This window comes from Phaethon aethereus, assembly GCF_964289735.1.
Source record: "Phaethon aethereus genome assembly, chromosome: 11".
NCBI classification, from domain to species: Eukaryota; Metazoa; Chordata; class Aves; order Phaethontiformes; family Phaethontidae; genus Phaethon; species Phaethon aethereus.
The window spans coordinates 14,393,060-14,505,486 of NC_138587.1; the positions used below are offsets into that span (position 1 = coordinate 14,393,060).

Here is a 112,427-nt window from a genome sequence, read left to right on the forward strand (position 1 = left end):
TTACAGCAACTAGAATTATTCTTATTTGCTTATTGCAAAATATTTGAGACACAACCAATAAAATCCCTCCAGGTTTATCTGAAGAAAGGAAATCCCCTTTGCTCCCTGCTGAGATGACGACTGCAGCAGCGCGTGAGGGTGTTTCTCTGGGGTGTGAAGCTGACCCTCCTTTATTGCAGATAACAGCTTTATGGCAAGGGCATTGTTCTGCTTTACCAGCGCCTTGTTTTCACAAGGTATTTAATGAATAGGTTTTAACGGCAAAAATACAGGCTGAGATCAGGAAGGCAAATGACCTTTGTGCTTGTGATTGCGTGTTCGCATAGTTACGCTTCTTTTCCTCATTAACATATAGGTATCCCTTTTTTGTTAGCACGTTTTATTTAACTTTAATAGGGGTTTTTATTGTATTTTAAAATGTAGAGGAAAACAGAAAAAAAAAATCCCATTGTTCTCCCACATGTTTGTTTTCACTACAACTTCTAAGAGGAAAAGCCCTTCACAAAAACAGGATACAGCAAACTGCTCTGCACTGCAGCCCCGTGCACCCCCTCGCACTCGCACTCTCCGGTAACCGAGAGTCCATAGAAAGTCATAAGCAAACGAAAAACATCAGTGGGAGTTTTATTATCCACTTGAATGGGAGTCGTACCAAGTCCCAGCGGAATAAACCCCACCGGCCGGGGCAGGCTCTGCTCCCCGGGGAGGCATTGCCGGCTGCCTACGGGCGTTCCTCCCCGCGACGGCACTTACGGGAGCGCGGGGCAGACGGGACGTCCGCCGGGCAAACCCCACCCGCGCAGGAAGGCGTCGGGCCAAGCAGCCGCATGGCAAAAGCCGTAGCACCCAGCATCCCTTCCCGGCCGCCCTAGGAGATGAAACGCCAGGGACCCATCCGATGCCACCTACGGCAGCTGCTGCCCGGCTCCGGGAGATGCCCCAAATGCCCCACCGGCCTCGCCGTGCAGCCGCAGGCTGTCTCCGGGGGTCCCTCGGAGCGGGGCTCCCCGCTCCATTTCTACACCAAGCTCTGATGACTTGTCGGAGCTCCTCTCTTGACGTATCCCACAGCCTCCTTTCCCCCCGCTCCCATTATTGCTTCCCCTGCTTGTTTTTCGGCCGGTCGGCAGAGGGGTCCCCGGCTGTGCCAGCAGCCCCCCCGGAAAGGCGCCGGGGCCAGGGCGGGAGGACTCGCAGGCTGCGCTCGTTGCGAAGCACGTTCTTTGGGGCTGTTGTTAAGAAGGTAATAAAACCTGCTGTTTTCTTTCTCCCCGCACGTTAGCGTTTGGAGGGGTTCATACTTCCAAAGAATAACACTGACTTGTTCTCCGCGATACGGAAGAATAAATCAAGGGCAGTTACGGGGAGATCTGCATTTCTGTAATCAAGAGCCTCATCGCTGGCCAGAAAGTACCTTGTGGGAATCGGGTTGTAGCGACTGGGAGGCCAGCAAAGAGCAATTTGAGCTTTTCCGACTCTGAAACGCGGTGATTGCAATTCTATTTGCCTGGTCGGAAACTGCCGCTCAGCAGCCACCCGCCTGCCAACAGGCACCATCCCGAGATCGTTTCAATTAAAATAAAAAAAAAAGTGTCTCAGATTTTAGGGAAATATATTTTCTGTTTTCTTTCTAAGGAAGAACATGTAATGCCAGAAGGGTTGAGGGTATTCTTGTGGCAAGGGGAGCAACACACCACTTTAGCTTTAATTTTATAGGGATGTGGTTCTCCTTGTTTTTCTTTGAACTTGGTGTAATCCTTGTTTCTTCGCCAGAAACGATCATGACTTTGATTCAGTCTTGATTTCTGAACAAGAGGAATTATTACTATGAGGTAAAATGATCACATTTTACAATGTAAATGATATGATGTTTATGCAAATCCTTAGGTAAGACTACACCACCTCATTACTGCAAACTAAACATCCCAACTACCGACACAGTGTCTTTGAACCAATGAGTATTTGCTATCATTCAATAAACCGAAGAGCCACGGAGACAGCACAGACTTAGCAAACAGGCTGTGTCTGATATTACTCAGAATCAGACCACGATGTTTTCAGCTGAAGGAGAAAAAAAAAATTCCATCTAATACCGAGGAGATGTTTCATTGTTTAGAAGCTGTAAACCGACATCCCACGCCTTTTGCATTTACGGGTAAATAGCTGCCCATCATCAGAGGACAGGATTAAAGAATACAGCCATCATTCCTTCCTCGTCAGGGAGAAACAAACCCACAACATCCTCCCTTGCTGCATGCAACGAGTTCAATTACAAAACCACGTTGTTCCCAAAGCCTCAGGATCCGCCGACTGGGTGTCCCAGAAGGCAAGAAACCGCGCTCCCCAGGCGTGGTCAGGACAAGCTCATTTTGAGCAACCCCCGTTCTTAAAGCGGATCAGGGACAAACCTCCCGGCTCCCTCCGTCCCACCGGCCATCGCACCCTGCCGTCGCCCCCAGCCCCGGGGGTCCCGCCGGAGCCGAGGGCGGGTCCCGCGCGATGCCCAACCGGGCCACCCCGCGCACCTACCGGCTGCTGCTCCCCGCCGCCCTGACCAGCCGATGGACGAAACTGCCGGGCTTGGGCTGGGGAGCTGCTGCTGTCCCAGCAGCGGGAGGTCACCAAGCTGCTGGTTTGATCTTCAGTTCGTTTTCCATCTGAAAAGTTTAACTCCTTCGCGCCCTGGAAGGCGAAATATTGGCTGGGCCGGCTGCGCCGCCGTGCTCGTCCCTCGCCGGGGACGCCGGGCACACCCTTGCGCCGGGCTGCCGGAGACGAGGACGTGCAGCCGAGCAAAACCAGGGCGTGCGGGGGCAGCGGGGGCCGTTTTGCTCTGAGACTTGGGGGTGAGTTTGCTGCAGAGAAGTCCACGGTGAGCTCTTCCCCTTAACAACTTACACCGCCCCAAACCGGGTCCCAAAACCTCCCATATTCCCACGCATTCCTGTGGCTGCCAAATCCCCTCTGGAGACCCCGGGGGCTTATACTTGGGAAGGGAAAAACCTTTGACAGCAATTCTTTCGCTTTCTCACCAAGCCCTTGGGAAATTGCAGGGGGGGGAAATCGCTTCTGGCAGAGGAGAAACCCAGATCTGCAAGGGCGTGCTGGGAGGTGGCCCGAAAACAGCCCGTCCCCGGACCTGCTGCCAGGAGCCCGGCCATGCCCGTTCCTGGGCTCCCACCTCCTCCCTGGCTTTGGTCAGAGAGGGGTCCCGGGGGATGAAAGGGTGTTTGCTCGTGCAAGAGCAGAGGGAAGGAGATGCCCCTGCTTGGCCCTGGCAGCCCACAGGGTTTCCAGCTCCCCGTGCGCGGGCGCCAGCCCCTGCACGTGGTACCGCCATAACGCGTCGGACTGGCCAGCCTATGGAGCCCAAAGTACTGCTACTTCCAGCAATACGCATAAAACGGTTACGTGGTGGTGTCAGCCCTGACCTCCACGTTCCTCTTGCACGTCTCTGCTGTACAACGGCCGAGGGATGGAAACGCTGTCTGCACTTCGGGGCGCTGCTTCTGCTCGGCCGCACCGCGGGCTCGCTCTCACCTTTAGCCACCACGCGCACCCCGTGCAGACTGTTCAGAGCTGGTAGATGGGAATTTTTAAGCTCCTGCCCCCCAGGAAACTAAGCTAAGTCTGGCCCTGGCGGAGGTTTCTTCAAACCCCGCTTGTTAGGCGTGAAACGATGACTCGGTATGAACCCTGCTGTGGGAACTGCTGTTGCACGTGGGCTGCCATCTTGCCCAGCTGCGGTGGCGGTCGGAGGAAAGGGACGGGCGCGAACGCTGACCAGCCTCGGTGTGCCGGGTGGGCAGGCTGCAGGTTGTCACAGGGAGAGCCACGCACGGCGGTGACAGGAACGTTTCACGGGGGCGGTGGGAGGGCAGCTGGACCAAGCTGCGGCGGCGGTTTGCTCATAGGCCCGACGCGCCCCGGCACATTGCGGTGCCCCGTGGGCACGCTGCACGCTGGCGTGGGCGCACCGGCGCTCGCTGTGCTGAGCCCAGCTGCCGCCCACCTGCGCTTAACCTCCGCATCCTTTCCCGTGCATCTGCCCCCGCATCCGCAGGGCTCCTCGTCGCTGGCAACGAAGGCTCAGAGCAAACGACAAACACGAGGCTCCTGACACTCAGGGCTCGGACACCAGCACGTCCCACCCCGCATCCCGCATCTGGGCTTCGCCTCCGAGCTCCCCAGAATAAGGGCTTTCCCTGGACCCTTGGACGAATTCGGTGCATTTTGGCCCCGTGTAAACACCAGGACCCTCAGCCAGCCCCTCGGCCGTGGGCGCGCCCGTCAGTGCCTCCTCCTGCCCGGCCATTCCCAAAGGACCGTCAGCGCACGCCACAGCCAGCCCCCTCGAGCACCCAGGCGCGGTGAGTTCCGGGAAAGGTGACTTTTGTCCCCAGTAATAGGAGCCTTGATGAGAGAGGAGCCCGAGTGAGGGCGAGGGAGGGGAGCGGTGCCCTCCTGCCCCTTTTCCCAGGAGCAGAAGGCTCTGACTGCGGCGCTGCGGTTCCAGGTGACACACGGCATCCCCGGGGCTTTGCTGTCGGCGGCGCACGAGCCAGCGGCCGACACGTAAACCCTGTGCAGACGCCCTTATCGAAGGGCTGCAGCGGCTTTTCGTCTCATCCCGGAGATCAGCCCTTTCACTTGACTTAAAGGCCAACACTTAAGACAATTTTTCAAACCTTGTTCTGGAGGGAGGGCAGCTTTGGAACTTTTGCTCTCAAGTATGAAAAGTGTAATTACGGATAACGATGCCTCTTGCTGCAGCACAAGCAAGAAGCCTTTCTGTGCCTCATGGCTGGGCCCTGTGTCCTAAAGTGAAAGAGGGTTTCTGCTTTCATTACAAAACATATTTGTATTTCAGCCTGGAAGGCCTTCTCATCTGGGAGCTCTCTAGCGGCCAGCAGTCTCTCCTGCATCTGGTCCTACTTAGCCAGCAATTTTTCTTCTGCATCGCCTGGGGGCCAAAAGCACTCCCCAAAAGGCGAAACACGGGTTAAAATTGTTTAGAGAGCAAAACTCTGTTAGAACGTTTTATTGGTGTCTAGGGAAATTACTTTTAAAATACATACGCATAATATTAGCAGCAATAATATACTTTTTAAAAGTCCACCGTAAAAGTAACGGTGTTTCAGAACAGAGCCAGCGTTTCAAACCCATCTGCATGGAGATCGTATCAGATGCACGGCTTGTGTTTCCACTTTCTGCGGTGTGAAAGAAAATACGCTGCTAAATGTACTTATCTTTATCTTAGCTGATATGTTTGCTAAACTTGGATAGTTTGGTCGTGTAATTGCTGGAACTCAGAAAGCTTCAACTTTCACAGAAAGCGAAAATTGGCTTTTTTTTCATTAACAAATACAGGCTTCTCAGCTGGTATCAAAACCTCCCTTCTCCGTCCTTACTGCGTGCTGCTGCCACGATGCTTAAATCCACTGTTATATTTAAATTACGATAAGGTGACAAATTAATCTAGGAGACGAATCGCGAACGCAGGCCCTGTCCCAGTAGCCATCTCACAGTGTTACGCTGCAAACATTTAGGCTCCCCTGGTTGACATCAACCTTCCATCTTCCCCTACGGTTAGGTGAGGGACGGAGGTGCCGGTGGCTGGGCAGGGTCCGGGGTGGGCAGCGTGGAGCTGCGCCGGCCACCCATGGGACCCTCCCCTCCGGCCGGCACCGGCACACGCAGTCCCCGCTGAGATTTCCACATCATCTTAAAAAAAAAAAGGGTGAAAAATATAAATGCTAAGAACAGAACAATGAAATCTGAGCAAACACCACTAATGGATTTTTTCCCTAATTTCTTAAGCCACCTCCTAAGTTTATAAATGAAAGAGAAACATCCAGAAGTTCCTAGTTTGAGATCTCATTTCCTTGTTAACCAGAAACACCACGAATACTTCTCAGTCTCTGTTTTCAGATGTCGCCTTCTCCCAGAAATGACTAGCTAAGGCATTCACCTTTTTGTTAAAAATACACCTTTTCATTAAAAAAAGACATGTTGGGTTTTCATTCTTATACAGCCCTACGTTTTTCTTTTTTTTTTTGATATGGGAACAAACATTTTTCTAAACTTAAAGAAACCCTTCCCAGAAGGGGTGGGGATATGAAATATTTCTAAGATGCAGTTTTCTTTGATTTCCAAAGAATTTGATTCAAATGCTAGAAAACTGTAGAAAGTAATCCCCGTGAGGGAGGAGTAACAGAGCCAGGTTCTTCCTAAGCCTCTGAGACCCTTTCAAGTTGGTCTGAAAACCTCATTGTTAATCAAAATAATTGCATGAGAACCAATCAGGAAATCCTGAAACATTCAAAATGAAAACTTGTCATTACAAATTCACCATTGCGGCTAAAAAACCAGATTATCTCTGTCAAAAGCTGTGGGAAAGTTTGCTTCGTAGCAGTAGGGGCAGAAATAAATATTTGCCCCATTTGCTCTGTTTATCCTAAAAACATATATACATGTGCAGCATTTGAATTAAACACTGTTTTCTTTTCCCCCATATGCACATCGTTTGAACGGCCCACGTGAGGGGCTTTTAAAGCATCTCTCCCAGGAGTCGGGGGGATGGCTGGACGCCAGCGAGTCACTCGGGCAGCTACGCCACGGCGGGGCAGGTTGGACTGCTTTCAATTTTAAGCCTCATTTCTTTGGTCTCACCTCCCAGTCCATTTAAGCATAGCCGACCCTTTGCTATCATTTAAAGCAATTTAAAGCAGACGCACGAAGCGCCGCTGAAGACATGCCTGCGCACGTGCCGGTAAACGCCAGGCGCATCCCCGGCCTCCCGGCACACGAGGGCAAGGCTGGCGCTGGCTGGGGAGCGGGCGCAGGGGGAAGGGGCTGGGGTGCTGACGGGGTCTGTTTTGCCGAGACAACATGGAGATTCCTCAAAGGACAGTATTTAAGCCATTTAAGAAATTGCCTGTTTTCTCGAGGAAGAGTGGTGCTGGGGATGGCCGAGTTGGTGGAAGACCTTGACCCCACGTGGGGACCAGGAGCGCAGATCTCCTCTGCAAGCGCCGGGAGCGTCCCCGGCAGCCGGTTGTGCCAGGACGCCCAGCACCATGCGGCCTCCCCATGCCGGCCCCAGCGCCGCCAGTGCCTCCCCTGCTGACGGGGCCTCTGGCGGCGTCTCCCGAGGGGCTCCTCCCCTGCCCAGGGCTTCAGCGCTGTCACCAACGTCACGTCAAGCGGCGGCTCGAGCGAGGGCCCCGCCTGCGCGGGGACAGCGGGCTACAACAAGCGGTGGAGACACAGCGGTCTATAGCCCTGCGGCGGTCACGAGCCTCCCCTGTACGTACCCCGAGAGCAAAGTCCTCTGCGCCCACCGCTGCTTTCGCAGGGGCACGTTCAGTGTCGCAGACGCGAAAGGTCTCCGGTCGGGGCTCTCTTTTGTAACCGCTGTTCGCAAAGTTAATGGCACGCTTTGTTTTGAAAATAAGGTCCATACTTACAAACGTGTCATTTAAAAACGCAGTCGTTTGGAAAAAATAAATCAGACAAAGGAAAAAATTCCAACCCGGTGGCCCAGTCCTCCTGGTCTGCTCCCCTGTGGCAGCAGCATCCAAACAGGTGAAGAGGAGAGGAAAACAAGGGCTGAAAAAAGAATTAATGGTCACCATATTTAAAAGCACCTGCTGGAAGTGGCCTCAGCAGAAACCAGTTCAGAACATTTTGGGAAATACATGGATGATGCCCATAAGCCACTGCTGCTCCTAAGGGAGCTGGGGTCCTCCGCGTGCTTCACCCCAGGACCCGACCAGAGCACCCGCTGACCCCACTGGCATCAGATGAAAGTGCAGCAACCCTCCGAGAGGTACAAAGATCCTCCCAAAACCTCTTCTCGCCCGAAACAACCCACAGCTAAACAGCAGCACAGCTTATTTTCTCCGGATTTAGCAAACCTTGGCTCTTTGTCATCTCAGGAGATCGGGGGCTCGGTGCTTCTCCCATTCGAGCCGTGGGGAACGCCGCCACAGGCTCCAGGCAGGACCCAGGCCTCTCCCTACGCCTTCACCTGTCGAGCTGACACCTTTTCATTGCCTAGCGCCTATCCTAACAGCAAATTTGCGAGCGGAGCGTTGCCACAAGTAGAGCCGGGCAGACAGCGGCTCGCCGCCGCTGCACGGGCGGGTGACGACGCGCAGTCGCAACTGCCGCGCGTCGTGCCGAGCGCAAACCCCGCACCCGCTGCTAGACAAACCGCGGGCCCCGAGCCCCTGCGGCGGGGGCTCAGCCGGGGACACCTGGGACGCTGCCAGCCCTCCCATCTGTGGTTGGGGTTTCTCTTCCCTGGCCGCGGGGCAGCACGGCAGGTGTGAGACGTGGTGTAGGAATGAGAAATTCTGGCATTTTGCCCCAGCTCTCCTGCTCTCTCCCCTGGCCTGGGCGGTGCAGCTAAGGGCTGGCTCAGCCCAGCGTGCCGCGGCCGCGACCAGCCGGCTCCGCGGCGGCGCCCGCGTTCGCACACCAGCACCACCACTTCTATGCGAGGAAGATGACTGGCTTGAACGACGCTCTGTTTCTGAGGAAGAAGCGGTGGCAGCTGCTGGCTGGTCCCCTGTGTGGTTGAATTTAATTTTCAACCCATTTCTGTAGGACGTAGAAGCAAATTTTTGTAAATCCACGGAAGCATCCCCTTGCAGGACCATCACTTCTGGTGTCACCAGGAAGGTTTCCAGCCACTCGCTCTGCTGTGGTACCTCACTGGCATCGTGAGCCACCGCTGGGGCTGGTGACCCATCAAAGCCAACGGACAGCTCTGGCCACCTATTTATGCCTCTGCGTACATAGATGTGGGTCCTCCCCAGCAGAACCGGCAGAGGAGACGCACCGTGACCAGCGGTGCCGTGGAGCAAAGGCACCTTCCTCCCGCCCCTTGGAAGAAACAGAGAAACCCAAAGGGAGTCAAGGACACCTTAAGAGAGGAACATAAACTGTCGGGGAGCTGTGCCGGGAGGGAAAGAGGCCGGGAAGCAGGATTATAGATGAATAACATGTGCAGTGTAATTAATCTAGATTAGCTTTTATTTTATAGCATTAACAGCCCGCAGTCACAGCATGCGGCGATCTGGTCCCGCGAGTTCCCAGCCTTCGCAGGGCTGGGCCAGCTCGCCCGGCGCTGGGAGAGCTCCAAGCACGGCGTCAGTGCGCAGGAAGCGGTGCTGGTGACTCACCGGCTGCATGCTTGCTTGGAGACTAATGAACTAATACCTGGCACTCTGGCCCTTTCCATGGCCCCCTTCCATTAATCTTCTGGTTAAAAAGCGCAGCAGTCGCTCAGGGGGGAAATTCCCATCGAGCGGGAGGATTGGCGCTGGCAGCCCCCCTGCACTGACCTCCTCGGCAGCTCTTGCGGAGCCAAACGCCCGACTCCTCTGACGCGGCAGCCACGCTCAGGAGCTGCTGGGATTTATGGCTCTTCCCCCCGACTGCCCTTAGAGGCTGGGTCTGCCCTGGTGTCAGGCAGCTCTTGACGACATCTTTGCTCCCATAAAAGATTCGTCTGGGCACGCGTGGGCATATTCTACCTTCTGCAATAGCAAGTTGCCTATCTGAAGCGCCCATAACCACCCTCACCACCCTCCCAGCCTCCCCCCATACTAACCCTGGAGATTTGGGGTTTTGCTTACCCTGTATCAGAGGTTGGCATATGCTGTCCCATCATGAACACGTACAGCCCCTAAGGGGCCCACATATCTGTTGTGCCTGGAGCAATAATAGAGTTTTTCCAGCCTCAAAACCAACGAAACGTGATTAAAAATTGTTTCTTAAGACTCCTGAGATGCAAGACTGGGAGTAGCAGGAAACCCCGAGAGCTTGGAGACAGGCTCCACTAGTGAACGGCGTGTGACAGAACTCGATCTGTGCTTCCCTTTTCATCCAGGAGAGACTGTATTTAACAGCATATCTTCATGTGGAAAACTCCTAAACCATTCCAGAGATGGCAGAGACCTGCAACCAGTCTTTGCAGCCTTGGGGAACAGGAGAACCAGTGGACCAGGGACTGGAGGTCCAGTTACCACACAGCTACTTTACTCCATCCTTTGACTTTATTTTATATTCATATTTCTTCAATATAATAGAATACAACTTATTTTACATAATGTATACAAACTATGTCACAATGCTTTACAGAGCAAAGCATGAATTACATGGTAAAAACTGGGAGAAAAACGATGAGGTCCTCTGCTCTGCCAAGCCCCTGTGTTCTCCCTATTCAGTGACCTCCCCGGATGGCCTCAACCTTCTGGAAAACTCCCACCCGACTAATTACTGGCTCCAAGGTGAACTTGGCCCGTCTCCAGCACGCTCCCTCCCCTCCAGAGCACGGGCAGGGCAGGAGCCCCGCTGCCGCCCGCCCTCGCCGCCCGGCCCTGCAGCCAGCCCGAGGACTTGTTGCATTTAACCTCCCCTTCTGCTGATCTCCATTTTTTCATAAAAAGCAGCTCGCTCTCTTTTAAGCAACATAATTATTCCCAAAAGAGTTACTTTAAAGTTGGCAGGGGTGGGGGGAGGAACCCACCTGATTCTTTTCTCCAAGGATGAGCTATTTTTTGCCCGGCGCACGGGTGGCCCCAGATAAACCACCGGGTTCGGCAATGCCGTTTGCCGCATTTATGGAAGCAGTAAATCCATCGCAGCTCCACAGCAACAGCAAAAGAGCCGGGGCAGGATGCGGACCTGTCTCCTCTGACAGCCTCTCTTTTTGTAGCTGCTTTATGAACATGGCCACGTATTCAAGCTATTACGGGATACTGTAAGTGACGTTAGATTGATGGCTGCCAGGTCTCTAAGCCCGAGCACTGAACGTATCAACAAAGGGAAAAGGGAAGGCTTTGGAGGCTGGGAAAGTGCAGGGCGGGGAATAGCAGGAGCTGCCAGGAGTTGGGGGTCACACACACACCGGGGAGATTGCAAGGACGGACAGAGGGAGCCTGACCTTACTGCCAGAAGAGACAGATCCCCAAAGTGATCCCTGTAGCAACCCCGAACGAAACACAGGAACCTATGGAAATACATGTACACGTAGCAACACAAGGAAGGTACCGGCTATGGCTTCCCCCGGCGCCTGTGTTCCTGCAGAACATCCCATTGTGAACAGGGTGCTATTTTAACAAATATTTTAAATGAGTAATAAAAATAATAGAACACCCATTTTCCGTTCTCTAACCTAATGGAATAAATGTATAAGTTCACAGCGTCTGTACAATAATGTCATGTCCAGAAACTTCTCCAAATATGGAAAGATCAGGATCCCTTCCTGAAAGAGCAAAATCAAACACACCCGTGGCAGAACTGATGACAATGAGCAGAAAAAGAGCAAAGGCAGGCGTGTAGGAATAAGTTTCTCCACAACACTTAAATTAGAAACATAGGTCAAATATACATTTGATGGCTAGGAAAAAAATAGTTAGTGGACAAGAAACCAGAGAGTTTTCCTAATTTCAGCATCTACTTCCCCTCCTAATCCCTTTCATTCCAGTTGCACATCAATGAATCAGACTTTGACCTAAAACCTTGCAGCAGGAGAATTAGCCAAATACTTGAATTAAATATTGCTTATAAAAATCTATTTCCTTTTCTTAACAGCAAACTTTCCAACTGGGAAAAGAGTTTGAGGCCCACATGCTTTCTAAGTTTGTAGAAATAGAAGTTTCTCTCTCTTGTACCCCATCCCTCATAATCTGGAAAAGATACAGCCTTACACATTGAATTCTTTTCCAGGAGAAACTCAGCAGGATATTTGCTTAACCAGGAGGAATTCTCTACATTTAAATGATCCTTGAATGATCTCTTCATTTTTGACCACGCTTCCTGTAGTCCTTGAAACCGCTTCAAGTACAACGGGTCTCTGCTGACCCTGGCGGCTGCCGTTCGGCGTTCCAGGAATTCCTCCTGACACGGACCCGGAGCATCAGCTGCGGCTCTCCCAGGCCCAGCAGCTGAGGACGAACTTACGTCGGCTTGACTGCAAGGTCAAGTGCTACCGTGAGGCCATTCCAACAGCAAAAAAAAATAATCTCAGACCTTGCCCATCTAACTGCACTTACCAAAAAAAACCCCAAAACAACCCAACCGCCTCCCACCATGTCCCTCTCAATTTTATAATATATTTATATCATATAGTTATAATCTCTAGAGCAGACGAGCTCTGGCTTGTTGAGTATGCACAAATTCAGCCTACGCAATGGCCTAGCAAACAAAATAAATGCCTTGCCAGATAGGAGTGGGCCCTGCCCAATTAATTTTGCTTTTAATCAATGGAGTTACATGAGCTTTTATCTCTGCATAAAGTTTGGACATGATGTACAACTGATGAAGATAGTAACTGTAATCTCAAATACTAAAATAGCAAAGTGTTTATTAAATAAATACTGGCTAGCCTATATGAAGCTTCTCTTCCAGAGAAGGTTATGACTATGATTAAAAAAATTTAAATCCTAAATAGGACTTTGGTGACTGTATTACGGTCCCATTTTCTTAGTCCATCAGTCATCACTCTTGGCTCAGTTTATGAGCAGCAACCGTTTCTCAGACCACAGAAAGGTCCGAGGTTCTGTCTTCCCAACAAGCAAGCAGAAGACCATTACGTTTAACTAACGATGGGAGCTTTGCCTGTGGAAAATATCATCATTTAAGTTTCCATATTGGTGGCATAACTGGAATATCTAAGTAATCGCGTGAGTGTTTTCTTGGACTAGTTTTAAGATTACTGCATAAAAGGAAACGCTTTGAAGTTCTGGCAAAAACGAGAACTGGAACTGGTGGCTTTATATCCTGCTGCGCCTTTCAGGGGCCATAGGCATATATTTAGAGCAGCAATTAGGACAAGCTTTTCTGTTGTTCTCAAGAAATGTTTCTACATTTCTTGAGAATTCTGTCTTAACAAGAGAGAACATGGAGGCACCTCGCCCCGTTTCACTCCCGACTTGCAGAGGGTGGCTTTACACGATGCTCTTCAAATGCACAAGGATGGGCGCAAGGAGCAGACGTAGTCCAGGGTGCACTCCTACAAAGAGGCACTGCCATCAAATCCGGAAGCATGGTGGACTTGAAGTGAGCCCATTGCTCTGGTCTGCGTACGTGCAAAGACACGTTCCTGCCCTCTCCACCACGTAGGCATGCTCTAGCCACAGCGAAGATGTCCTGCGGACCTCGACCGACGGGTTCGTCTGAACCTCTGCCTGGGGTCTTATGTTCTTGCAGGAACACAGGGTCACAGCTCAAGGCAAGATCACAACACAGCACCCCCCTCAACATACCCTGACGTGGGTGTCACCATCGGACAGCGTTCACTGCACACAGGATCAATTCCTACCTGCCGTACCCTGCTGCCTCCATAAAAAGCAGTTAAGACACATACAGCAAGCTTCACATGCAAATTAGTTTGGTGTGTAAACAACTAGTGGACAAGACAAAAAAAAAAAAAGGCAAAAAAATTGAGAGTCTGGTATGGCACCAGTTAGCTTAGAATATCCTTTTTGCTTTACCACTCTTGCTTCAGTGCTTTTGAATACAATCTTTATCACATCTTATTAATGGAAACATTACTCAGTTCTGTTGAAGCAAAATAGATTGCATCGTAAAGTATAATTTCCTAGGATTTCATGCTCGTGGCATGCTAAGTCACGCTGATTCCTGTTCTAGATGTGCAAATGGAGATGTGTCAAGTTTTGAAGGGCACAGAAGAACCTACTAAATACCCATGAAATAGTCCTTTTTCAGAAAGTGCTATATGTAGATGTAAGGACCACGGAAATAGTCTGGAAAACATAGACCATATCCTCAGGCAGTGATGCTTCAAACATGTGCTGAAGCCCATAAAAGTAAGTTAAAGGCTGTGTTGACAGACAGGATGAAGGGAAAATCTGTTTCTGGGATTAGTAGTTACAAAAGGTCTTCCAGATTCTGGAGTAATCACAGGATGAGGTTTCCAGATGGCCAACCAGGATCTTAGTAAGACCATGGAAGAAACATGCATCCCCAAAGTGCCCAGGCACAGCAAATCTTCTAGGTAAATGGTATTTCAAGGGTAGTCCTGAGAATCTTGACATGAAGGTGGCACCCAAAATGTTCTCCAAATGAGGGTCAGCCTCTCCAAAATTGGTCCTGGAAGCAGGAGGAATAAAAACTGCTTCTTGCCCTACATGGCAGCTGGGACGCCAGCCGGTAGCCCTGGGCAGACCCACACCAACAGAGGGGCACACTGAGCCCTTCGTGGAGGATGTTTGGGGTGCCAGCAAGGCTCATCTGCTTTTATAAAAGCTGTTGCTTTGGGATAAGGGTGAAGACACTTGATAAGCTCGAAAAAAGGCATGAAGTGTCATTGGGGAGTTACTCCTCCCACAGGGAGCTGAAGAGCAGGACTTCATCAGACATGGTCTTTGTCAGGTTTTAGTTTGAGACTCGGGCATCAGAGGAAGTGAAACATGCCAGGAGCCGTAAAAGGCAGGTTGGTGGCCTCCTCCAAACCATCTCGGCAGCACCAGAGCCCTTCACAGGGCCGGGCACCAAGCTGATAGGTCGGTCCATGAGAGTTTCTCCTACTCCAGCTGACAGCTTGGCAGTGCTGCGAGCGGCAACGGGAAACGGCATCAGCCAGATGACAGAAAGCAGGAATTTGACCCAGAAGTTTGCTGAGCCAGCCCTGGCTTAAAGCCAGGGAGAAGTGGCAACAGCCAATAGACAAGAAAGGTTTGGGAAACACTGTTCTGCCCCTGGAATGATGCAACATTCGTCTTCATTTATCAAGGAAACAATTGAGAGGACAGCAGGTACACAGGCTTAGGACACACCTGGATGGTATTAGGACCATGGCACTGCCCCATTTGTGTACCAGCACACTTATGCTGCGCAGCTGATTGAGCACACAGGGCTCCTGGTCCCAACTAACAGCATCAAGCAAAGTCCTGCATCGAGGAGGGAAGTGCCCCGAGGCTGGGGCAAAGGTGGTGGCAGAAGAGCTTTCTCCTAAGCTTCAGGAAAGGAGAAAGGTAAAGGCAGGGGCTTAGGATGAATGAGCCCCACTCCAGGCTCTCCTGGCTCTGCTCTCCCCTGGAGCGCAGCAACACCGGCTGTTCGCATGGCATGAGGTCAGGTTTGAAAACAAACTCTCTGAAAACAATCGCTAGTGCTTGCTAAACACTTCCCTACTTTTTAAAAACAAACAAACAAAAAACCCCAAACAACTTTCAGTCTTCTGTCCTTGCATGACTAGCCCAGATGAAGTTGCTTACTGGCAGCAAGAAGAGGCACGCTGAGGCCGTGTCCCTGCACAAAGGCAGGTGCTAGGAATTGGAGAGCGCACGTCTAGTTTCCTCACGGCAATTCACTACAGGACCAATTCCTTTCAAGGAAATATGGGATAGAAAATCCAGGTGAGGAGAAAACAGGGTTTTCTCTCTCCAGCAGGCAGATCAGTGTGTTGCTGCCAACGTGCAGCTCGCACAGAGGTGGATCCTGCCAGTCGGCCGCTTCCCGCTTCGGAGCGAGTTGTCTCCCACTCAGGTACAAAACAGATGCAAGAACCCAGCCAGGCCAGCTCTTGGCTGCTCTCAGGATGTCTTTAAAAGCCGAATGACAAGCTGTAGAACAGATGTTCACCCTTGGCAGTGACTACAGCCATGCTGTGGTGTATCGTTTTGCTTTTTCAGCTCTGGCCAAAAAGGATGCACATTTCCCCCATGCAGTGTTATGTAGAAGAGACCGAACCTGAGAGTGCTGATATTTTCTAACAGACACCAGCAAACTTCTCCAGTAGGAAACCAAGCGCTTTACTGGCAGTTCATCAGTGCCCTGAACACCATCACTCTGAATGACTAACACCCTGAATCCCAGAAATGAGACAGCAGTTACAGTTACTTTATGGTTCAGGTATCATGTACAAAAGGCTCTTGGAGGAGTGCAAAAGCAGATTTCTGGAGAAAGCTGGAAGAGGACAAGAGGGTTGCCTGTGCTTTGCCTAGCAATCTCCAGCAGGCTGCAAGCACCAATTTTCATGTAGTTCAAAAGAAAAAAAAAAAGGGAATAATTTTTGCTAATGAATTACAGTTTGAAATGGAGTAAAGTCAGATTCACAGAGCTGATTTGGCTCAGCATACAGCGTCTTTCTTAAACATGCACACTTGAAGATGAATCACGCATGTCTCATGAGGACGCTTCCTAAAATTTGCTCTCCCATAACCATTTAAGGTTCCTGTTCTTCAATAAAAGATGATGCCGTTACTTATATTAGTAAAGGTAACAGTGCTCAGATCAAATCTAGGAAACCCATCTCTTCCCTCTTAAAGTTTAGTAACCACGTTAACTTTCTCACCAGGTTGGAGACTGTAAGAACTGGCCAGGGTATAAATAGAAACATAGACGAAAGAGATGCAAAAGTGACCCAGAATACATACTTGACACATATTTCTTTTGTTCTTAGAAAACTGACTAGGTTAAAAGTGACGTAGCTCTCATTGCTCTCACTCTGTCCATATTAGGGAGATTAAACTTCCACACAGGAGAGCTGCAACTGAAAGATATTGCCATTATACTAAGCACAAATAGCTTTTTCTTGAACATCGAGCATGCACGTGGCCTCCCCTCTCCCCCCCCAGCTTACATTTTATGAGATTTTGGACAGTCAGAGAAAACTCTCCTTCCATATGTTCAGGATGTTAAGATTTCAACCTCCTTGCAGCAGGAAAAGAAAGTCATCTTCTTTGTAATGCCACAGCACTGAGCACACACAGAGCACTTAAACAGTAACGCATGAACTGATCTCTGCCGTTGCTGAAAACTGCAGGGATCCCGTAGCAGGTCTTGTTCCTGTCATGTCTGCAGATGCTCTGTTAAGGACTCCAGGGACATAGAGCAATTACTAGGGTTTGTTTCTGCTTTCCAGGAGCAGTTCTGTTTAGGAGAGAATAGAAAGGGATTATTTTTACCTTATAGTTTGGACTTACAGGGTGTGAACTGAATTTTCCTTCCCACAGAGATACATCGTCCTAACAACTAAGCATTACAGTGCCTTGTACGGGGGGTTCCTTCTGGGCGGCGTCCACAATCCCAAAGACTAACGAGGGTGAAAAGCAGGGCCCAATTTGCAGCACAGCTGGGGGCCGCACAGTCAAAAGGATTGCCGCATTTAGGCCACACACTGAGGGTTGCCTAGAGGTTTTTTGCTTTTATTTTGGGGGGCTTTGTTGGTTTGTGGGTTTTTTTTGCTTTGAGTCTGCTATACTTGACATCTGCTTCTAGTAAAATTAGCAAACTGTCTCATTTTATTTAACATTAAACACAGATTAAAACAGTACTGTGAACGGCGTTGTCTGAGTCTGCGGGACTGTAGGAAGTATCTATGAAGCATTTTCCACTTGCATGTGTATAGAGAACAAAACATTTAAGTGAAGATAATTTTTTCCATATACGTTACACACATTATTATATACAAGAGAGAACTAGACAAAACACAACTAGAACAAAGATTCTTTGAAGTTTCAAAAGAATCTTTGTCTATCTTAGCCATAGGGATGGCTTAAGCAAAGCTCCACGGATGAGGCAATGAACGAGGCGACAGACGCATCAAAGGCATCGCACTCCTAATACACCATTTAGCCAAGGCAACACCAAGACCACGCAGAGGACGTGCTGACACCAACATCGTTCCTCCTACAGCAGAAGAGGTCCACAGGTCTTACCTTCTCCTGACGCAGCCAGGCACAGGTCCACCCTTCACCGCGCCCTACAACAAGTTCTGGCACTCGGACCCGGAGAGCTGCTGCGACCGGGGCCCGCGCCCGCAATGGCGCTGTGCCGTCCCAGCGGAGTACGCAGCTGTACTCTGCAAGATGGCCTCCGCCAAATCCCACCCCGCAACGCTTCCTGCGGCAGCGATTGCCGGGACAAAAGTCTTTGCTTCCTGGAGACCTCGGTGACCAGAAGGGCGTCGCTAATTAAAACCCCCTGGGCGTGACTGGCAGCTACTTACTTTATTGTTCACCTGCTTAATGCTGCAAGCAAAGCTCCGCGTCACCTCTGCGTTGTCGCAAAAAGTGGGAGAAAAGTCTTCTGCGCGCGGGGAGGGGGCAGCTCGCAGGCCCAGCTCGCGCGCGGCGGAGGAAGGTGCTGGCCTCGCGCGGGCGAGAGGAAGCCTCGGGTCACCGCGGCCCCGGGGGTCAACGCCAGGAAGGGGAAACGAACGGAGCAGGCTTCCCACGAGGCTCAGGCATGGGGCAGGAAGGCAGATGCTGTCTCTAAGGCCCCTCTCTCGCACGTTAAGGTGCGTTAAACAGCACCTTCCACCTCGCTGCCTCCGAAGTCCCGCAGGGCCACCCGTCCCTGCGCAGGGCAGCTGCTGGCTGGAGGCTCTCCACCACCCTGCCGGCGCAGGGCGGGAGGCAGCAGGGCAGCAGACAGGAACAGAGAAGACGGGGCTGCTCCCTCGAGACCTGAAGTGTACTTTTCTCCTCTGAGGCAAACCCCACCCCATCCTTCCAGATCTGCTCACTTTGCCCTTCCCTTCCCAATGCCCCCCCCCGCCCCAGGCCTCTCCTTTACATCGTGTGGGGATCTTTCCCCAAACACACAGTTTTCCCCTCATTTCCTTCCGCTCGAGGCACCTGGAACTTCCTCCTGTCACCCCTCACGGGGACACGGGCCAGGCCACGCTTCCCAGGGCAGAGGCTTCTCGTCTACGAAAGCACAGTCACACGTAGGGCAGAGGGCTGTGGGGCGGACGCCGGGAGACAAGGCAGCTACGGCAAAGAGGGCTTTACACGCTGAAGAGGACAAGCAACGTATTTCAGCACAAATAGCCTGACATATTTGAGGTAAAAACAGAAGCAGCAACTAGCAGCAAGGACTGCCTCCAGAAGGCTGTAGAGGAAGTATCTTCCATCATGAAACGTGTGGTGAAATGGATTTGAAATTTGTGTTTTGACATCTCAAGCTTTTAGTAGAAGCTCCTTGCTTGAAAGAGCCAGTTCTGCATGCAATAAGCAATGCAGCACAGAAACAAAAGAAAAAAAAAACCAAACCCTTCCAGCTTCAATGCCAGTTCAAAAGTTATTGGGAGGCAGTCAATATGTTTGGGGAAGGTTTTTAAGCTCCCTCTTACAGAGTGAGAGATGCCTCAGCAGTGCTGTGCACACAGCAAGCGCCACGCATCTCAACTCCAACTTCACCCTTCCACCATGCTGAATTTTAAAAGCTTGAAATAGTTTTACCTGAACCTATCCCATTAAAACGGTATTGAGAAGCACAAACTTGCTTCATCCTGCTCAGACAGACTGTGGATAAGTTGAGTTTTAAGCAACGCTCTGCTACCCTGACTTGTTTCTGCCACAGTGTTCACTTGATTCACGAAACCATGCAAACACACAGCTTAGCTGGCTCATTGGACGGGTACTGGTGAAATAGAAGTTGCATAAATGCACTCAACATAAATGCTGGACTCCAGCTGAAAGCCACCCCCCCAAGGCAGACCGCGGTATATTGAGATGCAGGAGCAAGACAGTGCTTTTCACTGATGGGCAAGCGTTCAACGTGCGATCGCGTGGGTACTGGTAGCTACTGGGGTCCTGTCCTCCCGCTCCGGACACCTGTACACACTGGAGCAGGTGTAATCACGTTTGATGAAATCGACCCTAGATCCCACTTCTCCCAACCCACCAGAACCCACATCACAGCAAATCATCTCAGCCGGTGGGATTGCAGAGAAAACCACAGCTACCGGAAGCAAGCAAGGCCGTTATGTCTGCCTGAGTCTGTAGACAGCTGCCACTCAACGATGGGGCAGCAACAGCTACAAGCTGTAGTTGAAAGCAAGTCCACTTGACTCCAATACCTCCATAATGCAGCGCTGAGCTTGAGGTGCTTTTGAACAGGTAAGCTACCTGCACACAAGATTTGGATAGCTGCAGATCTCTGAAGCATTGACTTTCCCTTTTTCACAGGGTCCTCTTTTTAGCTTCTTTAGTCAGAACCAGGAGGGATGAAGTGACGGTGTCCCTAGCCAGCGTTAACAGGATGTTAACTCTGCCCTGAGTCATCACCCTTCCTCCTCAACTGGAGATGGCTGCTCACACCTGGATCACTGGACACCTACAGGCAATACTCAAGATGCACAGACTGCTTTCCAAGCTTGCTCTTCAGAGGCTGCAGGAAGCAACCTTCACGTTAAACAGTTATAACTTTGTATTTTCACAGTATCTTCACAGCCAAAAGGGCTGCAGACCTCCAATACGTACTCAAAATCTAAAGAATAATATAGCAGTTTTCTGATGAAGTACACAAGGCAGCAGGATCTAGCCAAAGCCCTACTTACAGTTCAAGAAATTAAAAAGTTAACCCATACAGCTCCAGAATATGACTAAATACCCAATTATTGTTCTTTATTTTAGAATAAAAAGCTTACCATGTTTTAATAATCTCCAGTGAAATGTACTTCACGGGAACTGGAAACCATTTACATTAAATGAACACCACTGTTACATGAGTCTGTGCGCACAGGAGTAGAACTGAGATGTCTCAGTTGAGAAAGCTCTCTCTCAGTACAGTAGTCTCATCTTCCATCTTGATTCACATTACATCAAAGGCTTCACCGACGAATTTCCGTGCCCGCCCAAGGGCAGTCAGTAGCATAGATGCCCAGCAGACCCACATTCCAAGCAGATGCAACATCCTACACATCTGACAAAGCCATTCAGTTCTCACCAAAGAAATACCCCAGAAGCACTCGTTCTGCTGGAATTATTCCAGTATTTGTTTCTCAATTACTGGGGGAAGCATCAGTTTGGGGCAAATAATTTTTTACCACTCTCTAGATTTGAGATGAGAATCGCCATGTAAGTCGGAGGGGGGGTTTTGCTATTTGTCTACAAAGTCTCCTCCTGAACAGGGGCATGGACGTGCCACGAACACCCTCACTCACTGCATAAGCAGTCTTTCACATAAAGTAATAAGGGAGATTGTTGTTAATAATTTGTTATTGGCTGGGACACAGTTAAGGAATGTATAAACATGATACTGCCCTGCAGGTGCACCACAGCAGCAACTTCAAATTTACCGTTTAAGCAGATGGATGACAGATCTTTAAATCTGAAAGTACTGGAAACTAAGGAAGAATTACAATTCAGAGCAGTCTGCAGAGGAAGGACGTACAATTGCTGCAACATGGAGCACAGAGACACCACCACCAGGCCAACCCACGTCTGCAAGTGCAATTAAAATATCACTGTGAAGCTGCTGCAGGCTACATTTTCACTCACATGCCACTACAATAATTATGAAGCAGAAAAAACTGAGCACTGTCTGTTACAGTGCCCAGCTACGGCTGGATGACAGTCCAGTTCTGCAACAGAAAAACTGCCAGTCAGCCGAGACTGCTGCACAAGCAACAGAAAACCCAAACGCCTTCAGTATCACACCTAACTAGCCTGTAATAGCGGTACTGAATCTTTCAGAATAGAACACACATTTTCGGTCACCACTTTTCACCTATAGCATTACTTAGAAATAAACTAACTCGGTGTTTGCCTCCTTGGTCTGAGGAAGAGCGCTCTGCGCTGGTATCTGGGAGACAAGACTTTGAGATGAAGTTACTGGTAAATGTTAGGTGTGATTCCTGCTACCAACGGCATCCCGTGAAGAGCAGCTAGACAGACACATTTAACACTTTTTTTGGCTATTTTTTTTTCCCTCCAAAAAACCCCAAACATGTGCTGTATCTGGTGCCGTGTTTTAATGTTAACTCTGATTTTAGCTTTTTAAACACAGGAACAGAAGAGAGGCAGGTTACCTAGGCCCCGATACCGGGATTTACCGCAGCCTGGAGTGGAACTACGCTTACTTAAACACCCTGGGCTGGATCCAAACCAGACTCAAACTGCTCAAACTTGCTGAAAACTACGTGACTCAGTACGTGTCCGTCTCCTGAGTCAGCACTGAAGCAGAGCTCCAGAATTGTATCTGATTTACAGTGCAGGTTAAAGACTGCAGGATTGTTGGTCTTCTCAAAGGATACCCGGAGGGTGTCCGGTCGCTAGAAAACACGTAACCCTTGCACAAGCCGAGGCTGCACTCACCCTCTGTGTGCCAGCCCTTCTCTCCCGGGGCTTACCACATTACACAGAGGAGGAAAGGTCATATGGCTGTGAGCCCCATGTGTACAGAGTAAAAGAGGTAAATAGATTCCAGTTTTAAAATAAGTTTTCATTTATTTCATTAGCTAGTAACTTGTCTTCTAATGCAATGAAACATAGTGCAGCAGGTTATCCCGGTACTGTGGAGTGCTGAAATCTGGAGTTAGGCTGAATGAAACACTATGTACAATACAAATCAGCTTTCTGTTGTGTTGTAAATTTATTCTCATAATTTTTACCATTTATTCATCCCAAAAGACATACTGCATATTTGGAATATTTTTAAATAAGAGCCACTATATTATTCTTCAAAACAAGTAGTTTTGTCACATCAAAACTGATGACATACCCAATAAAAGTATTTTCCAGAGCAAGAACTACTTACAAGGAATATAAATAGAATATAAACTTCATACATGATCTAGCACAAAAAGGTTAGAATAGTAAATCAATTCCATACTGAAGGCAGTACGTTACCACTGATAGCGTGTGTGGCATTTCTAAAAAAAAAAAAATTAAAAATAATCAGTTTCCTAATGAGAGGGTACTGAAACAAATACGGGTGAGCTTTTGGATAAATTTTATTCCAAAAGAACAGAATTAATTGATTGCTTAACCTTTTTCTCTCAAGTCACTAATTAATACGAGCAGGTAAGAAAAAGTTTCTTTTAGTTTAACCCGAGCTTTGCATTTGTTCATCTTCATCAGATACGATGAAGAGATGCCACGCTTGGAAGCACATCTGCATATCACCTGACGTAATAAAAGAATTGCATCTCCACAGTAACATCTCCTATCCACAGTTGAGAATTATTTAACTGAGAATCTCAATTACATCTCCATTCTCATGGTTGCTAAATGCAAGTAATCATGATCTGTTTTACCGCATGCAAGTGCAATCTCAGAACAGCGATGTATACACATGCACACACCCCCTCGGTGCGTTAGAACTGTTACACCTCCAGCACTGGGAATAATGCTGAGCCAAACTGAGTAGACTGAAAAATTTAAACAGTCACATGAATAATTTAGGATTAGAAATGCCTCAATAGAAGGAGGCGGCAATAACAGGCAACAACGTGATGGTGCTGAGGGAAGAGAGTAAAATGTATGATCTTGGGAAAAGGACTGGTTTTGCTTCACCTTAAGATCTAAGCAAATCAGAGTAATCTATGGGAAGCAGTACAGAATTCAAGAGTGTAGAATAATTCATGCCCGTCAAAGCATTTTAAAATAAAATTCCACTTTTATAAGTTTTATAAAACCTAAGTTTATTGGCGTTCTTAAACCAAGACTTCTGTAAATCATCTGACATTCCAATCAAAGCAATCACTACACTACTATCACTGTAACTATAATCCAGATTAAAAACCGGCTGACAGACTGCAAAAACTCAGTGAAGGAATTATTCTATGAATGTTTTCCCTACTGCCCTGCAGGGATCTGGTTTTGGCTCACTACCGTTCAACAGTGCATGATCAATACTCCTGCAAAGGTTCGGTAGTCATCCCTGTTAAAACCTGAAGGGGGGGAAAAAACCCACAACACTGATGAAGTTCTGAACAGTAATGGGAATGGGTTGCTGCCTTGGACTGCCTGCCTATGGTGGTTTTTACCAAACAATATTGCAAAGTCAGATACTGGGGGCTGGAGTGATGCAAGGAATGCACTGATTTGATTCACAAGATTAAAATCCAAATGCTAGAAGTCAGTGAATCCCCAAAAGGGTTCTGGTAGACAAATAAGAACAGCAGAGCAGGATATAAAGCTTATTATCTATTTATATGATGTTAGTAAGGTCATTACTGTGAGAACATGTTCTGTTCTGGCATCTACTCTTCAAAAAAAAAATTCAGAATATTAGAAATAGTTTAAAAAGCTAACAACATGATGAAGAAAAAAAATTAGGTAATTGAATCCATTCATATGAAGTGAAAATAGAAGGTACTTTGATCACGGTATGTCAAATCTCTGCATCAAGACAACATTTGCAGGAACAGAAAATCCTCCAAAAGAGATACATTCAAATCCAATGGTTGGGAGCCAAAGCAAGATGAACTCAAACACAGGGCTGGGTGGTTTTTTTTGTGGTTGGTTTGGTTTTTTTGTTTTGCTTGGTTTGGTATTTTTTGTAGTTTTGTTTTTGTTTTTTGAGAGAGAGAGGACAGTAGTTGCTCAAGTAACTTACCTACAGAGGTGACCAATTCTTTTTCTGAAGTTCTTAAAGCTAGACTTCTTTTTTGCTAAAAAGAATGTGTAACGTATGCGTAACTTCTTGGCATTATGCTTCTGATGTTGAAATGAGTCCATGAAGTTTTTACGACTGTGATATCCAGAAAAGTGATCAGCTACAAGTTCCCTCTACCTTTACCAACAAATGGAAAGGTGAGTCTCTGATGGCCCTTACCACTGAAACCTTTGTTTCAATTGCTAATTTGCCTTCTACTTCTGGTAGCCTGTAGGTAGCACCCACTGTTTTTAAAGCAGTAGTGGGTGCAACCCTTTCTCCAAGCAGAACTTGGCTCTGTGGGCTCGCTAATTTGAATGAGTTGGCTCAAACTAAAAACCCAGGAAGGCAGAAGGAACCGGGAGACCCATACTGCAGCCCAAATCCCCGCTGGAGGGGAAAGGAAGGAATTCTGTGTCCAGAAGCACACACAGAGAGGGACTGGGATGAGTAAATCAGCTGCACCTGGGGAACTCAATGCAGCTGTTTGCTGGAAGCAATCACCCTTCAAACAGCTCCAGAGGTGTATGTGACAGGGACAGAATATGGCTTCCAATTCTTTCATATGATCAATTGCTATATTAAACAGGGACAAAATCTTGAGACAGTTGCTAAGGAAATCCTAATGGTGGATGAAAAGCCAGAGGGGGGGAAAAAGGCCCCTGGTGGAAACTGGCCAGCCGCAGTTGCAGAGCTAGCGGAAACCACAGTGGCTTCCCAAAAGCCGTTGTAGTGACCTGACGTTTTAAAGCACTCAGATGCTGCTGGTGAAATGAATCTCAGCCGTGGATTTGTCATTGAGAAGATTCAAGCTGAAGAAATGATTCTTGCAAGTGGCAGAACCCGACAGATTAAGGCAGGAGACATTCAAAACCTTACGTAAAAGCACACTGAAAATTTGAACAGGTAACATACTTCAGAAGACTTGATTAGAAAAATAACTTATGAATATACCCCAAAAATAAATGCACAGATGATTACTTTTGCTTCAGCCAGCAGTCATTTGATACTAAGTCTCACTAAGACTGTTTTATGAGAAAACTTTACAATATATTGTGCAAGCTCACAGTTCTCCATTTAGCACCAAAAATTTCAGAGATTCTGCAAGAAGGATCAAGCTAAGACTCTGGAAGAATGCATTTAATTCAGCTACAAGGAACAGGAAAATTACACTATATTTTTAATGTATTGTATATTTATAAATAAAAGGCCTGCTGTTGTAGACCCCGTATAGGTAGAATCCTTTTAGAATTTTAAAAAAGGTGCCTCAGTCAGAGCACCAGGACAAAACTGAAGAAGTGTTCAGATATTTTATTACATTAAATCTTCCAAATTGAACTAGCAACTGATAAAAAAACACTCAGACTAATTTTTCTAGTACGAGGAACCTTTTTAAACCCTCAAACTTCAGTGTAAGCTCAGAGCACTTATTTTACAAGCAGAGCATCTTACACATTTGTGAAAAGCTGCTCGTTACAGTAACTCCAAGCTCATCAACCTCACAACTGAAAAGAACGAACCTAAACAAGGATGCAAAGGAGCACACGCGTTTACCACAAGCAAACGCAACAAACAACCAGAAAGGTTTGTGCACAGAGCGCTTGCAAAGTAACTCCACTTGCTGCTTTAGCATCAAAGCACTGAAGAACAGCAGCTTCCCAGTTATGCAATCCTTCTCCAGGGATTCCCACAACGAAAGCGTGAACTTGTGCATTTTAGCTCATTCCTGATCATTTTGAACATGCAAATGTCAAGAACTCCTGGGAAAGGCACTGTATTAGGAACCACAGGTATACTTATAAGCACAAACCCCCATGCAATGTGTACTACGCGCCTGTGTATATAATACAAATACGCGCACATGCACATAATTAAATTAGAAATCTTTCTCCTTTAATACAGCCATGTTGGGTCTCAAACTTCAGCTCTCTGATGCTCTGAAGGTTTCTAAAAACACCACATTTGTCTTTAATAGAAGAACAAACTTATGTCGCAGGCAGCGCTGCTCAGTATGGGGCACCAACCGGCAGCGCGGGCCCACCCCGAGGTTGGTCCCAGGGACCTCGGCACCTTCCCCGCTGGCAGCCAGGAGGGACCAGTGCTCCACCAGGCTCCGCTCCACCTCCTCACACCATGCCTACATGCTGCTGGCAGGGAGGAGGGAACAGAACCCATCGGAAAAGAAACAGTAGCTGAAAGAGGGAGAAATAGGGAGTTCAAGATGAGAGGAGGCTCCCTTCCCCTAGAAGGGCTTTCCACTACCGCCCCGCCATCGGCGGCCACTGCTCCTCCAGTGCCACGAGCCCTGCCACAGGCACCATCCACCCTTCAGCTGGGAACACTCTTTTTCCCCCGTGGCAATGTGCTCCCAAGCCTTCCACGGCGCTCTCCTCCCCGCCTTGCTTTCTGAAAACCACAGACAGGAGAGAGATCAGCTAGACAAAAACTTAAACCAGTGCAAATGTGAAATACAAGGTAAAAAAAGTCTTTTGCTATTACTGGACATGCTGCAGACACTGTGCCTAGTAACTGTGGCAGTATCTAGCGCAAAAGAAACTTAGCATGAATCTTTTGTTTTCAAATGACATTCAACTCAAACATGCACAGGGAAGAGTAAAGTTATTTTATTAAATCATGCACATCACGTGTGTTAGTGCAAATAGTTTTAATCTGTACTCCAGAAATTCTATTGTATTTTTATATCTTTACAAAATAGATTTAAAACAATTATTTACTTTAAAAAAATGTAATTCTGAAGTTAAGCATTTCAGAACAATATTTGCAATAACCTATATACAAGAGGTACTAAGTACCACTGGCATACGAGTGTTCTGTGGTTGGGTGGCTTCCTGCAACTGAAGAGGATGAAATGAATGAACTAAATGACAATATTTATTTTCTACAAGTCACTTGTGGACTATTTTTTCCAACTAATAATCCTCCCATTAGCAAATCCCATGTAATTTAAGATAGAACCTTTAATTAAAGGACAATGACCCTTAAAACCTCACAAAGTAAATTATATGCTAAATTTCTATTTAAGTATTTAAACTATCTGTCGATTGCCATAACATTCTTTAAAGCCAATTGAATTACTCAGATTACCCCCCTATTTTGAAGTTTCCTTTAGCAGAGCCATTTTGCTTTACCATTCTTTAGCATATTAAGTCTTTAATAAACTTTTTTGACAGAACTGTTGAGCTGAACAAGACAACTACAGTCTACATTTAATTCAGCACTAACCACAGTGATTCCCACCAAAAGTCAGCAAATAGCAATAGTTATAGTACTTAGATAAGGAAAATAAACTTTGTAATGGGGACCACTGCATCATACTTACAGCCATGTGATGAGGATGCACAAAATTTTACTACCAAATTAAAATCATCTTCACCTGACAATACCTCATCAGGTATATGATTCCAACTCCATAGTATTTTATGTATCTTAGATTTTTTTTCAGCTAATCACAGATGTACTGTAGCAGTTCTCTTAATAAAGTTACGTCAACAAAAGCTTATCTAAAGAGCTTCTCCAGCTCAAGTCAGAAAGTATCAAATGACTGAAAAAATAAATTGATATATGTGATATGTGAGAAAGTATTCATACTTTTAAAGAACGTATCTCTTTAAATATGTGAAATTTAATAAATTACATTCAAACTAAAGTTAACGTAAGTTGAATCACTGCACTACGTCCATCAAATGACCAAGTACTTGCTCCCAGAAATACCTTAGTTCACTCAAGAACACACACATGCTTACACTCACACACGTGCACGCTAAATACTCTAGGCTGGTCTTCACCATCAATATCTCTGTCTCTTTAAGGCTGGATATGAACTGTCTTTAATCCCAAAAATCATTAATAAAGCAATCCTTATCAAAGAAAAATATTCTTCCTTCAAAAGGCGTGGTAAGGTAAGTTTTCTTAAGTCTTGCTCCCAACAGCTCAGTGACTAACAGCAAGTAAAATGGTATAGTAGTTAAAAAAAAAAAAATCATACTGGAAGGCACTGAGCACACTGCATCTGTTTTCCAAGTATCTGCAAGGTTACTTGGCTTGGGTGTCCAAATCACAAATGTGTTTTTTCTTTTAAATCTGGCAATCAAATTCTAAAGTAAGTGTCCACAACCCTGGCCATTATAAATAATTTGGTACCAAGAAGCCTACTTTAGGCCACCATTATAGTATTCAGAATCCCAACACACTAATTTAAAACTTGCATGAAATTGTAAGCAAAAATATTGCTCACAGTATGATGAATCACAATTTTATTCCCTCTTTATAGACAGATACATTTTATACATTTTAAAGCAAATGACCCTACTGCTGTTCTCACGCAGAGCTGTGCTGTATTAAGAGGTAAAAAGGAAGAGAATTAATCTGTTTTCCCTCAGTATATGAATGTTGCCAGCTTCTAAAGGGAGGACGGTGTATGGATTCAACAACAGTTCTCATGGAGAAGCTCTGGTTAGGCCTGGGTACAGCACCACGGCTGTTACAGCAACCAAAGCTGCCATCACAGGCATCCAAGGCCATTGTCTCTGTGTGGAGAGAAAAAAAAAATCAATATCATATTTGTTCTAATTCATACTAATCAGTTTACCCCGTGGTTCCTGAAAGTCCTGAGTACCTGTTGATAGGCATCACTAGAATGTCACCCATGAGCCCTACTGCAGGCTAGTCCTGACTTAAGAGCATCACAGTAAACCGTGTTTCTCTGGCAAAGGGAACTCCACAACTCTTCGTGACTGAGGATCATCAGGAGAACTTTTGGCAGTTCTGTATTTCCAGCTTCATTGCTGTATGCACCTCAGAGAAATCTGCTATTAAACATGTGAGGGCTTACGATGTTTAAAACATCACTCGTTCCAAGTAATCGCTAGACACAGGTTTATGCAGTACTGACATCTTTAACTTAGTTTTTGAATGTTTAAATCCAGTTCTATGAACTTAGATTGTAGCAGATCCTAACAACATCATTTCAAACAGATTGTCGCAAACATTTCATGACAACAACAGCATTTTAAGAGGACACACTGAGAGACGTTAGAGAAAATGCAAGCTGAGAGTTCAGAATACAAACCAACCACCTAGTTATCATCCTGTCTTTTTTTTTCATCTTCTTCATAGCAATAGTGAGAAAAATTAAAGTGTTTAGAGTCAGAGAGGAATTTCTTAGTCCATAAATAGGAACCAAAGCTTGTTGATTTTTATTATTTAGAGGCAAACTCTTCATTTTTCATAGTTAATTAAGCAATTAAGTTTTCTTACAGGCCCTAGCATCGCAGCACTGTGCAAAAGGTAGCCCATGTGCTAAAGACAAACTGAGACCAAGTTAGAAGAGGCACATTCAGAACCAGTTACAAGGAAATTCATTGTTAGAATTAAAGGACCCCCACAGATGTTAAATGATTAGTTGATTGCTCAGCTCGTCAGTATCAACAGAACGGCATATTAAATGAAGGGTTTGCTTCAGGTAAAGAAATACCTGTGAGCATTTCACCATGCACTATTTTATACAGAAATGGCACACACAGGTGAGAGGGACAAACATACATTGACTGAACAGTAGTGCTTGTACCTTTCGCTACCACAATGGGCCGTAACACCAATACAGGAAAGCCAGGATTAGGCCGATGAATACGGCTGGGACGGGTTGTAATATGGAAGGCTAAAGAAGGGAAGGGATATTAAAAATCACATTGTGCTATAAATCAATTGGGTAAAGATGATTTAGAGAGGGGAAAATAAGTCAGTGAGTTTTGTTTTAATTGAAACGTATTAAAGACATCTAACACAATACAGCATTACCTAACCTGGTATACAAAGTTAGTACACCGCTCTACTCAAATGAACAGGGATGTTTAAAAATAAAGGGAAGTAAGCAGAAAATGTTCCAAGAAACCTCTTGTCACAACTTGGAATTTAGTCCTTAAAAACAATACAAATCTTAAGCTGATTTGCCTGTATCTTTTGTATAGTCGGTTTGCATTTCTCTAAGTGATAGGAAATCCCATCTGGATTTCTTAAGGCAGACAGACTCTCATCAGATACTGAATTTTTCAGCTACTTCTTCATTCCTTGCAAGCTAGCCTTTCCCATTTTCCATCACCAGCTTCCAAGAAAAACAATCTTTTTCCGCCATTAGTGAATCAATGACAACTATATCCACAGGCAAACCCAGTAGTTCAGATACTTCTGTGAGATTGTACCATGACTGTACAATCAACACTAAGTTACTATAAAGCAGGGAAGTACAATTCTGTCGGAGATACCACAAAGATCAGCATCTCTGGCAGGGCAGGTCATCAGCCTCGTGACCAAATGCAATTCTGAAAAAAATCCATCAAATGTTGCAGCTGGGCCAAACTACCAGCTAGCAAGACTGCAGGGTTCGTTTAGCTTATGGCTCATGAGAACTATCTATGCATTTTCTCAGCTACCTTCAGTTGCCTATAAGCTACTTTACTGCACATTCTGGATGGGCAGCCTCTATCCTTAAAGTGATAAATTAAAAGCAAAAATGGACCTAATTTCTTTTTAGGCTGTCCTTGGAAGACATGTCTTTTCTCTGTATCCTAGCCTATATATTCGTGCACACACACAGACACACAGAGGTTAAATTCAAACCATGCTAAATATTTTCTCAAGAACTTTTTCGTGCTGAAGCTGCCTTGATTTCGTTCAGTCAAATAAATAAATAATAAATTAATGTTTTAAGACTTTATAAAACATCATGATTCATAAATAAAATTTCATCCTGTTACGAATTTGTAGAAGTCACTTAATCATAGAATCTCCAATATGGTTCAAAACGCAGGAACATTAGAAGGTATTGTAGTCTCTGCCATTCAATTCAAATTTGTTTTAATCAAGGCAAATATTTAATAGACAAACTATGTGTACTTATTAAAGTCATTTTCATGCAGGATTATTTTTGTGTCATTGGTGCCACAAATCAGAGTGCCACCTTCCCACAGGAAGCATGTTGGTAGAAATAATCACAGCAGTGTTCAAAAAAGTGCCAGAAGTTTAAGTCAACCGAGCAGCTAATGTTCTCAAACCATTCACATAAACAAATCTGTCTTATAAAGCGCACCAGGAAATAATCAGTGACTACAAGCATGCAAGCACAGGTAGTACACCACACTGCTAAGCATTTCAGAATACAACACTTTTTTGGTTTTTTAAAGTAAAATTTAAGTATAAAAACTTAATATTTAAATGATATTCCAAGTGGAGTACAGAAGTGTTGTCTTTTCTAACACTTGTTAGTTGGCTGAACAATTCTCTATTCTGGGGTTTTGTGGTTTTGGTTTTGTGTGTGTCTTTTTGGGGGGAGGGTTTTGTTTGTTTGTTTGTTGTTTGGTTGTTTTTAAGTTATACACATTCATGGCTGTGGCATCCTAGCAAAGAAACAGATAATAAATATCCACCACATCAAATGAAATTGCCTCAAAATGATTAAGTTTTCCCCCTCATGAACTTATCAGCATATAACAAATCTCCTTATTGTCAAGGAGCATTTAACTAGATGCTTCATCAAAAATGTGCATCTTGTATTGGAATATGAAGATACGCAAACTCAGATACAGATGGGCCACAAAAAGGAACAAACCCTGCAGTGGGAAGTCACTTTCTGTGGGACACTGTCCTCGGAAATGACGTAGCAGATAATGATTCCACCATAAGGGGACAATGGTACTCAAAAAATTTGACCTTGGAACTCAGCCCAGTATCCACGATGCTTCAAATAAACCACAAGATATGTTTTACGTTACTGCTTGTGACTAACTTGCTTGCCTGAACAGCAAGCTTGTCCTGCAAGTCCTTATATGCTCTTCATCATACCCTGACCTCCAGGTTTCAACTGTCATAACTAACGCCTCCTCTGGAAGCAGACTTTGGCAACTGCTATGGTTCCTGATTTCATTTAAATAGTCACATCAAGTTCTTCCTAAAATTTCCCTTACCTTGCAAGCTCTTCCAATTTCATCAGGTGCTTCAATTCCCTTCACAGTATTTCTGCCATCTACTATCCCCCTTTTTCCACTGATCATTTTAATGCTGAGGTTAATGTTTTTAACAGACCAGAAAGATTTCACATGCACAATTATTTACTCAGTGTGACCTTTTCTATTAAAATGGGGATTTTTTTTGGTGGTTTGTTTTTGACTTCTACCTACTTTAGTAACGCAGTATTATCTAAGCATTGCAGAAGAATTCTAAGCAAGAAGCAGGTTCCACAAGAATTATAACATCATATTCCTGAAAATATGGCTGAAAAAAGTGAGAAGGGCTTTGAATTCTTTACATCTTTGAGAGCTCTGCTATGTTAGCGGTTTACATTCAGTAATGGGTTATGGCAAGAATATTCATACAAACTTTGGGCATCTAGTAGCCATCTGATTTTAGAGGACTGGATCTTTAAAACTTTCAGAGAAACAGTTTTCTAAAAGGCTATCACAGAATATGCATTATCCCCCTGTTTTTTACTGTCCACTACAGGACTTGTTCACCTGCACTGATCATAGACACCATCCCAGGGTAATAAGGGTCTAAAATAAGGTAATGACCACCTTGTAATGTGTCTGCCACAGCCTTAACGGAGAATTTCAGAAGTCTCAGAATAAAAAGAGTTGTCCCTAGCTGTAAACTCAATGCTAATGATACAAACTTTCAAATTAATTGCAACAGAAAAGAATATTTTAATTAGCGAATAGAAAGGACAGTTCAACTGCACTGTTTAAAGCATGAGCTGATCAGGGATAACCACTGTTAAGAAGCATAAGCAAGAGTAAGGAGGGAACATCCATTGTAATAAACACTAATAAAATAATAGCATCTTGGAAAAAGATTGCTTAATTCATTTGGATACAGGTTTCTCAGCTTTTACCCATGTATCATTCTCAAATCAAAAAGTTTTACTTAGTTCTGGTTCACTAGTATTTAATCCAGATGTTTTCAAGAGAGCAGATATCTAAGGTCTTATTTAAAACTGTCCCACAAATGTAAATTTAACTTGCGTGTGTAATTGTAACAGTGTAATGACCTGCAAATTTGCACAGGAAGTACCAGAATGGAATTTTGCATTTATTTTTTTTTAAGTCCATCCTATTGTATTTGACACTTACATATTCCCTCAATCAACAAAACTGCCAGTGTCATAACCCAGCATCCCCACATATTCTGTACAGACTTACGTTGTTTCCTTTTTCTTGTAGCAGCTTCAGGTTTTCTTTACATTGTTTGAGCTCTTCTGTGAGTGACTGATTTTCTTGTTCGGCCATCTCATACTTTGCTTTCAGCTCTGAGAGCACAGTCTGTGTTCTTTCAAACTAAAGACAAAAAGAAAACAGTCTGTGGACCCCTGAACACCCAACACATGCTTACACTTGCTTAGTGCACAGCTTCATTTCCTGTCGCATGCCTAGAGTAACTCGCCTTGGACCAGTATACTCTCTTTTCATAAAAGCAGGGTAGAAAAATCTTAAGTTTAGATTTTCTTTTTTCGTAAATGAAGATTTTTGTCCCTGACTTTGAAGGGCTAGGATTACTAAAAACCAGGAAATAGGAAGTAAATGCAGGCCATCTCTATACCAAACAATTACTCATTATCATATTGGAAAGGACTATTAAAACTACGAGGACAAAACAAGAAACAGGGGAACAAGGAGTCCTTTACATTTAAATGCTGGTCTTACATCTAGGCTGTACCTTAAATACCTACACCAAATAGGTGCAAAAACCAACATTCTGTATGAAGTAAACCAAACCCTCTTCCCATGCAGAAAACTCAAACAGAAGAGTAAGAAAGGCATTGAAAAATATTATGCCTTATTACTATCATACCATAGTCCTCAGTGTGGGTCAAGTACGAATGACACTGGGAGAATGTGTCTCATGTTCCTGCAGTATGGGCAGCTTCTACTTTTTCAAATTCACATTCAATTTATTTCTATAGATTGTAAGCTTTCTAGTAGTCCTCATGACAGGGATTAGTAAGGACAGAACCGATGACTTTCAGTACTGGCATTTGACACAAGTTTACAAGATTAGGCAGAATTAATGACAAAGCAAAGGACAGGACTGCAAAAGAAACTAAAAGAAGTGACTGGGCAAAACACTCAAATGTGTGTTCTTCTTCCAGACATAATTTTTAGAGGCTATGCAGATGAAATATATGCTTAAAACGCCAGCTTTTCCTTATGCACCTGCCAATCATCTTCAGCAGCTTAGTGATCCAGTAAGATGAAAGGAGTCCTTTGTAAAGAATGTGTAGTGCCATTGTCAAATAGAAAGAGTTTAAATCTAACTAGGAAGATCATACTGACTAAAAAGAATTAATTTTGACTCATAATAGCTAACGAAACTCTGTAACACGATGTTCAGAAAGACTCTGATTAAGGGTTTACCTCTCTGAACAGCTTACAAGTAAATTCACTAAGGTAATACAGAAGAGTAAACTTTAGGAAGTTCCCAAAACACACACACACACGTCATTTCATCTGAAATCTTCCTTTTTAGATTTAACCCTCGGTTTACTTATTGTTAGCTACCATAAAAGCACTTGCAATAGAAGTGTGAAAAGTGTTTGTTACTAGAAATGTTATACTTTTTCTTTTCTTTTAGCTTAGAAGTCATTAGGCATTATATTCTCTCAAAACAGAAAAAATGTTTTGTATTACCTCTTTCTGAACATCTTTTGCTTGACTCTCAGCTTCACTGAGTTGGCTTTTTAGACTAGCTGCATCCCGTTGATGTTCTTCTCTCAAAGATCCCATCTGATTTTCAAGTTCCTTTCGAGACATTTCAAGAACACTTATATCGCTGGTTAGCGCTAAACTCTGTTTCTGAGAGCTGAAAAACAAAATCCAATTGATCCCCATGTGTTTTAAATTTAAACAAACAAAAGATTTTTTAAAGCATTTTTCATCCTCCAAAGCTTCACACATTATTTTTATTTAATACAGAAATATCAGCTTAAAGCAATTGCAGAAGTGCAGATCATCATTGTCTCCCTATACAAAGTACTGACACAAAAGGCTGGCCATAGTCTTGCTTTTAAATATGTGTGCACAGCTTAATGCGTATAATTAATTATAACCTATAATTTAAATAATTTATCACCCATAATTTGTAGTTTCTTATTTTACTTTTTATTATTCACTAAGAATTTATTATATACTCCGAAGTATTTTGAAACAAATACGTAATGACAAGACTGTTCAAGGTTGTTAGAAGTGTTTCATTTATTTGCTCACATGCTTCTTTGCTTACTCCAGTTGCACAAGCTAATAGCTAGTGCATTCTTCAAGTGTTTAGTACAATTGTGTAACAGTCATAGAAAGCTCTAAATTAAGCCATTACAAACTTTAGTGTAATAACCAAGTAGTGTTAATTGGTGACTGTGCAAGACAAAGAAAAATAAGACAGAGATCTTGCATATCTCCATTATGAAAATCCTGTATTTGCTCATCGCTGTCCCCTATTTATGTAGTGAATTAAATTCCAGTATCTGAAACTGAAAAACTATGTAATAACAGCAGATGAAGGGATAACAGGGGAAGTTACTTCCAGGCAGAAGATTTAGATAGCCTTCAGTGATGTCACATGTTCAAATCACAAAAGAAATACAGTAAAATACAAACACCCCTGCACTCTAAAATCCCTCTCAAAAGATATTATGGAGCTTGTGATAAAGAGACTTGTATTTTTCTGTTACCCAAAACATGATACAGAATACTGTTTCTGCCCATCATTACTATTTATAATGTGACAGTGTTGTGTCTCATGGAAGCCTATCTGAGAACCATTTTCCAAGCCTGAATGCTGAGAAAATGTTAGGTTAGGAAATCTATGTGGTTTACCGTCTTTTAAGTAGTAGGATAACTGTTAAGTCTAAATACTTCTACAATACCTGCTTCCAAGTCCTTATTAAAAGCAGCAAAACAAGTCAGGTTACCTTATGATGGTGCAACATGACTGATAAATAATACAGAAGCATTTGCAAAATAGAAAAAAATAGCTTGGTATAACAATTTGGCATGAAAATGTGTTCTTCCCAATACTATGATATAAATAAAATTTCAATACATTTACTGAAACACCATCAGACTAGTCCATTGTGCCCTTACCTTGTAAGCTCCTTCTCTTGTCGCTGAAGTTCAGATGCAAGCAAAGTATTTTCCTTCCTTAGTGTAACACATTCAGCTTCCAGAGCACTCCACTCTGCCTTCAACTTTTCAAGTTCACCTGCAATAAATTAAATTTAATTGAATTGAGTAAAATTATTTTCATGACTGCTTCAAGTATCACCAATTAATAAATGGAGGAAAAGCTGATATCAGTCGTAAATCTCAAATATACTTGATAATAATCATGTCACATGAATTCTCTCACAAGCATCTATAAAACATACTAGTATCTTCTACTGTTATGAGGTTTGTGAGCCATTAAACAAGCTAGTGCTTTTTTTGTGAGCTTTTTCTAAGGCACACAGGAGTAGGAAGCAGTCTGTTTATGGGTCTACTCTAGTATTTTAGAAACGGTGACAGAAAAGGACATTTGAAGAAAATAATTTCCCAGACTTGAAAACACTAAAAAACTAGAATCACTAGATACTACGCCTCTGCTACAAGGAACAGAATGTTTAAAGCAACAACTAAAGGGTGAAAATGAGACCTTTGAAATGAACCAGTCCCTGGTAAAATAGATGAAAATCAGTGTAACATACTTCTTAGTTATACAATGACAGAGACTGGAGTTTGAATGGGAAAAAGGATTCTCTGACAACTTCAAAGATTAACTGATTCAGAATTTCAAGCATATTTTACAAATGCCAGTTTCTCTGTGGCATGTACACAAGTTTCAACATGAGCTTTTGAACTCTGTTAGCAGATTCTCCCAAGACCTGAAGCTATAGGCTTGGAGTAGTGGCTCTCAACCAGCTCTCATGAGTTGTGGGTGCATTACAGGTTGTGAAACACAATTTAATGAGTCTAAAAGAAGCCCTGTTCTGGCTCAGCACAACATATTTGTATATGTCTACATCATGCATCCACAATAAAGCTTTAATTTTAAATTTATTTTAACATTTTTATGTTAAAAATGAGATAGTATCAACAGTTTTATTAAGCCATAAAATACAGTTATTTGTCTCGAGTGAAGATTTGCTAGAAAAATTAAAAGGTCAGAAGCTACCCATTTACAGGCTTAAATTACACAGAAGTTACACAACTCCTTTTGGAAATCTGTGGCAGTATCAATCCCTCAAACAGTACAAGTTTTCCATCTTTAAGTGGAATGATACTTGGTCTACTTTTGATATCAAAGGGTACCTAAGCTAATTTAGACATAATTGACAATTACTATTTAATGAAGTATACAAAATGGCTTTGTAAGACTACATATAATACACACATATGTGTATATATATAGATACAGTAAATGACTACAAAGAGGCAGACAAATAGTGAATTGAGTAACTGCCATTCATCAGATTGAGAAAGATGCTACTGTTAGCACTGCTTTTAAAAAAAACTTTTAAACAAGTACCTTTTAAGCGAGTAGCCTCTTCCTTCTGCTGGTCCTCACACTGCTGACACCTGAGCTGAAAACTGGCTTGCAGACTGACAATTTCTTTTTCATAATCTGAGGCATCTTTCCGCCACCGTTCAAGTTCCACTCGCACTGTTTGCAGCTCATCTTGCAGTGCGGAAATATCCGTATCTCGTTCTGATGCTGCCTTTTCTGCTACTTGTTGAAGTGACAGAATCTCATTTTGAGCACTGACTAGTTCATTTCGAGCGCTTGAAATTTCATTCTCTTTTTCCTCACGAAGATTCTCAATATCTTCTTGTAATTTTCGCAACTGAGCTGGAAAGCATACATTAATGTTAGTATTTTTTAAAACTGTATTTAGAGAAAAATTAAAAAAAAAAAGCCAAGCCCTTTCCCAACTTGTTGATGTGTAATAGGATTAAAGAATCCTAATGCAATTGAAAAAGGTATTAATATTGTGAAATGATTTACCCTTAAAGAGACAAGTTTGTGCAGTCATGTATTAGAGAGCCAAAAGAAACACGAATTATGGTTGGACAAAGCTTTCTTAGAGTTGTGTTATAAGTGTGATACTAAAGCAACTCCAAAATCTGAAACCAAGATTTAAATCCAACTTCACTGTAAGCAAAACAAGTATTATAGAACAAGGACACTGTGGGGTTCAGGGACAAGAGGAAAAGCAAGAAAGCTTCTGTCACAAGCCAAACAGTTGCAAAGCTACACTGGAAACGTTTGCCTGTTCAGCAGTTAACTTGTGATGTCGATAAATATTTGACGCACAGATTTCTACTCCAGTCTCAACACATAGTAAGGAAAATAAAAATTACTTCTTTGCAAAAAGCATTTTTTAAAGCACAAGATTAATTTTGAAAGGGACAGCTGCACCAAATATACTGAAATATAAGTCCTCCTTTAGCATTTACAGTTTACTGTAAATGTGCAGCAGTCACATGCATACTAGATTTTACATTTCTGCATGAAGCAAACCTTATAAATTATTCTCATTCAAAACTGTTTCATTACTAAACACATCTCATCTCTGAGCACAACTACTTTTCATAAGCACGCATGCAAACAGAATCCACTTTAAAAAAAAAAGTACAGTACAGAGGAAAGGGAAGTATGAAAGAAAAAAGGACAAAATTATAGTTAAAACCCTGACTGATGGAAGCAAAGTGTTAATTTGCTCGGCGGTGTTTTGCGTTTTAAAGAACACGTATCACAGTTCACATGTATTTCACAGATTTTTAACATGGGCAAAACCAATTACTAAATTAATGAAGAATTGCTCTGAGAAGAAAAGTGCAAAGTTCTTAACATCTTGAAAACCTAATATAAGATACTGTAGAGGGTCAGAATTACACCTTTAAATTTACATGTTTCAGAAGCAAAGGGCAAAAAAGGACAGTGGAAAGCATGGGAAGATAACCGAGGCTGAGTAACAGGTCTCTTGTATTTGTTTTTATTCTCTCGATTCATTACAGGAGATGACATGGAGAGTGTGAGCAAGTCGTGCCATGAACTGATATAGCATAAAAAACTACTCAAGAGACTTGCACTTTCATGACAGCTATACTTGATGGTTTTTAGTAGCATATACATAATACAGGTAGAATTCATATACAGGTACCATCTAGAAAGTTTGCTGTTAGTTGATGCACAGTGAAGAAGAAAAATGCAACTTTTTTCCCCCTTCTCTAAACAGGCCCCAGCAACATATTTAGCTCATTAGATAAACTAAAGAGCCTATGAATTACCGAATTCCACACTCTGGAGGAAAAAGACAGTATGGGGAAAAAAATCCTGGTAGTTATTATATATTGTAATACGTAAGAGCTATTACAGACAACGATAAGTTAGATTTCACAGCACTTCTGTGTAAGATGAAGCAGTTTATCTGGTCCATAACAAAGACATTTGCAGCATGATGGATGTTTTTAAATACACATGTGCAACATGAGGCTTACTATCACCGTATTTGTTTGGAAATAGCTTCTACAGGCTTATACGAACAGAATGGCAAAGCAGTAGATGAGAACAACCTGACAGTAATACAAAACATTACACATTAACAACTGCCTTTCCATGTATCCTTACATTAGGAGCCCTGAGCCTACCAAACCAATAATGCTAGGAAACCACGTTTCTAAGACGCCAAGAATTACAACTTGCTAACACAGCAGGAGCAAAGAATTGATTTTTTCCAAACCGTATCTTCCTGATATTTTCTTTATCAAGACAAGCTAAATTCCTGCTTCTTAGTAATGGCAGTATTTCAAAGAAATCTGTTTTTTTAACTTCTGTCTGCATTATTGATGAACTCTCCCTTTAACTATTCAAGTGTGAAAACAAGCATGGGATAATTGAAAATCCAAACACATACAAGTGTTTCTAAGGTTTGGTGGAGTTGTAGAAATAACTGTCACAGAAAAATTACTGAATAGAATATCTATTATATTCTATATATTCTTTTATTAATATATATAAAAATAAAGAGTATTGGAACGGTTTCTGAAGCATTCCAGTGCTTCAGAATTCAGGGCAATTGGAAAGAAAACTTCCATTACATCTCTTACGTATGTCAGCCATTACCTCATCTAAACTGAATGCTTCTCTTTTTTTTTTTTTTTTAAAAAAAGAAGTAATGACAAGTTACTTGAATTTCCTTCCTTTACCTATCTGCTCATCTAAAGAACTTCACACGTAGAGACAGGATCTCAGTTGTTTCTGTGGGACCTTCTCTTCTTTATGACAACATATAAAGCCATGTAGTACTGGCTGGTCTAAAACATTGAGTCCATGAAAATACATTAAGAAATGTTACTGCATGAAGCTGCCAGGATTTTCCTTCTCCACTACAGTTCGTAGAGGCTGCCAAGAGAGAATCCTTACATCTTGACAACTTCTCCCAAGTTGTGAGATGTGTCACACCCTAAAAGTTTTGGAAGCAGCAAGCATACAATGAACATCAGAATGTTTTGAACTACCATAGGGAAAGAAGAGGAGGAAACATAACCAAGACCTCACTTGAGAAGGGTTCAGGAGACAAAAAAGTACTGAACTGACAAGCGGCAGCTTGTATTTAGGATTGACTCTGTCAAGCTTCTACTTTGATCCTCTTTTTCTGAGAGGGGGAAAAGAAAATTTTTTTCTACATAGAAATAACTATCAAATCCCATTTTTTAACTTCCGCTACAGCATTTTTTACTTGGAGAATTTTCATTATTAGCAGGATAAGATTCAAAATTAAATTGCTCCTCTTGTTCTGAAGATGAGTATCACGTAAGCCGCTCTTTCTTACAGCAGCCATGTCAGAATGACATTCAATGTCAGAAAAAGTAAATATTCTTTGCAAACATTCATATGAAACAGTGCTATTAAATAAGCTTCTCAGTGTAACTGGTATATGACAAGTACCACATTCCACAACAAACTACTGCCCATAAAGTAATTTGCTAAAGCTATTTTGATTTTCTAAGAAAGTGAGGATTGTCAGTCCATCTGCCTGTCCACTCATCTGCCTTCCAACCGTCTGTAGGTCGTATGCTGACAAAGATAAGAAGGTATGAAGCTCCAACAAGTTCCATAACAATCCATGGCTGAGTAGATGTTCAACCTAATGCTTGCTCTAAGGAAGAGTCATAATATAACCCTTATTGATTTTAAGGCCAGACAGCTTCTTGACCAATGAGGTCACTTCACAGGCCCAGGCCGACAACTTAATGTGATACGGAATACGTGACACAGAAGTTATGTACATCACGACATTCCATTCTGCTATCATTATTTTGGGCCCAAGAGGGCATGATTGGTCATACCGTTTTTTCAAAAAGCATAGGCAGTGTCTCTATTGCAGAAATAGAGATTTGCAGAATGTATTGCAGCAATTTTACTGCTCTGAGGTTGGATGCAAATCTGAATGATTAAATATTTATTTAAGAGGATTCTACCAATGAGGTGAAGAAACCAAGTAGCATAAAAAAGACTGAACCTTCTGAGTGCTCTGAAGATAAAATAGGCACAGTAAGAAATCCTGGATCATTTAAAGATGAGAAAGACTGGAGAGAGAGAGGAAGGAGAAGAGGCGTCTGTTACAGATTACCTCTTATGCATTTTCTAAGTTATTATTAGAACTGTCGAAATTGGCAGGAAACATTTCACAATAAAAATCAAACATATAGTAAAAGAAGTCAGATTTAAAACATACACTCAATTAATGTTTTCCTTCATTAGTGCTTATGATGCCACAGAAACAGCCAAAGCTAGATATTTTCCTTAGAAAATAATTTCCTACCTTGAAGAACATTTATTTGCTTGTTAGATTCTTCAACTTGCACTCGATATGCTTTTCTCTCTTCTTCCAATAGCGCTATAAATGAAAGTGAAAATGTGTCCACATGTTTTTGTTAGTAAGAAGTATTTCAACTGTAGTCACAACTTCCCCTTAACTGAAAAGATTAAAACAATCATACTATTTCAGTAAGTTATCAAAACTAGTAACTGTGTAAGTAGTTTAATAAAAAGTTAATATTAAGACATCATTCCATTATTGGGGTAGTATTACAATTAATTTGAAAATTAATGTAATCTGTTGCCTGATCCAAAACCTCCATGTGTGCTAACTGCAAACTGGTGTGGGAGGAGGAAAGAAAAAAAAAAAAAAAAGAGAGATGTCAATATACCCCATAAAGAACATTGAACAGTATGCAATTAAACTGGACTATACTATGTCCTGTCAAAAACAACCCATGGTTTGACTGAGGATAATGATACAGCTACATATCTGATAGGACAACCTAAAAGAACTACCACTGAATACATTAAATTATGTGCATTATGTGACTGAAATGCAGATTAATCAATATCTGTAGATGAATATATTTTGTAAAGATGAAATATATGGAATTCAAGTATGTATTCAATACTATGAAAAGATGATGGTTTATCTTTAACCAAAAAAATCAGAGCTCAGCTGGACTGCATATAGAGCTTAGAAAAAAAAGCAGAAGTTTCTGACATTCTGTGCAGAAGTGAATGCTATGAAACAAATCTAACAGACAGCAAAACTGGACCCCCTTTTAAGACTACCTGACGAATACAATTGTAATGGATACCCTACACAACCAAGTTGATCTGGGTCTCACCTTGAAGTTCAAAGCATTTTTGTTTACTTGTCCTAGCTAGCTCTTGGGCTTCAATCAGCTCCTTGTGCAGTTGCTGAATTTCTTGCTTAGCCTCAGTCTCTGATTGTGCACCCTGCAATTCATCTGATAAAAGAACATTTTCTTTAAATCATAAATTTGTAGAACAGTTTAATTTGCACTGCAATGTGATGACTGGTGACTTTTTATTCAAATAATCCAAAGTTAGTTAAAGTAAACACAAAATTGGATTAAGTAAATATTAGGAAAAATATTAATATACTTTTAAAAGGAGGAAAACATATGCAAACTTTAAAACATTCATTATTATAACATGCAGGATAAAACAAAAAACAACAAACAAGAATTAGAGAATTTTTAAAAACACTGGGTAGATTGGCAAGGATTCCCGGCTTGACAAAAATGAAGGAACAAGAAGCGTAAGGACAATCCCTGACTGTGTTTACAACTTGCCTATTTTTAAAGGGAAGCAACCCTAGCCCTCTCCCCTAGCACACACGTCCCAGCAGCCACCCGGTGTCCCCTGCCTCCCAAGCCCACCCTCCCACGGGGCTGCTCCCACCGGCGGGTGCCAGCCCTGGCGGGCAGCGCCCCCGCACAGGTGCAGACCCAGCCTGGCGCTGGGGCTGGCTAATGCCGCTCAGCTGCAAGGGATTATGCAGAGTTGCTATTAAGAAGGTTCTATCAAGAGGGTTGCTACCGTGCAAGGCTTGGCTTCCCCCTCTCCCTCTGTGGACCATAACTACAAGGAAAGGAAAGATTGAGGGAAATTTTCTAAAACAAAATTAAGGAAATTAAGAAAAGTCAACCCCCCCACTTGTTCCATTCAGCGGCCTCGTGAATACTAAGCTAAATTTTGCCCTTAAAAATATTAGGTAGATCGTTAACACGATCAGGTATCTATGCGTGTTGTTTAAGCCCGAAATAAAAACATTAGGTCTTCCCCTCAAGTTTTGTATTAACCAAAATGCATATTAAATCCCTCTTGGGCTTATAAGAGATTACTTGCAGTCATAGACAAACAAAATACTTTTAAAGCTGGAGTTTTGGGGGAATTTAAGAGGAAAAATAAGTATTTGTAACTTTAGCAGTGTCCTCTACTGGGCACACACTGGAAACTAGGTGCAGTGACAAAGAGGAAGACAACACTTCAGCCTGCAGGCACCTGCAATGCCAGGAACTGGATCCAGGAAATTCTCATTCGCTAAATTTTCCTTAAGTAGGGTCTATGCGGAAACAGATTTTTCAATAGGCACAAAGAGCACTAATAAACTAAACACGTAGAGGGCTAAAACTTTATAGAAAGCCAGTTAGGTGAGAAAGGTAAGGGAGGGAAATCAGTGAAAAAAGTCCAGCTGTGCGTCATGGGAGAGGGAGAACAAAAAGGCAGATGTGTTACACAGCTAACAGGTTAGTAAACGTCTACCACTATAGACCATATGGTTTTGAGATAAAGGCACACTGCTTAGAATAAAAACCTCAAAAGATAAATTACTTGGGTTATCTGGACCTTTCATAATAAGTGAAAAATAAATACAAGGTGTAGGTCAATCATTGTACTTTTGACATTCATATTTGACTGTGTACATCACCAATAAAGTAACTATAAAAATTTTCTGCTGTTGTCTTCATTAAAAAAATTGTTTATCAAATGCTAAAGAACTCATTCTGCATCCCTCTAAGAAAGGAGGCTGTTTTTCCTATTCTAACAGTAATGAATTGGTGGGATTGAGTAGAGTTGAAGGCACATGTGCTTTTAGATTTTTTTTCAGAACAAAATTATGAGAGCAGAAAGAACAAAGAGGACTACATATTTCATCCAAATACATGTCTTTTATAGTTTATTAGAGTTGCAAATCGAAGTTTCTCTTTACTGAACATGTTTTGTTCTTTGCTTCTCATGGATAAAGACTTGGGGCAATTAGATTTTCAACCCTCCTTAATGAGACTGTTCAGAACAAATGGATGAGGAAGTTGACAAATTATACTCAATTCATGGCTGATAAAGAAGCAGTGTCCCAAAGCCAACAATAGACACCCTAAACGAGCTTTCTGATGGACAGTATTTTCCAAACAATGAAAGCACACATCATAAAAGATAACACTGCTTCAAAGGAGATGAGGAACTCAACTTATGGGACAACATAATCAGTTTAGCAAAGGCACCATCAAGGTAAAAACTCATTTCCATATGCTTCTAAATCAAAAGCCAAGAAATATAAGCACAAGAAAATAATAGCTTTTCAGTTTTACCCAAAGTGGAAATTTCATTAATGTCTTTTAGTTCAAAGCAAACATCATTTTTGTGCTACCTATAGTTTTGAAGAAAATTCCTTAGTGAGTAGGATTGCTCTATTTATAAATAATAAAACTACTAAATATCATCAGGCTTAGAATTACTTCCCTCAAGAAGCAAATTCACATCACAAAACCCGGTTTGAGAACCAATGTAAAAGGCTGCAATCAAAAAAGTATCAGAACAATTTCTAGAAGTATTCAGCATTGGACTAACTTCTCAGAAAAGTCTAAGGAATACTATCATTAATTACAACAAGGTGCAAAAAAAAAGGTCAAATACAACAGTTTGAAAACCCTCATTTGTTTATTCTAGCTCATGGAAAATTTTTATCTGTGATCAGATTGTTTGCCATGTTACAATGAAGGTTCTTCATTAGCACCATTGTTTCACACACATGCTTGAGGTTTCCCTTAACATCAACTCTACTGCTAGATTTGAAATTGTTTAAAAAATTAGCACAATCTGTACAAATCATTCCCAAAGCACATGAAAATTTCTTCTCCTTCAGTCTGGCCCAACAAAAGGAGTCTAACCGATGGGTCAGTTTTTGGGGAAAATTACCATTTCCAAATCATTAAAGAATATGATGGTGTGTGAAGGAATATTTTGCAATTTTAGGATCTATAAAATAAAATCTCAATAAAACCAAAAGAGAAACAAAGCTTGGATTAAATTAATATTTACATGAAGATATTAACAGAGCTCTGCTTATATGATTGCCTTTACATTTTTGTTTTGCTAACAGATAATATAGAACCATACATAGGCTGCGGTCTTAATTGATCCCTTATCTGTATGTGCCCAGCCTGTGGAAGCAGCTTTATGAGCAGGCTAGTATTTCTTCAAGTCTCACAGTAGTTCACTTTCAGAATTTTGCAGAATTTCTCATTATTCAGGTGACTATTTTCAGAGTACTCAGGTGACGTCAGATAAACAATTGAAAACCCTGAGTTTTCTTCAGCTTCATAAGAGCCACATAAAGTAAACTGTACCATATATTTAAAATAAAGTATCTGGCTATTGCAACATAAAACAATGGTTCCCAAACTTTCTGAATCAACAGACCATTGCTGATTTTCAAAGTTTCTTATGTAAGCTACAACTATTCAGCAAACCCTCAACTGAAAACGCTTTTTATTACGATTCCATGGATCAATCTTATAGTTACTATGAAAATATAAGGGAGTCGATACGAACAAGATTACTAACCTTCCAATCACATTTATTGCTTCCTTCCATCTGTTTAACATTTACCTGTTTTTAACTTTGCAATAAGTAGTCACAAACAGCCTGTCTACACAGAAGTGTCCAGGGAGCTGTTATTAATGGCTAATAAAGTCATTTACCTCGTGGGGGGGGGGAAGCAGTTCTACTAATCTGTGACAGCTTTTCCCATTCCCCTCTTTGCCAGATTCCGACTTGCAGAAAGTTGAAACAAATCCTGAATGCACTCAAAATTTACTGATGGAAAATACACTTGGAGGAAACTACAGCAATTAAAAGTCTCATCATTTTCTTGTTCCATTAATTTGCTTTGTAAATTCCAACAGTTAAACAAAAAGGAACGCTGCCTTTTTCAGCAGCTGTTTCCACATTCCAAACAGCTGCCAGATCAGAAATGTTCTCACTCTTCCTTAATTATATGACTGCATAACAAATCCACTTGAAAGTCTTTCTGTGGCAAAAAAGATCCTTTTTAGGGCAAAGTCAGGCATATGAAGTAGCTCTCTGACAAAACCTCAAACAAAACTGCGGCTTTATAGGCTCTTCATAAAAATTACGAGGGTAAATGATTCATTCTACAGATATTTTTCAATGGTTTCATGAGAACAAAATAGGAATGCCCATAAATAGTGTCAAGAGAAAAAGAGTTATTCCAATTATTTTAGTTAATTGCAATATGCAATTCAACAGCAAAGCGGTTTATCCAAATAGGTGTTTTTCTACTTATTCACTTAAAAGTTCAGTAATGGTTACGGTTTAAATCTTCAACTGAGTAAAGACAGATGAAGCAATGAAAACGTCCACATTAGCAAAAGACTGCTTCCACGTTACCACAGAAAACTTGATTTTAGTCCTTTAAGAGCTCAAATAACCCTCCTTGCCAGTTTAATATACCCTGGAGAGAAAATGCGTAACTACACCTGACCCTTGCCGTGACATGAGACTGTTTAATCCAGGAAGCAGCACGCTCCCCGCAGCCTTGTCGTGGCCTTGGGTTGCCGCGCGAACCTTTCTGGCAGAACGCAGGAAGACTTCACTTGCATATAAGGAGAATTCAGGAATCAGTGGTTTCAGCCTCAGGGCCCCATGGACTAGTTTTAATGTGTCTGCAAGAAGATAACTAAGAAATCCAGCCAATTAGGAGTAGTCTTCAGTCGGCTACCTTAAAACTGTAAGAATTAGAATTAACGTAATTTTGACATGAGCTGGCTGAATGCAGTTTCTCTGCTGTACTGTTTACATAGAAAGGGTTGTTCCGGCTGCGAATTCTGTGCATGTGACAATGCTCACAGGAAACAAACTCCTTAATGTGTATCCCATTCTGGACTGAAAGTTCTGATTCTTAATGAACATCATGCTGTTCAACTGAAACTTTTTTTTCCAAATAAAACTTGCTGCTGAACCCAAATTTATTACCGAAATCATAATCACTACGAACGTCATTACAAGATTCTACCTTCTAAGGAAGTCACTCTGAATATACTTGTTATTAATTGCAGACATTAGAGTAAAACCCAAACGGACCATGCACAGTATCTCAAACTCTCCTTTTTAATCTGCTTTGCTGAGGTGGTATCCACTGCAAAACATAAAATTCAATTTTAGTTTTGCTGTTTGGAAACATATATAATACATGCAAGTTTTGGAAGTCCTTCTGTCATAAAACTAAAGAAGTGTAAACAATTATAGGAAAAAAACTCTTTTACAGGTCTCCTAAATTTCAGTGTTGTTTCCTGTCTTTCTGAACCATGAAGAACTGCAACATCCTTTTTCCTTGTGATCCCAACATAAGCATCAGTTTACAGATCTTATCAAATGTCTAATTGTACATAAAGCACAAAATTAACTTTCAGTATGCTAAATGTAACAACTAATTAATATCCCACAAAATTTTTCAGCTCATAAATATGTAAATATTAGCTTGCTAACCAAGTTTTAAGTGCATGCCTTCAGTGCCAAGAGCAGTAAAAAAATTAATTTTATAGCTATGAAGCTAAGAGCTAAGGCTCAGCAATCATTCTAAATACAGTTACAACAGGAAATTCAAATCTTGAGTGTGCTAACTAAAAAAAATATTTAGATTTTCTTTTTAACCCATCAGGTACAAACTAGCAGAAGCATTCCTGACAGTGGACAGTGATGGAAACTATACACGTAAAATTTTGCAGCGCTTAAAACATGTCAGTGGTGGAAGAATCCTTCCTCCCCACAGCTATTAGCCCTAACGTAAGTGTATGCTGAAACTATTTCTCAACTCTACTTGAAGTTATAACATGTAAATTCCCAGAACAGTGTTGGTGAGTAAAGAAACTTGCTTTAAGCATGAATTATTTCTACGCTAACACTTAGAAGTATGCTTTTATATAACAACACCCAAAGGAATCATGATTGATATTTAAATGCAACTCTTCCGTACTACCACGATTAAAACATTTGAATTTCAGCACTCTACTTCAATGCACATTTGATAAAAAACAGGTAGACAAAAAGATATATATATATATATATATACAGATTATGCATCTAAAGTTACAAAAAGAAAATTCGTTTACCTTTTAAAAGAGCTACTTTAGCAATAGGTTCATTTAAATCTTGGTCATCCATTTGGGCATCTGAAAAGAACAAACAAACCCCCACACCTTTCAGAAAGCAGGTAGACTGCAGACAGTTTTCATATACGTGTTCTTTAAGAGAAGAGAAGCTTTTACATTATTTTCACCTTACAACAGTTAATCATGAAGTCACAAAAGAGACAACACTGCTTTAAGCTTGTATGTGGCTCCACATAATATATGCCTTCTCCGCTCTTTTAGCAAATGCTCGTGATTAAGTGATTTAATTCAAACTAATTATATGTTACAGAAACCTCAGTTAAACGCTTACCTGTAGTGTCGTCGCTGCTTTTTTCCTTGCTTGGACTAAGAGTGTCCGACAAATCAGATTCTTTGACTCTTCCTTGATTCTCTGTAAAAGACAAGGAAAATCAACTACAAGTAGTAAATGCTTTGTTCAGTCTCTTAATCATAATTTGTTCCGTACATCTATTTAATTACTGCTAAATGCCAGTAGAAAACAACACAGTTGAAGAAATACTTGAAAAGCTGGTGGCTGCTTATTTCTTTGTAAGCCTGGGCTAAAATGGATTCAGCATCACTAAAGTCATTAATCTAGCCTAGCATCTAATAGGGGATGCAACTGCCTCATGCACAGCTTGAACTTTTGTTTAAAGCTGTATTCTTGCCAGTTGGAACTCTGTGCAAAAGCTGATTCAATCAGGGAACAAACAAGAAAACTATAACAACGCAGATACTGTAAGCAGTCAGAAAGAAACTGCTGTTAAGAATACAACTGTGCTTCAGTATTTTGGACGAATAAAATAATAGCAACAAGTCTTGTATATACTGTACTGTTAAAACAAAATGTCATATGAACCAGTAAAGAATCACAGCAATACAAATTAATACACTAATTCCTAAAAAGAATTTTCAGTTCAAATTGTATTAAGTGAAGGCAGTCTATGTCCTTTCCACCAAAAAATACCTTCATGAAATATCTGTTCATACACAACTCACCACATTATTACATGCAGCTTAGCAAAGCCACACAGTTTTTTGGTTTTGTTTTGTTTGTTTTGGCTTTTTTTTTTACCAGTTCTAGATTTTTTAATGGAGATCAGACATTTTCAAAAGGTGAGGGGACTTAATTATGCCAGTGCACCCTTTTCCTACACAGAAGTATCCATGACACAGAGTCTAAACAAATTTTGAGGCTGTAATCTTCTTTTTTTTTTTTAATAAGAGTTCCATTTTAGTACTGATGGGTCCTTTAAACAAAGGCACATCATCTCCCATGTGGGCAAACCCAGTACATTTGTCACCGAGGAACCATTATGTATAACCGGGCGAGGTTATACATAATGAAGTCTTTCTTGGCTGACTGTGCAGAGCCTTGCTTTAACAGCATTGCCGCCCACCCACAGATTAATAGAGGTCTCCTCTGAGTCACAAGGTCCAGGTAGAGAGACATATATATATATAAAAAGGCATCACCACAACATTCCCAGTATACAGACTTTACTTCTACCACATATGCAGGAAAGCACAGTGAACACAAATAATTTCTTCACATACAGGTACTGTAGGTGCAACAAATAAGTACCAGGACAGAGGAAGAAAGATGCACAGCAATAAATAAATCGTGTTATACCAATAGGGTTAGTATATGAAAATAGGTAAAAACGAAAGGAGTCATGGAGAAAGCTTGTGCGCATTGTTTTCAAGTAACAAGAGAACAGACAGAGCTACACAACCCCAAGTCCAAGGAAGCGAGAACTGAAGCCAACCTGTGCACTTACACTGGGAAATTCGCAAGATGACAAAACACAGACAAGTTAATAGAACAACAACAACAACAAAGTTCTCTTCATCTAACATGAAAAGTTTTCCGTTTCTCCCTGCCAGAATAACATCCACTGGTATATGAAACAGAAGGCGGCAAATTCAAACAAAGCAGCTGATCAAGAGCCAGACTCTTCCTATCTTAATGTAACTGAAATCAGTGGAGAGGGGGAAAGCACCCGTACGCTCAAAGCACGTTAGGGCTTTGGACCTGGCAGCTATTCTGAACCTATCTCATACGGCTTCAAAGCTCATACTGACCAGAGTAGTTGAAAACTTGAGGTTTGGGGGTGGTCCTTTGCTAAAACAAAAAGGGTACTTCCCAATTTTTAGGAATTAAGTTTTTAACTAATATCTGAAGATGTTACCATACAAAGCACTTTACACGTATTATACAGAATCAAACTCACGAGATTGCCATTAAAACTGGAATAATTACTAAACCAAGTTACTTACTTTCTAAAGGATCAAGAAAAGTATAACCTAAAAGCCTCACCCATGTCGCTTCTGGTAGTGGCCAATCCAGAAGTGCTCAGCTGAGCGATATCTGTATCCAACTAACTTTACCATATCTGGTCATACCCGGACACACAGCTTGCTTGCTCCGCGGGGAACGGGAGGCACAGCGCAAGCTCCAACCAACCGCTGAATTAATTCTCCCTCTCCCCACCTCCCTCCCGTACTCCTTCTCCCACCCGCCCTCGGGTACATCAGCTTTTTCCTCCCTCCTCTCCTCCTCCCCCTGAAACAAGGAACACGATCAGGCACTAGAGGACAGACGCATCCGCTTCTACATCTGAAACAGCAGAAGGCAAAAAGAGAAATGGTTCCGAAACCTGCTTCCTATTCTGGAAGCAGTCACAAGCCCAACGCTCTTTCCTGTACTGTATTATTTCACAGCAGTTGCCTCTATTTCCCATAATAAAACCGAGCTGAATAAATATAGCCAAAATGATGAAGTATATTAAAATGTGTTGACATCATACTTACTTGATGAGTTAGAATATATTAACAAACACTAAAAATAGCACACCGCTTTGCAGGATAACTGGCACGCAAGTGTTATGTTACAGTTATTGTATGCATTCTTTTGCCAAATATGGCATGTTGTCTATAGCTTACGTACGGAAACAAATTAAAGGTGCAATTTCATACATTAAGATAAGAAAAGACAAATTGAAAAGTCTCTAAAATACCAGCACTTTTAACAAGCTAGCGTTTATTCAATGCAATAACACTCTGCAGAAGGACAGAGGGTAAAGAAATGAGTCCGTATGTCTAGACTTCAATAAAAAGCTACAACGTGGAGTCAGCCTAGAAGTCCAGAAATCTTAGATTATTAGACACATAGGAAATACTGATCTACACACTTTGTAGCATTCCTGATTCTGGCACTGCAAGATAAGGATGATTGTTCCCTGACAAGATAAATCTTTTGTAATTAGCTCCTTATATTTTACTGGTTTTATACAGAAGAGAAAAGAGTTAGAGTTGCACAGATATATTTTATCTGGAAAAGGCATGTTTAGGAGGTTAATAGTTCTTTTAAAGTTATGAGTGTGTAAGTCAGAAAAAAGTAAAATTAAAATACAGTTCTATTTAAAACTTCAAATGAGACCAAACATTATTTCTATTTAGTCCTACAAAAAAAACAAAAAACTGTTTGAAATCTATGCAGGCACTAAAAATTTAAATCCATTTACAAAATTTTTTTTTTTTTTTTTTTTAAATGCACATTCAGGTAAGAACTCAGTCAAAACTGAGACTAGCATTTCAGGTACTCAATCGTCAAAAATCGTTTCCTTTACATCTTTTTACCCTACAATAGTATTTGGAGCAGAGTTCAGTAAACAATATACCTCCCCTTTACTGATTTTTTTTCTTAAGTGAGTATTCAACAAAACTCAAACTGCTATTTTAAGACAGAACATGCACTGAAGTGACATTAAAAACATGCTTCAAAAACAGTTAAATAATCCAGAAGTCTAACCTTTCAAAAGCTTTGTTTCTTCCACTTTGGTTAGATGTCCTTCATCTATGATCTTGTCTGCCAAACAAAATAAGTGTTACTTTCCAAGCTCAAATTAAGCAAGCTTTTCCCCGCACACATCTACGTAGACTACATTCCATGACCAAATTAAAAGCTGATAATATTACTTCCTACTCAGGCTTGAACAAAAACTTTATTCTCGCATGGAATAATGAAACAGAGCACACAAGCCTACTGGAACTTTGTGATAAAGTACATAATTATTTCTTCTGCCATTTAATAGCTGACATTATTAATGCTTCAGTTCACTAATGAGAAGTTAGGAAAATTAATTTAAGAACTTTTTAAAAAATCTAACTGGGAGCAATACATAATTAATACATTTCTCAAGTTATAGTTATCAAAAAAGGGATTCTAAGAGCTGGTTGCCTGAAATAGATATCCAAGAGATACACGGCAGTAAAACAGCAATTGAGAAACCACCTCCACATCACAACTGCTTTAACAGTGCCTATGACAGGTACACAGAAATAGCCTTTCTTAACTTAAAATTTTCAGAGCGCTGTACAAGCTTCCAAAAAAAAAAAAAAAAAAAGGTGCATGCATGACATTCAGGTTCACAAAAATTGAGTTTACATATAGCATTGACAGGGAAGTCTATTCATGTATGTCAGGTGCATAAAAACCTAAAACATGGAATTTGAGACTGGATTGCTAACTTCATCCTAACTCCAGCTAAGACGTGAAGGCAAACAGTAAGACCAAGGGAAGACCAGGTTTGGATTAATCAAAGACACTGAAAGAACTCTTGAACCAGTAATTCATTCTTTTTCAGAGGAGATTTCAGTATTTCAAATTCCTTAAGAACCGGCTAGCAATGCCAACATGCAAAATCATGGAGGGTCACGTATCTTACAGATCACACAATCAATTTCTGCGCAGTAGATCTTGCAATTTAGACAACGTTGAAAGCTGTTAACACCCACTGAAACACCAGGCTTGAAGCTGCCTGTGCCTCCACTCCGTGCTCTCCCTGCCAGATCCCTGACAAACAGGCAGGGAACAGAGTCTGCTGGTTACCCCGTACGCCGTTAACAGGGAACTGAGATGCAGAGAAGACTGGACGAGCAGTACATACAGGAGAGTTCAGATTAAGGAAGCTTGATGACAGTAAAACCTTTTCAAACTTTTAATTAAAAAGAAATGGTGAGCTTAAGTCAGTATTTCAAGCTTCAAGTAGGTCTGAAGATTAAGAAGTCTCTGTACTCCTCCAACAGCATGCTGAGGTAACCATGACAATCTAAGGACAGAGGCAGGACAGAATTTGCAGGGAGGTATCTTTTCCAACCCTAGACAGCAGACAAGCTTTCAAACAAACAAACAAACCCCATCCCACTGAAGAAGGGTTTGCATGGCCAAAAGCTTGTCCTGTCCCCTTCCCTCCCCACCGCCAGACAAACCAGTCTAAAAGAGATGGTCCTTCCATCTCCTTTTATCTACAAATATTGTCCTGCATTCCTACAACATCTTTAAAATACTGCTTCAGAAATACACTGAACACCACACTGTATTTTCAGGATTGGCTTCAGGTCTCGAGCAACTGTAGGAGATCACTCATCATTCAAGCTCAGAACAGTCTCGAGTTAGTCAGAGCCGGAGAGAGTCACTGTGCCTAGATTGAGGACGGCACCGCAGAGGGAATCAAGTTAACTGCAGCCACAAGCGAAGAGTTACTGAGGGATAGCATGAGTCCTCTGCCATTCAAAAATTAAAAAAATCTGAACAAAAGTCTTCGCATGTGATTATTCCAGGACTCAACTGAGGCTGGAAGAGGGCTGGGGAAGAAGGCAGCAAGAAAGCAGTGAGGAATTCTGCCCATACGTCTGAAAAAATTAGCTGAATGCAAAAACCATACACTCAAAGTAGCTATCAACAGCCTGATCTGACGGGGTAACACCTCATCGCCGCTGGACTGCTAGCTTAAAATAGGGTTCTATCATCAGTTTACAGAAGAAAACTTAGCATTATGAATTCCTGGATCTTAGAGTTTTCACAATTCAGTAACTGTTAAAAACAAAATAATTATAGTACAAAACAAACTAGTCTTCTTGACCCAGATGTTTTTCCAAACTAAGACCTTTACACTTCCAAGAATTCTCAATTCCTACAACTAAGAAAATCTGCAGGCTTTTTTTTTTTCCATGGTGGTTTACTTTTTTGTAATGTTCATTATGAATTTCAACATTTGTACAAAAGTTTTCTTCGTGTCGTTATTTCTTCAGCAAAGAACTTCAGCAGTTAACACTCAGCTCCCCTTGCCCAGTGTGACCCAAAGCTGGTACAGCCGGTGTTTTTCACTTAATGGCTGACATATCTCCTAACTTACAAAACAAGTAAGCAGTTTCTGTGTTTTAAGAATGCTAGCATTAGCATATTTCAAAGCCAACAAAAAGTTTATTTCAGCATGCCTGTGTATATTTAACAAACAGAAAACTGGATGTTGATGCCATTGAACTAAACAGAATCTTACTCTGCACTGTTACTACCCTAGTCACTAAAAATGTCAGAATCCAGACAACAATCAGAAAGTAAAAGCAGACATACCTGTATCTTTAAAACTCCCCTTTTCAGATCTCTGCATCTTTTCATATTACTATTTCAGAAAACTTCATAAACTTGATTTTTGTTTTAAATCAATCTATATTTTCCGTGAATAAAGATGTGCATTTTTAGCTACCAAAATATAAACTAGGGTCAGGATCCTAGGCTTTAACTGCTGGCACAAATAATTTTTCTCTTTCATGCTATCCAGTCACTACTTAACAAAAAGCAAAGAGTTACTGATACATATCATAAATAATAATAATTGTTACTGAAACAATCTGCTTTGAAGTTAAGTTTTCAATTCATCTTTAAGATAGTTTATGTTTCTTTTTGCTCATGAATGCAGTTCAAAGGCAGCTTTCCTTTAGGTTTTTAGGCATTTCCTGTCTTTTCAAATTAAGAATTCCCTTTTAGATTTAGGTTGCCTATCACTATGTGCAATATAATAGTTAAGATCTGGTAACACTACAATGCCTACTTAAGTAACACGCTCCCAATACATTTATGTTTCTGTATCAAATTCGTCTTTGACAGAGGCCAGTTTTGAAGACCTATGAAAGGAAACCTGCCCCCCTCGCCCCCCAAATTTCAAACCATCTGAAAAAAGTAATACTAACAGGTTTAACTTTACTTGCTACCTGCAGGTCAGGAGTTAATGGAAAATTTGAAAATAGCCATTCAATCCCTCCAAAACCTACTCCGTTTTAAATAAGTAAATTAAAAAACAAAAAAATCAAAGGCAGAGTTTGTAAAGAAGCAAAAAGTTGACTTGCATTTAAAATCATAAATGAAAAAAAAAAATCACAAAATCAGGAAAAAAAAAAGGACACAAAGAAAGAAGGGTTAGATTTGAGCAAAACAGGAAGGTAGCAGGGCACCAAATCTCTCTTTTTTTCTATACATCATCAACATTTTTGGTAATAACTCATATCCTGTAACTAATCAAAAAGAAGCACCATGACTTTTGCTGTTGATGGTTTGTCAACTGGTTGTCAACTTGGCAATTGTCACTGGTTTTCACTAGTGGTTACTAGGGAAAAAAAGTTAAGAGATGAACAACAAGTGAACTGGATGTAATGATCAGAAAGTAACAGACTTCTCAGATCATTCAGAGCAAGATTTCGTAACATTCTACAGATGTTGTAGATCAGGACAGGTTACTGGGTGATATCATGAGCTCTACTCTGCTTAAAAATAAAAGTATCCCTAAAAACCTACAGAAGCTGGATTTTACAAACAATGCTACCCAAGTTATGCACTCAAGCTGCATTGCAACTAAGATTTTTACTGTTCTATTGTTTCTCCACAACCAAAAAAACTCTAGTTTTAGTATCTTGAGAGGTCTTGATTGCTCTTAACTGATAGGCACTTTCAATTGCCTTATAATTCTATAGCAACTGTTTGTAGAGAATACTGTATTGTTTAATAATCTAATTTTCCTTCTTGTGTTATCTTACATACTCTACTTCCTTAACTCAAGGTGTCTTTCCTCATTTCTCTGCTTATGCTTTCCCAATTTAAGTGCTTCTTTCCCAGAACAGTGGAGATGAGCACTTTAACCTGCTGTACCAGCACAAGTCAGAACCTTCTCATCTACACAAACTGCATGGTTGTCTTAATTCTCCTTTCTTTTTAGATTTCTCTTATGGCTGGCAGAGCCTATAGTTTTAACTCCTCTGCTTCTACTATGAAACAGCAAACTGAACGCAAATTCAATGAGTGACTCCTATTTCTGGGATTTTTATAATATTATTTTTTAAATAAGCCTGCTTGTCTCTCTCCTACACCTCTGGGCAAAAAAAGCATAGAATCATATGATGAACTACATCTTCTTTCTCAGTATTTCCAATCTTTATGATATTGTTCAGTAATTGCTGCATGTCTTAAAGCCCCAGTTCGTGGCACCTCTGAAACTATAATTTTTTTCCCCACTAGTTCCCCACCCTCACTGCTGCAGAGAGCAAAGAGCAGGAGGAGGACTGAGGGGTAGCACTTATATAGAAAATGAAAGTAACAGATCCTGCAGCTTACAGGTTTTTTAACCTCGTGATTTTGTGGGACCAACTAAACACACTTGAACTTGGGAAAGACAAACTTTCAGTCCAGAAATAAATACATGAGTTATTGACTTCAAATTTTTTTCGTACTTGATTAAACATTAAAAACTTTCCCTGTTGCAAAAAAAGTAGAATACTGAACCCCTTGAACTCGTATTCATTCTTTTAAAAAGGAGGCAACTGAGGCCTTGCAATGTCTTTACTCTCGCTTTCAATCTCTCAAGAAAGGGGACGCATAAGTACGTTGACTTTATTTTACTCTCATTACTATTTCAGTTGCATGTTAGGATCTTTTGCTAGATCCTGATGGTCGCATTTGCTTCTCAATAGAGATGATACTAATACAAGTTTTGCTAAAACAGGTTATGCTAACATCCAAACAATGAAAACAGACAACCAATTTGTATTTGAACATCACTCGGTGTGCTCTTCATTTTCACTCTAGACAAAAAATTTTACTCAAACATTTAGCTTCAGTTCATTTTTATTTCCTGAATCAAGAGGATTCATACAAGATCTTTTCAAAATTTAAAGCTATTTTAAACTTCTGCCTGATAGGAGACAGCTACCCGTCATCCACTTTTAAAAATAAACATTTTTCAAATAAAGTTTAAATTTTTTTAGACAAACATTAGCAGTAGCCTGTCGTTCAGTTTATAGCTCTGCAATCAATACCACAAGAAGTTAAACAAGTCTATTACACTTCCTTATTGAAACTTAAAAGGGAAGAGTCCAACGGGCATAATGTCAAAAAAGATACTGCCTTATTTTTGCTTTTAAATACTTCTCCCTGCTTAACTTTAGGCACATAATTTCTGTAAACTCTCAAGTCGAAAAATAATTCTTTATTCTACAAAGGCGTTTTCTTGCAATTTTAATAGCACTTTTTTCATCCTCATGATATTTTTCTCCCAGTGCACAAAAAGTATTAACATCTTAAGTTTTTCTTTAATTATAGATAGGCAGACTGCGCTGTTTCATTACTCATTTTCAAAAGCCATTTGCTTTGAAAAACATGTTTCTCATTCCAGAATAACACATCTTTCTAAAGATTGGTATTGCGTATTTGTTATATTTTTCTTAAAAGAATCTCTTAAATTTCCACATAAAAATTATGGTCTTGTTTTCCTTTTTGTTCTTTATAATAACTAATTTGAAGAATGTGTAAGACCTTTAATTATCAGATAAATTCTAGACATGTGAAATGAAGAAAAGGCATCATTACCTTCTCTTTGTCCTACTGCTGCCACGATGTTTGCTTGAACTGACAGTTTTAGGCTTTCAACTTCTTACTTTAACAGTTGAAAAATTACACTCAGTTTGAAACATGTGGCAACATTACCATTTTACTGGTACCTTTTACTTGCTTTTACTGGTTGAGGACAATAATGGATTAACTGATCATTGCTTTGCAAGAGCAAAGGTTTCCTCTTACTACTACAGGCATCTGCTTAACATCACAATGCCACAATTCTACGCTCAGAATATTTCTGCTACTACAGAAATAGTAAATCGTAGTGACAAATTCTGGTTTTTATCCATCTTTTCCAGGTTTTCTGTGTTTTTAAAGCAAATGTGATGAACACTCTTGTACTCACTCTGACATTCTATGAACTGATGAATAAAAGTGCAGTCCCCTCCACTCTTTGAAAGAAAGTGCTCTAGTAAAGAAAGAAACACTGAAGTTTACATCTTCTTATCATTTTCAAATTGATGCAACAAAAAATTTGAAAGATATATTAACAATATTTGTAGTTGTGTATTTACAGTGAACTTTTGAAATCTGAGTTAATATGCAAGCAGACAAGACATGTAATTGAAATGATGTCTGAGTGATATTAGAAAATAGATTACTCTCTTGAACTGATCAGAAGAAAGTACTTTAACTGTGTTTTTCAAAGGGTACTTTTCAATACTAAAAAAATCTAAAAGCAGTTCTTAAGCATGATAAAAAGCCCCTTACCTCAATAGAAGCTATTTTTAAAAAAGACCTTTAACAAAATTTAATAAAAAACAATTACTAAAAGTCCAAACATTCTGCATTCGGCATTTGCTCTAGTGGTCATTCAGGTTAGGTGGTGACAAATGACTTCCACTAAGTTTCCATTGACAACTTCATAATTTTGACAAAAAGATTAATGCACATAAGTGATATTTAAATCACAATAAATTCAGAATACATAAGATGATACAATACTGAAACATGCAACTCTATAGCACTGATCTCTCTACTTCTACCCATTTGTTAATTCATAATCAGACACGGATAATGCAAATACCAAATCCAAGCATTGAAGAAATAAGAAACATGTATTTAACGTATATTCTTCACCAGTTTTTATAAGCTTTAAAAGGCCATTTAATAATTTTTCTTTAGTCTTCATGTTTATTCTTTGTATCTAGGTATCTATACCCTCTTGAAATGCAGAAACGTTTATTTTAAAAGTCTTGCTAAGTATCTCCCTTTAATTTTAAAACAAAATTTCACTGCACTGAAACAACAATTTTTGAAAGAAGGACAGTTCTGCAGTAGAGACCCTAAAACTGGGCTCAATTCTCAGGTTTACCCAAGTCCTTCTATGTGACCTTATTCAGCTCCCAACTCGATCAGAGTCTTGAACCTCTTCAAGTAAAAAGGTGCTAACACTTCCTTTCTGAAGAACCTCAAAAATCCTTTGACCTCAAGAGTCTAGCAATCTGAAAAGGCTGCTTTTTATTTCACAAACCAGCAAACTGTGTTACATTCTAACAAAATTGTTCATTCACTAGCTTCTGATATCAGAAGCTTAGCTGTTAAGATCAAATACATAACACTAAGCTTTACTGTATTTCAGAGTTACTTTAGAAAGTAAACTTTCTTCCTAAACCACAAGGACAAAGCTTTTAAAAGACAGCACAATGCCTGTAACAATTATTTTCTGTATTTAATGTTTTTTTTTTTAGCCTTTTAACATGATCCTCTAAATGACTTTACACAAATTTCTCCTATCTTTCTTTATATAATATATGGCTCACAAAACTTAAATATGAAAGCCAGGTGTGGAGCAACTCACTGAGAAACACACTGCTTATGGCAGTAACACAGTTCTACACAACCTTTAACAGTGGCATGAAGTATTAAGCAAGTTACTCTCTTCTGCACCAGAATTTCCATATGGGCAATGAGAGAAAATGAATGCCTAATCATCATCACCTTAATACACTTCGTTATAAAAAGACTCAAGAGAGGCTAAAGCATGAGTTCTTAGTTCCCCTACTCGAAGTATGGCTCTTTTAATGTTATGGACAGCCATAGAAAAAAAGTAATGTAAAATCCTTATTCTTGCGACAGCTAAGTAGTATGCCTATAAACACACCTTGACCTGAAGTTTTGAGACAGACAGACAACAGGAATCTTAAAAAGCATACTGATTTTACAGGGTTTTACTACCATTTTGCTCTTGGGAGTGGGGTGGGGTAGGTGTATATGAATACCTTTGTATACAGACAGAGGAGACTTTTTTTATTCCCTTACAGGCTATTTAGCACAAAGAACAAAAATTTTGAATTTCTGACTTCTGCCTTCAACTGTGAAGTCTTTCCCTTATGTAAATTATCTACAACCTCTTTCACTGCCAAAGTTGCTGAATCTACATTATAACCCCTAAATTCTTAACTCTACTAAAATTGCAAGACTACTCGGCAAAAATAACAGTAACTGCCTCCTGCTGCTTTCAAAAGAACAAAATCCAAAATCTGGCAAAGAAAGTTACTGCCCATCTGTCATTATATGAGGGCTAGATAAAGGACAGGAAGATGCAGAAAGGCACAGACTGTCACGGAGAGAACACAGGCCAGAAAGCTCTAAAACGCCAAAGCAATGTGGATGAACCAAGTATAGCAGAGATGCAGAAGAATGTGGTATAACAGATTAATTGAAAACATGGAAAACTACACTAAAATATAGAATAACAAAATAGCATGGGAGATGCATGACAGAAAAAGATGATATACTGTACAAACACACAGTGTTGAATAAGCAATTTCATGTTGTCTATTCATAATGAAAAAATTGGCAGACAGCTTCTTAAAACTCCCAGGTTTAAGCACAAGTTCTACTGTTACTCATAGGATGGAGGAATCTCTATCTTCTTGCATCCATCCAGATGACATTCTGACTCTCATGCAATCCAAAGTAAGTCAAAAAGGGATTGCTTCTTCAACTTTGACAAAAAAGTGAGTATCAGTGATATAAGAATATTTGTTGTATTTTCACATAATAATGAACTCAAATTTGAAATAGTATTTCAGACAATTTTTAAACTCAGGGTGATAAGAGAGAGCAGTATTAAAAAAAACTAGCAGGACATTCCTCACAACAATTTTAAAACAAACAAAACCACCTGTTTGTTTTAAAAAAATCCTATTTAGTGTGATGTTACGAAGTATTTCTCTAAAAGAATACGTATTTGCACTCAAAACTTGAAAACTTTTAGTAAACATTTCAATTTAGCTCTATGCTACTTTTGTTCACAGTATTGCAAGTTTTTCTAATAATCTTCAACAACCTAACTTTCAAAGTCTTTTTACAGTTTATATGATTAGAATGAAGAACCACAATCCCTATAGAGGACCTCAGTTTTGCTTTGTAAAGAAGTTAATTGTTTCCTGGGGTGGAAGATTTAAAAAAATTATAAGTAAATTTACGTCTTAACCATTCTATCAAGCATTAAGAGTATTACCAACCTAAAATTATGCATCAGCAAGATGAATCTATCTAAAAACAAAGTCTGACAGTCCAGCCAACTGGGAACAGACATTAAGTCCCCTGCTTGCTAGTCTCAGCATGCGTCATAGCTAAGTGCCTAAAACACTAAGACATTAAGGGATATCTAGCACTTTAGATTAAGGGGAGGTTTTTGAACAGCTCCTGTCAGCGTTTAACAGACCTCTCCTCCTGCTCCAAATAACAGAGACACATGAGGTTATGCCATGATTAACTACTTTTACTTTGATATTGGTCTCCCTAGTTAAGAAGCTCTTCATTTATAATACAAAAAAAGGTAAAAAGCTAAGAATTACAGCATGGAGAGTTTTAGAATTTTGTTTCAAAAACACATACAGTAATTCTTAAACACTGTGAATATTAGTTAAAACCATGAGTTCTTTTAGAAGTGCCCCAACTTTCCAACTAATACTACCACAATTTCTCAGAGCTATCTAGCAAGGCACAGCAAATGCCTAAGAAAGCTTTAATTTAAAATTAATGTAAGAGGACAAATATATCTACACATCTTAGCCAATGGAACAATTTAGTGAATTTAGAATTATAACCGGAATAATCTTTGCTATATGTGATATTGGACATAGTTTTATCAGACAACTTTATTAAAAATCTTCAAGTGTGTGTTATGACACATTAGTTAAAATACTTAGCTTAAACTAACTGGTCTTTAAAAAAACCCATCAGTTAGTTCAAGCTGTATTCATTCCTGTTTTACATAAAGACATTCCTGAGTTTTTAAAAAAGTTAGTTTCCACGATTTATATCTTTCATACACTCACATTTTTCATATGTTATAGTTAGAAAAAAAAGTTTTGCTGACTTTACTTACCATACCCAATTTACTAGAAAAATGGTATATGTCTGTATTGCAAGGGAAAATAAAATTAAGAGGAAAAAAGTCAATGAGTTTTCCACTTGCTTGCGTCACAAACCTGACATAATTCATTAGACTCCTATCGATTCCAGTGAGAGTCCAAAAACAAGCAAAAAAAAAAAAAAGACGACTTCCAAGTTGGCTCATTACCTTTTACAGAACTTCCTACAAACATCTAGACTGAAAGTCTAAGCAAAAAATGCTGGTCAGAGGAGTGGACAAATTCAATTTCCTTTTTTAAGAGAATGTTATTTCAAGTAAAACTTTAGAGAACATTTTGAATTTGTTCATCTTCAAACATCAACCGTAAGACAAAAGGTAGCCTTAAGATACACTACCTTTCTCTGTGCTCCCATTAATTTTAGGTATGAAGTCGTCAACTTGTATGCCTAGGATTAAGAAAGGGTATTATTTCTGAAACCAAGCAAAATGTTTTGGGTTTTGTTTCTTTACAAATACAGCACTGTGAAATGCATCTGGCTTTTCATACTACCTCCTCCTTCAAAGTGTCTAATCAAAACAGGCAAAATTTAATGTGTTTTCTTGCACTACAGATCATGTTCCTATTTGTTCAAACATATAAGAGGTTACTATCATCCAAAGAATTACTGCCTACTAGCTATATATATGAAATCCTTTTATATAAATATGTATATAAAAACCTTCAAAATCTTGGAGCTGAGGGAGCACAAACAGGGCTCTAAATTGAGCAATGACCCAGAGTCTGAACACTCACAACGGCAGTGCCCTCTACTGGCATTCTGTTGTGGCCACATGGCCTTCAGTGGTAACAAGTGACACCGGGAAGAACGCACTACTAAGGTAAATGTAAAATATTATTCTTTTGCCAGACACCTAGACTACAAGATTATTATAATAAAAATAATTGAACACAAAATCTGGAAACCAGCTTGAAATAAGAAACTGATCACACCTACCTAAGCTGTTGTGTTCTTTAAGAGTTTTCTCTTGAAGATGTTCTAACCGTACTGTAAACAGAAGTCCAAGAAAAAGATATTTCACAGATTAAAAGAAAAACAAAATAATCAAAGTTTCTTCCCCACTAGTGACTAACCTTGTAAAGCAGTTAGCCGCTCATTGGTGAAGTCATTATCAGCTTGTAAAGCTTCTATTTTTGCTTGAAGCTCTTGCTCTCTCTCTTCCATTTCATCTATTTTATGCTGCAATTCTTTTTTCTCAGCCAGTCCTTTCTGTTGGATTTCTTCCTGTCTTCCTTCTGCTACCTGCTCAAAAAAAATTTAAAAAATCCCCAAACAAATCAAAATTAACATGTAAAGGAATAGATTTCCTTGATTTTTGTATACCTAAATGTACACAAGTAACTTTCTTTGCTAGAGTCAGATAAAGAAAATTGAAAAAATGCAAAATTCTTCTACTGTTATTTTTCTATAAACTTCACTTCAAGCGCAAGAACAGGGAGAAAGAATCTCAAAACATCTTAACTAACTTTTTGTGTGAGGAACCCAAGTTTTACAAAAATAGTACCAGGGTCCAAGAACTAAGAAACACCCAAAGTCTCCCAGCATCTCAAATAATTTAAAACCCCAGAGTCCTCCTGAACTGAATATACATTGCACAGACCAAGCTGATTGAAAGCCACATTTTTTTCCTTGCTGGATTTCATGACAATAAGTTTCAAAGACTCTCCTCCTTCAAAACTAGGTAATAAGTTTCAATTTTGATCTTTCTGTGTATACTCATCATCAGCAGTAATTAACTCATAATTGGGAAACCAATGGTCTTCAGACCAGCAATTTAACATTTTAATTTGGAAAGAAAAATCTGTCTCAGGTGCTGAACTAGGACTCAAAGAACCTAAGTTCAAATTCCAGTATTTATCCAAGACAAATGCAACAACTGTCTTAGGTCTACAAAGAAAACACTACTACATTCCTCCTGCACGTCTGCTATTTATCTAGATTGGAGACTCTTTGGGAACAGGCTTTATCATACTGTGATTACTTTGTTCTTCAGCACAAAGGATCTTTAAATATTAATATGCTTAGACGTTTAGTTTAGTAACAAACCTGAGAGCATGGCTCCTTACCCCTGGAAGCTGAGCCATGTTATTACTATGTGGTAGTCTAGGTATGTTTGTAACTGCACAAAGAGGCAACATGAAATGCAAATTGATTTCTAACTCTAGTTTTCATTCTCATTAACAAAAAGGGAACCTTTTTAGCAATTTACTTAACTGATGACACTTCCAAGTATATTAAATGTAAACCACAAGAATATGTAAAAGATGATGCGCATCTTTCTTTCATTTACCTGTTGTGTAAAAAAGTTTCTTAACCCTTGATTGCTACATTAGAAATTAAATTGTATTTATTTGTTCCATGCATTATAGTATCATTATAAGCCAGATGAAGTTCTGTCATTACCTTTAGCTTGTCAGAAAGATCTTTAATTTCATTTACAGCTCCATTGTACTTATTAGCTAATTCTCTTAATTCTTCCTGAGTCCGCTCATTCATTTCTTTGAGGTGAGTACATTCATCTTCTGTATTACTTAAACTCCGCTGTAAGACAGAATTATTATGCAATAAATAAAAAAACAGACTAGTAACCTACCAAACACTGAAGCTGACCTATTTTTTCCAAAAAGTATATGTAACTAATCATATTTAACTGCTTTGCTCCTAATCATTAAGTCTAATTTAATTCATTAATAATTAATCATTAAGGCTAATTAAGCCCTAGCAAAAACACTATGTATACAAACCTTTGTAATGTTCTACATAAAGAACAGATTATGTGAAAAGATATTAGCTTCATGCATGTGTAAAAAAACCACCCCAATCAAAAAATGTACAGTAGGTTATAAAATTAATTGTGATTGATAGGAATAAAGAACCCAAACATGTGATCCCCATCTTCCTCATTTTCTTCTGTTTTATGATAAACTGTGAAAGTTTTACAATATCTTGTGATTCAATGTAATCGATAGATTTCATCATACATTTCAGCCAGCTTAAAAGCCTTCAGCCTTCTTAAAAGAAGATTTAACACATTATATAAGCCAAATGGCTCCATGGGAATATTCTAAATCTTTTTCTGAATTCCATAATGTAGAAAGGCATCTAAACTAAGATCCCCTTACTCAAGGGGCAGCTGTGTCTTCAGGAGGCAAGGAATGATCCAAAGTTTACATCAGCTGCTGATAAGCAGAACAACTAAATGGTGTATAGAGTTTCCTGCTCACAGCTCAAGATGTGTTTCTTCATTCATACAAAAAAAGCTCTTAGTTCTTCACCACCAAAACAAACCAAAACACCTTTAAACAGAAGTGCATTCAAAACTACATTACATAATACTTAAAGGAAAACTTTCAACCAGGAGCCAACGATTTTTCTGTGTGGAGAGGAAAGTACGTGGCAAGAAGCGCTCAAGCAAATCTCTTACTAAAGCTAAATTAATTTTTCTGCCCCAAGAGTCAAAGTAAAGAGCAAAAAGTATAATAAGTAAGTCAGAAGATTCTTCTCTTAGTATAGGATTGGAAAGGAGAAGAAGGCTAGAAGTAAACATAAAACTCCAACCTTAATAAACCTGTCAAGAACTATTACAATATAAGAAGGTGTATTTAACTGAAATCTCATAAGGTTATTTACTACAGCACTATATGCATCATGTCCTCTGAAAAGCATGAAGAGGGTAGATGCTTTGAGCACTTAATTTTAAGTCTTATGATGTTTCTTGATCTAAGGGAACATAGCAAATAATGATAATGGAAAGAGAAAATAAATCAAAAGATATTAAGGAGAGATATTATAGGGGCAGAAGTCTTATTTGAAGAAGTGTTGTCCAACACTTTGTAATCTTAAAAGCTCATTCTTAAGTGTAATTTGTATGTGCGGTTAAGCTTACGTTTCCATAAATTTTACAGTTTAAACAAGGTCTAACAGCATTTTTTCTAATGTATGTATGTTATTTTCCCCACCTATTTCTCACACATACTAACTTCTGTAAGACAGCTTCATGAATTTTGAAATTCAGCAGAAAAAGAAGGTTGAAGTATAGTTTCTCATTAACCTTTTAACAATCTAAGTATTGTCCAATGGGAGCAATAAACACTACTACTAAATAGTATAGCAAGTGCCACAGTACAACAAATACTGGCATATTACAGGCAACAAAACAGGGATCTAAGTAGCAGCAGTTATAAATATTTCAGCATTTCCAGTAGACTAGGCATGAAACTGCAGTACCTCCACTTCAGACAGTTTTCTGACCACTTCAATTTTCTCCTGAAGGACCCGCCTCAGGGACTCTTTGGCTGTTGTCTCATAGTTGTGTTTGTCTTCTTGTAACGCTATAAGCTCTTTTCGTATACTGTCTTCTGTTTGATTCTGTACATATAATTCAGATACAAAGACAGAATATAAATAAGTATTTTGCTGATTAAATATATTAGATTGTGATAAGACCTGTTCTATTCCAAAATATTTAGCAATTTCTGGTAGATAGGAAAACATTACAGATAAATCAGGGATCAAAGATCCTTGACATGACTGGGTGTAAACCAGTTATTTTTTGAAGTGCATGTATGGCAGCATACATTCAAGAATCAGCTTTGATTATAGGAAAACTGTGGGGTGTTTCTGGACACTGCTAAGACAACGTCAAGCCTAGGAGACCTACAGTTTGAGAAACCAGAGACCTACAAGGTCTCATCTGAAAGACCTCAAACAGGACCTGCAAAAAAAGTTCTTATAATGTAAGCACTTGAGAGGAAAATAAAATAAAAAATAAAAAATTAAGGCAGGCATAGGTGGCCTAAACAACAATCAAGGCAGGACATACTTGCTATTCTGCCTCTGAATATCAGACAGCTCATTGATAATGCCTTTTTTCAAATCCATATTTGGAAAGAAACATCCATAGGAAATGGGACAGAATGGTTGCCTCTCACGAATGACAAAAATTCCTTTTCTGTATTTCATTACATACACATTTATATGCATATACAAAAGAAACCATTTGGGATCAAAATGCTGAAAAATAGCCATTTGTCTAGATTTAAAGTGAATCCATGAAATACAGAACAGATCTACAGTTTTCCTGCTATTCAGATTAACAAAATTACACAGGCTTATTTCAGAAAGTTTATGTTCCAACTGCTTTCGTATAACTAGCTAATTTCAAAACACTTCGAAGAGCTATCTTTCAGCATTCCTAATATTCAACTTTAAGTGAACTACTTACCTTTGAACATGCCTGTAATTGATTTCCCATAACCTCTAATCTTGATAGCAGCCTGTCTTCATCTATTAAAGCCTAGCAGAGAAGAAGTATTACCTTAGTATTAACATGTGCTTTATGTAGTTCCAGTAGAGTTCTGCTTTAAAGACTTTAATTTTATTGGAGTACTTACTGATAGCAGTTATTTCAAACTGGTACATAAACACTAAATGTATTAAAAATTATCTTTTGCACAGTTTGAGAATCACCACAAGCTTTTAATTCCTTCTGCTGCTTTTTTCCTATCGTTTATAAATTAACAGCTAAAATTTATACACCACTGCGTATCTCAGTCCATAGAGGAAAAGGATGCCTGCAAATACCTGCCAACTAGTATCTGAAGCCTCTTGTGTGACAGCAAGTAGTCGCTGAAGGGTTGCCAACTTCTGTTCTAACATTTGTTCCCGATGTAAGGCTTCCTATGAAGAGAGGAAAGAGCAGAGCACCAGTCAATTGAGCTACAACTCAGAAAAACAGAAGCAATATAAGAGATAATAAAATACAGGGAAAAAATGGAAGGGTGAGTAGCAAGTGTTGTCACACATTCAAAACTTTCAGCCCATTCCATTTTGTCCATCCATACACTTACCCGGGTTATTTTAATTAGAAAATGTTATCCTATAACCTCAGGATCCTAAAAACCTTCATTTTTCATGCATATGTTGCACATGCTGAATACCCATAGTAACAAGTTACTCTTTCCAAGACTTAAAAACACTTTGACTTTTATCAGTAATTTGAGTAATAAAATTCAAAACACCAAAAGGCAGCTTGGCAGCTCCCATGCAATGAGCTGTTAACAGGTCACAAAAGAAAAATGCCAAGCAAGAACTACTATTTTTGTTTTACGACAGTAAGATAGAGCATCTTCGTTAACAATTCCAGGACACAGAGAATGAACAGATTGGTGAGCGAGTATGTATTTTGCCTTTCAAGAAAAAGCATCTGCCTGAGCTGCTTCCTGCTATGTTGGCAAATACATATAATATTAGTATCTGTCTCAAAAGCCTCATCATTGATGTGAACAAATAAAAATTGCCACTACCCAAGAAAAACAGGCAAAATAAGTCAGTAGAACTATACATAAACTAAAGCTATATGGAATTTTCCAGCAAGAATGTTTTCACATCCTTCCCAGAAAGCTGATTTTATGATCCTTTCTAAAGAGTTTTTTACATATGTTAGCACACACATAACATATGTGCTGCCATTTTGCAGTCTAAACCTTTTGTGACATGATATCTTAGGAAAAAAACACACCTATTAAAACTGACACAGGCACAGGCACAGAAAGGCTGGGGATGACAATGAGGAATAAAAGCTACCAGCTCTGTCCCATCCTTGACACTTCCCAATAAATACAGGGACAGAAATATTCACACTAAGAAATTATATTCACAGAAACCAACTAGTTCTTGACACATGAAATGATCTCGTTTTGCCATTCTTCTGTTCTGCCAAAACTTTTACAGGTATACACAGCACATCCACAGCAGCAGATGATGCCAAAAATATTGGGAGAAAAAAAAAATTTGGGACAGTGAAGTAGGAGAGGAGAAAGGCCAGGAAAAGCAGATATATCGTGTTCAGGGAGCCTTCTATTAAAAAAGGGAGCTTTCAGGTTTCTTTTATAGAAGTCACAGTTCATATTGCTCATGCAATACCCCAAAAGTTCACATAGAACAATACTATGTCCAATCACAACATGTTTTACATTATTTCAGTACAGAAAAAGGTAGTTCAATGCTTATTATGTTCTGGTTTACAAATGCAAGCCAAAGACATACAGAGCGTAAGATCTGTGTTTTGAACAAAGATGAAATATTTAGCCAAACTAACGCTGTCAACAGACAAATTACCTGTAGATACTGTGAAAGCTGAAACAATTCCTGAGAATACATACTGGGAGTGTTAGCAGCAACCTGAAAAATAAAAGACTTTAAGAATCAAAATGGTTTTGGATTTTCATTAAACTCAAGTAATGCAAAATTAATAACTTAAATCTAGTCATGGAAGTAGTCTTAAGATTATCTAACAAGTGGCATTTTCAATCATTTACTGTCCTGCTACTTTTTTTTTTTTTTTTTTTAAATCATAGAACTTCATCTCTGGACTGAGGTCCCACTGTGATAATGTCCTTACAGGTTCCTGGCGCATTGGTGGTTCAAAGAGTTTAAGGGTTTTGTTTCAGCTTTAAACTGACAAAGAAGAAACAAGGTGCATAAAGTTGAAGCCATTCAACCCAAGGACAAACAGAAATCAGAGGATTCCAGAATTGAAAATAAAGTCTCTCATTTTCCAATTCCATGTCATCGTCTCACACACACACACACACTTCATCGCATGTTTTCTGTTGACTTATTACCTTCTTCATTCCCCTTTGTAAGTACCTGTTTCAGATTTGGGGAATACCTATGTTGTCTCTAATCACAACTGTTCTGGCTGTACATTAGCACCATCACTTTCCTTGATTTTTATTTAAAGTTTTACTACGCCGTGTCACTGCCACTGCAAGGCTTAACAAAGCCTATTTTTTGGTAAGTCTTACTTTATACTTTGTCTCCAGTCCCAGAAACCGTTACGAACTTGGGAGGGGGGTGGCAAACGTGTTTATTTACTAATTCCTGTAGGCTCTGCCCACACTGACTTAATTTTGAAGCTGTTTGAAAAAGTTATACCTGCAGTCCCTCCTCAGAATTTCTGCCCTTGCCCTGGATTCAAGCTACATAGGCTGTTTTGAAACCACAACATAAATGTAAAGTCTATGAACTCCTCAGGTTGCTGACTTCACAAATAAGTTTCCGTAGTTTCTCCAAATTTTGTTCTTTACATTTAAAACTCTGATTCAAACATATTTAAGTTAATCCTTCTTTTTCACGGTTAGACAGATAATCAATTCCTGTCACTTGTCTCGAGGGGGTATCTATTAACAGCTTTTCTACAAGTCAATATTATCAAAATTGAGTTTAAAATTACACTAGACATTACTGACTCCGTGACTCTACAGTGAGTGACTCTGGCTGTACAAGAGGAGCAGAGAGGTCTGGTCTCAGTCTTCCTCTGGAACATGTGAGAGCACTTTCCAGCCTGTCAAGTGCAGCTTCTCCTCCATAAAAAACAAGATACAAGGACAACAGACCTCACCCAAACACCAAATCATAAGCTACTCTTGGGTGCCACAGAACAGATCAAGTATCAAATTATGCAGTACCCAAGACCTGTTAGCCAGTTAACCTGTACCTGGAAATTTAGCCATCTTAACATCAATTTCCCTCCCCCTCCAAAGCCACATTTCAGGTGACACATTGTAAGTCGTCAAGCTATCTTAAAGCATACACTGCAATGCTGCACTACTTTCTCTACCTCAAATGTCACTCAAAATATGAAACTAGGTAAAAACAGGCAGAGGAGAACACAGCTAAATGTAACTGGACTTCACCATTTCTTCAACAAGTCAGAAAACAGCATGTGGCTGAATAAGGCAGAAAACAGCAAATTACTGAATTACCTTGTCAACAGGACTTGGTAATGGAGCATGGATAACACTAAAAGAAAAAAAATTTAAAAGTGAACACAAAGCGCAGAATAACAGTTGAAAAATCCAGAAGATCCCTAGTACTGTGTGTTTAATCAAGATGTTTCGTATTTTTAAGTTTATTCTTCACATAAAAATGAAAAATCAATATACAAACATGCAAGGACAGTTAATACTATGCTGAGTGATGTTTTCAAAGTTACAGAATTATTTTCAAATTATAAATCCAGGGTCTATTCTAAAAAGTCTCTTTACCAACTTTTATTTCAGTAGTTACACAATATTTTATTTTTTAAAAACTTAAATTTATTAAGGTTTAAACCAATTTACATGCATAAAACAATAGCTATGAAGAGACAGTGGATATACCACTCTCATTTACAAATTCATCAAACTGAGTAAAATAATATTTGGTAACTTACAGATTTTTGTATACTTTCACTAGAACAAATACTATACTTAATTTTTTAGTTCTGATGAAAATGCAACACCGTACATTTCTACGATTTCTTATTAGGACATGCAGTTACACTGAAAGTTTCCCATAGTAATTTATTTTGACTTATCTTCCCAGAAGCAAAGACACCCTAAAGCATCATGAAATATTTCTGGATGCTAATAATAAAAGAATATTTAAATAAACAATCAAAACCATACAATTGCTGGGGATGAAAGATAACTAAAATTGTGTCATTTGTAATTTGCACTCAGTTACTACAAACAAAATGTTCACATTTTTTTTGTTTCTCCTGCTCTTTGAAATTTTCTCCACATATATACAGAAAACCCTCTCAATATTCATTTGAGTTTCCAAACATTATCCCATTCAACATATTTTATGATTTTTTTCTTTTTTCCCTCATGCCAAGCACAGATTTCTTCCATTGTGACACCAAGTAACTGTATCATGAGGACACATTATATTCTTCAGATAAGTAATACAGTAAACAGTGTTATGTGTACACACACAGGGACACCATTAGCTTCACTTTAGTGCAGTCTACGTGCATTCAAAGGAACAAAAATAATAATCCCAAATAAAAAAAGAAGACGGAAGGAGGATTTGCTCATTTGCTTTCTTCTTTCCTGTATCTTCTTGTGATAATACCCATGCCAGTACACTAAACCACAACCAGTCAGAAAAGCACGACTTGATAAGAACTTCTTTATTCTTTTACAGAACTTTTTTATTCTTTCATAGTTGCCTTAATTTCTAACAGTGACAAGCAAATGAGATTTATTTTTCATAGTGCCTGCAAAAGAACCATGCTCTCAGTTATTTTCTTTGCATGACCGCAGGAAAAGAAATGTTCCTATGCTGATTTTAAACAGAATAGCCATCAAATCCTCATTATACAGTAGTTTATTTTTGTTACAAATGAATGGATATTTATTCTTACTCTGATCGCAATCGAGCTTCCATTCCATCTGGAAGAAACAGTTTGATTGTGGAGACTATACATCCATGGGTAACTGAAAAGAAATAAATAGTCAGTCATCATGATTCGTTACTATTTAATTATAAGTTCAATGGCTAATGTTATAGTAACCAAGCAAACTGTCATAAGAAACTCTGAGGCAGGGAAACAAGAAGAGGCATGAAAGCCTTCAAGCACCAGTGCCTGTGTCTGCCTTCTCGGACCTCCTCTGGAGACAGGAAACTTTGTCGTTAGAAACTTGAAGTGGTCATGCTGTGTACTTAGTCCTGGCTGCGAAGCAGTTCCAGTTCCAATTCTTCCACATGCAGCAATGCCTGCGAGATGTCTTTACTGCAGCAAGTTAAAAAAGTTAACTGTATGTTTTGATCATAAAATGAGGAAAAAGGAAGGCATCTCAGCTGTGCTAGGTAACGGGAATGCAGAAGTACAAACAAAACAATGAGCTACCTTTTGGACAAGATTCCTATGAGCATATGCAGGGACTGAAATGGCAACACATCCAATCTGTCACCAGACACTCACTCCAACGTCTGGGACTTGCCAAGTGATTGTTACTTACAAACACAAGGATCAAAAAGGGAACACAGAGGAGGAGTGCAGGAACCACCGAGAAGTGCATCCTCTCGAACACTATGAGCAGCATCGTTCAAGACAATACGTCTCTATTTTGGTATGCTCATAGTACACGTCTAATGCGCAGCCCTAGACAAGCGGCCTCTCCTTTCAGAAGGAAAAAGCTTGCTTCTGCAGGACTAAAGATTCTTTGAACTCAAGAAAGATCCTAAGGAATAAGATGAGGAAATGCAGTATTTGATTCTCCCATCAAGTTTCAATTTCTCTTCACAGTGTTTCCCAAAAATGTTACTGATACCAATTCAATGACATTGCAAACAGTCAAATTACATTGTTTGTTTTTTTTTCTTGTGCAGTTCTATAAATTGGGAAGTAAAAATTATTTCCAGTTACATGTAAAGAAAGATAGACGTGGTTCCCAAAACACTACCGCAAGCTAGGTACAAGTAAGTTTATGGTCAACTATCGTCTACCACTATACCTAAAGCACCCACCAACATGCAAAGACAAATAGCTGCTCTACTTTCATGGTTATTAATATCAGCAAAACAGTTAATCTGGCTTTAAAAAAAAAGGGCAATGGGTGTTTTAGGACAACGGTAGTACTCCAGGGAAAGGAGACAGGTCTTTGAGGAAGCTACCTCAATAGAATCTAAAAATACAGGAGAAATGATCCAACTAAACAGAGTTGTTCTTAACCTTTATTCAGTGCTAAAAGTTAATGCTTTGCAGAAGTATCCTCTTGGCTACAGCACCTTGTTTTTTCAAGCTGACCCAGTAAAGTATTAAATTTACATGCCAGGGAAGAACAGACGGGACCTTATTCTCAAAACAGATTAATCCATGGGGTTTGGGGTCTTTTTTGGCTTTAGACTTGGGTCCCCAGAATTCACAAATCTGTTCACGCAAAAACATAAAAAACCATACATTAGCAATATTAGATGTAGCATGTAACACTGACACAGCTTGCATAATGAAGAATCTTTCCTTTAAGACATAAAGAAGAAATTAGTGATTTCAAGAAGAAAGCATTAGGATGTCTGAAATTAAAGACCAACAGACGGCTTTACTTTCGGGTCATATATCAGGTAGGTCTGCTGAGATTATATAATTCTGAACTTTTTCCATCAACATGCAGACTGAAAAAAGAAACCTCCTAAAAGCTGCAGGAGCTTTATTTGTGTAAAAAGTTAAGAGATAAAGGTGATTTAGTAGAGGGTCTCAAATAGACAGTGACTACAAAAAGGTATCAAACATTTTGATAGGTTCATAAAATAAAAATAACAACAAAAGAAAAACCCCACACACTCTGTCCTTTAGCTATTACATAATTATAATTGGAAGAATAGTGAGAAAGCCTAAGGAAAAGGTAAAGCAACATATAAAACATTATTATAGTGATGACTGGACAGGATTGTAGTAATTATTTAAATTCTACTCTATGTTATTGCTTTTGGGGAATAAAAAAAAAGCAGTAAGGCAGCCCCTGGTTGCCAAATGGGGCTGAGAAAATCCTTCCCGAACTAAAACAGATTCCCTCCTCTCCCCGCGTCCCATGCGACACGCCCCGCACTCACCTCCCGGGGCTCAGGCAGCGCTGCCGGGGGCGGCACGTCCGCGCCTCTCCGCGCCCCGCAGCGCGCGCGGAGGCACGGGCTGCCTGCGAAGCTGAGGTGCCAGGGCGGCGGCGCCAGGGGGCGCCCCAGGCCGGCAGCCGCCTGCTGGGGCACGGCGGCGCTACCGGCAAGGGGCCCCCGCGGCCAGGCCGCCTGGCGCGGCAGCCGCCTTCGCTGCTAACCACACGTAAGGTAAAAAACCCCCAACTAACCCTATTCCTGCTCGATTTGCGCTGCGAAACTTCAGTCACACACTTGCGGCATCACTCAAACACGTGTGTTGAAGCGTGTGACAGTCACAACTCCAAAAACCCACCGAGAGTTGCCCGGCACCCCGAGGAGGGCTTTATGGTGCAAGGAAGCATAAAAACAGGCATAAAGAAATAATTGTTGTGTGCCTCAAAATTTTTGCATCAGAGAGACTATTTGCAAATGATGCTCTCATTTTCACTCGTTGATGGGATAGCAGCAGTCGTGGCAATAAGTAAAACAGCCCTAAGGAACCACCTCTCTCCCCCTGCGAGAGCTCCACGTATTCGACACGCGCCATGCGCTGGGTTTCCTCATCTGCACAGGCTTCTTCAGACACCACACGAGAGAAAAGGGCTATTAGCAAGAAGAGTCCAAACTTGACTAGGGAAAAAAGTCCATAAACTGTATTTGAACTAGTCATCCAGTATTCTTTGACCCGACTTGAAAGCCGGCTGTTCCTTTCCACGCAGGGAAGTCACCACCAGCTACCTCTGGGAATGCTCTGGCACTGGCTGGGAAACTTAGGAAGCGCTAAAAGAATATAAACCATGCTAACACGGGGAAAAGCACGGTAAAATGATCACTAGGTAAGTACTGTATTAAGGAGAGGGAAATGAGCAGGCCTGTGTGCTTGTTAGCAATCTAACAAGTGGACAAGCAAGGAGGTGGGAGGGTTGGAAACGTTTCTCTGGGGCCTGTTAATGACTGCAGCTCAGCAGCAAGAAGCGGAGGCATCGGCGCTCATAGATGATATCCTGAAAAATCACATACTGAACGTGCCACTATTTTAATGAACCAATTCAAGACCATATTTGCAAGGAAATTACTTACTAAAACACAGCCTGAACAATAAAATATAAATAAATGTATTCCAGCAATATTTACACAATTCAGAATTTACATAGGGAAGTAAACTTTGCCGATCCTGTCATTACCTTATAATTACATACAGAAAAATGCTGAAATGTCTTGTGCAAGTAAGGCATTATGTAAATACCAGAATACAAAATGGTTTTAAAGGGAATGACTAATTTAAAAACTACTTTCATGTCTGTTTTGTTAGTAGATTAGATTAACAGTAACATCTAAGATTACCGAAATGAACTGGTGAAAAAAAATGTGTTTATATGCATTCCAACTGCATTCATGGGTAAACACTTTAACTGTGATGCAGCTGTTTCATGCCCCAGCACGATGATACAATCTTCATTCATTGCTTGGGGGAGCATGAAGAGGGAGAAAAGCAAACTTGTATGCTCTTCCTCATTAGCTAGCTCAACACATGCATGAGGAACAGGAATACAGTTCCCATGTTCAAAGTTAGAGAAGAGGAAAAAGAAGGCTGCACAACCTGATCGCTCATTACCAAAATGCCAGGTCACTGGGATTGTGTTTCATAAAACTAACATAAAACCACTGGGCAGAAGTACTGGCAAGAATTTGCGTACGATGAACCTTCCACAAACTTTCACATAAACTAACTGCAAATAATTGCTGATAAAAACAAATTAACTCCAGTTCTCCTTCCAACTAAATCTTAAATTAAAAATTGATTTGGGTCTAAATACACATGAAGAAATTTAGCTTCTTTTAGCAAGGACAGAATCTTGTCAAATGAGTATTTCCAGATTCGTTAGATGCGATGTACTCCTTTGATTTATTCCATGTATACTGCAAGTATTCATAAATAATGGCAATCACTTCACATGAAATAACACTTTAAATAACTCCCAGACAATTACAACTAGACATCCAGGAGTTAAATCTTTGCAATATCATTTTTGAGATAAGTGAAACAATGCAATGTGACCTTCACTACCATGAATCACTCAAAAATATTATAGCTCCAGAAGCTCTATGACAAAATACTTAACCACCTCCATTGCTTAACAATGTTTTCTTTAAAGATGTGTTCATTAACCTTGCTCTGCTACTTCAGACTGAGAACTATAAGCTACCTGGCTAAAGACGGATAGAATTTGAGAGTAACTGACTGAGCAGGCTTCACATTTTTGATTGGTTCACTTAATGACGTTTAAAAATTCTTACTGTTGTACTATGGGTTGATTTGTTGAGTTCCAAGGGGGTTTGGTTTGGTTCGTGAGGGTTTTTTTTTGTTTTGCTTTTGGTTTTTTCCTTAAAAGAACTTTATCATCAGCATTTAAATTTAACATTATCTTTTATTTCATTCTTTCCTAATATACTCCTCTTTAAGGCTAAGCTCTATGAAGGTCTTGTTCAGAAAAATAGCGAAGTGGAAGAGCAGTGATGGCAGTTTTGCCATTTTATTGCCAGATCTATGTGTTACTGGATTAGGACTCTTCAGAACACAGCCAGAACATCGATGCTTTCAGAAAGTAACAGACCTAATAGGTAACTTTTTAAAGTCTTGACAATATTGATTATAATCTAGTAATTCACATACAGACCAGTCTTCAGAAAGAGAAATGACTCCTGAAACACTGTACATAAATGCAAAAGAAGAGAGACAGAGGCTGCATTTTTATTGATTAAACACAGATATATAGCTATTACCACAACACAAGATTCCTTGAGCATGCATACTGGGCAGAGATACCAAGAAAACAAAACCAAACGAAAATCCCATCACCTTGTTTTTCAGCTAGCAACATTTTACTATCCTCATTTTGAAGTACCTGCAGAAACCAAAGTCAGTAGCAGTCACAGAAAGAAAAATAGGTTTCTTGACAAGGATGAAATTAGCCTGTTTCAAACTTATGCTGAGTACTTTATCAAGAAATGCAGTTTCATACTTCTACCACATTACTAGCTGAAACTTTAGGGTTCGTAGGCTTGTCATAAAGGTAGTTACAAAAATAAAATAAATTAATTTAAAAAATGCAACACAAAAAACCCCACAGAGCACTATGCACACATGCCAATGCTGCACTTTTAAAACTGTAAATTAATTTAAGTGAGGCAATAGCTAAACAGGTGGTCTCAGTTGAGCCTCCTTCTCTGGATCTGCATTTCCACGACACACACTAGCACCCATACAGCCACAGCAGAAGGTGGGCTGTGGAAGCAACCCTGTTAAAATCTACTTGGTGGGGGTGGGGGGGTAGATAGAGTCAGTGTTGTCAGCAGGTCCTTTTCTTGATCCAGTTTGCTGTGTGGACACAGGACTCACTGCCAGCACAAAGGAGGGAAGAGGTAACCAAAAAACCAACCCTGTTTTCTTACAACAGAAATAGCATTTACTCTTCAAGATTGGATTGTAGTAAGATGTTCTAAATATACTTGGGAAAAAAAAATTATCCATACCCTTACCTTTCCGCGTGTTCTCTGTCACATCTACACCAAACTGTATGATGTCACCTGACATAATTTCACAGGGTGGGCTTTCCTCAGATCCTCTACTCAGTCTCTGACTATTAATAAAGGTACCATTACTACTTTTAGTGTCTTGAAGATAGAACTGTAAAAACAAACAAAAAAAATAGTAAGCATCTGGAAAAAGCAAATATAATGAAACATAAGCTCCAATAAAACTTTATTTGCTATAAAATACAGCTTAACGTCCTAACGTAGAGGAGGACAAACATGCAGCACTTTCACATTATCAATAAGTATTTGTATTTTATTTTTAGTTGTTCAACATATGATTGAATTGTAGCACATAGACTATGCAAATAAACGCTACCAACTGTACTTAACCTACTGCCTGCATACAAAGAATCAGACATTGTTAGCAACAACATCTTTTGCCACACATAAGTAGGAATTTATATTTATGTTGGCCAACACATAAAAATTCTAACTGCTCACCCATTTAAGGTACCAGTGTTCCATGACAGAAACATGCTGCGGGGAAGACCAGCACTGAGGTCACAAGCAAAAGCTTTGGCAGAAGACAGCATTAAGGATTTCTAAGATGAAACTACGGTGAAACTAAGGAAAATAAAACTAGGATGTTTTCACCTCTCAGGGATACTAGTTCACACCATTAAGTTAATCTCAAGATTGCTGCATCATCAAATGCCTTTGTAAATATCCACTTGTAGAGTTAATTAAATTTTAATAGCATCTTATTGAATCTGAAACTGCTTATGATACAAGACTTCTACTCAAAACTGCTGCATCTGGGAAGAGGTTACAAGTGAGTCACTTGGCAGAAGACCAGTCACTGGCTGGGACCTGATCAGCAGATGGCATGAAAGAGGGGACTGGAATGTTATGTACCAGCCAGGTGTAACTACTGAAATGAGTCACTTTCAGTAGTTCAAGATGACAATAATTATTACAGGAACCTGATGGGATGTAGAAATCCCTGCCTTCCTGCACTCATAAGGAATCTCATCAAGTCCCAAAGCAAGTGTAAGGGTGGGGAAAGATGTTGCCTTCAGAGAAATGAATGTATTCCCACGTTTTTCCTATAAAAGCAATGGACAATTTTTTTTCAGGATTCCATGCAAACTTTTCCATGCTTTTATTTGCCTCTATTATCATACTCCTCCAAAAAAAGTGACACATAGGTCAAAATAATAGTGTTGAGGGAAAAGGCGGGTTTAAAATGGAGTGAGAGACCAGCACTAGGGCTCTTCAGATCTCATAGTGGGAAATGACATCAAGCATCTGTATCCTACATGCTTGTCCTGAGTAGTGCAAAGCAGCATCCCTACCTGAGAGCTTAAGTGCCACTGGGTCCAGAAGATGGGTCTCAACACTCTAATTAAGAGGAATGCCAGCACAGGAAAACTCAGCTAGGTGTACGTCGGGACAGAATGAAAAGCAGCACATGAAAGATCCCCCCTCGCTCCCCGATATGACTTTTATCTTAAATTGAAGACAAATAAGATAATAACCAAATAGTCGTATGTTCATAAAGATGAAGGGTAAACACAAATTATAGATAGATCAAGAAATTATGGTTGCATTCACTGCATTAACAAACAGACCCACCCTACTCTAAATAACACTTCATATATTATGAAATACTATATATTAATATATAATAAAATAATAGTATATAATATACCTTTTATAATAGTTATAAGTTTAAAAGCCAATCAAATTAATTAGCTTGATAATTTACTAATTTGAAAGTACTGAACCATCTCATGGTTCAGTGCAGAGAATTTTTTTTTTTTTTACTTCCTGTTTGTTTTCAGTTAGCCTTCTGCTCCATTTGAAAAGCCTTCTGTTATGAAAAACTTAGTCACAAGCAAGGAAAAACAAACTTACTTGTGCTTATTTGTTTTCCCCCACCCTTTTCTTTCCTACACGTAGTATCTGCCTTTTATCCCTCCAACATTTTGATTAGTCACTGCCCCTTGTGAACACACTTTGCAGAATCTGGAGACGGGGCACAGATGAGAGAGCACAGAGGGTGCACAGGAAGGGAAGTGCAACAGAGCACCAGCAACACAAAACTTACAAAATACCAGTAGCCTCTCAAAATTCAAACTGAAAAAAGTAAACAAATGGCCATAGAAAATACACATTAAATTCAGTATTATTAAATTGATGTCCAGTTAACTGTATGCTACTGAATTCCATTATGTAAATTTTAGAAAAGTGATACTCTGGAAGTCTTTACAAACAGGATTAAAATACTCCTCTTCCTGCATCTAGTAAACAAATAAGTAAAACCAGCAACATGTTAATGAGCTGAGGTACTGATTGAGTAGAAATGCACTGACTTCAAGACTTAGCAAAGAGGATTCAGTCATCTTGTCTTCAAAGTAGCAATTGCTCAGCAACCCACAGCACTGGTCCCTTGCATGTAGCAAATTCAAGTGTTATCTCCACACTAGTTTAAATTATCTTCCCTTCATCACTTTCGTATGGTTACTAAAAGTTATGTTTTGAAAACAAAATCAAGTGCTAGCCCTGAAACATGTATATGATAACTAATATTTATGGCAGTATACTGGTATTTCATATACTATTAATTATGCAGTATCCTTGGTGGGTTCTCCAGTTCCCAGAACAATGCCTTTGCCTTTTACACAGCAGCTACGTAATGCAGCGCCTTCTGTGAAACCAGCACCATTTGTTCTTTCTGCTTTCCAGCGCAACCCAAAACTTCAGCAGCAGTGCCAGCTTAGAGAGCAACTACAACTCCTTCCCTTCCCCGACGCCCACTGCTGAGTTGCACCACCACCTCTTTATGTACTGGCTGAAGCATTTGTTTAGTCACTGCAAACCAGTTTTGAGAGCTGATGCAAGTTACATGAGAGGTGCTTAAGCCGGTACTGCCAGAAAAAAAGGACAGCATATACTGACCTAATTACGCTCACTTTTATAATTCACACTTCCCTTCAGATCAAACTGAAGTCCCAGCCCTTTTGTGCCTCATATTAACAACTAGACCAATTTAGAGCAGAGAGGATAGCTCATGAACATTGAAAACACCTCAGCTTTTGAGGACTGTTAAAGAATTATCATATCCTTAATTCAGATTACAACTACATATATGTATGGTTTGAGCGATAGTTTTCCCTCTTTCTTAAAATACAAGGTAACATCCAACTATTTAAGAAACTTCCCTTCCGTAAGGGGTATTGTAACACCTCCTCAGATAGAAAAAGAAATCCCAGACCACATTTTCTCCATAGTAATTTAAGTTCCCATGAGTCTGCATCCTCTTTAATTTATACCCCATTACAAACTCAGTGAACTGCAGACTTCCTACCATGCTACTTCCACAAAATTTATGGAGACTTTATTCTGAGGTCAAACTTGAAGTTCATCAGTAAACTGCTCCTCCTCCAGTACAGTCCACCCTCTTGAGAAACCACATTAAGGAAGTTCCAAAAATTTACAGATTATTGTTTCCATGTTTTACAAGGAATTATGTATTAATTTAACAAATTTAGTATTTATCATCATTCAAGTTAACATTCAGTTTTGCAACTGAACAAAATAACCTCCTCTTCTTTGACCTGTGGTGTATAAAAATCTCACTCCCTTTCAGTTCCATTGCTTTCTAGGTCAGTGACTCAGAAGACTGACACAACTTGCTCAATCACAGTCTACATTTTATTTTCGTGCAGTTAGATCTCACTCCAATTTTTTCCCCTGTAACAAATTCCTGATTAATGAAATAGAAAAATTATTCCATAGAGATTCCAGATTATAATACATTAAACTTATGCACATACAATATATGAATCCTAGCTGGTATTAGGAAGTTGCAAAATTGCTATGCCAGGACAGATTTTAACTTTACCTATGAAAAGTAGGTAGACTGTTGTTTTGTTATTTCTATTTTTATTTATTGTTATTTTTATTTCTTTGAAGAAAACAACCATTCTGCTTAATGATTACTACTCTAACATCTTCCAAGAGGTAGGCTGAAGATAACTCCTTACTTAGCCAGACAAGTGAGAAAGTCATTAAGTGTTTTATTTCCTAAGCCACATGCAGTTTTGGTATAGGATGAGACACTTTTGAAGGATGGGCTCAGAGATGCACAGAAAATCTTGAAAATAAAGCAGCACACTTTTTCAGGGATTTAATTACAGTACAACACAAGAGTAGAACAAATAACTAATGACCTTTTGTTTTAATAGCCTATTCCAAGACTTCCTTTTAGCACTGCTTTTTTTCATCTGAACAATATACAGCAGCTCTCAATACACAGCATTATTTCACTAAGGCTCAAACTAGAAATTTAACATGAAGTTCTAGAGTTAGCTTAGAAAGTAGCCAAATGCATAATTGAAAATGAGATTTTGATTAACTTGTAGTTTAGCATTTTAGCTTTCTCTGAACAAAATTAAAATCTCAGAAAACAGCAGTGCATAATAATCAATGACACATACAGAAGCCAAAGATATCAGAGATCCTTCTGTTGTATAACAAGGTAAAGATGGAGAATAAGTGCTCCACATACAGGACAACAGAAAAAAAAAAATGTTTACAAAGTCCTCCATTAATGAGTTCTTGACTGTTTAAATAGTGTTTTTTTCCAAAAACTCTTGTGGCCTAACTACCCCAAGTACAATACAATGAACAAAAGAACGTCAAGCCTCTTCTAGGGTAGAACTGTACCAGGACTGCAGTAAGGCACTAAATCAAGAATGGCGATCAAAGACAGACTCACATAACATTTGCTGTCACTATGTATAGCCATTCGTTTCCATTTTAAGAGCACATTACTGCTACTCCATCTAACCCAGCTTGAAACTGCAGTTCAGGATAATTACACTGAGAATTACAGTGAGGAGTAGTACTGGAGAACTGAGACAGTTTGTCTGCAGAATGTGAGATGCACTCCATGAAGAGGAACAAATTCTACATCTAAAAATACAGACATAGACCACAGCATATATTTAAACATCTCACAGCCTTATTCCATAGCTGAATTAATGATTAAGTACATAATAAACCCCAAAATGTAAGCCATTGCCTGCTTTACAGATATTTTATTCATTCAAGATATTTCCACTGCCTAGACAACTAATGTAGAAAAAGAATCCCAATTTCAGGACCTCCTGATTTGCCATTCTTTTCCTCATCTCTTTTCTGTGTGAAAGAAGTATACACAATTCCCATGTGCTTCAGAGTTCTGTTATACAGGCTTTGAGGCATTAAACCAGAAAAATTTAACGTAGTTTGTCAAATTTCTTAACTATAGCCACTATGGAGATGACAACTTCATTTTTGCCACATTTACTACCACGAAGGGGCATCAAGGCTGTCAGCTAGAGCAGTTAAGCCATAAAATGCTGCTGTTAAGATGACAGATTCTTCCCCTACTCATGCTACAAACCAAGTGATCAATCATTAAACAATTAATACTGGTATTACAAATGCCATGCCCTGCCTTGCCCGCCCCACCGCCCGCACTAAAGCTAATACTCAAATGCAGCAAGTAAACGGGGATCTAAAAATTGGAATATTTGTGTTAGAGTAATACTTCAGTCCAAAATTGGACTGAGTGTACACCTGTGTGAGTTTACTTGCTTCACACTGAATGTCTACTAGAAGACACAGTGTACTGGCTTTGCACAATCTGCACAAAGATTTTAAAACAATTCATAATGGGGTCAAACCAATATGGACAACATTTATCACACTGCAGCCAGAAAGCTGCTTCTCCCATGCAATTAAAAGATCACTTTATCTTCCTTGAAGTGTTAACACTGAGTATTTTCTCCTTTGGGGAGCAGCACTTCTGCTAGCAGAGTGCACTGTGCAAACCACACTGAATTCCAGGTCGCTCTTTTGGCTATAAGATAGAGAAGTTCAAATGCTAAATTATCTCCAGATCCAATTGATCGAGTTCCTCATTCTGGTCCGCTTGGACACATCCTAAATTCCTTTCCTCTCACTTGCCTAACTCCACCCACCTATCAAGGAAGTAGAAGTATTTGTCTCCATAAGCAAGCATAATTCACAGGGTGGGGCACATCAAGCAAAACTGCTTTTCTATTTAGTCTTATATTTCTTAAACACATGGATCTAATAGCTCTTTGCTTGCTAAACACCAGCTCCTTCAACTTAGAAACAAAACTACTGCACTAACTTTTGAGTTCTTAGCAAATCTCCTTTTTAAAATTATTGTAGCTACCTGAGGCAAGCACAGGCTGTGAAATTAGGAGTGACCAGCTGTGAAGGGATTTTCCAGTCAGATTGAACAAACTGAAGGAGTGGCAGACAGCTATTCGGAGACCGTAAGTATTGAAAGCCCCCAGAGAGAAGCACAACTTGCTAGTAATTTTCAGTAACTTCTTTGGAAAATAAACTTAACCACTCTTCCTATGCAGTAAATAAGAAAAAAAGGAAAAAGTGAACCTTCTTTGACATAGCACCGGACAAAAAATATTCACCCTAAACTTTCAAATAAAAATGTATGCCTAATCTAAATCCAGCTACTCTGATGAAAAAGGTTAAAATCCTCAGCTACACCCAGGAATTCAGTGCTATCCTTCCAAACCTGCCAGTAGCTCCAAGGAACAGAAGGGAGAGGACAGGAGGGAATAGGCACTTCTGCTGACCAAGATGTTCCCTATCTGTTTACACCTTGAAGTTTTGTTGACTGTACTGCTAGGACAACCCTACTGGTTGCTCATACCTGTTGTCAAGCAAAATAAACTGTGGCAGTAAAAGCAGTTTTGTGCCAGCATAACTGAGTCTAGGTATAAACAGAGTTCAGCCTTTTCTGGGATTTGAAGTGCTTGCAAAATGTTAAACCTCTGCTGCTTGCCATGTCCTGATAGTTCCAGTGCTTCGAAGTTCACTACAAGCCCTGTCATTCTACTAAACTTTTGTCTGAGAAAAGTCAGCAGACTTTGCCTGAAACGGGCACAGGGGCTATGACAGGGAAGAAAAGACAGGTTGGGTTTGTGAGGAGGAGGAGGAACCACCTTAGGTAGAGGGGCAATGCTGAACACCAAGAGGAACCAACTACTTAAACTGTGCGCAAAACCTATCTTTGCACACAACCTTGAGTTGCTCTGGTGTGTTCCTCAGTAGCAAAATGTCACCTTCCTCAACAGAGCAAACGTTTCCATGTGTGTTGTACCTGCAAACATTTCAGCACAGACCTTTCCTTTGACAAGACTACATTGCAATGCTTATTTTAACTGGTGAGTTCTACAGGTACACTTACACCTATCAGAGTTTTAAATTATGGCATGTTAAAAGCACTGACAAAAAAGAAAAACATGACAGCATGTTTGCCGAGTTAATACCATCTCCTACCTGTTGTGCCCATTAGGCAAAAGCATTTACTCTCTCAACCACTATTCAAACCCCACATTTGCTAGTAGTTGTAACTGAACTGGTCTGAAGGTGAAAAGCTCAAGGTTACTGTTAGTCAGTAGCTGTGTACTGTTCTTCAGTATCTGCAGTTCAGGATTTCAGACATTTACTTCAAAAGGATTTTTTGATTTGTATTAGGAAGTGGTCATTATTAACAGAACTATTAACTAAAAAGATTATGCAATACTTCTTAATTATTCAGTTTTAGAACTAGCTATGTGGAGCTTAAAAACATTCTATTTAAATGGTTTGATCTATTTATTATCTATTTATTAGCTTATACTGAAACCACTGCTTTTACTCCATGATTGTGCACTCATCCCAAACTTTGCACAAAAGGTACCCAAGTCCTGTCTCTTCCCCCTCCACCCCGCCCCCTTTTACCAAAAAAACCTGGAACTAACCAACATGAATAGAAACATTATGAGAAAGGATGGTTCCCCTGGCTAACTTATTTGCCCTCACCCTTCTCTGGCAGAACTGACAGCATTCAAGTAACCTCACAGACTCTATTTTCTAGAAACAACAATTTGTAACCTAACGTGACAGTCGTGAAGTTAACTCCTCCCAATAATCACATTATGTAACTGCAAAATGCAGTAAAACGTCCAGTCACAGAAGAACAAGTCCTGACCACTCTCTATTACGCAGTAACACCCCATTCCCCAAAATTCTGTAGTAAGTACCTTCATGTAGAAGATTCATGCTGAAAGATGTGACCTGAAGCAATCCGAGGCACAGTACACAGTATTTATTCCTCTTACTGAATAAAGTTTTCTGTCGTAAATGGAAGGTGTGGAATAAAGTAGTTCAAAAAGGTTACTCATGAGTGCTGATCTATCCATAGATTATTCAAATAATCCAGAAATGCATTCACTGTCAAAAGAAGGGTAACAAGATACTCCCCAAAAACCTCAAGATAAAAATGTTTTACCGCAAAATTTGACAACACCACACAAAAATAGATCTCTCTCCACATCACTGTTACTAGTTTTGATGCAAAAGGCTATTTTTAAAAAGAAGTGATCTAGAGGAAGAGCTCTAATTTACAAGTAATTTGGTTTATGTATAGCTGACTGACTTGCTACAGTGAGACATCTGTCACCATAGTTACTAATTCCTGCTCTTTAGAATACTTCTTTCACTTAACTTTTGTCCTCTAACTCCATAAGAAATCTTGAAAAATCAGATTTCTGCTACAAATGCTGGAGGGTTTCAGCATAACTAGAAACATTTTATATTTATTCTCTCCACTGATGAATTAAAGTCTGTCCTTTCACATATGCCATGCTTTAAAACTTCCTTTTTGAAAGTAAATCACAAAATAGATTAAGGACATTAAAAGCCTCAGAAAAGGAGATGCTACTCCATTCTGCATATAGACAAAGCAGAAAAGTTTCCTACAAAAAAATTCTCCAAGTCGGTACTAATTATATACTATTTTTTTGAGGAAAACAAAAAATTATTTGAATTTTTAAGCCCACATGAAATTCTCAAGTACAATTTTAATTCTATGCGAAATTCTCATCCTGAAGGTGCTCAGAGGTTTTTAAGGTATATTGTTGCTTTAAGCGCTAAGCTAAAAGATATTAACAATAAAGTGCAATCAAGGGAAAGATTCCTGAGAAATGGTTACTCACACATGGTCCCAAGATGCTCAAATTGACTCATTAGAATAGAAAAGCAATACAATAAAGAGACTTATTTTGTATTACTGCTGTCATAGATGATGGTATCTTACACAACATACCGAGACATTGAAAAAAATTACCTGCTCCATATTAAAAACCTGACTAGTAAAATGGACTCGTAAAAACAGTAAAAACTAGATAAAAACACAGGTTTCTAGAAGGGCACTGTACTTGTTGCAAATAAGTTGTTCTGCTCTGTTTCATCAAGGAAGCTCAGTCTCTTGTTACGCAAGACATTTATACAGCTATGCATCATGTATCGCTGTGATACCAGCAATTACTTTGTATAATTTACATCAACTTCTATCACCACATCAAACATTTACCCTGGGGAAAACACAGGGACAAGGTGACTTTCTGAGGTTTCAGTTAATGTTACTGCGTTCTCTATATTAATCAATTACAGAAATATACTGCAACTTAATCTGTCTTTAAAATGAAAAAACAAAACGCCTTAATAGGCCATTACCCAGAAACCCAGGCTTCTTCAGGATAATTACTTAAGATAATTCTGAGTATAAAATATTGCTGAAATACTGATCAATATTCATGCCTTTACATGAATACTTTCTTCCAAAACTAGACTGAACACTAAATGCTATTGTTTACTGTAATAATTTTAATGAGTTAAACATGACATACTCAAACTTTGCAATAACGAAAGTAAACTTTATCTTGAGGTGTACAAAGTTCCAAAGACTGTATTTATAGGATGCACATATCCAGATAAAATAATAAAGAATTATGAGCTCTACAAAAAGCAGGTTAATAACTGTAATTTCTTTTCATATGTATGTTCCTAAACATTAGTAATTTATCATTGCAATTTACTCTTACCTTCAAGTGGCAAAAGCACCTGTACTAATATTCTGCAAGAGGGAAAAATCCTAAGACTCTTCATAGGACTAAAATTTTTATTCTTAAATTCACAATCAAGAACTGGTTAAACTTGATAGTAGCATTCTTTGACAAACTTTATAAAGTGCAACATCAAAATAAACCATGTCTTGTCTCCAACTATAGCAATGAAAAGTATGGCATAAAAAGGGAGATTTGTCATGTTTGGACATAACTTTGCCCTAATTTAAGACCAGAGGTAAGGCATAAGTCTCTCCTGCTCTTTAAATTAAGAGACTGACCTTATTAAAACCTTGCATAAGTAAAAACTAAAACCAAAGAACTACAACACCTACTAAAGTAAACACTAAATTGTTTTAGTGGGAAAGCATTGGAGAATAGGCAGAATTGACAGGAAAAGCAGAAGACAGATGAAAAACAAATGTTAGAAAAACCAAAATATTGAAATACTATCAGGATCTGGCGCAGTAAATACTTAAAAAAACAACAAACATTATTTTTTCTGCTTCCTCAAAAATCTTGAATTAACAAGGTAACTAAGTGATTAGCAAGAAATTAACTGAAATTAAAATTTTAAGAAATTTGCATTACTAATTTTATATCAGCAAACAATTAACATTTTTCATTTGCAAGCAAATTGGAGAAAAACCACAACAGAAGCCAAGATTACCCGATACTGCACCAGAAGAGAAGATCTACTCACATGAAAGCAAAAAGTATGAGGCAGCTCATTCGTTTATGAGGAAACTCTCAACCATAACCCCAGACATTTCAGGGCAGGTGCAGTACTGCTAAAGCTGCTTCACGATCTCGTTACACACTGCTAAGTTTCTCCAATTAGTTAATCATTACATCAAAGCTCCTCTACTCCTTGCAAAGAAGAATCTCTTCTCACATGTTCACTTTTCAACTGCATAGAGAATAAAGCAAGTTGTTGAAACTACTCCAACCTTTCCTCATTCCTATTTCTTGCACATAAGGTACTGTGTTTACCTACTGTCAGTAACTCCATACTACTGCTGTTTTATGACAGAGAAAACTCCCAATGATCACACATTCAGATACAGAAAAAAAAAAACCAAATACAAAAACATCAGATTTCACAAACACTTCCAAATGCAAAAGTGGTTTGGTATCATCACAATAACACTACATAAAAACTCTACATATCCTGAAAAATTTATGAAGAAGTTTCTCCCTTCCTTTTAATAAGGCACATGAATCCATCTGCAAGGACTTTTCTAATGCAAAGACAGGTTTAAAAAAAAAAAAAAAATCTGCAGCAGGCCTAGTTAATTCACCTCTCCTTTGCACAAAGCAAAGATTTCTTGCTTTCTGACATCATCTGCTCCTGAACTATTTATTAATAGATGACAGGTGTCACAAGGAAAAATAAAAATGTTCAGCACATTTCTAAACAACAGTTAAAATGACCATACTGACGATAAGCTTAATGTTATGGTGATTTAAATTCAATGCAGCCAATAAAGATGCAGAAGTACAAGTCCTAACTCAAAAGAAGTGCCTAAATACAAATTACACTGTATTAATTTTAATCATGTCAAACGAGATATTTTTGTAACAGGTCCAAACCACAAATACTACCAAAATATAGTGTAGCGAGAGCTCACTGCACACTTCCTCATTCTGAAAACAAGGGGTCACCAGGGCAATGTGCTCTTCCATTTTTTTCTGAAGACTTCTCTGCATCAAGGACCAAAACCTTTTCTTTTTAAAGTACTAAATTTAATTTATTTTCTTTCTGTGATTTGAACTTCAGCATTCCATACAGAGAGCAAACGCAATTAACTGGAAACCAAACACCATCAGAGAAGGGTGCGGCTCCATCCAAAGATGGAAAATTCATTTTCCAGCACAGAGGAGAAATTTGACAATTGGGAGTTTAGTATTTGCACTCAGGGCACTGCCAAGCCATACCTCCAGCAAAGTGAGAGTGAAAAAAGTCTGGGAGGAGGCTGTATTTATTTGCAACTCATTCTTGGGTAAAGACTTTCAAAGCAAGCAGTAACTGAAGGCTGGTATTCATGAACAAAGGCAGATTATTCGGGTGTTCATTTCAGATAAACAATTATTTTTTAGGCTTAAAGAAAGAAATACCTATAGCATGCATCTACATACTGAGATGGGTCTGCCAGCAACGTGAGGGATTGTATGAGCTGGTTTTTGATAGGCGATCTTAGAGAATATTAGTCAGCCATTTCTTTAGCTGCGTCCTACTGCCTTCAGAAAAAGGAGCAGGTGCTGCAGCCTTCTCACTGGTTCAGAACATCAGAACAACCCCAGCAGACACAGAGGAACGGGCAGAGGACAGATAAGATGTTCAAGGATAATGGTAATTACAATTTCAAACACGGTGACTCATGATTCACACCGGTCTTAGTCAAGGGCAAAAATCACACACATGGTACCTTGGGTTTACAGGTTAAAAGGTTTACTAACGTGGCAAAACTTGCAAAGGTAATTATTGCAGTACTGCTTTGCACAAAGACCACTGAAAAAGTATTTCAATGTCTTTTTTCTACCTATTTTCCCCATCATATCCACAAAGTCATCAGGGCCATTACACTACTAACACTGTGCCCATTAATTTCATTCTTCAGACAAGCTAAAAAAATACCCCACAAATCTGAATGCCTTTTAAAATACCTTTGTCAATAAAAAAGTACTGAGAACACATAAATGCCCGTGACCAATCTCCCGGTCAGCACGAGGTGCAGGGGCAAGGGAATTGCAAAGTACTGCTGGCAATCTCGCACTCTTTCAGCTGTAAAGCCTGAGAGAGTAGTCATCCACACCTCTCAGAAACACATTACCAAGTCTAGCAATTTCTAGGACTAAATGTGCCATATTTCCCTCTGAAACATGGAAAACGTTTTTCAAAGTACAAAAAGAACCTCTTTCTAGTATCAGTGGATCTAGACTGCCAGTCTGAGAAGAAATATCCTCCATCATAAACCTTAGAAAGGGAAATTGATGTTCTTATTCTTTAAACAGCCATCAAGCTGAATAGTTTTCCACTCACCCAAAAGTTGAATCCAAAGTCTCATCAAAAGGTTACAAGTGCCACTATATTCTTCCCGTGCAGTAGCCAAAGGCCCATCCCCAAACATTGCAACCAGCACACCAGTGAGGCACTAATGGTAATCTCATAAGATTAGAAAAAAATTAAATTATACAATAAAGCCATCAAGATTTTTTTCGTCATCATAGTTACGGGTGGTATCCCCTGCTATCAAATTATATAATAGCCTATTATGTTTTCTCGTACAATCCTGGTGTTATTCAGTCATCATGGAAGTAGCATGCCAATCCACAAACCAATGAACACATTGCTACTGTAAAAAGCACAACACACCTAATCATTTGCAAGCAAGAATCATTGAATCCCTTCCCTAAGCATGAAAATGCCTTTTCTTTTTATTATTTAAACCTGAGCTGCAACCACTAGAGGGCAAGATAATTATACACATGCTTGCCCACATTTGGTAAAGCAAGCCAATTCAATAACAAAGTACATATCAGAAACTGAAGTTGAAGATTGTTTATATTATGAAGGTATTTTTTTAATATTGAAATTTCCATTAATTACAGCATGTATACTGTGGGTTGTCTAAACTATTAATCCCATCTTTACAGTCTAGAGCCTCAAACACAAGCTACTTTTAAGCTACAACATACACATTAACAATTCTCCTACTTCTCAGATTTTAAAATTAGGCTTCTCAACTTCAACGTTCCTGCTACCGAAATTCTACCCAGAATAAGTAAGCATGTGTAAAAATCAGAATGCTTTCAAAGCCGTTTCACATTAAATATAGAAATTGAACTTCCTAATCAACGGTAAAAAAAAATCTAGCTAGACCTTAGCCACATGCTGCAAAAGAACTGGAATTAACATGCAAATTTTTTCCATGTCTAATCAGCAGTTCAAGGATATTGCTGTTCTGAGAACAGTTAGGCTTTTTCTTTACAAAGGTCGCACTTTCTTGAAATGTGTTCTTGACATTTAACATATTACCTTCTGCTACAATTCATTATCTAGGCTCTTAGAAGAGCAAAAGAGAAAGTCCAAAAACTAAAGCAAACCAGGAGAATGAGTCATCTACTAAAAGAACAAGAACAAAAACAACTGGCAGAAGGATATGCACTGGTAACTCAAAGCAAAAACATTTAAAGAATTATTTAAAAAACTACAGTCCCAACAAAACACAAAGGAAAGCTCAGCAAGCGTGGTTTCTCCAAACATGAAAAATAATAGTGACATTTAATAAGAGTGGCAATGCACTAGTGCTGTGCATCAAATCAGTCCCATCTACCCTGGCCCATCTACTCGATTAAAAAACAAAATCTGTACTGTATATCACCAAAACAGATGAGCCCTCAAATTAAATTCACATAAAATTCAAGCTGCGCTCCCAGTACAAACACTGCCTTTCACAAAACACATGTTTGCTGTTAACTAATAAGCTTTGACATACCAAGAGGTTTGTCAACCAAGCTTAAATTTAATATTGCTGTAGACAAGACTATACTTTGATTAAAGAAAAATCAGTGAGACTTTTATGCTACCTATAATTAGCCTAGTATTAGTATGAAGTTTTAATAAACTTTAATTAGGATTAGATGCTATCCATAACTTGTTTCAAAGGAAAATAGGTTGGGCCACTGGGAATTGGCAGCATTAAAAGCAACATAGTTAAATAGAAATTCACGAGAAACATGTGTGCGTCCCCATTGCTTCTTTCTTCTAAAGTTTTTTTGAAAATAGTTTTCTTCTGCAGCCAAGTAGTATGCTGAGGTTCTATGCAAATACCAGGCATATCAAACCCTGTAGATGAGGTAGGTTGACAGAATGTTTCATTGGATTATTACAGTTTTGCATTATTTCAACCCTGTCATTAAAAAAAAAACAAAAAAAAAACACCAACCAAATTAGTGACACTTTTGCTAGAACATTTTTTAAAAAGTGTTTACCACTTAAAACCAGGAAAAAAACTTCAGAGTCTGCCCAACCAATCTTAAAACACTTAAGATGTTATTGTTGTAATAAAAATAGAATAATATAATAATATATATAGATCAATAACAGCTCTCCTGATTGCTTATACACAGATCCATGTGAATATCCAGTGAAGCTACATAATCTAGAAGATACAAGTAACAAGTAAAGGGTAAGACCGTCTTACATGAAAACTCCTTTTCACACTGCTCCTGTTAGTAGGTAGGAATTAGTTTGTCTACCACGGACTTCAAAAGAAGGAAGCAAGTCCTTCTCCTACTTGATCTTAAAATTACCTCCCTCCTCTGTTGCCACCTGACTGTAGCTCCTAGGTGTTGAAGCAGCAGCTGTATTCTAGATATTCTTAGATGAAAGACTCTGCAGCAGTTCCTGGCAAGTAAGGTGCACACAACCTCAGTCTTTACACATCTCTTGGCTTTACTGGATAGCACATTCCTTGGCAGCACTCAGTACCTCCCGTCTAAGTTTTCAGGCAAGCATCAGGGGTCAGCCCTCTGTTTTCTTCTCTACGTATTTCAACCATCTTTCATCCTAGCAAGTTCCTTCTTTTGCACCAGGCCCCTGCTGCGGAGCAGTAACGTTTCGCAGCGCACTCAGCTGCAGAAGAGACATACGGTGCAGTGCACATAGCTGTTCCACTCTCCCAAACATCTGCTTTAAGAGTTGCACCACAGCTCATCTCCAGCTTCCTCCCTGTATATATGCTCTGGTTTCTTTTCAGGGGGAAAAAAACCCCAAAACAACAACAAAACTGGACACATGAAGGAACTGAATGTAGACTGGTATCCTCCCATCACACAACTGCAACATGTGTAAAGCACATAGACAACCAGGACACCACAGAATATCCTGTGCTAGAGGTTCAACCTTCAACAGAAGCTACCTTAAAAACAAAGGTGTCCTGCATTTCTGGACAAACACAAATACATCATTTAATTCTTAATAAGTTCGCATAGGACAAACTGGTTTTTTTCTGTATTTGTTTATTCTATGGCTTGCTTTTATCATCTCTTAAAATAAGGTACAAGTCAGACAAAATAAGCATGTTCTGTTAACCAATGTCCCCCACCTACCCAGTTAAATTGCACTTTTCACACTCTATTCAAAGCTGGACAGCTTGAGCAGCTTATCTAGCTACTGACTGCACAAACTGGACAGCCTGACAACTTCCAGACTCAGCAGCTGAACGTCTCTAGACTTCAAATACCATCCACCCAACCAGCGCCAACAGGCACTAATTCAAAGCGTGGCACATACTATCATCAACCACCACCCAGCCTTCTCTGTTTCTCAACAAATTTATAACCTCAGTGTTTCTTAATAGGCACATCAGGACGTTGATGTTTTCTTCACTTCCCTTTGAAAGGTTTAGCTTGACAATTTAAATAGCAGAAACAGCAAACTAGTAAACAAAAATGTGTAAACCACATCAATAGCTCACAGTAACAAAGCAGAAAGGAAAAATCCCAAGACAACTCACACAGGTATTATTCTGAAAGAAAAATGGTACGCATTTCAAACCAACTGAACTTAACCCTTTATTCCTAACTATTCTTCCAATACCTAAATTATTTTGTGTAAAATAATTTACAAACACAAACTGTTATAATTTCAGAAGGTCCCTCTGGATTTTATCAGTCATTCATATATACAAAAAACAGCAAATTATTAATCCAGTTTTCACTTATTACTCTAAGAGAAAACTATAATCATTTACGCAAAGCAAGTCACTCAACAGTAATATTCTATGATAAGTTACAAGAGAAGTAGTCTTGCACTGGGCCTTATGATAGAATGCACCACATTTACTTCTTCGCTAGTTAGACAATAGTAATTTTAAAACTTCGCTCATGAACGACTATCAGCTTTTATTCTTTCATTCCCCTATTTCTAAAGGTTTGCCAACTGTGCGTTATTTACAAACATTTTGCTCTGCAACCCAGAAAGAAGCATGCCCACGGTGAGTCAATCAGCTGGAACCTCAATACCACTTACATTGCAATAGGTTACTGCTTATCTTCTCTCAAATTCATGTGCAGCCATAATTTCAATGGAAAGTTCAATTCATATTAGAAGAATTCAGTCCCTAAATCATTCCAGGAAAACAGAAATAAAATTTAAAAAACCCAACCAAACAAAAAACCACACACACACAAAAAGAAACCCACCAATTTGATTCAACGAAGTAATGAATTTAATAAAGAGCTTCTAAGAAAGCTCATTTTGGAAAAGACAAAATTTCTTTTCGAGCAATACTTTATGCTCCGTACATTATGTTAATTAGGTTAAGAGTCACTCTGCAAAGCAAATAAAGACTTTTCACTTAAGTGACCATATTTTTACTACTCACACTTTACCTGAATATTTTTTATTCGCTTCCTATGGTGTATTACAGAGAACTTCAAATTTTCAGCAGATAAAAATCATCATTTACTGTGACAGTCTCAGAAAAAAAAAAATTACCATTGATTTTTAAAGAAAGCTGCTAGAACTTTTACATTCTGCAGATATGAAGAGTAATCATTGTGTCAATTCAAGGATACATTCATGTCTACTTGTTATCAACTACAATGCAAACGGAATTACTACATTTCTTCATGAAGCACCATGCTCAAAATTACAGTAAGTATGAAATAAACTATTTTAGCTGTGACAGAACCATGTAAATGAACGGAAGTAGTTCCATGCTGCTATTTAATACATAAACTATAACCACTGAAGCAAACTCTAACATCCAGGGCTCTCATTAGCCAGTCACAATGTAAACCTTCAAAAAACCCCCCCCATATTTAAAAACTATCTGAACAGGTAAAGTGGTAAACAATAAGTCTCCATAGAACAAACAGTTCAAATATGGCAAAGAGAGAGCATACTCCTCACTAGGAACAGTCTTATGTAAAGAGATGAAACTATTTTCCCTAAAATTTGTCATGGAAGATTACCTATCTTCCAACTATATGAACAGTTAAATGAAAAAAACCTGTCTGATCAAGAAAAATATATTTTGCTGTAAATGATGCTCATTACATCCACCGTTTCTCCATTGCTCATAATGATGGCTCTTTTTAACATGTTAAGAATATTTTGACAGAGCTGATGAAATTAAACTGAGAGAAATACGCATTTTTAAAAATGAAACACATAAACAGCAGACTTAACATAAAAAAATTTCAAGGAAAAGCTTTGTTACCTTAAATGATAATTTTATCCTTTACAATGATTTTTTTTCCAACAGCAAGAACTCTGCTCTTCAAACACCTATGCTTAATGGTACAAGCAAATTTTAAAAGGAGAAGTGGTAATACATGTTTCCTGTTGGTTTTTCTTTTTTTTTTTTTTTAAGAGCAACTTGCAATCTAAAGTGTGTAATCATGACTTCAATTGTTCTTAAATTTCAATATTCCCTTTTTCATCACTTCATCCACTTGCAACATCAATCATCTTGTCTCTATCACATCCTCATAGAATTCCCAGTGCAATCAAACTCCACGGTATCTTCACTGCTCAGTGCTCCTCTCACCTGACTCTTTAACCCTAATATTTGTGCCTCATCGTCGATATGAGGCTTACCTCTACAGTTCTCCAACCTGACTGTACAGATGTGCTTCCTGCCCCTCTAGTACCTAAGCACCTGCAGACCACCTTTCAATATGGCTAGCAGGCTCAAATCAGAAAAAGCGACCTCACGAACTGGTTTCTTCTGTTTCGAAGGAATGAGACACACAGAACTTGAAAAGTTTCTTCCAGTCTTTCACCTCACTCCTTTCCCCTAACTTTCCACTTTCCTCTAAAATCGCTTACGTCTGGGTGCCCCATCACCACGTGACACTTATCTTGAACTCACTTGGACAAAGGATGAGAGGAATCAAAGGTGCTGCTGAGATGGGATGCTACCACAGATTGTTGGGAATCTGTCTTTCTTACTTTGCAGAAAGGGACAGTAATAAGAGGAAGGCAGCAGCTAGAATAACAATGACTTTCAGGAAGACAGATGTATAGACTCTAATGGGAAAGGGGTACTCAAAACCAGACAGGGTAGATAAGGTAGTGCTTTGTGAAAGCTGGAATTCTTTTCTTCCTAATGAGTGGAAAGAAGACAGAACTAACAGTATAGAGCATAGACAAGGGAGCTGAAGTCTAAGGTCTAGCTGTTCTGAAGAGTGGCCGAAGTGCGAGAGTTAGCATGCGGAAGACAGGATGGATGAAAAATCACTTATGCAGAAGGGCTCATCTGGCATTTGAGAACCAGTCTGGGAAAATTATGTGCACCCACAACCTTTTCTGCCACAGATTTGTTCCGATTTCTTTATTTTGTCATATACCTTGCTAAGAATCAGTATTTTGCAGAACATTTTATTTTTTTACCTTCTCAATAGAAAAAATAAAGGGAAACTTAATTCCACAACCTGAAGTACCGTATTTTCTAAATGGTAATATATACACATTACACATAAAAGGAAGTTACTACCCAAACATTCACAAAGAAACACAACACAAAGAGAGGCACTCGACGCTACGTAGGCTTTAGGTCTCAAAAAGATTAGATAAATGAAACAAGGAACACTTTACGCTGATTTTGTGGTTCATCGTGCTTTTATGCTGCCTACTCCCATTTCACTCTTCCCGCTAACTTACCAGATTACCGACCTAAGACTAGCAAGAGTGTCTTGTTATAAATAAGCATTATCACCCACATTATCAGAAATGTGTAGGTTCAGTGACCTTGGATTTTCTAAAAGATATTTTCCCTGGACACTACAGAACAAGTTGACAAGATTTTGTTTCATGCTATTAGCTTTAGTTGACTTGTCAAGGGAACTAGAAAGCACAGAGACACATAGAAATTGATACTGAAAAAACTACCTTTTGAGCTGGAACAAAATCCTGTAAGAGACTAGGACTGGACACTAACAAGCATGATTCCTCTCTGAATTACAGCACTAAGTTTTGCAGAGAGTAACAAAAACTCCATATTCTACCACAGCTTTCACAATACAATTTCTCATTAGCATTCTGGGAAGATGCAAGACATACAAGCTTCCTGCTATGGGACATTTTCAACAGTTTTACCCAAGTGTAACAGCAACATGTCTGAAAAAAAAGAAGTTAAGACTTTATTTTATAATGAACAGTCATCCATGTCTATTTTCCAGAACTTGAAGGTGTCATACTTGAAAAAAACAAACTCCTCAAGTATTTAAATTAGAATGTTTTCAAAACTTGTAAGTTTGGCTTAATACACTATTAGCATGTTAAACAAATGTGTTAATTATAATTCAGATATTTAAATGATAATACACTTAACTATGCCTCAAGTGTAGACAGGTATCTCAGTGCTTCACACTTTTAAACAAGCTACACTTTAACTGACTTTACCATTTCTGATTATATAAAATAAATATACAAGACACTCCTCCCATCATAATTCTTCTTCATGCAAGGTCACACAGTTCTTTCTAAAGGCTTGTTTATCAAAGCACATAAACTTTCCTCCTCCCTCTTAAGATGCCGGCAAACAAAGCTCATACTTGAAAGGCTACATTAAAAAAAGTGAGCTCTAGTACAGCTAATACTCTTTCAAGTGCTCAAAAATGCAATGCATCAGGAAAATAAGGAGCTAATATCCACCAACCTAAGTCCACATAGCATCTGCATAAACTAAAAAAAAAATTGCTAAGTACTTAAAAAGACCTTTAGACCTACTCATGGACACCACTTAAGGAATCTACACTCCTGGCCAGCTGTATGAGCAAATGCAGTGTATCTAATACCCACCTGATTTTGTGGCAATTTATTACTGGTGTTCTGTTCTTCCACTGAAATGGGACATTTCATCAAGAATTATAAAAAGTACAAGCAGCAAGAAATTCAACTGCAATCAGAATTTTATTAGTAACTGTTCTAGTATTTGAATGACTGCAATGAACTTAAAGACCATGAAAGGAGCAATGATGAGGAGAAAAAAAAAACCCTGGAAGACCAGTAGCAGTTTGGTCCCCTCCTAGTATCTCTAGCTTTATGGAAAGGAAACCCCCATAAGGGTTAAAAAATCATAAGAGCAAAGGCTGAACTGGCCCATTTTTCATATTTGATTCAGTGCAGTCACTAAAATCCTTTTAATGTCCTAGCAATTACACAGCCACTGGTAATATTAAAATTGCAAAAAGCTGACCCCTTCCTACATTCCCAAATATTTTGTTTTGCTTGTGTGTTCTTTTCACTATGTTATTTTTTAGGTCAGACTTCAACCAGAACTTTACAAAAGTTGCAACTTCTCTAGACAGTGAGTTTGCCTCTGTTTTTTTTTCTTACTCATGTTTCCACTCTCTCATCCATTACATATAATCAGTTTTAAAATAAAAATGCAAGTTGGCTGTGCCTGTAAATGCAATGATTAAATTTTAAGATAAAAAACATTTTCCGTCTGTATATAATCACAGATTCTCATTCTAAAACAGACCATACTATAAAAGCTCCTTAGTCTAATACAATTCCCCACTAAAATAGCATTCACTGTTTTGTTAGTAAATGCCAATAGTACAGCCCCCAAACAGGTTGTGCTGTCATATTAGTAATTCTAATCAACAGCCTGGGACTCAGATACATAATAGCTACCTGTATGTGCATCCTTAGCTTTCAGTTACAAACTAAATTTATTATATTTATTCTGTAATTGCAAAGTAACTTGTAGTTTTAGCACTAATCGAGAAATCACAGTTGCATTGTGTCTCAAACAGCTTTAATCCTGATGGTATCAAAACAAGTATCCTTATTACAACAGCCTCATTAAACATCACCAGGCAAGAGCTCCCTTTTGGATGCAGATAATGGAACCTCATTTTTAGATCACTAAAATATTATACAAATTACCAACTTTGCACACTGACAACAATTAAACAGCACTTTCATGTAGCACAACTAGGACTTCGTCCACAACTACAACTGTCCCATGAAAAACAATACTTGGGACACCTCAGCATGAGTGCAGCAATGGAATAAAATTACTACCTTTTCCAGATGTCTACAAGTATAAGCGAGCACTTACTATTTCTTAAATCCTTCTACTGTCTGAAAACTTTTGGCTTTGGATAGGAGAGAATAGTTTCCACGCAGCTTTGCTCACCTGTATAAAAACTGTCTAAAGCAGTATTTAAAGCGGAACTATGTTGCACTCTTTCTAGGTTTAATTTGAGGCATGACACCAGAAAGCAGATCCAATCACCGAAATAATGTTACAAAATTACAGGTAACCTAACATTAGACTCAAAGCTACATTTTTGTAAAATGTTTTTAAAGGACACTACAAAGCAATTATTTTTGTACATCTTTCCAAAATACAAAACTGCAATTATAAAGGAAGATGTGTACAGCAAGTTTAAACCATAAAACACATCAAAGAGCACAAGTTACAGATCTCAAAAGACAGACTAGTCATCAAGATCCTTTAATATTAGTTTATAAAACTTACATCATCATCTAAAATTCATCCAGCAACACTCATCCAGGGAAGGCTCAACATAAAGCTATATGGGAAAGGTAAGAAGAAAATTGAGCACATTTTCACTTCATCAACTAGGGGAGACCAAAAAACCCCACCTATCTGCACATCTGCATACAAAATTGTTCAGCTGCAGGCACATTTACACCAGGCGGTGAAGCAGGGAAAATCCCCGAGCAGGATGACCTAAAAAGCCCATAGGAATGTAATCTGGATGTCCCCGAATGGCCCAAAGAAAGCAGGACAGTTGTGCAGGTGCCAGGTTTTGCCAAACTAACCCTTCCGCAAGCCCATTTCTGGAACATGGGGTCAGAGCAAGTCAACCTGCAGCTAAAATGTAGACCTGCATTAAATTTTTCAGGAGTCAATATGCTGCAATAGGATGTATGTATAACCTGTCTGATTACAGTAGGTGAGGTAGCATGTGTACACAATTCCAAAATAAAAATGAGTTTTGAAATTTGCCCACGTGTCAATGCAATACAATCGTTCCAGTACAAGACCAAAATAATTTTCCCTCCTGCTTATGTGAAAGTTAAAAGTTACCCAAACAGAGCATACATACTTCTAACTTCCCAATTAACAGTCAGATTCATAAATTTAACTAAAAGTCAGGATGACACCATGGGTAAAGAGCATTCAAATAGACTTAAAATACCCACATGCCTTTCTGTGTTACAGGTAACATTATTAATATAATAGCAGTCTATCAGTTCTTTCTTTAATTACATAGGAAGGCCTCTGTTCATAGACCAAATCAGTGACTTATAGTCACAGACAGTATTTATATACCTACCAAAAACCCTGCTTAAACAGCACAACCGGTAGCTTTACCTAATGTCAACTAGTTGCACAGACTGTAAAAACAAACATGCCCTTTCTATGATTTGTATTCCTGGCTTTCCTCTCACAACTGCTGGAATATACAGTCTAGGAACAGTTCTCAAAAGAGGAAGACTGAAAAAAAAACACATTAATTTCCCCTTTGAGTTCTTAAAAAGGAAGTAGTGGTTGAGAGCTGTAAGTGAAAGTGTTGTGTTATTTCCACCCTTATGGAATTAAGTGTGGAACTAGGAACATTCTTATATCTTTTATTCAGTGCTTCTTTTCCTCTAGGTCACTTTTAAAAGAATTTCTCTCTGACACATTTTGGTGGTAATTTTAAGTTACACTACAGAAGTACTCCAGGTATTTCATAATACTAAATTTTTTATATATACACACACACACGCTAAAAGTTCAGAACATAACTTAAGACAACAGCAACACAAGCTAGCCTACTTAGCAAGTATGCCTGACCCTATCCTCAGAAGTTTATTTGTTGGTAGGGATTCATTTTGTACCCAAAATTCAATCCTAAGTCCACAAGCAACCTAAACTAATTAGACCCGCTGCGGAGAAGAGGATTGGACTGGATGACCTTCAGAGGTCCATACCAACCTAACTTATCCTCTGACAGTACATCCATGCCATAGAAGTTGTCTGTCCTTGTTCATAGTATTGTAGCTTCCCTCAAAGTAGATACCACCCTAACTATACATAATGACTGACAGTTCTGGAATCCATAGACATCAAACTTATACTTTGTCCCTTAATAATATGTGATTATATTGATTCTACATAGCCTTAAAAATCCTCTGGCATTGAGAAAGAAGAATCCCTGTAATGACAGCAAGAAAACAACAAGGATTTGCAATTACCTACCAAGATCAAACACCTGAAAAAAATAGTTTGGCTGCAGAATGAGTTCTTTGACAACCAAATATAAAAACAAAGTTTTTGTTTTTTAATAACAAAATTAAAAATGTAACAAATTACCAATAATTCATTAAGCCTCTTGAAAGCTTTCAGATTCTTCAAGCACCTGGAAACAGTAAGTGTAAGTGCAGAAAACAGCAACTGGAGAATAAAATTGCAAGTAATAATACCAGCAAAATTGATGATTTGCAATGCTATTTCCTGTAAGGCCATTCAACTATTTCTGCTAACAAAACAAAAAAATGCACTGGGAAAGGTCACCAGAAATTTAAAAGTTAAACAGGTAGGCAGGCTAAAAGCCCAGCTTTGCAAAACCAAGAGATCTGGTTTCTACCTTATACAATTAAGTATAACACTTCAAGAAAAGCAACTGAAAAATAGAAAGCGAGGCAGTCTCATCAAAATCTGCTGGGGGTAGAGGGGTTTAAGCAAGCAAAAAACCTCTTCCAGAACATTAGTAATATTGCATCAAAGACATCGAAGTTTTAGAAAAATCTGTGTTTAAACTTAATTTTGCTCAACATCCAGAAAAGATACAACTCCGTAAAAGAGCCAGTTAAGAACAAAACCTGCCATATCAGGTAAGACTAACGGCATATGCAAACAGCAGCCAGTACCAATTGTCTTTAAAAGAACCTGCTGTACAAATATCTATTTGGCCCATAACAGAGCTTTCCTTCTTTGATTTGAAACATAAGCATTTTTATTCCATCCTTTAACAAGACTATTACTCAATACACAGTTAAAACGTTTGAGTCTTAAGCTCTTGCATTTATTTCATTTTTATGGAAGAACTATTACTACTGTAATTATAAGAATATACAGCATGAATAACTCATCCTTACTTCTATCTTCAGTAGTCTCTTAATATGAGAACTCATCTGTTCTTATATAGCTTCTCTGTGTATCTCAAATGTTGCATGTTTCTTACATTGAACCCTTTCTGTCAATACATATTTTCAACACATTTGAATTATCATATGAAAACCAAAATGGAACAAGATGTTCCAACTGGGGACAACTTTACTTTAACAGTAGCACCATACTGTCAGTATTTTTGTATTTAGTTACACGTTCTCATATTAGAACATTTGTTATTAAGCCCATCTCCTCATCAAATCTTCCATCTTTTCAATGGTTGGTTACTGTTACTTTATAACCTAAAAAGGTCTAAGAACAGCACATTTTTCTCCAGTATGCACCATAGTTCAACTATCAATACAGAAATGTTCCTTAGCTTTGCAAAAATATTTTAAATTCCTCATGCCCTTAACTACCCTTGAGTAATCGCAGTACTTTTTATATTTACTTTTTACATTTTTACAAAAGTGAAAGAAGTCAAACTGCTGCTAGCATTTTCTGTGTTTTTTTCACTCAACTACAGTGTTACTACAGGATTTTGGACTTTCTACTACAAGCCTGCTGTGGAAGATCATCATTTATTTATACTTTCTCAAGGCTGAAATAAACTCCAAGACATTGCTCAATCCAATACATGTATATCTGGTGCAGAATAACACAAAATTTATATCTGATTAAGTGTCTGGCTCCAGCACAATTATTTTCCTTTTCGAAAAGGAAACTGTTCTGGGCCTCTCGCAGACAGATATGACTTCTTGCAGAGGCTTAAACTGGTACAGTTCAATCCATCTCTCTGTCTGAGGTTCCCACTCCCAAAGCAAACTGAAAAAGCACTTGTCTATACTCAACAAAAACATGACAATATCGCAAGCCTTCTTCCACCAATTCTGCTACAAGCAGAAATGTTTCTGGAAGGAAAGACAAGTTGGGAATGTTAATTCATTGTCACAGCAATATTTAACCAAACCCTCAGTAAGTGAGCAAGATTAACAGGAAGCAATTATTGATGTGACTTGAAAAAAAATCCAGAGACAACAAACAGTTGTATAATTTAGTAGCAATAGCCTGTAAAATTGCTACCTTTAGGGATGAAGACAGCATTCTTCCTTCCCTTTCATTTGCCAGGTTCCACAAACAATAATAATTTTCACTTTATTGTACCTATTAAAAGAAATTACAAACCCCAAAATGCAGCAAGTCAGCTGAAGCATGTCTGCACATTTTGCAGAATTTTAGCTAGATCAGACTCAAACCAAGTCAACCAAAGTAGCACACTGACACAGAGACTACTAACCCACATGGCCCTTTACAGCATAGTTAAATTCAATTACTTTTATTAGATAAATAAGCAACCAAAACTGTTCAAATTCAGTAAGAAAAATGAGGGCAAAGCCAAATCAAAAGTATTTCTCCAGTGTAACACAAATCCCCCTGCAAATTATGCACTGATTGCTGCAACTAACATGTGAATAAGTCAAAGAAAAAGTCAAAAAGAATAGTATATAATAAAAGTGGTTTAGGGAAGCAAAGTTTTACATTTATAAGCATGGGACTAGGAGCAAACCCAAACAATCCCATTAGAGACGTAAGTAAAATGTATTTACTGGCCTCCATTACTGCTAAGTAGCCTGATTCATTTGAGGTTTGTAAAAATTCATTTCAAATACAAAAGGGATTTTTGTTTGTTTTTAAAACCTAATCAATGTGTTGGTGTTCCTGGCTCAGGATAGATGCATCATGACTGCAATGGATTAGCTCCAAGAATTACAGTATTAGCTCTGCAGCAGTGGCTCTAGATGGTATCTCTGCAGGGAAATCCTTATCAGCAGTAAGTTACCTCTACTATAAATGGCCACCAGCACTCCTACACTGGGTTCTAAAAGAAGTATGGTGGTGAAGTTTGCCGAAACTGAGAACTCCCTACTACTCTTATGATCATATCAGCATAAAACTGGATAGTTCATTCTGGGTGAGAAGCACTTACATAAAAATATTAACAGGTTTATGTAAGGGCTGGCTGGTATCACCTTCCTACCCATTTCTTACTGAAATTTCACCTTAGTGAATTAGAGCAGATCCCAGGTTAGTCTCCCAGGACACTTGGAATAAACATTCAATGTTTGGAAGATAAAGCCTCTCCTCTACAGACACTGCAGACTGTAAGCACACAGCAACATCAAAAGTACTGAAAAATAAAACATTTATCCATCTCTCAAAGACAACAATTGTGACAGAAAGCTGAAAAGATGTAATAGAGGGAAAATAAATAACAGACATGGTATCTACCAAAAGAAATGCTACTGATACATGAAAAATTAAACATCCTGTACATATATCAGCACCAAATAGCCCAGAGTATCATACAGGAATCTTTATAGGAAGCAGCAGAAAAAGTCCCCCATGAAAATCCTGCAACCCCAAATACCATTTTTCATATCCCACTAAATTTTGTGAGATAGATTTACTAAAATAATTCTGAACAAACACTATGTCCAGAGGTGTCCAATAATCTTGAATCTTGCCAAATTTTTGAACGCCACAAAACGCTCTGTGTAATGTTAAGTGAACAACCTATTTCATTCTTATAAATTCTTTCTTTCTTTCATGGTCAATATACTTTTATCCCTAGTACAATACGGCAAGAAAAGAGAGCACCTAATCTTTCAACTTTGTTTTTTCAATGTATTTCTTGTATTGGTCATCCAAAATTAGATTCAGTATTCCTAGATCTGGTCTAACAGGCTGCATGGGGTTCTTCCTTTCCAAGCGCAGGGCTTCACATTTGTCTAACTCATGAGGTTCCTGTCTGCCCATTCATTCAGCAAGGTCAGGTCTCCTTGGATGGCAGGCCTCCCCTTAAGCATATCAACTCATTCCACACCGACACTCCCAGATTTGGTGTCATCTTCAAACTTCATTGGAGTGTACTTCATGTCATTGATAAAAATGTTAAATGGGACAGGTCATAATATAGACTCCTGCAGTATTCTGCTTGTTACCAGCATCCAGGTAGAGCACCACCTATTAACCACTACCCCCAAGCCTGATCCTCAAATAAGTTTTGTTTTACTCATCTCGTCGTCTGTACATCCAGACTGCAGTGCTCTAACTTAAACAGAAGATCATCATGGGAAACCGTCAAAAGCCCTGCGTAAAGGCAAGGTAAACAGTGTGCACTGCTCTCCCTTGCCCACAAATCTAGTCATTTTATCATACAAGGCAATCAGACTCGTCAGACATGATTTACCCCTGCTAAATCCATACTGACCATTACCAAATCACCTTCTCCTTCATGTGCCCAGAAACGTGTTCCAAAACTTGCTCCGTGATTTTCCAAGGGACTCAAAGAAAGATGGCCAGCCTGTAATTCCCTGGCTGTAACTTTGGGGTTCCTGTTTTGGGATTAGTTTGGGTTTGGGGGAGGCAGGGTTTGTTTATTTTCTCTAAAGAAGGTGATCCCTGCATGAAGTTTCTGTAACATTTTTATCTCACATATTTTAAGCCTAGAAGCTGTAAAGCAAAGCCTTAATAAATTTAATTTGTGATCACGTGGACTATTTAGCTTTCAATTTACTAGTTAGCATTTCTATAACCAAGATACTATGAATCTGCTCAACTCAATTCATACCCACCTCAAATTAAATTAAAACAATAGTATTAGCTACCACCCTAACACAGTAACTTGTGCCCACACTTCTTTTTTTCCAGTTGTTAAAAATGACCAGTTATTTGGAGTCCTTTTGGACTAAGAAAATGCTTCTTACACAGTTTGTCAGCACCTCTGGTAAACTGTGGCAATGGATCCTCTATAAAAGGTACTTATATTAGCCACTCACAACAACCTAAGGCACTGAATTCCAATAAATTAATTTTTGAAAGGCTGGATATCTGTCGGAAACTTCAGATTTCTACTAAAAGCTTCCACCACATCTGCCAGAAGCATTTCAGCCTGGGAGAAGTCACACACAAATTCTCAAGGGTTTTCAACTTGCTTATTTTTAAAAACAAAAACAAAACACACACACACGCCCCCAATAAAAAAAAAAACAACTAAAAAAAACCCCAAAAAAGTTTAAAACTATTTCAATTAAGCAGTTTTTACAGAGTTTCTGCCCATACACAGTGATACAAGCTGAACAAACGTATTTAGCTTTTCTGAGCTACAGCCCACTTTTTCTTTTGCTTTGATTCACACTATTTGGAACACTCCATGCTCAGCACAACATCCACTTCCTACATATCTAGTGACTCACTTTTTCAGCCATCTCTTAAAAAGATTCATTAACTTGTAATTACTCAAAAAAAAAAATTAAAATCAACTCTAAGCATAATCTTCTAATGTTATTACTGTATGAAAAATCCACAAGGAGATATTCCACTGTTTCTATAAACACAAGCAAAAGGAGGCATTGCACTGGTTGCCTATACAAGTATTACTAAGCACCGGAAAAGTCTGAGTACAGATATTCCCCACACGACCTCTTTCCACCTTTATCTTACACATTTTTACACTTACATGTTATGTTAAAAATATTTTAGAAGGCAAATCCAACTTTAAGTATCTGCTTTTAATTGCTATTTACTGGTGATCTTGAAGACTCATCCTACTTTTGTCCTTAATAATGCTGGTGTTACATAGACATTATCTCCTTTGGGCATATAACTTTTTCCATGCGTAATTAAAGTGCCTTTATACAAAGTAAATATTCACATCTTTCAAGTGTAAGTAACATTTCACCTTCAACTTGGTCTACTTATGTGACATACTTCAGTGTATGTCACAGCCTCAAAAAAAAGGTGTACTAGTTTCCTTACCACTGCTTACTAAGGCTCCCTCACTTCAGTTTCTACCCTTCTTTAGAGATTAGGCTGACACAATTGTTTACAGACTATGTAGTAAACAGGATCACTCACATGATTCACTAAAACAAAACAAACAAACTCCCAACCCTCAAAAAAAAAAAAAAAATTAGAATATAACTGAAGAGCAGCTCAAGAGGCAGCACAGACACTGGACTGAGTCACTGGGAATGCCAGAAACTGGTATTGCAATCAAAGTCCACAAGTTAAGAAACTGCAGCCCCAAATCATTCATGAACTATTTGGAATTATTTGAAGATTTCTCTCTGTTACTAAATTAACGTTTCAAGGCCTTTTATCTTTCCTAAAACCCAGAATTGATAGAAGTCCTATATATAAGCTTCTAAGAAATATTTACAAATACTGTGGCAAAAAGAATTTATGCAGGTTTAAATAGAGGTCATTGATAGGATAATGACATATTCCTAAATGAGATGTACTTGTTAGAAGTTCTGTAAACAATGATAATAAACATTCCTGCATGCAAATGTTCTGGCACAGTTTTATGCTGCTTCCTCTGAAAACACCACAGAACTCTTTAGTTTTCACAATTCAAGATTAAGACTGTATTTACCAACACCTTCTATCTGCCTTTTCACAACAGTATTTTATATTTATTATCTCTAATGATGCATTTTCCTTCTCCTCCAACAATTTACCATTCAGATACTCAATCAGATGAGAAACCAGAACATAATGCCATGAAAAAAAATACAGAATCCAAAGTTCTCCATAATGCTGTTTCAACGCTTTAAACCTTTTACAGTACCACAACATGTAACATGCAAAATTTACAGCAATGGATTCCCATGCATGATCTTAAACCCACTCTTTAGTTGATCACTATGGCTACTGATCCAGATACCCACCTGGGCGATTTTCATCAAGATCCCCATCAAATCTTCACACGACAGTATCTCTAGAACTATCACACACCGTCCTCTTATTTACTACTACCAAGTTGCTATTTTAGATCAGCTAGATAAAAATATATAAGCATATAATTTTTGACCTGTATTAGAAAAGCCAAAGCTAACTGAAATCTAAAAACAAACAAAAAACCCCCACAGTTGACTGTCTTTTAAGTTCAACTATTAGTCAGCAAACTTGCTCAACACTCAATGCTTTGTCAAATTAACCATCTTGAATATGGCTAGACTATTTGTAACCATAATAGAGCACATGGGTGTCTTAAATCCTTTATAAATCATGAGAAATGTTGATTAAAAGATATATGCATAATACTTTTTAAATTTAAAAACAGTACAATAAATTGGAACATTATACTTTGAGTCAAACAAGAAAGGTTAAAAAATAAAACTTAAACTGAAAATATTTCAAGCAGTTAAGTTTTCTAAAGTGTCCAAGAATGCACCTCACATACACAACAGAGCCAAAACAAGAAGCTTAATGAAACATTAATATAGATAGCAGTTTGCACAATTACGTGCAGGTAAATTGAAAGCCATGCCATAACCCAGCTTAAGAAATTAAACGCTTGTCTTGTCCCATCATGCCCAGGTATTGCACAACACAGGATAGTTAACAATGGAAGGTTTAAGAACTTTGACTGCATTGTACTGTTCCTCATGCTGTGTCATACTACTAAAAAATACTGAAATAATTACAGACTATATTATTCTTAAAAATCAAGAGCTACTCTGACTGCATTTCATAGAAGGGCATGCTGTGAAGATAAAAAACAGCTGATGTAGAGCATATGAAGTTCTAGGGCATAATATCGATATATCTTTAAAAAAACAACAGTGCTGAGCAACTGAAATCAGCACTTTGTTCATTTCTTGCTGGATATTTAAAATTAACTTGACAGCCATTAGGTAAAATAACTTCGCTTGTCCCAGTTCAATCCCTAGTGGACAAAACATGCACTGCACAACCCCTAAATTTCACTTAACAAGATCACTAGCCTTTTGAGAGGAACAGTTAAGACAACACGGGATATATTTTAAAACCATTTTCACTGTCAATGAAAAAGTATCTTGTATGCCATTTGTTACACTCCTGCTGCCAGTAACAAACATTCTGTCAGACCCAAACAACAAAATACTCTTTATAAAATTTCAAAAAGGCAGGGAGGAAAAGTGGCAAACACAGGTTTTTTTTAAATCTGTTTTTTGACACTCCTCGCAATGAGATCTATTTACATGCTCAGATAAAACAGTAATTTCTCAGTTTTTGAAAAAATACTATTACACCATTATATTCATAAAAGCCTGTGCTTTCAGATTTGTATTACTCCCCTCAAAATCACCTACTTCCAGCAATGAATAACATGCACGCAAATTTTTCAGTACTTATCACCATTCAGCTGTTAATGTACTTTTAATATTTAAATTTTCTGCTTAGTAAGAAATTACCAACTTACCTGAAAAGTAATAATTTTAACTATAACATAAATCCTACTCCTTTCACATGCAACCATAATTATTACAGTGAAACTAGTGTGACCTGCAATCTACAGGGACTTGCTAAAACAAATGCTCAATTTGTTATTCTTAAATAAAGAAAACATCTTACCTTGCCTGTCTTGTGATCAAACCAGACAAGAGCATGGTTCCTGGACAGCACCTTACAGTCAAAAGTTGCATTATTCTGAGCCGGCCGGCAGCGAGCCACTGAGCGGCCAATCTTGACGGGCTCGTCCAGGTAGACATGACGCTCCTGAAACGGATGAGAGTTCGGGCGGCAAGTGAAGATGGCCAAGGCTGAAGGCATCGAGGACAGATTGGGGTTGCCACACCGACCAGAGATGAAGAGAGCCTCTTCTGATGCAGACTGTCCTCCACAATTTTTAACTCTAACCTCCACAGCAACTTTATATTAAAGCAGGACAAACATTATCATGTGAGAGGCCTAACAACTCATTGTTTCAGTGTGTAAACTAATTCTGGCAATAATCCAGTGAAAAAGCCCCATTACGTCTTTTAATAATATCAGCAGTGGCGCAAAAAAAGTCTAAAATGTACAACTTTCAATCCATCCTCCTCTGGAAGAACAGGAACAAACATCTGATTCCTTCAAAGAGAAGCAAAGGCTCCTTGAAAGAAGGATAGAATGTCTTAAATCCAAGTAGATGAGTCATACAAGTACTTTTGTTTGTAACCTCAACTGCCTTCTT

General features: G+C 39.2%; 1 protein-coding gene across 21 annotated transcripts; it reads right to left on the bottom strand.

Annotated features, from left to right (window-relative positions):
• Window positions 1-28,826: 28,826 nt before the first annotated feature.
• Window positions 28,827-112,024, bottom strand: SLMAP (sarcolemma associated protein; the record flags this gene model as incomplete). Of its 21 annotated transcripts, none has more annotated exons than XM_082004703.1 (23): window positions 28,827-28,916; window positions 33,579-33,713; window positions 35,064-35,235; window positions 36,513-36,630; window positions 37,933-38,253; window positions 42,233-42,307; window positions 43,083-43,205; window positions 49,176-49,235; window positions 49,507-49,587; window positions 53,011-53,067; window positions 59,270-59,332; window positions 63,649-63,699; window positions 64,249-64,299; window positions 64,386-64,554; window positions 65,716-65,853; window positions 67,540-67,680; window positions 68,537-68,608; window positions 68,896-68,991; window positions 70,432-70,494; window positions 72,081-72,117; window positions 73,508-73,580; window positions 79,279-79,426; window positions 111,827-112,024. In XM_082004703.1, 23 exons carry the CDS (start codon window positions 112,022-112,024, stop codon window positions 28,827-28,829), a joined length of 2,532 nt encoding a protein of 843 aa, XP_081860829.1. The 21 variants fall into 21 exon arrangements, with proteins under 21 accessions (XP_081860829.1, XP_081860826.1, XP_081860815.1 ...); XM_082004700.1 differs by having other exon boundaries at window positions 79,273-79,426; XM_082004689.1 differs by having other exon boundaries at window positions 79,249-79,426.
• Window positions 112,025-112,427: the final 403 nt, after the last annotated feature.